Below are 116,685 nucleotides of genomic sequence, written 5' to 3' on the forward strand. Positions count from 1 at the left end.
TCTTCGGCACCCGCGGCACGGGAGGACTGAGAAGGAAGACATTCCTCAGCCCAGACTCCGCCCCCTGCTACGGAGGCTGCGCAACCCGCCCGCGGGCCCCGCCCCAGCCCGGAGGCGCCGCCAGACACGCACGTCCCGCCCCCGGCGGCACAGACCCCGCCCCAGGTCGCGCAGGCCGCTCTTGGGGAACCTGTCCGCTGCCGAGCAGGCCCCACCCCCGGCTCGTAAGTCTCTGCCCCTGCCCCACAGGCCCCGCCCCCGCCTCCGGCAGCGCATGTTCGGCTTCCAGCTCCCAGACGCCGCGGCCGCGGCGCCACCTCCGCAACGGGGCTGTGGTGTCTAACCTGGCCCGCCCAGCCCGTGGGCCATGGAGCGCAGAGGAGAGGACGGTCCCCAGCCGGCGCGCCCCAACCTGCCCCCCGGGTTAGCGCTCGTCCGGGGAAGGGAGCGGTGGAGTCTGGGGGAAGGGAGAAATCCCGCGTCCTGCCTCGCCCCAGGCCTCTCCGTTGGGGGGTAGAAGGGATAGGTTGGGGCGTCCTGGCTCCTGGCCCTCCCTGCACCAGACCCGCTGAGTGACCTTGAGCCGGGGGCTCTCCCTTTCTTTCCTTGCCTCCCCCATCTGCACAATGGGGATTGTGGTAGCGGGAGGGCTCCAAAAGGTCACTGTTTCCTCTCCTTTAGGATGAGATGGTGCTGATGGTACTGCCAGTGTTTGGGGACTTTAAGATGCCATCTCCCTGAACCCTGGCCTGTCTCCCCTGACTCAGTTTCCTCGATAGCCTTGGATCCGGCCTGCCCTCCTCTACTCCCAGCTCTGAGTCCCTGGGTCTTGGCAAGGATCCAGTTCCCACCCTTTGCCCTCCTGAGCCCTGGAGACGGCAGCGCCCGGGCTTCTGAGCAGCGGCGGTGGCAGCATGAAGGCTCCGGTAAGTGGCAGGAGGAGGACAGCTCAGCTGGGATTTGAGGTGCCTTCCAGGACAGCAGCCTCTGTGGCCTCTCCCACCCCTGGACTGAACGGCACTTTTGATTTCACTGCTTCTGAGCAAGGGAGGAGGGCAGATTGGACTCCGTGTGCTGCTCGTATCTGGCAGGCTGTGTGCATCCCACCCACCCCCTTTAAAATGGGGATAATCATACTCACCTCCTGTGAGCATCCTCGGGGTCACCCAGTTGAGGCACCCACTTGGGAGCAGAATATGGGGTGAAAGTTCAGTGATGGCAGCTTTTCATCTCTTCATTCAGGAGACCCCCGTTTGGGGTGGGAGAAAGTCCTGGTGTATGTGGCGTCCACTCTGCTGGCTGAGCCAAGGTCTCTAGGTCTCTTGTGGGCAGGGGACCAGGTGTCAGGCAGGGCCTGAGGCTTTGGGGGCTGCCCTCCTTCCCCACATATCTGGCCACAGAGACGGGGCTTATTTTTAGAAGATGATGTGGCTTATGGGCAGAAAAGGATGGGCTTCTAGCAGGATGTGCCTGTTGAGTGGGGGCTGCTTTCCTACCACTAGTTTTCAAAGAGCACCAGCCAGAGAGTCACAGGTGGTGACCTGGGTGGCCCAGCACATGGTGGCAAACCTAGGGTCCTGACCTCCACCAAGCGGTACCCCCTCGCAGGGTTGGTGGGGAGCGTTTCACTAAGTCTGCCAGCAGGACTAGGCCCAGGCTAGGCCCAGGCCTGGGAGTCAGGGGTGCTTCCTGGTTCAAACGGCCCTTGGCACATGGTTTCTGGAGATGGGAGCCTCTGAGCAGCAGCTTTTCAATTAGTGAAAGTATTTCTTCAGTGCTGCTTTCCTTTCTGGCATCCTCCTTAGTCACCCATAGACCGACCCAGATCATGACCATCAGCCAGGGGAGCAGTTGCTGAGTCACATAGGGTGGGGGGCCCACATCGGGCAGCCTTGGTCCAGGGGCTGAAGGGACTGGTAGCCCTTCTGACATCTCTCCTGTCCTCATGGACAGTACTTGGCAGCATACAGAATAGTTTCACTGCCATCCTCATAATAAGTCTGCAATGTCAGGATTATTGGCCCCCATTTTGTAGAGAAGGAAACAGGCTCAGAGAAGATGAGAGTCTTCCCCAAGGCTGCACAGCACACCCAGGCTTCTGGGTAAGTCCTGTATGGATGGACTTGAACCACATTTGGAAAATGTGGATAACAACAGAGCTTGCCTATTCGCTCAGAGCCTGGCAAGCCAGGATAAGATCTGGTTAACAGAGGTTATAGATTCTTCTGATATTCTAGGAGCTTCTGAGCTGGGTTCTGGACCCATGAGGCTGGGGTGCAGCCCCCTTCAGAGGCTTCTAGGAAAGTCAGAGACACCCCCCATACACACACACACACACACACACACACACACACACACACACACACACACACGATGACGGCTGTCTCCCCGTCAGAGACACCCCCCCCCCACACACACACACACACACACACACACACACACACACGATGACGGCTGTCTCCCCGTCAGAGACACCACACACACACACACACACACACACACACACACACACACACACACACACACACACACACACACACACACACACACACACACACACACACACACACACGATGACGGCTGTCTCCCCCAGGGCCGGCTCCTGCTCATCACCCTGTGCTCCTTGGTCTTCACTGCTGGCTACATCCTGCTGTGCATCTGGGCCTGCCTGCCCCTCTGCCTGGCCACCTGCGTGGACCCCCATCTCCCCACTGGTTCCAGGCCCACCGTGCCGGGACCCCTGCACTTCAACGGATATAGCAGCGTGCCAGATGGGAAGGTGAGTCTACCAGGCCAAGTGTTGGGGGCAGGCCCAGCCAGGCCACCAGAGCACCCCTCCTCCTCCAGTTCTTTTGTGGGGTGGTGACAGCTGGGCTTGAACCAGCAGGGCCTGGACCCTGGGCTTGGCCAGCCACTTCACCTTTCTAGGCCTCAAGTTCTTGTAGGAAATGGTTTTGTGTTTTTCATTGTGTTTTTTTTTTTCGATTTTATTGAGATATATTCACATATCACACAAACCATCCAAAGTATACAATCACAATATCATCACATAATTGTGCATAAATCACCATGATCAATTTTAGAACTTTTTTGTTACTCTGGAACAGAAATGAGAATAAAAAATAAAACCCAAATCTGCCTGTACCCTCATCCCTTCCCCACATTGTTGACCCGTAGTATTGGTGTGGTAAATTTGTTACTGTTGATGAAAGAATATTAAAATATTATGATTAACTACAGTCCATAGTTTGCAATAGCTATTTTTTTTCCCCATATACCCCTCTATTAACTTTTTAAATTTGTAGTAGTTCATGCAAGAACTTGGAAAAGGGTTTTTTTATTCAACAAATATTGCCTGGCTGCTTTCAGCTGGGTGCTGGGGATAAACAGGTGAGTTAGATGGGTTGCTGCCCATCTGGAGCTTCTAGTCCAGTTGGAGAGACAAACATAATCATATCACAATGTGATATATGCTACCTCTTTAAATTTATCCTTCCACACACATAATCCATTTGTTCAACAAGCACGTATTGGACACTGTATGTGTCTGGCCTTTTGCTGACAGCTGCTGGGGATAGCGAAATGACATAGATAAAAGCTCCATTCAGCCCCAGCACTCTCCATCTCATGGGGGAGACAGGGACGCTGGGACCTGGGATGATGGGGTGGCTGTGGCCCCTGCCCCATGGAGCCCACCTCCCCATGCTTGCTCTGCCTGGTGCCATGCAGCACGCTTTCTACCCTTTACCCTTATTTTAGTGGCCCCACATGGTAGGTTTCTTATCTAGCGAGTGGCCTCAAAACCATCCCTTATCAACACATGGTGCAGAAAGTGCCCAGTTCTGAGTTTGACAGCTCTCGGAGTGTGGGCCAGGGGGAAGGGTGCTCAGGGACCCTGGCTTGGAGGAGACATGTTTTGGGTCTTCATCCCACTGAGTCTCAGTTGCTGCCTCTCCTGTAAAGATGATCTTTACAATTCCTATGTCTGTAGTGTTGCTGTGAAGATTCAGCTGGATAATTCATTTTCAGTGTTAGGAACAAGTGCTATATAAATATGGGATGAAGAAATGAAAACACTGGCGGGTGCAAACGCGCCTGCCACACAGGATGGGTCAGATGGGACTGGTGACGGCTGCGCTGGGTGGGCACTGTCCCATCCACCCTAGGGGTGGCCGAGACTGATTTCAGCCTCTTGGAGCCCACAGGAACGTGGGCCCAGGGTGACCTCATCCTGGTTTTTTGGTCAAGAGAAGCCAGAAATCCAGGTTTTGAATGTCAAAACCACCGCTTTTTATAAATTGTCAATTAAGTAAACATTTGAAAGACTCCCTTTGGTGTAAGCAGAAAACCTCCTGTGGGAACCTCCAATCTGACTGTCAGGATAGGCCCAAAGTGAGGGCAGAATGAGGAAGTCTTGCTCTTTATTGCTTAGGCATGGGAAACAGGCTTACAAGTCCTTAAATCAACATTATGGCAGATATAAAATGTCCCTGAGTGGGATGTGGCAGTATGTCTTTTATTGACTGGAGTTAAGGTGTCCACATCCTTTACAGGGGCCTCCTTCAAGCTGTGTTCCTCCAGGAGACTTGGAGCCTAGGGTGGGAGGCAGGTGCTTCTCTGGGGGCCCTGATGCTCACCCTCAGTGAATATTTGCAGGCATGTGGATCAGCTTCTGCCTCTGAGGAGATCATGGTAGGGGTAGGACCCTCAGTATGCCAGAGATCTGTGCTGATCGCTCTCCAGGCATTTTTAAGTGAATCCTCACAACTGGGTCAAGTAGATGCTGTTTTCATTCCCATTTTACAGGTGGGGGAATTGAAGATCAGAGAGGCAAAGTGACTTGCCTAAGGCCACACAGCTAACATGGGGCAGAGCCAACATGGAGCTCAGAACCAGAGGTTCCCAATTTGGTCATGGGCCCTGAACACCCTGCTTTTACTTATAAACTGGGCACAATGTGGCTGGGGCTCAGGCCAGGGAAATGGGGATCTGTGGGTGGTTCCAAAGAGTTGAGGTTCATGTTTACTTAACACTTTTATGACACACAGTCTGTGCTTGGCACTGTTCTCAATGCTTTGCAAATATTTGCTCATATAACCATCATAGGAACCCAATATATGGGAACTGTTAGGGCCTCAGCATCAGCTCCCAAAGACAGCCACCTGGACAAGGGCCACAAACATAGCTAGGGAGGGAGCATAGAGTACTAGATGTAAAATCTTAGCTCTTCCATTTGTATTGGTGTGCCCTGGGAAAGGTCACTCCACCTGCCCAGCTTCAGTTTGTTCATCTACAAAATGGGTTGATAACCGAAATATTTGCTCATATAACCATCATAGGAACCCAATATATGGGAACTGTTAGGGCCTCAGCATCAGCTCCCAAAGACAGCCACCTGGACAAGGGCCACAAACATAGCTAGGGAGGGAGCATTGAGTACTAGATGTAAAATCTTAGCTCTTCCATTTGTATTGGTGTGCCCTGGGAAAGGTCACTCCACCTGCCCAGCTTCAGTTTGTTCATCTACAAAATGGGTTGATAACCGTACCCAGAGCTGTTACAGGGATTTGATGAAATCAATAGGTATTATTGGGTGGCAGAGCAGATAGGCAGAAGCTGTGTGCCCAAGCCTCTCTCTCCCCCCACCTCCCCCTGCAGCCGCTCATCCGTGAACCATGCCGCAGCTGTGCCGTGGTGTCCAGCTCTGGCCAGATGCTGGGCTCGGGCCTGGGCGCGGAGATTGATGATGCCGAGTGCGTGCTGCGCATGAACCAGGCGCCCACGGTGGGCTTTGAAGAGGACGTGGGCCGGCGCAGCACTCTGCGCGTGATCTCACACACGAGTGTGCCGCTGCTGCTACGCAATTACTCACACTATTTCCAGCAGGCCCGGGACACACTCTACCTGGTGTGGGGCCAGGGCAGGCATATGGACCGGGCGCTCGGCGGCCGCACCTACCGCACGCTGCTGCAGCTCACCCAGATGTACCCGGGCCTGCAGGTGTACACCTTCACCGAGCACATGATGGCATACTGCGACCAGGTCTTCCAGGATGAGACGGGCAAGAACCGGTGAGCCTGGTGCCGGGGCCCGGCCTTCTCAAGGAGCAGGAGGGTCTCCTCCGTCAGGCCCTGGGGTGGGGTACAACAGTGATGGAGGCTGATGTAGCCCTGCTCTCTACTAGGTGGCAGGAGGCAGAGGGGGTATCATTCATCGATTTATCACACAGATAAAGAATCCCAGTGGCGGTGCGGGGACATTCGGCCTTACAAGCAATCAGCGGGGCAGCGGTGAGCAGCATGGGGAAATGTCAGGAGCACCTCCCTTGGGAGGGAATGTGTGGAGGTCTGAATTGGCCTCTGAAGTCCCTTCCAGATAAGAAAAATTACCGTGGCAGTGCTCTCAGTCCTCCTCATGCACCAGGCACTGGTTGAAGTGCTCTGCATTTGAGATCTCACTTGGTCCCATGCCCAGAAGAACTCTCACCCATCGCTTCCGCCTGCTCCCAACCCCACACACCTGCTCCTGCCCTGGCCTCCCCAGCTTAGGAAATACAACTGCCGGCCTCCGGTTTTTCAGCCCCCAAACTTGGGCTTTGGCCCTGACTCCCCTCGTTTCATCCCCTGCCACAGACAGTCATCCTGTTGGCTCTTGAATCTCCCCTCCGTGCTCATGGGTGCCACCTGGACCCAGGCTAACATCCTCTCCTGCCCTTGTAGCAGCCCCCTTGCTGGTCTACCTGCCACCTGCATTGCCCTGCAGCCTGAGCTCCTCTGGCCACCCCACTAAATCTGATCCCATAAAGCAGCTGCCCTCAAATGTGCAGCAGCTTCTTCTAATACAGAGTATAAAGTCAAGACTACCCCCTTCCTCCCCTCCCGTGGCATACAAGCCCTGTGATCTAGTTCCTGCCTGCCTCTGTGACCTCATCTCCCCTTATCTAATTATGCTCGAGCCATACTGGGCATCCAGAGTTTCTTTGACAACCACACTTGGTCCCACATGCTAATCCCTTTCCCAGATCTGTCCTTGGCTGGTTCCTTCCTGCTGTTCAGATCTGGATGAAATGTCACCTCCTCAGAGCAGCCCTCCATGACTACCCTGTCTAAAGGAGCTCCTCCCACCCTGACGTTCTGTATCCCATTATTTTGTTACCTTGTCCTCACAGCAGTTGTCACCCCCTGACATTGTCTTGTTTATATATTTGTCTCCCAGCTGCCACCTCCCCTGACAATGAAGCACCAGGTGTGGCAGTTTCAGAGTCTAAGCAGGGCCTGGGTGGTGCTCAGTTTGTTTGAATGAATGAATCACCTCATAAACTGGGACTTATAATTATCCACATTTCATAGATGGGTCGCTGAGGCTCAGAGTATGTAAAGAGCAAACCTGATGTCCCACAGCAGATTTGGGGTTCAAATTGAGGACTGTTTGACTCCAGACACTCTAGCATACCCCCACTTTTAGCCCCTGAGCTCTGCCGCCTCCCGCTGTCATACCAAACCCAAGCCTGGTCCCTTAGTTGAGGAAAGGGGACAGCCAGGGCTCCTACACCCATCGTCTGGGAGGTCTGCTCAAGCCCCACGAGGAGTAGCTTGGCTTAAGCCCTGCCTGGGTGGTGAGGAGCAGATCTGGTTTTGCATCCAGCTCCATCTTTTGCACACCACTGGCCTTGGGCTGGCTCTGATCACCTCACCCCAGTCTCCCCCAGGGCCCTTGGTTGGGAGAGTAAGGAGTTCTGTGCCTTGAGAGAGCCAAGGCTTGGGGAGGGACATGCTAACAGTGCTCCGACACCCCCTTGCAGGAGGCAGTCAGGCTCCTTTCTCAGCACCGGCTGGTTCACCATGATCCTTGCCCTGGAGCTGTGTCAGGAGATCGTGGTCTATGGAATGGTCAGCGACAGCTACTGCAGGTCAGCCCCACCAGACCCTGGGCGGGTAGGTGGGTGGGAGTCCTAGGCTCCCTTGGAGGGGAGGATGGTGAGGACCAGGGACCCCCTGCCCAGGCCTCAAGCCTGAGGGGCTAAGAACTCTGGGGGCATGGGCTATGTGGGCTTCTCAGTGGGTGGCAGAGGCTCTGGGCCAGTGGGAAAGAGCTCAGCCCCTGGAACAGGCTCCGGTACCAGTCCCAAGTTCTGGCTGTGTGGCCTCGGGCCAGTCATGCCACCTTCTCCCCAGAGCCTTGATTTCCTCATCTGTAAAACAGAAAAATTAATAGCACCTTCCTCAGAAGGTTGTTGAAACTTTAGAGACAATAATCCATGGAAGTTGCTTACCCAGTACTGGGAACTGTATATATGTATATAGATCAGCTATATATTACTTCTTATATCTCTATTATATATAAATCATTATTACTCTAATAACCTTATAATATCAACTTCAGAAATGGTTACATTATTATTTTGTAACTTTGTTACATTATTACATGTCAATGTTATTATAACTAACAAGTGCAGAAAAGGTAGTACCTTTTCATCCTCTGTGCTGTTTGGAACTTGTTTGTTGCACACGTGGGCATGACGGCGGAGGGGCCTGTGTACCCTGCCAGGGCCAGACTGCTGACATGAATTGTGCCGGTGGGTAGGTGGGTGTGAAGGCTAGTGGCTCAGTGCCATGGGGAATGAGAATTTCTCTGCAGAGTGCTTTGCAGTCCTCATTTTTTTTTTTGAACCTATCCACTTTCCTGGAAGATGGATAGTACCACTTCCATTTTGCACATGGGCTATTGGGGCTCACCAGGGGTTCATCTCTTGCCCAGTCACTCAGCTTGCTAGAGGCAGAGCTGGGCTTTGAACCCTGGCCTTTTGAATCTATGGGCTACACTCTTCCCTGGCTGCCCTGCTCCTCCCCTATCTCTCTGGGCCTCCCGGGGAGCAGGCACAGGGCTTTGTGGGCCAGGAGGTTCCTGTTGAGGGGTGGTCCGCGGCAGGGTCTGGCGGGAGGCGAGAGGGTTCTGTGCCCCACACCTGCCTCATGCCACCCGTTGCCCACCCTCCAGAGAGCAGAGCCAGCCCTCGGTGCCTTACCACTACTTTGAGAAGGGCCGGTTGGACGAGTGCCAGATGTACCTGGCACATGAGCGGGCGCCCCGCAGTGCCCACCGCTTCATCACCGAGAAGGCCGTCTTCTCCCGCTGGGCCAAGAAGAGGCCCATCGTCTTCGCCCACCCATCCTGGAGGGCCGAGTAGCCCCATCACCTGGCTGTCCAGTCGCCATTCAAGCCGAGGCCACCACACTCCACAAAACACATTTGCTTTATGGATTCTGCCTCCTGCCAGATGCCAGGCGGACAGATGGCCCCTTCCTGCCCTCGCCCAGGGACACTTGGAGCCATCTTGGACCTTAAGACTTGAATGGGAGATGAGGGGGGCCACAGCGACCTTTGCACCCTCCTGCCCATCCCTACTCCCAAGTAATCTGAATCTTCATTTGGGGGTTCATCCCACCTCTGGGCCTGTCATGTGGCCTCCACACCCGGAGCTGATGGCCCCCTGCTCACCAGCATTGACCTTGCACCAGCCCTGGTCTTTCTCTTCTCCACTCACCCACCTTTGGTGCCACACTTCCCGGGCTGATTGTCCTGTTGCCAGTCCCCTGGACAGGGCAGCCAAGAACTTGGGGTTTGCTGGGTAAAGGGGCCTTGGAAATGTGGCTGCCAGGGCCATCTCAGGAGTGTACGGGTAAACTTGTATTTTCCAGATGCCTGTCTCCAGCATGCTCGTGTGTCTGGGGATGCACTCCCTGCCACAGTCCCGTGACCTGTTGATTGGAGGGCAGGCTGAGTCTTGTGGGCTGCTTCCCCAGGCCCACAGCCAGCTGGGCTTTGGAGCATTTGATCCACCTGCATGTTTCTTCTCCCACTGGGGTCACCAGCCCAGCCCCCCTTCCCCCACCAGGTCAAGGAGCCTCCTGGAGGGTCTGGCCCCTTGGCTGTGCCTGGCCCAGGAAACTAACCCCAATTGAGACGTTTCTTTGGGACCCCCACCCTGCCCACCCATGAGAGGAAAGTCTGGTGCCAGGGTGAGGGTGTGGGTAGGGAGGGCTCTGGAGCCAGATCTGGCCTCAACCTGGCTCTCGCTTCCTGCTGTGAGACCCTGGCAGGTCAGTGCTCCACTGTGGGCCTCCATTTCCTCATTGATAAAAGATATAAAGATAGCTCTTACCTCATGGGATTGACAAATTCAGTTGAGGTGCATGTGTAAAGTGCCTGTCCCCAGGGCTTAGGACATCAGCGGCCCATGACAGGTAGGAGCCATCATTTTAAGTGGGTTCCCCGTTCCCCATCAGCCACCTCCCTGATCACAGCTTCTTCCTCAGCCTCCAAAGCCCAGGCTCTGTTGGTCCTGACAGGCTTGGAATGTGACCTCCTCCTAGAAGGCTGCCTCTTTCTCCTCCGTCGCCTGGGAAATGCTGGCTTGGCCCTTGGACCCAGCACACAGGCTCCTCTGTCTTGGCCCTGCCCTGGGGTGGGGTGTTTATTGTTGGACTGGCGCAAATAATATGTCCTTCTGGGGTGGTAATCTAGCCAGAATGATCCAGGCAGTCGCTTTCTCCAGGCAGAGAAAGTGACCTCTGACAGGCCCAGCCACTGGTCTGGGGTCTGCAAAGGGTTCTGCCAACCAGGAAACTGAGGACCCCTCTCGTTTGTCACTACTGATCCTGCGGCTGCTGTCAAGTGAGTGGGGGTGGGTGGGTAGGGGCCTCATCCCTAGCCTGGAAGTGGGGGTCAGCTTGATGGGCCGCCTGTCTTTGGGCCTGTTTCCCTGTCTAAGGCCCCCTTGAGCCTTCAGGCCTGCGGGAGACAGACCCTACTGCCTCCCATCTATGGGGGCCAGTGGCCAGAGGGGAAGCTAGGTGACTCGCACAACCTGGAGGTGTCTTCAGGGGCTTTTCCTTTAGAAGGGGCCCTAGCAAGGCTGGGAGCTGGATATTCACGCTCAAACGTCATTGACCTGGGTGGGGAAAGGGGGACAGATGTCCAGTGTGGTCTCTGATCCCCATCTGGCTGGGCCCAAGGCTGGCTTACAGGTCCTGGATTTTCCCCTGGACCGATCTGACCACTCCAGCTTGTGTCCGTGAAGAAGCAGGTACTTCCTGCTTCAGGATGCACTGCACCTCTGCCAGGGGCATTTGCTTACAGAGCTCCTGCTGGGTGTAGGCCCTCACCTGTCCGCTCTCGCTGGCCTCTCTTCTCCAGAGGTCCCTCCCTCAGGCTACTTCCCTGGGCCTTGGTTTCAGTTCTGTAAATTGGCAGCTGGGACAGCAGGTGAGGTTTCTGAGGGCTTTTTCTGGGACCTCATGGAAATGGAGAATCATAACATCTCAAAGAAGGTTTGCTAGGATCAGAAAGGGTGGTCACAGGCAGGCCCCCACCCCTGGGGTAGGAAGGACTGGAGTAGGGACTCCAGAGTGTGGGTGGGGGGTGGGTGGGGGTGGGGCTGGGGCTGGGGGCGGCTTCTCTGGGGAGGGGTGGGGAGAACTGCAGTGTGGGCATGGGACAACCCTGAAGTGTGCAGTGGCCCAGCTCTCCTAGCCTGGCCTCCGGGTAGAACAGCTCTGTGGTTAATTAGGCAGACAGACCTGGTGGGATCCCAGCTCCCAGAGCCTCAGGTTCTCTGGTAAGTGGGGATAACAGTAATACCCACCTCATAGGTTATTATAAGGGTTCTATGAGGTATGTTTTTGATAAAAGAAAAACTTGTCATGCAATTTAGGATCTCACGGCTTTATTGAGCGATTCCTTAAAAGGTCTGCATCCCATTCAGAAAATAGAAGGGCACTCCGCCGAGGGGGTGGAAAGGGGAAGCTTATATAGAGCCAATATTAAGTTTCCATTTTACATGGGGGGTCTTACACAGTGGGGAGCAGATGTACATTGATTAACATGCTATGCTTGTCCAATCTGATAAGCGGTCTCTCTTAGACCTGAACTGATTTATCAGCAGTTCTGTAGGTTGCTTTCCATTTTCTTGGAAAGCCCCCTGCAGGTCAATTGTTTTTTGTCTTCTAGAAAAGACCCCTTTTCAGAAAGGGGTCCCCTCCCCGCAACACACAATGCAGGTGGCTGTTTTATTTTACTAAACATTTGCAAAGCACTTAGTACAGTTGAGCCAGTGCCCAACCAAAGGGGGCTGCTCTTTTTCTTCTCGTTACGATTACTGAAGTGGTTGTTATTGTTCCTGGGGCCCGGCAAGAGCCGTGGCAGGCCTGAGTTGGGACCAAATTGCAGTCCAGATTTGGTCCAGAAGCTGGGCTAATGCACCTCCTCATTTCTGGAATCCGGGTCCCTCTCCAGGGGCAGGGAGAAGGGCCTGGTACGGGACACTTCCAGCCTGCTCTGGGACCTTGGCCAGGAGCTCCCCTTCTCTGAGCTCCTAGCAGCCAAGCTCAGCAGGCTTCCCACCTGGCTGCCCTGCCCCTGCTCCGGGATTTTCCATCCTGAGGCCAGTAGGGAAGGATCAGAGGGCCCAGGGTGGGAATGGGGCTGAGGTTCAGGAAGTAGAGGGAGGCAGACAAAGGGGAGGGTTGGGCAGGAAGACATATTCACTCTTGGAGCCAGGGATTGCCCTTGTGGAGCCTTCACGGCCAGGAGGCTGGACTCTGCCCCCTGACCCCACCTGACCCCACCCACCCATCGCCTCACTGCCTTTTGTTTTAATTTAAAACGAAGAAGTGTTAACATACCAAATTAGCACAACAACGCAAACAACCTGAAAGTTTATTAAGCCAGAGGTGAAGGCAATGCTCACCCCTCCTGTCCCAACTCTAGTCTCCAGGGAAAACTACTGCCAGTTCCGTGTGGATTCTTCCAGACTTTTGCGTGTGTCTACAAGCATACATGCATAGATAATAGTATTTTAAAAAACGTCAAATACAAAAAGGCATCATGCTATATATGCAGTTCATTTTTTTTAAGCAGTTTTATTTGCATACCTTGCAATCCATCCAACGTGTACAATCAACAGCTCTCAGAAAAATCACAAAGTTCTGCTTTCTGTGGTTCATTTTTTACAAATTAAATTAATAAGCATTTTAATTAAATCAGCATTTTGATTTATTTTAAAATTTATTTAAATAAAAATGTGAATTATTTATTAAATAAAATGTAAATTAAAAGTAAGCTTTTCTTTGGCTTAAACATTTTAGAAAATACAGGTAAGCCAAAAGAAAAAAAGCAGCCCATAATCCCATTATTTCAGATATAACCACTTTCTTTATTCTGATAGGCAAAAATTATCTCCTTATTCTTATTTGGTTATCATTTCTCCTCTTCCTCCCCCTTTTTAAAATACATTTTTATTGTGAAATTTAACATATATATAACTGTGATAATTTTCAAAGTACAAGTAGAGAGCAAATTTCAAAGAATGTTATGGTTACAGTTCTACGGTTTCAGTTCTTTCCTTATTGTGAAATATAAGATACATACAGAAAGGTGGTAACTTTTAAAGTACAATTTTAATGAGTAGCTATAGAGCAAATTTCAAAGAATGTTATAGGTTATGGTTCTACCATTTCAGTTATTTCCTTCTAGCTATTCTAATACCCTAGCATCTAAAATATGTATATATATTTACACAAAGATTAAGTATTTGTAACCCTTTGTTAAATCCTATCTTGTCTGTTGCTACCCCTTCCTCTTGTTTAATCACTTTCTCAATTTTCAGGGCTGTCTAGGCAGTGACCACCCTAACTTGTTCATATTGAATAGGGGTGTCAACATTATGGGGAAGGGGGCTACATCTGGTAGTTGTTCTTAAAGAGGCTGTTGCCTCTGGGTTTTAGGACTTGTCTGGCATAGAAACACTCCGGTGGATTTAAGTTTCTGAGAGGGAAACTGAGTGAGTGAAACTTTTATAGAATCTCAGGTAGGGACCTAGGTATTTCGGGACTACTATTGCTTGGGGCTTGGTGTACTGTGGCCATTTGGGATGTCTAGCTGGAGCTTGCATAATGTAAGAGTAACCTCCAGGATAGCATCTCAACTCAATTTGAAATTTGTTAGCCACTGTAACCTTATTTTGTTACTTTTCTTTTCCCTCTTTTGGTCAAGAAGGTATTTCAATCCCTTGATGCCAGGGTCAGGCTCATTCCTGGGAGTTGTGTCCCACATCGCTAGGGAGATTCGCTCCCCTGGGAGTCATGTCTCACGTTGCAGGGGTGGGGTGGGGTTAATGAATTTATTTGCTGAGTTGGGCTTAGATAGAGAAAGGCCGCATCTAAGCAACAAAAGAACCTCTCCGGAGGTGCCTCTTAGGCATTCCCCTTTCTATTAAATACTGTAAATCACATAAAAGACTGCATGTCTCATGATTTTGAGTTATAAAATGTAATAGTATAATGAAACTCTTGAACTCATGGCCCTTCTTTACCAGATCATCACTAGTAACTTGCACCACCCTCACCCCCAGTGTTTCCATCCTCCTCCTACACCCCTGCCTTCTTCACAGAGATAACTGTGTTTTCAACTTCAACTTTTGCTTTTAACAGTAACAGTTTAGTCACTATGATATCTCCTGTCTGGTTGTGAGCGGAGGGGGGGGCCTTCTCCCCCCAGTATGCATCAACAATAGGTTGTACAGTTATGCCTTCCTGAATTTAGAGTTTTCACTCCTCATGTCTTAAGATTCATACATGTAATGTAATTATAGCTAATTTCTTTGCCCCTGCTGTATGGTATTCCATTGGCTGAATGTGCCGCAATGTAAAAAAAAAAAAAAAAAAGACCCCATCTTCTGTTGATGGATATTTGGACTATTTCCAGTTTTGTATTATTTCAAGCAATGCTGCTTCATTGCTGTGTATATTTGCAAGAGTTTCTCTAGGGTATATATCCAGGAATGGAATGGCTATTTTTACAACTATACAACATTGTTTTCCAAAGTAATTATACAAGATGCAGTTTTTTAATATGTTTTTTTTTTTTTCTTTTCACTTAAATATCTTGGACATCTTTTCCTGTCAGCACATATTGATCTACATGATCTTTTTTTTTTTTTTTTTAATTTATTTTAGTAACATATATACAAATTAAAATTTCCCCTCTTTATCATATTCAGATACATAATTCAGTGGTGTTAATGACAATCATGATGTCATGCTACCATCACCATCATCTGCATGATAATTTTTAATGCAGTTTTATTGTGATATAGTCACACACCATACAGTCCATCCAAAGTATGTAATCAGTGGCTCACAGTATCATCCCATAGTTCTGCACTCATCACCGTGATGAATTTTAGAACATTCTCATTATTCCAGAAAAGGAAATAAAAAGAAAAAAGAAAACCCAAAATATCTCATAGCCCTCAACCACCCCTATTGTTGATCCCTAGATACATGATAATTTTAACAGCTTCCCAGTGCCCCCTCGCCAGGACACGCCTTTGTTTATTTGGCCAGTGCCCTATTAATAATGAATTCACATGAAATGAGGTAAAGAAGACCCGGGTAATGATCAGAAGAAACCTTTGCAATCCTTACAAGAACCCTGGAGGTTGTTCTTCCCGTTTTCCAGAGGCACTGAAAGGGTAAGTAATGTGCCAAGGCCTCCCAGCTAGTAGGTGGCAAGAGCTGGACTTGAGTCAAGCAGGGTGTCCTGAACCACACTCTCAACCCCTGTGCCGCACAGTCTTGGCCTCATTTCTGCAAGAGCGGAGAGTCCAAGGGTGTGGATGATGGACGTGTAAATATCGATACCTATTTCTGGTGGACCCCTGCAGAATTGTACAAGTGACCAGGAGAGCCTGGGTGAAACCCTGAGTGACCGACCGATGGGTGCAGGGTCCTGGGCAGGAAGCTGGAGGCCCTCAGTGGGATAGTCGGGGGAGAGATTCAACCGATTCCAAACGCAACGTGCTCCGGACAGTTTTCCCATCCTGAGGTCGTAGTGACAATTCAGCGAGATCGAACTGGGTCTGACCCACCGAAAGTGCTCCAAAAGGTTGTTGTTATTTTTGTTGTTACTACAGATTGCTCCAGGGGTTACTGATCCACCCGCTCACGCGGCGGGGGGACCCGGGTCTCCCAATCCTCACCTCCTCACCCTCACCCGCCGGTGCCGCCCCCGGGCGGAGCCACCCTCTGCCCCAGGAGGCTCCGCCCCCTCCCTGGCCTGGACCCGAGCGACGAGCGGCGGCGCTAGGACCCGGCGGGCAGGGGCTGCGGCGGGGCCTGGGCGGCCTGCGATGCGCAGACCCCGGCTCTAGGCTCCGGGCGCCATGTGAGGGGGCTCGGGGGCCGCGGGCGCCAAGCGCTCACTGGGGGAGGTGAGCGGCCGCCCCACGGGGGTGGACAACGGGAGAGGGGGCTGTTTTGTGCTCGAGGAGTGGGGGTCCGGAGCCACTGGGGATGAGGATTGATGCGGGGGAGCCCCGGGGACTTCCTAGACCCACTCCCTTTCGGTAACTGCGCCCGGAGATCCCTGTCCTCGCGCCCAGGGGCTGTCGCAGGATTCTCTGACTCCCCTGTCGCTGAGTACCCCGTTAGAGCTCAGGGATACTGCCGCCATCCTGCTTTCCCTTCTCGTCCCAGCTGGGGCTAGGGATCCGGACTCCCCTGGAATGCGGGGAGTTGGGGAGGGGGCCCGTGGGGTGAGTCGCCTCCTGTGGACCCTTGGGCTCGGCGCTTCCCATCATCTCTGAATTCCGAGTCTCCCCTCCCCCTCCCCCTTCTCCGTGGAGCCCTCCTACCCCGCGGCTCGTGGGGGCGTCCCGGCCCTTCAAGAGGGCTCCCCGGGCTGGGAAAGGCAAAGCCCTGACTGAGGGCAGAGTGGCCCCCACCCTCAGCCCCCGGGCTCAGCCTCTTCTGCGTGCCAGCCTTGAGGCTGACAACGGGCTCCTGAGCCCTGTGCCCTGGGTTGCCGCCTCCCAGCCCAAGCAAGGCACTCACAACAGGCCTGCTCCCCTTGCAACTTGCTGAGCACGTACTGGGTGGTCTCTGGCCTGCTCCAGCCCAGGAGACCTGCACGGGAGACTCAGCCCCCAAGCTGGATGGTCTGTGCCTCTCTGGGAGGCCTCACTAGGCACTTGGCCTCTCGGAACCTCAGCCTCCTCACCTGTGAAATGGGGACCAAGAGCCTCCACGTGGAGGCATTGCCACAAGGATTCGGTGAATGTATGGTGCTTAGGCATGGTTCCAACACATGTTCCTGGAGAGTAGAAGGAAGTCACTGGCCTGGAGGACTGGGTGTGTGTGTGTTTTGTTGATAAACTCCTGGAGAGGCTGGCCTTGAACCAGTAACCAACCATAAGACAAATAGCAGCTGGCACTGATGGAGCACTTTCAAGCCCTGTGCTTCCCTTGCCACATCTGCTTGAATCCTTACAAAAACCCGGTGGGTTACCTACTCTTATTCCTATTCCACAGATGAGGAAACTGAGGCTCAGAGAGGTCACATGGCTTGCCCGAGGCCCCCCAGCCAGTAAGTGGTGAAACCGGGATTCGCACTGGCACCTGAGATGATGTACTGACCATGGCCTTCTCAGAGCAGGACTGTGACGGGGCAGACCAGGGGGACAGTGGTCCTGGCTGAGGGCACTGCTCAAGCAAAGGTGGGAAAGTGGGGGGTGGACCTGGGAACTGGAGTGCTTTAGTATTTTTGGAGCATGGGGCAACATCAGGAGAGTATAGAGAGGGGTGGGGGTGGGGGTGCTCAGCTCAGAAAGTCGGCCAGACCGATGAGGTCCTTGAATGCCTGGAGTGTCAGGGCTGATGGGAGTGACCCTGGACACCTGGACTCTGGCTTTTGCCCGACAGGCTGTGAGTCCAGGGACAAGCTGCTCCTTTCTTCGGCTAAGAGAAGATCTTGCTTGGCATTGCCAGGATTTTCAGGATGTCTCTCCTGGAACCTCGCCCTCGCTCGCTGGCTCTGAGGGGGTGGGGTGGCGAATGGGCCTTGAAGAAGTCCCGGCACGGGGAGGGGGCGGGGTTTGGTAGTGGGCGGTGCCAGGACCTAACCAATCAGGAGCGGTTGGGGAGAGTCTCCTGGCTCTTCCTGGTTGCTGTGTAGAAGAAAACGGCACTTAGGTCAGGAGGTGGAGATAGTGGCGGGAGCTGAGTGGTGTTTGCGGGATGGGGCGCAGCTGGGGAAGCTCCCCCTGGATCCCAGTCTTTCCGTCTGCAAACTTTGCCTCCTTTACTGTCCTCTGGCCTTGAATCTCCGAGAGGTAGGTTGGACACAAATATTTATTCCCCTCTTACAGGTGGGGAAACTGAGGTCTGGTCTCATACTGCCGGATGTTGTTTGGGGAGCGAGGAGCAGAGCTGGGCTTGTTGCCTCCCAACCAGGGTCTCTGGGGTCAGCGCAGGAAGGAAGCAACAGTCCCAGACTACATTGTCTGGTGAGGCCTCCCACCCACTCCTCAAGGGTGGGGCTGTGATTACCGACAGTTGACAGATAAGTCGTCTGAGGCACTGGAATCAAGTGACCTGCACGGGCCACCCAGCCAGTCAGAGATGGAGCCGGGTTAGAACTGGGTCTCATATTCCAGTCCATGCCCTTAGCAATGCTCTGCGTGGGACATCTCCGTGTGCGTTGGAAGTGTAATGGAAAATGTGCTGGCCGTGCCCTCAGAGGGCTTTTGGCCAGGAGGGGAGGCAGGGATCCAGATGAGGGCTCTGGGGAAGCTTTATGCCAGCTGGTTCAGGCAATTCCTGGAGGGCTGAGCAGGGAGGAATCTGGGGACCTACAAGACATGCTGCTTTATTCTGAGACCACAGGGACCCATGGCAAAGTTTAGAGCATGGGGTCTAAATGGGGCTCCTGCTGGGTTGGGGGCAGATTACAGCTGCCTGGGAGAGCCTGGGCATGGGAAGCCCTTGTTCATGGAAGAAGGTCAGAGAGAGACGGGGCTCTGCCACCACCTGGCTGTGTGACCTCAGCCAGGTCTCTGCCCTCTCTGGGCCTCATTGTCCCCATCTGCAAAATGGATACAGCCCTGAGGCTTAAAGCTCTGAGTGGATGGGACAGCTGATGGGGATTGGGGGTGGGGGTGGGGGTTGTAGCCTTTGGCCAGCTGAACCCAGGGGAGGACACCTAGGCCATAACCTTTTCTGGTGGCTTGCAGGTGCGAACCCACTCCCCCACCCCCTGGTCTACCTGCGGGACGTTGGCCCCCACCCCTCAGCAGACGCCGGAGAGAGATGAGTAGCAACAAAGTAAGTCTCCCTCCACTTCTCGTCCCCGTCGGAGCCTCTCATTGCCCTCTATGAAATGGCTCTTTGGACCTGCCTTGAACCTAGGCCATAACCAGTCTCCCTTCCCTGTTAAAGAGCAGCAGATACCTGGGAGACCCAGGTGTGAGCCCTGCTTCAGCCATTGATCTGCTGGGTGGCCTTGGGCAAGCTCCTGCCCTCCCTGGGTCCCAGGTCCACCTCTGTCCTCCTAGGCTTGACCAGTCTAGCTGTGGTGGGGGACTGGCAGGGGAGACTTTTCTGAGTCCAATCAGGAGAGAGGAGCCACATAGTAATTTGAACAGGGAAAGCTTAATATAAAGAATTATTAGCTGTGACAGGGGATTGGAGTAATGAGGGTTTGGAACTCTAAAGAATACAGGAATAGCAGAAATAAGGAGCAGCTACCACCCTGGGGCTGAGACAGAACACTGGAGGCAGAGCCCCCTCTGCCCTGTCAGGGCTGATGAAGACCTTGTTGGAGGGGCATGGCTATGACTCACCAAATGGCAGAGAACTTGCTGAGGTGCTGCACTGGTGGAAGTTGTCAGAAATCCACACCCTAGACAGAAGGCTGTTCATGGAGAGGTGTCCCACAGGAGGCAGAACTACCCAAGGGAGGGAAGGCTGCTGGCCTCTGGGTGCTGGAGAAGCTGAGACGGAGGCCCCCAAACTGCCTGCAGGCAGCATGGAGGTGGGGAAAACTGTTGAGCGCTGTTGGCTGCTGCTGGATGCTGTGCCCTGCAGGAGCCTGCCTAGCAAGCCCACCAGAACCAGGAAGCAAAATCCTTTCCTCCTGCAGTCTCTCTCCAGCCTCCTGTACTCACAAAGCTCTTACCAGCTGGGCTCAGATCCACTTTCACAAAGTAGGCAAAATGGATGAAATTGTTGCGGAGAGGCAATATATCGATAACCAGCAGGGGGCTCGGCACAAGGAGCCAGGCCTCCTGGGTGTCGCCTAGCCTCACAGACCCTGGACAGGTAAATCCCAGTGGACCCCTTGGGTACCACCCACTTTCTGGATCCTGCAGCCACATGCTGGTGCACCAACTACCCATACACCCCAATTCCTGATCAGAACACCCCACCAGGGAGTTAGTATTTGAGGGAGACCTGGAGCCTCTTGCTTGGATATCCTTCTTGTCTCTAGGCATCCTCCCAGCTACAGTTGGAGAGATCCTCTGACACCCGTGTCCAGTCCCATCCAGCAAACCCTCCTTGGGAAGCTTCTGTGTGCCAGGCCCCACTCTGGGTGCTGAAATATGAGGACCGAGGCTGACCCCATCCCAGTCCTCAGAGTTCATGATCTAATGAGGTGGGGGTGGCCGTTTGAATGCAGCGTGATCAGTGCTGCAATAGGGAGAGCTCAGGAGGTTGGCAGAGGCCTTCCTGGAGGAGGTAGGCTCTGAACCGGCCTGGGAATGAGGAGTTGGAGTTGGCTAGGCGTGGTGGGCAGCAGGGAGGTGGGGTGCTGAATCTGCCATGTGACTGGGCCCACATTGGCCTCTCCTCTCTCCAGGAGCAGCGGTCGGCAGTGTTCGTGATCCTCTTTGCCCTCATCACCATCCTCATCCTCTACAGCTCCAACAGTGCCAATGAGGTCTTCCATTATGGCTCCCTGCAGGGCCGCATCCACCAGCCCGTCAATCTCAAGAAGTGGAGTATCACTAATGGCTACGTTCCCATTCTCGGCAACAAGGTAGGGCCGACCACTTCTAGGAGCCCCTCTGCAAGCTTCTTGGTGGCTGATTCGCCCCATTGCCCATTATTACTGCTTGTTTCTCTTCCACCTCTGTCTTTGCCATCCCCATCCTTCCCAGAGGAAAGGGAGGACCCTGAGAGTCAGAGGCCCTGGTTTCTGGTCAGTTCTGCCCCTTGCTTGCTGTGTGATCTTGGATAAGTGCTCTTTCCCTCTCTGGGCCCCAATAGGGTCCCACCCCTACCACTAATACCCTGCTGTCTACTGATTCAGATACCTTGGAAAGACATCTCTGATTTTCACTTATCTCTCACTCTGCTGGGGCATCCGCATGAGGTTTGGGGGGCAGGACACTTGGGTACTTGACAACATAAAAACAGTAATTATAATGGCTGCTCTTTCTCAAGTGCCTGCTATGTTATGTCCCAGACACGGTGACCACCAATCCTCAGGCCTGTGAGGTCAGCATTATTATCTCCCTTGAAAAAATGAAGAAACTAAGACCCAAAGAGGTGAAGTCACTGTTCCAAGGCCATACAGCGAGGGAGGGGAGAACCAGGGCTGAACTCACTTTTGATCACCTTAGCCATGCTCTTTCTGGAATGTTCCTTCAAATTCTGGAGACAGACTCTTGCCTTAGTTTTCCCATTGCTTACATGGCATTGCCCCAACCCCTGCTGAATTGCAGCTGCACAGAGCGCCGAAAGTCATTCCCCAGGCTTCTGTTTGTCTTGGGTGGCCATGAAACTCAAGTTTTATTTCTGGGTTCCCCCCCAGAGGGAATAAAAAAAGGAGAGAGTGGAATAGCTGTGTGGTTTGGTTATAGAAGCAGCTTGCAGTTGCTTCCAGCCTGATGGGGGAAGCCAGAAAACTGGAGCTCAAGAAAACTGGAAAATCTGTCAGTCAAGGTCCATGTGCCATGTTGCTGGATCTTGGAGGAAAGGCTCAGGGAAGGCTGCCTGGAGGAAGTGGCTTTTGAGCTGAAACTTGAAGAGTAAAAGGGAATTAATTCCTTGTGCAGAAAATAGGTCTCCAAAGAGCATGTGGTTTCAACCCTTCATGTCACAAATGGGGAAACCAAGGCCCAGAGTGCCTGTCACACCCTTTCCTTCATAATGAGGTGGTATCTTTGTGCAGGTAATGTGGAAATGTGAATTTGGGAGGATGTCCTGTTCAGGAGCTGGGGCTGAAGCTAAAACTAGGGATGTATAGCAATACAGACCTGAGTTCAAATCCTGGCCTGCCCTGCTCTGCTGTATGACCTTGGGGACAGCCTGCATGAATGATTCTCTTCTCCTGCTTGTTAACTCTGCCCCATCCAAGTGACCTTCTTTTGGTTCTCAACATGCCACATTCATTCCCACTTTGGAGCCTTGTACCTCCTGTTCCCCCTGCCCAGAATATTTTTCCCTAGGTAACCCCTTTCCATTCTCGAGGTCTCAGCTCGGAGAGGCTGCCCCGAATGACTGTTCCAAAGTAGCCCCACTCCAGTCCCTCTCAATGTTCTGCCCTATTTTATTTTCTTCTTAGCACATATCACTACCTGGAATTATCCAGCTGTGAGCTTCTTGAGGGCAGGGGCTGGTTCTATCTCATTCATTGCTCTGTTCGCAATCCCTTTCCATTAGCCACCTTGCTATAAATAGGCATTGAATGTTGGATGATGGGCTTCATTTAATTATAAAACGGGCATAGTAATTCCTGCCTTCTGGAGGCTTGGATATTCAGAGCATGGGGCCCGGCATGGACTGGTGGTGATGGTGTTGACTCTCCTTGGCCCCCAGACGCTGCCCTCCCGGTGCCACCAGTGTGTGATTGTCACCAGCTCCAGCCACCTGCTGGGCACCAAGCTGGGCCCCGAGATCGAGCAGGCCGAGTGCACCATCCGTATGAATGACGCACCCACCACCAGCTACTCAGCTGATGTGGGCAACAAGACCACCTTCCGGGTGGTAGCCCACTCCAGTGTGTTCCGTGTGCTGCGGAGGCCCCAGGAGTTCATCAACCGGACCCCTGAAACCGTGTTCATCTTTTGGGGCCCCCCCGAGCAAGATGCAGAAGCCCCAGGGCAGCCTCGTGCGTGTCATCCAGCGGGCAGGCCTGGTATTCCCCAACATGGAGGCCTACGCCGTCTCTCCCACCCGTATGCGCCAATTTGACGACCTCTTCCGGGGTGAGACAGGCAAGGACAGGTATCAGTCTGCCGCCTGCCCCTCGGGCCAGCCCTGTGCTCCCTCTCCGCATGAACCATTCAGAGTCCCTATTGCATCCAGCATGTGCTGCTCTGAGGATGTAGTTGCCCCTTCTTGCCACACTTTCATCAGGTTTCTTAAACAAGTTCTCTTTATTTCCAGTTCTTAGCATGATTCATTTCCAACATGTTATGTGTGGTCTCATCTCCCATGGAGGGCTTCCTCCCAGCATGCTTTGCTTTGAGGGCAAGTTCACCCCATCATGCCCCTGTCCTGATGAGTCTCTACAGGAAAGCATCCTCCCATCAAGTCTTACTCTGAAGGCAAATCTGTATCCAGCATGCCTTTCTCTGACTAGCCTTCTCTGGAGAGCTTTCTGCCCAACATGCTTTGCTCTGAGGGAACGAGGGCTCCCAGCATGCTCTGCTCTAAGGTACAGAGTCACCCTTAGCATCTTTCTAGGAGAACTCCCCATAGTGTGTCTAGAGTCTTGGCTTTCCCAGCATGTCTTGCTTTAAGCACACAGTTGCTCCTGGTATTCTCTATTCTGAGAATATACCATTCCCTGCATGCCCTGCTCTGACTAATCGCCTTAGGAAAGCTCTCCAGCGTTGTACCTTGGTCCAGGCAGCTGCTGTCCAATAGTAAGGTAATGCCAGCCACATATGTAATTTAAAATTTTATAGTAACCACATTAAAAAAGTAAAAAGAAACTGGTGAAATTAATTTTAATATATTTTATTTAACCCAATATGTACAGCATATAGATCCTATACATGTTTTGTTAGATTTATAGCTAAATATTTAATTTTTTGGAGCTATTTTAAATGGCATTTTTAAAAATTTTATTTTGGTTCTCAATTGTTCATTGCTAGTATATAGAGATACGAGTAATTCTTTGGGATTTTCTGTGGAGACAATCATATTATATGCAAATGAGGAAAGTTTTCTTTCTTTCTTTCTTTCTTTTTTTTTTGGTATGCCTTTTACTTCTTTTTCTTGCCTATTGCACTGGGTAGAATTTCCAATACAATGTTGAATGGTGATAGAAGTGGTAAGAGTAGACAAATTTGCCTTGTTCCCAATATTAGGGGGAAAACATTCAGTCTTTCATCATTGGATACGTTTGCTGTGAGTTTTTGTTGTTCTTGTTGTTTATATGTGTATATATATGTATATATATTTTTCAAATTAGAGCAGTTGTGGGTTTACAGGAAAATCATGCAGAAAGTACAGTTACCATATATGCCACTCTCCCCACACAGAGTTTTCTCTATTATTAACCTTTTGCATTAGTGTAACCTTTATTAAAATTGATAAAATAGTATTATTGTAAGATTAATTCTAGTCCATAGTTAACATGAGAGGTCACTCTTGTGTTAGCTGTGGGTTTTTTTTTTTTTAGCTTTCCTTTATCAGGTTGAAGAAATTCCTTTTGCTTCCTGGTTTGCTAAGAGTTTTTATCATGACTGGTTATTGAATTTCATCAAAATGTCTTTTCTGCCTCAATTGATATGATCATGCTAATACTATTAATATGGTGAATTATACTGACTAATTTTGAATATTGCATCAACCTTTTATTGCCAGAATAAACCTCTCTGGGTTGTGATGTATTCGTTTTATATGTTGCTGTATTTGATTTGCTAATATTTTGTTGAGGATTTTTGTATCTCTCTTCATGAGAGATAGTGTTCTGTATTTTTGGGGTACTGTCTTTGGTGTCAGGGTAATGCTGGCCTCAGAAAATGAATTGGGGAATTAAATATTCCCTCTTCTATTTTCTGGAAGAGATTGTGTATAATTGGTGTTATTTCTTCTTTGAATATTTGGTAAGAATTTGCCAGTAAACCATCTGGGCCTGGAGAGCTTTTTTCTCAGAAGGTTTTTGACTATAAATTCAATTTCTTTAATAGTTACAGGAAATTTAGGTTATCTATTTCATCTTGGGTGAGTTTTGATAGTTTGTGTTTTCAACAAATTGGCCCATTTCATCTACGTTGTCAAATTTTTGTATGCAGTTATTTGTGGTATGTTTTTATTGTCCTTTTAATTTCTACAGGATCTATGGTGATAGTCCCTCTTTCATTCCTGATATTGGTAATTTGTATCTTCCCTCTTTGCCAACCTTGAGATAGATTTATCTTTTTTTTTTTTTTTAACTTTTCAAAGAACCACTGTCAACCCCATTGTTCTAGTTTGCTAATGCTGCAGAATGCAAAACACCAGAGATGGATTGGCTTTATAAAAAGGGGGTTTATTTGGTTACACAGTTACAGTCTTAAGGCCATAAAGTGTCCAAGGTAACACATCAGTAATCGGGTACCTTCACTGGAGGATGGCCAATGGCGTCCGGAAAACTTCTGTTAGCTGGGGAGGCACATGGCTGGCATCTGCTCCAAAGTTCTGATTTCAAAATGGCTTTCTCCCAGGAAGTTCCTCTCTAGCAAGCTTGCTCCTCTTCAGAATATCACTCACAGCTGCACTCAGTTCCTTCCCTTTGAGTCAGCTCACTTATATAGCTCCACTGATCAAGGCCCACCCTGAATGGGTGGGGCCACGCCTCCAAGGGAATAGCTCATCAGAGTCATCACCCACAGCTGGGTGGGGCACATTCCAAGCAAATCTAATCAGCACCAAAATGTCTGCCCCACAAGACTACATCAAAGATAATGGCATTTGGGGAACACAATACATTCAAACTGGCACACCCATATAACCAAAATATTTTCAGTTCAACATATAACCAATATCAAAAACTCCCAATGGAAAAAAAATCTATCAATGACATTTTACATTCTTTATTTTGTACTAAGTCTTTGAAGTCTAGTGTGTATTTGAGCCTCGTAGCACATCTCCATCACACATCAAGTGCTCAACAGCCACGTGTGACTAGTGGCTAGTGTAGTAGAGGACAGCACAGCTTGAGGATCTTGGCTCCTTCTTCAGTGCCTTGCTGTGAAGTTGTGGTCACTGCTAGCATGACCGTCTCTGCTTAGACTCCCCGTAGGAGTTTGCACCTAGCATTCCTTGCTTTAAAGACACAGCTGCTTCTAACATGCTCTGTGGCCATAGTCACTCCCAGTCTTCCTTACTGTGATCCATCTCCAGGAGAGGTTATTCCCAGCATGCCCTGTTCTCATTCTTCCCTTAGAGGAACTGTCTCCCACACCCATCATCTCTGTCCATACAAGTCTTCTGCCAGCATGCCCTGCTCCCACAGGAGGGCTGGACTGGGGGTAACTGAAGTGGGGGAGCAGGCCCTGACGGGTGGGTGGAGGAGGAGTTCCGGCACATTCCATGTAGGTAGACCAAATCTCCGTACCCACTCCCCGCCCCTGTCTGCCTGCCTCCTCATCATGACCCTTCTCTGCCTCCAGGGAAAAGTCCCATTCCTGGCTGAGCACAGGCTGGTTTACCATGGTGATTGCAGTGGAGTTGTGTGACCACGTGCACGTCTATGGCATGGTCCCCCCTGACTACTGCAGGTGAGTTCTCCTAGCTTGTGTCTTTCCAGGATGGTGCCCAGCCAATGACTGTGGGATGTTGCTTGGGGCCTGGAAACCTTGGCTGGGGGTGCCTTCAGGCACCTCTGTTTCATGGCATTCAAATTGTCCTCTGCACAGATCTAGGTTCCCTGGAGGTGCCTCAGGGGCCTCACCTCAAACTCAGCCAGAGTTTATTCATCATCATTATCATCTGAAAAGCACACTAGTGACATCTACTCTTTACTGAGTGCTGACCGTGTGCACGCGAGACTACATTTATTATCTCGTTTACTCCTCACAGCAATTCTAAGGGATAGGTACTGTTATTCTCCCATTTCATAGATGAGAAAAGTGGAGGAGGGGGTTTTGTGTCCTAAAGTCCCACAAGCATTAAGGGAGTGGGAGCAGCCTCCAGAGCCCACAGTCCTTACCACTCCCTATACTGCTACCCTCTTGGGGAAAGGAAAAGGTTCCACTGCATTAAAAAAAGAACAATAGTTTGATGGTCACAAACGTTGTCCATCCTACACCCATGTCAGAGATGGAGAAACTGAGGCCCAGGGAGGGGCAGGGACTTCCCCCACTGGTCAAGGGGGAGAAGGCCCATGCCCCGTCCTGGGCAAGGGCCCTGCCAGCGCCCACCCTGCCTTACGGCTCCCATCTGCTCTGCCCCAGCCAGCGGCCCCGCGGGCAGCGCATGCCCTACCACTACTATGAGCCCAAGGGGCCAGACGAGTGTGTCACCTACATCCAGAATGAGCACAGCCGCAAAGGCAACCACCATCGCTTCATCACCGAGAAGAGGGTCTTCTCGTCCTGGGCCCAGCTGTACAGTATCACCTTTTCCCACCCTTCCTGGACCTAGGCCACCCTGCCTGTGGGAACCTCATAGGGGACACAGGAGTGGCTCACAGCCCAGCCGCTCCACCACGGAGCACCCCCTGGCCCATCAAGGCCTGCGGGAGTGTCTCCAGGCCAATCAGGGCCAAAGAGGGCTTGTCCTTCAGCCCACTAGGGCTGGGGCTGTCTCTTGGCTGATCAGGGATTTGGGATTCTATGTGGTTAATCAGGGGTGTCAGTTATTTCTCGACCAGTCAGGGTTTGAGCATAGTCAATCAGGGTATGGGGGTATTTCTGAGTCAATCTGAGGCTAAGGATGTGCCCTTTCCCATGAGGCCTTAGTTCAGAGCCCCAAGGATGGACCTCAAATCATTCCCCACTTGGCTGGGACAATGGGGTCATGTCCTAGGGAGCTGGGGACTTTGTGTGGCTCCCTCATCTCCCAGTGCAGGTGGGAGCTGTCTGGAGGATGGGCCAGAGAATTCGTGGGGTTGTGGAGGTTGTGGGGAGGTCCTGGAGGCAGAGGGCCCAGGTCGGGGTCTTGGCCTGGCTCCAAGTGGCCTTGGGCAAATCCCTCCCCCTCTCTGGACACCCTTCTGCCCATGTCTGGTTCTGATGTGGAGTCTGAGACCTCCCTACCTCTCACCTGCCAGCCTTGGGTCTGTCCTCCCTAAGACTAGGCCCTCAGCCACTGTCCCTGCCAGGGGGACTCATGTCCCTAAGGGTCTGCAGTTCCCTTCCCCACCTTGTGCTGGAACACTTTAGGGTATTTTTGCGCAAACTCCCCCAGGGTTTGGGGGACTCTGACAGGAATATGACAAACAAACCTTAAGCTATTTTCTTAGTTCCTTGGCCCAGCTGCCATTAGTTTGGCTCTTAAAAGGCCAGGCCTTCTTTTCTACCATCCAGCAGTGAGGCTCTCCCACTTGTTGGGAGAAAGCAGGGGTGGAGGGTGTGGTGGGGATCCCAGCCAAACTGAATTTCATACAGAGCCCTTTGTCTGGAGCCACTAGGGGCTCCAAGGGTCTCCCCCCCCAGCTGGGTCTCAGATGGCTATAGAGGGCCAGAAACCCTGTCACCTGGTTTTCGTCCCCTGGCTCTAGATAGGCACTTGATTGCTGGGCCTCAGTGGGGTGAGTTTGCTCTCTGCTTCTCCAGAATCTGGAAGGGAAGATGTGGAGGGCTTCCTGGAGGAGGCCATGGAATGGGAAGGCTTAGGCAGAAGTGAAGGCCAGCAGCGAGCCATTGCACATTGGGGTGGGGGGCGGCGACTGCCCCAGACTGGGTTTTGTAATGATATGTACAGGAATAAATGCACCTAAGCTCTGGCTTGGTTTCTTGTGTCTCCCGGTCAAGCTCACCTGTCTCTGGCCCAGCACTGTGGGCTTCCTGGTGACAGTGCCTGAGAAGTGGGACTTTCGGCTTTTTCAGCCAGCCAGTGTGTCCACACATTTTGTAGCTATGGGGCCAGGTCCCAGGGTATGGAGTACAGTGTGGGGACTTCTGGAGCCAAGCCCACCTGGCTTCTCTCGTCCCCACTTCTTCCTGCGCAATCACTTCACCTGGGGACTTCTGGAGCCAAGCCCACCTGGCTTCTCTCGTCCCCACTTCTTCCTGCGCAATCACTTCACCTGTCACAGCCTCGGTTCCCTCAGTGGACATCACAAGGAGCTCTAGGAGGGGAGACACCCCATAACGGAACTGTCCATCCAGCAGGTCCCTGCCCATAGCAGAAAGGGCTATGAGGACAGAAAACAGGATGCTGCCAGAAGGACTTGTGAGGAGGTGAAGTGATTCCTGAGACCTGAAAGATAAGAAAGAGTCATGTAGAAATCTGGGGGAAGAGCTTCCTGGCAGGGGATGTGGGGACAGGGCTGGGGGTGGGGGGTGGTGTGTGTGTGTGTGTGTGTGTGTGAAATCCTACAGCTGGAGAGCAGCTGGGGAGGAGCAGGAGGCCGTGGGAATGAGCGTGGGGGAGGGTGGGAGAGCCCGGAATGCAGAGGGCCTGGGGGTGCCAGGCCCAGCAGGAGGGAGCAGTGGGGGCGGTGAGCGGGTGGAAGGAGGTTCAGGCTGCCAGAACTCTGCCTTTGCTGCTGCCAGCGCCCGCCCCCGCCCCCACCCCCCACAAAAACTCTTGTTTACTCCAGGTTGGCAGGAGGAAGGGGGGTCATGACCCCAGGAGATTACAACCTGTTTAGGCAGATAAGATGCCCTTGGGAGTGGAGACCTAACAAAGGGCCCTGTGTGCGACGACAAGGGCAGATGGCTGTGCTAGGATCTCCCAGGCGCTGCTGGGGAGGGGGAAAGGGCAGCTGCTGGGGAGGGGGAAAGGGCACGGGCTGGGGGGATGGCGGGCCAGCGGAGCTGGGAGGGGACAGTTCACACATACATGTAATTGTCGTTAGATGCCACTGATGAGGGAATGTCAGGGGGAGGGGTGGAAGAACAAAATCTTGGTGGTGGGAGTGCCACCTTGCCCCCCCCCCACCAAGCCAGTGAGACCAGCAGAAAGGAGCAGTGGGAGATGAGACTACTTGGGTACAGATGGCAAAAAGCCTGAGGGTGGAGCCTGCATCTTTCTAGCTCAAAGAAGACACAGGAGGCAGCAGCAGGAAGGGCAGGAAGCTGGGAGGTTGCCTGGCTCAGGGCCCAGGGGTGGACCAAACAGTAATGGTGGGAGGTGGGCGGGCATACTGGAGGGACAGGACTGCTTGCAAAATCATTACATGGGAGCCTAAAGCACCAGTGGGTATGGTATGGAAATATGGCCTTCGTCCAACCCCATGCAAAGGCTTCTGGGAATTTGGGTCCAGGCAGGGGTTTCTGAGTAGTGTCATTTCTCCCTGAATGCCTTGGCTCTCCTGCCTGCCCACTGGTGGGCATGAGGGGAGGTAGACAGGAGAGTGTCAGAGGGGTCAGTTGCTACAGGAAGACAATGGGGAACTTTAGTTTAATATTGGAAAGTGGGACTTTGGTGGAGGATCCTGAGGGCAGGAGGCCTAGGTCCTGGTCCCCATCCCCTCAAACTTTCACCTCCTCAGATGGGACCCAGCAGAGACTGGTCTGCTCATTGCCAAAGCCACCCCCCTGAAGCCCACTCCAACATGTCCCTCCTTGCTCTGAAACCTTCACTGGCTCCCCACTGTGGCCAGGGACAAACCCACCTCCTCAGATGGCAGAGGCCCTCTGAGGCCACATGATCCCTCCCCTCTGTGACAAGGGTCTCTACCCTCCACTCCTCCTCACGGGTCTGGGACAGGGACCGTCTCCCCCGGTGCCTGCCCTCAGCTGCACACCCAACATCTGCTTCCCGAAGCGTCCACTCCAGTGAGGGCCTGCTCCAGGTTTCCCCATCCAGCTGCTTCCTGCGGATGCTCAGCCCTTCCGCCTCCCTGGGGCAGACCTCCGTCCACCTCCATCCGCCTGGCCCAGCCTTGGGACCCCGAGGACAAGCCATGAACCTCAGAGTGCGGCAGCCCTGGAGCAACCCAGAAAACAAGTCTCGGAATTCTTTCTTTAACCAAAATATTTTTTAATGTAAAAAAATTACTTTCATTTTTATGTTTAAGGTTTTTTTTAAAAGATCTATGTTATAAAATAAACCATTCAAACTAAGATAGATAGAGAGGCCATCACCCAGTTTTATTTCCACTAACAATCTAGGGTATATATCTTCCAGATTTTTCCTTCATATAATTTCCTCTCTCCTTCCCTCTCACCCTCCTTGCCTTCTTCCTTCCTTCTTATTTTCCTCCCTCCCTCCCTTTCTTTTTTTCTTTCTTTAGATTAGAGCTGAGAAAAAAGTCCTGAAACTTTAATATCCTGTCATTGCTGGAAAATCTATAGGCCCCATGCAAATGAAATAATTAGAATTAAGGTACTTAAAATTGTTTTATATACACAGCCATAGATATTTGTATTCAAAAGAAATATAGAAAAGCATGAGAAAGCCTGTAAGAAGTAAAAGTCCCACCACCACATGCAGGGGGTGATTTCTATCTCCCTTATTTTCAGTTCTGCTTCATTTCATAGACCGTTAAGATGCCTTGATTGTAAGGCAACTTGATTTCAGAGATGTTAAAATGCAAAAAAAAAAAAAAAAGTGCATCTTGGAATAGGTTTCTCAGACACACACACACACACACACACACACACCCTTGCATATTTAGAATTACTTTCACACAGGTGGGATCAGACGAGAGCAGTAGGTCAATTTGCCCATTCCTTGTCACTGAGTCCTCTTGTCCCACTGGCCACGCATACCTCCAACTTCCTTTCTCAAGCCAAAGGCAGAGCCGCTCCCCCACGTGTTTCCCTGAAACGGATTCCTAAAAGTAGAATTGTGGGGTTGCAGGGCACATTAAAAATTTTAATTTACATCATCAATTGGCCTTACCTAAAGATTGTGCCAGTGCACACACACTCCTTGGCAGCTTTTGACAAAACCTTTCAAACCAACAACTTCGAATACAGAACCTCTGATCCACCACACTATGCCCCCTGCCCCAAAGACTGGGCAACTAAGGTCCCAAGAAGTAAGGCTCTTGTCTGACCTCCCAGGTGGCAGAGCTGGGACTAGACCCGGGCCTCCAGGTGTCCTGGCTGCTGTTGTTGCTATGACACAGCCCTTCTAAGGCAGTTTCACTCTCCAGATGGTCTCACTCTGCTGCTCAAACATCATGCATCACTCCCTATTGCCTACGAGACAAACTCCAAATCCAACCCACTCAGCCATTTGGGGCTGCTAGTAAGTGATGTGGTCAAGGGCGTGGGCACTGGCATTGGATGGTCCTGAGCTCTTATTCCTGCCCTGCTATGTTTATTGAGCACCTACTACTATGTGCCAGTCCCCATGCAAGATGCTGATAAAATTGATGATGGTGTACACATCAGTTTCTACCTGGGAACTTCACTTTCCTTCACTGTGAAATCCTTAGTCACAGGAGGAAAGTTCAGAGATGTAAAGTAGCTTGCCTGAGGTCTCCATGCAAAATGCTAGATAAACATTGGTGATAGAAGAACAGGATTTTCTTCCTGGGAGCCTCAGGCAACCTCTTTTATGTCTCTGGACCTCACTTTCCTCCTCTGTGTTGAAGGATTAACAGACATAGAGGGAATCCAGTGTTCCACCCAGTTCATGGCACACAGGGAGTGCTCAATTAGTGGGAGCTATTCTTTTTATCAGGATGAGTCAATCCTGATGGTCAATCCCCATCTCCCACCCACTGTGTTCTGAACGTCCCCCATCCTAGCACTCACCTCAATGGTAGCTGCCCAGCAGAGAGGAGCCCCATGGGCACAGGGCTGGTTTTCTATGCTTCGGATTCTCAGCACCAAGACATGGGCACACATGTGGTGTTTGGGGTCCTGGGAAGTTTCAGCCCCAGAAGAGCTCACGGGGTCCCTCCCAAGAGGGGAGGGGATGTCCCAGGCGGGTCTCGGCTCAGGGGTCTCTGGGAAGAACCTGAGGAAGGGCTGGCAAAACCCCCAGAGTCTATACCTCGGTCCCCCTCCCTCCCTGCCTCGCCTCTTTCTGACACCAACTCGCTATGGAATCCTGTACAAAAGGCCTCTCCTCTCAGGGCCTCAGCTTCCCCAGGATTGAACCTGTCCTCCTGGAGTGAGGTGAGCATCAGCGGAAGTAAGAGAGGGATGGAAAACCCTGAGCAATCTCTCAATGAAGTGCACGTGCGCAGGCCTGCGGGTGCACGGTGGGGGTGTCAGCCTTGCTCCGGCCTCCCTTCAGGGCTCCGCACGGGTCCGGCCCCCTCCCTTCCCGGTCTGCTCTCGCTCCCACCCTTCCTGCCATCGCGGAGCGCTGGCTCCCGGCATGCCGCGCGCTGACAGCCTTATAAATAGCCGCCTTTGCTGGCGGCGGGCGGCGGACGGGCTGTGCACACGCTGGCCCCTGGCGCTCCCCGCGCCCCTTCCCCAGGTCTGTGCGCGCCGTGTGTATGTCTGTGTGTAGGTGCGTGGGCGCCCGTGGGGGAGAGGGGGAGGCACACCTGTGGAGACGAGGTGGGTGGGGCGTGTTTGTGCGTGTCAGGGTATCCTTGGGTTTGTGTGTGTGTCTGTTTGTATCCATAGTTGTGATCTGTGTGTATTTGCATAACTATTTCCACAGGTTCTGGGTATTTGTTCTGGGATGTGTGTGTGTGTGTGTGTGTGTGTGTGTGTGTGTTGCAGCTCCTCCCAGCCTCTTAGATAGTCACCCCTTTGTCCCCACCAGCACTCCTGGGGCTCCAGGTCCCTGCCCTTGGCACATCCCTGCTGGGGCCCAGGAAGGGGGTACTGTGGCCTGGCTCCCTGCCCCAAAGGACCTGGGCAGTGGCAGCCTGTGTACCTGGAGGGGCTGCCCTGTCATTTGGCTTTGCGTACTAGGGGGACAGGAAGCCCCCTGGCTGTTTGACCCCCTGCCCCAGCCTCCTGGAAGGGCAGGGGCTCTGTAGGAGCCCCGGGGCCAGCACATGGGCCCTTCCTGTAGCACTGCTCAGCTACCCACCCTGGATTCTCCAGTGGTAGCAGGAAAGGAGCTGGCGTGCAGGCCCAGAGAGGGGTTGCCAGTTGCCCAAGGTCGCACAGCTGCGTGATGGGGTTGGGGTTTAAACACAACTCTGTCACCAACCACTGGGCAGGCTGGCCCTGGGACAGGAGCTGGGAGACCGGGGCCTTGCCCTGCCCTTGCTTTGTGACTGGGGTTAAGTCACTGTCCACCCTGGGCTGCAGCTTCCCAGGCCCCCAGCAGACCTCTGGTCATACTAGGAGTTGCTGGGCCCTGACCTCTCTGGGCCTTATAAGGCCTGGGTGCTGAGCCTGTAACCCAACCCCTTCTTGGCCCCCTAGACTCTGTGAGGCCTCCTCATGACCCAAGTAATTTTGGACCAAGGAAGTGGTAGGTGCCAGGAGACCGGAGGGGCTTAGGTTACTGGAAGGGGGGGGGGGTGGGGTCTAGGCCACTCCTTGGGGTGCCAGTGCAGGTCGTCCCTGGCCCAGGGGCCCTCCTCCTCCCCTGGCCAGCTGCAGAGGGGTGCTTGGTGACTCCTCCCCTTCTTAAGCACACTCTGCAGGAAAGGAGGCAATCCTTCACGCCCCACAAGCAGTGGGCACTGTCAGCAAGGCTGCTGAAGGTCCTCCCAGGTGCCAGACCCCGGAGCACCTCCTGAAGTGGGTGACAACTGAGCGAGTTGGGCAAAGGCATGGGAAGGGAGTTCCAGGCAGGTCAAGGGGTGCTTGATCACGAGGGCCCTGGCAGTTTTGTTGGGTGGCCCAGGCTTTATCCTGAGAGCCAGGGGGGCACACGTGGGTGGGCTCTAAGGAGGCGAGGGATGTATGATGCATGTCAGAGAACTCCTACAGGGTGCCCCATAGGGTCTGGAGGCAGGGTGGCTCCTGCCCCCTGGCTCCTTCTTAGAACAAGGAAGTGACAGTGAGGAGGGAAATAGACAGATGCAAGCAATGTTTAGGAGGCAGGAGAGTCTCTGGACTAGGGGGTGTGGGGCGGACATGGGGTATGAGAGAAGAGTGTTCATACTGACTTGGGGTCTCTGGCTCTGGAACTGGGGATGTGGGAGGGGCTGTTCAGAGTCAGAGGGGTCTGTGTGGCCTCTGGGGGCCTGTTTGGGGCCGTGGACTTATGGGGCTGGGGAGAGAGCCCTGGGCTGGCTGGGCAGGGAAGGGGGGGTCCTTGGAGTCTGAAGCCAAGAGTGAGAGGCCTGCGTTGGGGGTCCAGGCAGGAGGATGCTGGCCAAGGGTCAAGGGTCAAGGCAAGAGGAACCCTGGTGGTTGCTGGTGCCCTTGGGGAGGGCAGGAGGGTACAATTCTGAAGAGATTATGGGAAGGGGAGGCTGAGGGAGGTCCCTCCAAGAGGATGTGGAAGCACAGGGTGGAATCGAAGGAGTGATTTGTGTGCATTTACAGGCTGAGGGGAAGGGGGTGGCCGTGGAGCCGGGTTCTCAGGGCAGGAGGGTGGGGTGAAGGGACAGAGGTCAAGGGGTAGGGGGAGTCGGGAGATCCTGGGGGCCAACTCACTTTGAAAACTATACAGTTCTGTGTCCACACAAGAGGCTCCACAGGTTCCTCCTTGTCCAAACCCCCTTCCGGAGGAGGATGCCGAGGCCGGGAGGGACGGAGTGAGGTGGCACAGCCTCGCGCACCGGCTGGCGTCCCGCCTCCTGGCCCTGGGGAGAGTTGTCAAGGTTTCCAGGCAGACTCTGGGCCCACACCCTGTTTTCTGGGCTTTGCAAGGGGAGCAGCTCAGCAGTTACTGTTGTCGCTGTTCAAGCCCCTCAGTGCTGCCCCGGCAACGGGAACAGAGGTGGGTGGGGGGGGTCCTCGCTGCCCCCTGCGACAGGTGAGGAACCAGAGGCACAGAGAGGAAAGGTTACTCTCCCAAGGTCACCTGTCTTCCTGGGCCCTCCCAGGCCCCCAGAGACCTCCCTCTCCCCCTGGAGCCGATGGTGGGGCCTGGCACCCACCCTGCCACTTTGGGTATTTCACCAGGCTGGACACAGGGGTGTGGTGGGGAGCGGATTCCCCCTCACCCACCCTGCCTGCGCCCTTGTCTTGCAGAGTGCTGACTCGGCTCCCAGGACCTCAGCACAATGGAAGGTAGGCAGCCTCTTCTTTCCTGTGTGCTCTGTGGGCCTCAGTGTGCCCATCTGTAAAGGGGGCACACTCTCAGGGACACCTTCTGGGAGGAGTTGGAGGAGGCTCTGGGGCTGCCTCCAGCATCCTCTTCAGGCCTCTCACAGCAAGCGCCTGCTCCAAGAATAATTTCAGAAGCGATGAGGCCTCCCTGAGCCTCCTGAGGGCCCCATGGCTCACCTCCCATGTTGGTATTTATAGAGCTGAGAGTCCTTGCCTCTTTCCAGGGAGGGTGAGAGCTGGGGAGGGATGGCCTGCCCTGTGGGGAGACCCCAGGTGTACAAAAAGAGGAGCCTAATGAGGACTAGCAAGTTTCTGCCCCTCTCCGGGACTCAGTTTCCCCACTGTCCAGTGAGAGTGGACCTCGAGGATATCTTGGGCCTCCTGGCTGCTATGGGCTGGGATCGGGAGGGAGATGTGGGGTGGGCAGAGAGCCTGGGCTGGGCCTGCCCTGGCTGCTGGCAGCACCACCCGCCCCAGCCCTGGCGTCATGCCTCAGCCTGGGTGGCTCTTAAAGGAGCTCAGTGGGCCTGGCTGCTGCTGCCTGGAGCCGGCCTTCACCCTTTCAGCCCCAGGGCTTGGATACCAACCACCACTGGGGTGCTGGCCTCCCCCGACGCCCAGGGTCTTTGTTCTAACAGCTCCTCATGAGCTCTCCTCATGGCTGGAGGGCCCCTGGGAGCTGCCAAGCTTACCCCGTCACTGGGGCAGGGGCAGAGAACCAGAGAGGGAACTTCTTTCCTAAGTCACACAGCAAGGTGGGATATAGCCAGCTTCTACTTCCCAGGGCTTCAAAATACATGGATAGAAAGCCCGGGAAGAGGGGCCGGGGTTCCATTTCTGGTTCTGCCACCCCCTTTAGCAGGTCCCTGCCCTCTAAGCCTCAGTTTCCCTCTGTTAAGTGGGGCAAAGGTCTGGTGAGTCCTAAGGGCTGGCGAGGCAGAGGTTGGAAAATAAGCTTGCCTTCCTCTCTGGGCAAGGGTTCCACATCCCTCCTCCCCGGCAACCGTCTCCCCAGCAACATATGTTGTGGTTGCCAACCCCACATTAGTGCTGCCCCTGGAAGGCAGGCAATGGGCAGGGCCTGGGCTGGGGAGGGGAAGGGCTGGGGACACAGCAGAACGGGACCATGGGGGTCTGCTGCTCGACAAGGGACCCCCGCTCTGAGGAAGACTCCAAGGCTAGAGGTGACCCTGCCCCTGAAGTCCAGCCGCCCACAGGGGGAGGCCACGAGGGTTGGCATTCGGGCCCCTCGGGTTCAGCCCCATTGCCTGCACGGCGAGTCCACGCCCTCCGGCCTTTGCCTGTGCCAGTTCCTCTGCTGGGAACGCCCTCTCCTCCCTGACCTCTCCCAGTCTCTGAGCTTTCCCCGCCCCATTGCTGCTCACTCTGGGCTGTAATTTGCCCACTTTCCGACAGTATCCTGAGCTGTGTCTGTCCCTGGTTCCTGGGCCCGGCACAGGGCCTGGTACTCAGAAGTGCCTCTGGCTGTTTGTTGAGAGAATGACTGAGCTGTGCTCCCCTTTTCTGTCCCACAGAGAAGCTGAAGAATACCAAGATCATCTTTGTGGTGGGTGAGTGGAAGGCAGGTGGGCTGCAGCCGGGCCGGGTGGCAGCAGGGCCCGGTGCTGGTGGAGATGCCGCACCGCAGGCTCTGCCCCTCCCTGGCTGGGCGACCGGGCAGACCTGCAGCTCCTGGGCGCTGGGTCTCAGCACTGAGTGAGGGGATGCTTGCAGGTGGGCCTGGCTCGGGGAAGGGCACCCAGTGCGAGAAGATTGTCCAGAAGTACGGCTACACCCACCTCTCCACGGGGGACCTCCTGAGGGCCGAGGTCAGCTCAGGCTCAGCCAGGGGCAAGATGCTGTCGGAAATCATGGAGAAGGGGCAGCTCGTGCCGCTGGTGAGTGGATTCCAGTGGGGTACGGAATAGGGGGGAAGGTGGCCCTGAGTGGCCACAGGCACCGAAGCCCAGGATGCACGGACAAGGCTGACCAGGACCCTCCCTGGCTCTGAAGCCTCTTGTGGCTCCCCCTTCTTCTTGGCGGGAAGATCCTTCTGGAAGTGCCCAGAACCCTGTGGACCCTGCGCTGCCTGCTCTCCCCTTGCTCTCCACCCCCAGCTATCCCAGTCTCTCTGTCTCTGAAACTCACTTCTTTCCTCAGCTTTCAGACCTCTCTGACACCCAGATCTGGACCAAGATACTCAGGGCTCAGGACAGGGCCTGGCTGGGAGGAGGGGCTTATTAAATGTTGAATGAACAAATGAATGAATGGATCAGTCAATCACTCAGCCGAGGTCTTCATGGTTCAAGGAAGACTTCCTGGAGAGGGCGGCTTGTGTGGGACACTGGTGTTAGGGGGAGAGGGCGTGCCGGTGGTGGGACTGGCAGATGGGTGGGGAATAGAAACTCAGGGCCCTTCTTTTTCTGCACCTACAGGAGACAGTGTTGGACATGCTCCGAGATGCCATGGTGGCCAAAGTAAAAACTTCCAAAGGCTTCCTGATCGATGGTTACCCACGGGAGGTGAAGCAGGGAGAGGAGTTTGAGCAAAGGGTAAGGCAAAAACCTGAGTGGGTCAGCCTTCAGGGAGCTGTGAGGTAGGGCAGCCAGACAGAGGCTGCCGTGGTGCCCAGACGACAGACTTCTGGGAGAGCTGAGCAGGGAGAGAAAGTTTTGATTCCAGACTGTTGGGGAGGGGTTGACCTGAGTAGGAGAGGAAATCAGAGAAGACTTTTTGGAAGAGGAAGCAGAGAAGAAGGGGAAGCAACCGACTGGGGAATTCACAGATCTGGGCTCAGGTTCCTGCTCAACTGCTTGAGATCTTGGGCCAGTCATTCTGCCTCTCTGAGCCTTGGTTTCCCCTTCTGTAAAATGGGGAGAGACAGGTCACAGCTGCCTTGAGGGGTAGGTGTGGGGTTTAGAGAGAATACATTCTTCAAGAGGGGCTTGAAAACTTTTTGTTGCTATAATGCTTATTTTTTTGTATGTGCTTGCAAATTAAATTCTTGCAAAACTGTGAGAAAAAAAAAGTGGGACTTGGCACCCTGAAAACACAGTCAGGGGGTGAGAGACAGCATGGACAGGACTGGAAGGGTAAGGCCAGTGTATATAAGACAGAATGTGTGGGGCGGAGTGATATGGGAGAGGGAGGTTCAGGGCTGGCTGGAAGCCTCGACTGCTGGGGAGTGGAGTCTAGTCTCCTTCCAGGGACCTTGGGGAGTCTGGCTGGAGAGAGCGGGTCTTGAGGATGATGGTGCTGATCTTCCCAGAATCGGTGCCCACCAGGAAAATCTTCCACAGAAGGGACCTCTCGCCCAGGCACACACATGTACACAAGCATGTGTACACATACACATGGGCACCCTCACCAGGCACATACAGTGCCCACGCACCCAGGCATACATGCGCACAGATGTACATCCAGTGCTCACAGCGTGTGCATGCATAGAACACATGCTCACATGTGTACCCAGGTGTAGACACATGCACACACGCTTATGCACACACACACATACCTCTGGTGGCACAAGGCTGTATAGGGGAGAGAGGTAGGGCTGCAAATACCTAAGAGGGGGAGGTCAACAAGATTTGTGAAGGACTCGGGAGGGCTTCCCAGCAGAGGGCCCCTGCCAGGCCTTGCAGAGAGGACCGGGCATCTCAGTGGGCTGGGCTCTCCTGACCCTGCACCATCCCCACTCCTCATCTCATGAGGCTGGGCTGACTCTGGGCTTCCATGGCTTTGAGCCTCATTCCAGGGCAGGAGACATGTTTTCATGGCTGCATGACCTCAAGTAAGCATCTACCCTGCTCTGGACCTCAGTTTCTCTATCTGGACTCCCTTCAGAGGAGGCCATGGTCCTGGGGAACATCCTGTCCTGGCCCACAGGCACCAGCTGTGTGATGCCACCTCTGAGCTTCAGGGCCTGAGTCTAGAAAGGCCCCATCTCTCCCGGGGCTCTTGTGGGCACTCCTGAGGGCTGTGGACTCGGCCCAGGACACACACACACATGCACATGCACGCACACGCACACGCATACACACACCCCTGTCTGCCGCAGCCTCCCGGTGTTCAGGCAGCTGTTCTTCTCGGCTCTGGACAGCAGGGGGCGCCGGGGCCTCTGTGACGGAGGGAGGGCTGCCGGGAGGCTGTGGTTCGCTCGCCCTGGCTGAAGGGCCCAGCGCCAGCTCCCCGGACTTGAGGCCCACTGTTCTGACTGGGAAGCCAAGGCCCCGCAGCCAGAAGCTCAGCCTGGGACTTCCATCCAAGAGGCTCAGCTAGACCTCAGAGTACCCACCTCTGCCGGGGCTTGTCATATAAAGAGCCTGCTGTGAACAGGCCCTGGAGACCCAGATGAATCAGGGACTGTGACTATGTCATGGGGGGCAGCAACTGGTGGAGGCACGGAGGCAGGTGGCCTGGGGGCTGGGGTCCCACTGTTGAGTTGAGGCCCAGCATTGGCACACACCAGCATCAGAGAGGCTGTCTGGGGTCGGGTGACATCTTTCACCAGGGTTGGCAGCAACTGCCCTCCCCAAGGGGCAATTCTTGACACTTTTTACAACCAAGGAATCCGAGACCCAGTGAGGACAAATGACTTGCCCAAGGTCACACAGCTGGCACGTGGCAGAGGCGAGCCTGGAAGGAGTCCAGATCAGTCTGACGCCGAAGGCCTGGTTTGTACTCGCCAGGCCTTGCTGAAAAGTCAGAGGCTCTCAGGGTCTGACTGAGACTGATGGGGAGGGGTGGGAGAACTTGAAGGCAGTGTGAATGTCCTTCCCCCAATCCCGGGGCTGCAGTAGCCATGGCCTCCAACAGCTGCCCCTCCCCTCGCTCAAGCAGGGTGTGCCTGGCCCGGTGTGCCAGCCTGGGGAGCCGTCGGTGACTGGGAGGCCAGGCCCTGCTCTCAGGCACTGGGGTCAGGCAGAGGAAAGGGACTACCCCTCTCACTCCAGTGTGGAGGCAAGGCTGGGCAGGGGACCCTATGGAGGGCCACTGGCAGCTACAGTGAGGAAGGCAGGGGCTGTAGGGCCTTTATTTCTCCTAGCCTTTCTGAGTCTTCCCTGCAGTTGACATGCTTATTCCAGTGACAGTGGTGTTGCTCAGAGGCCCTCAGACCTTAGCAGCCCCTCACCCCTTCACTCATCCCTCATGCCCTTGTCTGTCTCCGGCACCCTGGAGTACAAGATCATGCCCTGCCCTCAGGGGCTCACAGCCTCGCTGGGGAGAGGGGTAGTAAATACATAACGAGAGGCCTTCATGCAGCATACTGGAGGGTGAAATAAAAGGGGGTGGAAGAGCATATCACAGGGGGTCTGGGGAGAGAGTTATGGGGTGGGAAGACTCTCTTGAAGAAGTGACATTTTAACGGAAATCTGCAGAAGGGTGGTTGATTCTGAGGCCAAGGTGGGTTAGGATTGGTTTTGAGGGAAAGGGCTTCTGGCACAGGGAACAGCGCACACGAAGTCTTGGCGTGGGAAGGAGGTTGATGAGAGCCTAGAACAGAGAAGTTCAGAGTGTCTGAAGCAAGGAGACTAAAAGAGCAGACGGCCTGGGGTCCAGCCACTCAGGCCCTCATAAGCCAGGTCAGGAATTTGGACTTTCTCTTGGAGGCACTGGGGAGCCATGGAAGAAGTTTGAGCAGGGGAGTGGCAGGGCAGATTGGTTTTAGGCTGCCTTGGAGAAGGGTTTGAAGGTCTGAATGGGCCTCAGAGGTGGGAAGATGGGGAGGAGATGGCACCAGAGAGCAGGAAGGGGGCCCCTGTGACGTGGTGCCCTGCCCACAGATTGCAAAGCCCACGCTGCTGCTGTATGTAGACGCAGGAGCTGATACCATGACCCAGAGGCTCCTCAAGCGTGGGGAGACCAGTGGACGTGTGGATGACAATGAAGAGACCATCAAGAAGCGACTGGAAACATACTACAAGGCCACAGAACCTGTCATCGCCTTCTATGAGAAACGTGGCATCGTGCGCAAGGTGCGCCCACCCCCAGGCTCGGGGGAGCCCCAGGAAACCAGGGTTCTTGCCTGGCTCGGCCTCGGCTTGCTGTGTGACTTTGGGCCAGCCACCCTCTCTGGGCCTCGGTTTTCCCCACCAACTCAGTAGAGGGGCTGCCGTCCACTCTGGCTGGGCTTGGGGAGCTGGGCCTGACCGCAGCTGGGGAGGTCAATCTGTCCCTCCTGCTGCCTCGGCAGGGCCCACCCAGCCTCCATGGGCCCACAGGAAGCTCTCCCAGGCGTCCTGCCCCTCACAGCCGTCTCCCCCACAGGTCAATGCTGAAGGCTCTGTGGAGGATATCTTCTCCCAGGTCTGCACCCACCTGGATGCCCTGAAGTAGCTTCGCCTGGAGCCCCTTCCCCAGGCCAGAGCCCCGCCCCCAGCCCGGTTCTGACTCCAGGCGGTCCTGGCCCAGGCCCAGAGCCTCCACCCTACCCGGCCAGAGCACAGACAGAGGAAGCTACTTTATCCTGTTTTCATGGACAGCGGAGCACTAAAGGAATTTCCAAGGACATTTGGTTTTACTCCTTTTTCTTTGCTTCCAATTGGAGTTGACACATTTGGTTCCTTGGCCCCAGCCTTGCGCCCCCAGCACCTCACCCTCCGTTCCTCTGAGGGCCCCTCCTGTGGCTCTGGTGGGAGACCCAGGGCCCTTCCTTGAACAGGCCGTGCCAGGCCTGGGGAGCCGGCAGTGGCCCAGAGGCAGGGCCGGGCGAGCTCGGGGCCCCAGCCTGGTCCCTCTGCGTTCCTGTGGCGTGACCTTGGGCCGGCACCCTTATCACTCTGGGTGTTTTCTCATCCTTTATTCCTGAGCCCTTAATCTGTGCCTAACCCCTGCAGGGTCCTGGTTGTAGAGGGCAGCGAGGTCGAACGGGCCCTCCTCCCTGCCCCACTGGGGCTTCCTAGGTGGTGGGGGTGACATGCGCCAGATAGCTGAGAGGGCCAGGAATCTCCCTCCAGTTCCCCTGGGTGCAAGAAGTGCTGAGGGTCTGGAGAGGGCGTCAGGATTGAGTGGGGGGTGAGGTCAGGGGTGGCCTCCTGCAGACCTCCGGCTGGTGGCCCTGGCCAGGTCCCTGTGCGCCCTCTCTGAGCCCATTTCCCAGTCTACCAGAGGGGCTCAGTGATCCTGCCTGCCTGCCCCTCGGGGTTAGGATGAGAACCCTCTGAGTGCGGGGTGTAGTTTGTCAGGGATCATACCCTGGGGGACCTGGAGACTAGAGCAGCTCTCCCAAAGGACCTGAGATGTTTGGGGATGGGGAGGCCCAGGCACCCCTGGGGAGAACAATGCTAACTTCGCTATTCTCTTTCACTCTTTGACCTCATCAGAGAGAAGGGTTCAGTGTGGTGCCTGTGAGACCCCAATGCCTCCCCAGCCCTGCCAGCCTCCTTTAAAAGCCCAGAGAGAAGGCCCAGTCTCTCCGCCCCCGGGCCACACCCTGACCGGAATGAAATCTCACTATTTGGGGTGGATTGTGCTAATTTTATGTCCCCCTCTATTTTTGACAGGTGGAACTGTTTTTCTCTTTGCATTAGTGGTTTAAAGTTTCCTTAAAGTAAATTTGAGTTATGAAAGGTGAGTCTCTTGGAAGAAGAACATGAAGTAAACCACAGTACAAGGGAGACAGAAGAAGACAGGCTTGGGGGTTGGAGAGTGGCCACAGCTGGGTCCCGCTCCACCTGAACGACTGAGTTCTTGTCCCAGTGGGCTGTGGGGTGCAGGTTGTCCCCACTGCCAGCTCTGCAGCTGGGCTCTCTGTTCCTCCATCAGCCAGGGATGTGGGGGAAGCAGCAAGCTCAGGGGTCCCAACTCGCTGTGTGACCTCAGTTAAGCTGCCTGTCTCCTCGGGGTCTTGATGATGCATCTGTCATAATGACCTAAAACACACACACACGTGCACACACACATACATTCCCTCACACTCTCTCTCTCACACACATTCACATTCTATGTCATGTGATCTGACAGTCAGCATGAGAATGAGTGAGAAAACACACCAAATATTATAAAGAGCAGGGGAACGCCACCTGGCAAAATGATTAATATTATCTTTATTTTTATTATAACTTTATTAAATCAGGCATGTCCCAGTTTATGAAAACCTAAGCTGACCCAAACTATTCACCAGTCACTTAACTTATTCCTTAAAAAATACTTTTTGAGATATACACATGTATCTTCTTTGCTGGAAACTTGAAAAACATAAATAATTTAAAAGCTCCAGTAAACTCTTTCCTATCCTTGCCACCATAACCCTTTCTATGAGAATTTTCTTCATGCAAACATTTCCTGAGCACCCACTGTGTGCTGGGCCCATGTTGGTGGTCCTTGGGCCACTATGATGTGGCTCCCAGCCCGAGAGGCAGGGTCCCATGCCCGCAAACTTCCATCAGGGCTACTCAACCGAGACCAGGTCTGGGCAGCTCAGTGCTCACTGCCCCGAGGGGCCCTGGCAGGTAGGAGGTGCCCTGAGCTGGTGCTCTGCAGCGGGGCCTGGAAGGTAACTAGGAGCTCGCTACATGGGAGGGCGGAGGGAACAGCCAGACGGAGCCGCAGAGGTGGAGAGAGCCTGTTTGGTATGGGGAGGACTGAGCCCCTCAAAGGGGCCGAAAAGCAGGCTGGGGGGGCTGCAGTAGCAAGAGCCAAGCCTGGCAGGCGGTAGGGCCAGATGCCCTGGGCCTGGAATGCTGCCCAAGTACCCGGCCTTTCTCCTGAGGACAATGGGAGACTCAGAAAGAGTTTTGCTTTTGTTTTTAATGAAAATTTTCAAACTGAAAACTGGAGAGAAGAGTATATTGAATAACCCTCTATCTATCAACATGTAGCAGTTAACAATTTTCAGTTTTCCATACTTCATTGTTTTGTTTTGTTTTTTGCCAAAGTATGTGTATATTACGGAAATGAAGACATCTCATCCCTAAATACTTTGGCAGGACTCTCTAAGAAATAAGGACATTTTCCTATATAAGCGCAACTCAGGGGTTCAATGACAGCCAACAAAATGAACACCTAATACCGCAATAACTAAAACTCAGAACATATGCACATTTTCCCAATTGTCCTCAAAGTGTGCCTTACGGCTGCAATCCAGAACCACACCCTACATTTGGATGGGCTGTCAAATCTCTTTTAATCTAGAACAGCCCCTTTCCACCACCTTTTTTTGACATTGGTCTGTGAAGGGACAGGTGTCCTCCAGGAAATTCCTCCTTCCGGATTGGTTCGTTCCTTCCTCGTGGTGTCGTTTAACTTGCTCCTCCATCCCTGAATCTCTTGTGAGCTGGAAATTACTTGTAAAGGCGTCATCGATTCAAGTTAAGCATTTGGAGCAAGAATGCCTAATAGGTGATGGTCACGAGGGGTTTCAAAACCTGGTGAAACGGTCAGGGGTCAGATCTGCAGTGCTTCCTGCTTTAACGTGTGCCCGGATCTCTTGGAAGTCTCGTTAAAAAGCAGATTCCGCTGCAGCAGGCCTGGGTCAGGCGGCGATGCCCGGGCTGCAGGTCCACGGCCCATGTTCCCGGCAGCTTCGAGAGAATGGCCCAGAGGCTGCTGGACAGCGGGAGTCCGGAGGGGGAGGAGGAGACTCGACGGAAGGGTGTGGGGGCAGCGAGGGTCAGCTTTGGCTCATCCCCCTCTGGAGGGCGGGGAGGTGGGCGGGGCGCGGCGTTTGGCATCTGAGAAGGGCGATCCTGCCACACCCTCCTTGTCTCCTAGGGATCTGGGCAGCCACTTCTTTCGAGGTGCTGGGGTTTTCTAACCACCTGCGGGATTAGCGCCTCTATAACTTCAGGGCCTCGGAGGGGGAGAGCTCCTGGGCAGCCCCACTGGGGCAGTGGCCTCAGATGCTCCCCTCCGGCCTGTGCCCCAATGTCTTGGCCTGGGCTGCCCTGAGGGCCGGGCCCGAGGCACTGAAGTGGGAGAGGAAGGAAGCGAGGTGCAGAGGAGGCCAAGGCTGTCGCCTCCCAGCCGCGAGAGGGGCTGTAAGTAAACAGGAAGGCCTGGCAGCTCTGTAATGGGGGGGCTTTGGAGCGGTGGGGGGCCAGGATCCCTACTGGACATGCGCAGCCTGAGAGCACAGGGCTCCCTCACTGGGAAGCGGGCCCAGAGAGGTTGTGTGGCTTGCCCCAGGTCACACAGTCAGACAAGGACCAGAGTTAGACCCTTATTTGCCTCCCTGGTTCTGTCCCTTCCTGAGTTCCTGATACAGGGTCCCCAGCCCGTATTGCCCACCATGGCTCATGGGGGGCTAGATGAGTTCCTCCCTGTCTTGAGCCTCAGTTTCCCCTTCTATGAACTCAAAATCCTTACACCTCAGAGGATCTTCATGTGTTCAGACCTTGGGGAGCAGGTTTCATCAGGAAAGCCAACAGTGCCCGGGATTTGGGGGCAGCCAGGGACCAGGGCCCTTTCCTCTGGAGAAGAGGGGAGACTTGGAGAGACCCTGCTCCTCCAGACCGGAGTACAGCCCAGCAGGACCACTGACCCCCGTGACTACCTGGTGCCCTTGCAGGATCATTCCTCCTCCTTAGAGACCCGGGCCCTGGGCTCCAAATGCCCCTGACACCCATACTCTGGGGACTCAGAATCATAAACTAGGGAACCCCAAGTTGTGTAGCCCGGTGGTCGAGCCCATTAATTTGTTCCACAGCATTTATTGAATGTCTACCATAGAACAGACACTTTTCCAAACAATGGGGATTCAGTAATGAACAAAGCAAGGTCCTTGCCCTCAAGGAGCTTCTGTTCCTAGACAAAATAAATAGAGAATATATAGTGTGTCAGATGCATGCCCTGAGGACAGACTGCTGCTGGTGGTGGGAGAGGATTGTTTTAAATGTGATGGTCGAGAAAGCCTCCTTAGTCCAGAGGATGAGCAACTGGCCCTATGGCTGCCTAGGGGCACAGCGTTTCAAGAAGAGGGAATAGCAAGTGCCAGGGTCCTGAGGTAGGCATGTGTTTGGCACATTCAAGGAACAGCAGAGAGGCCAACATGGCTAAGGTGGAGTGAGCAAGGGTGAGAATAGCAGAAGGGGAGGTTGGAGAGGAGTGTGAGGAGCCTTGTCTGTCATTTGAGGGACTTTGGCTTTGACTCTGGGTGAGATGGTTGCCAGTGGAGGACAGTGAGCTACGGAGGGATGGAACTTGACGTAGCTCTATCAGGCTCCCTTTGCAGTGTGGAGGGTGGGTGGGAGGCAAGGGGAGAAGCCAGGAGAGACCAGTGGGGACGTGACTGTGATATTCCAGAGAAAAGATGCTGGTTTGAACCCGGGGGGCTGCTGCGGGGTGGTGAGCAGTGGCCAGATTCCACACACACTGGGAATTTGAAGAAGCAGCTAAGATTTGTCAGTGGGTTGGAAGAGGGGTGTGAGAGAAAGAGTCAGGGTCAACCCCAAGTCAACCTCAAGTGTTGACCAACAGAAGGAGGGAGCTACCACAGGCTGAGATGGAGGGACAGTTTGCAGGGGAAACTGCAAGGGCGGTTCATGGGGAAAGAATGGAGTCCAGTTTTGGACGTGTGAAGTTTGAGGTGACTGTTAGACATCCAGGAGTCCGAAGCCCGGGGGAGAGTTCTGGCTGGAAATATAAATGTGGGAGTTGTCAGTATCTAGATGGTATTTAAAGTTTTTGGATAAGGACACCTAGAACAGCACTTAAACTGTCATGCACACAAATCACTTGGAGATCATGACGAAATGTGAATTCTGATTCAGCAGGCCTGGGCTAGGGCCTGGGAATCTGCATTTCTAATGAGCTCCTGGAGATGCTTAGGCCACCTTTTGAGTAGCAAGTACCTAGGGCCAAGACCCATGAGTGGGTAATGAAATCAATAGAGCAGCTTGTGATCGGTGTCTCAAAGCATTTGGGACAGGACAGATGTTACTGGAGCACCACTGCACGTTGTAAGGGGCATCTATAGTGCCACGAAACGTGCCTTGCCCTTATTTGAGCCTGAGTCCAAGTGTTTGTGCCGGGGCTCGGCACCGTGATTACCCAGGACTGAGAAGACCTGACTGGGGTTGAGGGTAAACAGAGAAGGGAAGCGGCCCAAGGACCTGGCCTGGGGGCTGAGAGGAATCTGCTGAGGAGACAGGTAAGGGGGGACCAGGGAGGTGGGAGGAAAGCCAGGATGGGGCCTTCTGGAAGCCAAGAGAGGAAAGCTAGGCCCAGATCTGAATGCCCCTCTCTCTCCCCAGCCCCAGGGACTCGCACTCCTCAGCCTCAGTTTCTCTGTTGTGAAATGGGAACATGACAGTCTCCACTTGTGATGGTGGCTGTGAGGTGACACAGGACAGGGCAAGCACGTGGGGAGCAGAGCAGTTCCAGTTTTTGCCTGAGCCCTTCCAATTCCTCCAGGCCAGCAGGCTGCCCTCCCACTGTGCCGATGAAGAACCTTAGGCCCAGAAAGCGGAAAATCTTTCCCGAGGCCGCCGGGCCAGTGCAGGGCAGAGCCTGGTGCTCTGACTCCCAGCCCAAGACCCTCCCTTCCCTCTGCACTCACGTCTCCCTTGCTGTGTGGGTCTGGGCCTGTTGTCTTCAGTGGCCCCTGGCCTCGGGCGGTGCTGGAGACAGACAGCCGCCTGGAGGCTCCCTGGGGGCCGCCTGAAATTCCTCCGGTGGCCAGCAGCCAGGGTAGACGTGCTCCTTCCCTTCCTGCAGCCCCAGCCTCCCCGGCCAGCCAGGAGGAAGGAGCAGGGCTGTGCATCTGCCCACTGTGGAGTGGAGATGCCGGGGTCTGGCCCTCGGCCACGTGTCTCTTTGGCGTGTGGACAGGCAGCACCTGAAAACATCTGCATGAGAGTCCCATCAGGAAACAGATGGCCTGCTCCAACGGGATAATCCGAGGAACGTTTAATAAAGGGTCTGTTTACACAGGTGTGGGCAGGGGGCAGGGAAACCACAAGGGACTTTACAGAACCCAAGGCTAGCAGCAGGGACCATGACCACCTTGGCCTGATGGGGCAAGGAGAGGAGCCTTTTCCAGAGACAGAGAGGGCTGTGTGGGGAGGGCCCCCAGCAGGCTGAGACCCCAAAGACAGCCTCTTCTAGGGGCCCAGAGCAAGTCCTCCTCTCCATGCAGCAGTGTCCCTGTGCCTTCACGACCTGCACTCTTGCCTTACCTTCCAGGCTGCTTCATGCTTTCAATAACTGTATCTCAAGGACTGAAAGGTTCCAGGCTCTGGCCTGGGGACACGTGGTGCAGAGGACAGAAAAGTCTTGTGGGTCAAAATCTAACACTTCTGTGCCACAAAGGACTATATCATGAAACTAAAATGACAACCTACACAATGGGAGAAAACATTTGGAAACTACATTTCTGATAAAGGTTTATTATGCAGAAGATATAAAGAAATCCTTCCGCTTCACAACAAAAAAAGACAAACAACCCAATTTAAAAATGGGCAAAAGCCCTTGAGGAGCCTGTGGAGAGTGCAGGGGTATTCGCCTAACCCACCTCCATGGTTGCTAACATGACCACAGACATAGGGGACTGGTGGTTTGATGGGTTGAGCCCTCTACCATAAATTTTACCCTTGGGAAGATGGTTGCTGCAAAGGAGAGGCTAGGCCTCCCTATATTTGTGCCTAAGAGTCTCCTCCTGAATGCCTCTTTGTTGCTCAGATGTGGCCCTCTCTCTCTAGCTAAGCCAACTTGAAAGGTGAAATCACTGCCCTCCCCCCTACGTGGGATCAGACACCCAGGGGAGTGAATCTCCCTGGCAACGTAGAATATGACTCCTGGGGAGGAATGTAGACCCGGCATCGTGGGACGGAGAACATCTTCTTGACCAAAAGGGGGATGTGAAAGGAAATGAAATAAGCTTCAGTGGCAGAGAGATTCCAAAACGAGCCGAGAGGTCACTCTGGAGGGCACTCTTACGCACACTTTAGACAACCCTTTTTAGGTTCCAAAGAATTGGGGTAGCTGGTGGTGGATACCTGAAACTATCAAACTACAACCCAGAACCCATGAATCTCAAAGACAGTTGTATAAAAATGTAGCTTATGAGGGGTGACAATGGGATTGGGAAAGCCATAAGGACCACACTCCACTTTGTCTAGTTTATGGATGGATGAGTAGAAAAATAGGGGAAGGAAACAAACAGACAAAGGTACCCAGTGTTCTTTTTTACTTCAATTGCTCTTTTTCACTCTAATTATTATTCTTGTTATTTTTGTGTGTGTGCTAATGAAGGTGTCAGGGATTGATTTAGGTGATGAATGTACAACTATGTAATGGTACTGTAAACAATCGAAAGTACGATTTGTTTTGTATGACTGCGTGGTATGTGAATATATCTCAATAAAATGATGATTAAAAAAAAAAACAAAAACAAAAACAAAAAATGGGCAAAAGACTTGAATAGACATCTCTCCAAAGAAGATATACAAATGGCCAAAAAGCATATGAAAAGATGTTCAATGTCATCAGCCATCAGGGAAATGAAAATTAAAACCACAATGAGGAACCATTTCTCACCCACTAGAATCACTACTATTGAAAGAACAAAAAATTACAAGTGTTGGGGAGGATGTGGAGAAACAGGAGCACAGTATTCACTGCTGGTGGGAATGTAAAATGGTGCAGCTGCTGTGGAAGGCAGTTTGGTGATTCCTCAGAAAGTTAAGTATAGAATTACCAGATGACCTGGCAATCCCACTTCTAGGTATATATTCAAAAGAACTGAAAGCAGGGACTCAATCTGATATTTGCACACCAATATTCATAGCAGCATTATTCACAATTGGCAAAAGATGGAAGCAAACCAAGTGTCCATCTACCAATGAATGGATAAACAAAATGTGGGATATGTGTACAAGGGAATATAACTCAGCCATAAAAAGGAATGAAGTCCTGATGCATGCGACAACATGGATGAACTTCGAGGACATCATGATGAGTGAAATAAGCCAGACACAAAAGGACAAATATTGAAGGATCTCACTGATATGGAATAATTAGAATTAAGCAAACTCACAGAGTCAGAATCTAGAATACAGGTCACCAGGGGACAGGGTGGGGATAGGGAACAGGTAGTTAGGCTTAAAAGGAACAGTTTCAGTGTGTTTTGGTAGTGGATGGTGGTGATGGTAGCACAACATTGTGAATGTAATTAACAGCACTGAAATAGATATCTGAATGTAGTTAAAAGGGAGAAATGTTCAGTTGTATATATGGTGATAGAATAAAAAATTTTTAAAAAATCCATGGAACTGCATGATTGTTCTATAAACCCACAACTTCTCTAATAAAAAAAAGAAAAATGTCTTGTGGGGCTTCTAGCCAAGTGGAGACACATGGAGCACAACTGCACATCACCGGAGAGTGATGTGGAAGCAGAGGGCGCAGTGGGTGCTGTGAGGCGATCCCCACACACACTCCCCACCCTGTCCTGGGGTCCCCGTCTTGCCTTCCTCCATGATGTCTCGGGACTCAGGGCTCCCGATCCTCTCTTGGTTGCCTGTAGGGTTTTTCTCTCTCTAGTTTTCTACAAGTTTTTCCTTGTATTCCCCTGGAGTGTCTCCTGCTTTCTGGAGAGCCCAGTGGGTCTTGTTTATTACATGGGTGGGCTGGATTGCTCAACATGGTAGGGGGGAGTGGGAGGGAGAGAGATTTTGGAAGCGCCTCCTATGGTGTCCCTGTCACCACCCCCGGGTGCCCCCAATGCCCCACCCTGTGACATCCATAGTCCTGGGGACATCAGTACTCCCACTCAAAGTTCAACTCAGGTGGTGGAGTCAGCGAAGGAGCCGAGCTTGGAGCCCGGCGGCCCTGGAGTCACCACCTTCCAGCTGGGTATCACAGGGAAGTCACTTAAACCTCAGGGAGCCTGGAGTTCCTCCTCGGTAAAATGGGGATGTACTGGCACTAATCTCCCAGGGTGGCTGTGAGGATGCAGAGCTGATAAGGTGACTGCCTAGGGCGCGGAAGGAGTGTACAGCCTTTGGGTGCTGGATTAACTGTCCCTGGGGCACAGATGCTGGCCTGGAGCCTGGAGGAGCCCCACAGCCACCCGCCTCCCCACTGAAGCCACCCTTGGCCTCACGGTGCCCACCTCCCCATCTCCACAGCTGCAAGAAAAGACAAGAGGAGCAACGATTCTGGGGGTGGCCCCCTCTGCCCCATCACAGGCTTCCTGGCCTGCTTGACTCTGTGCCCACGCCTGGTGGCAGGAACTGGCCAGGCAGCCGCAGGGTTGAGCCAGGCGACCCTTCCCCCAGTCCCCACCCAAGGAGCCCCACCCGCCTTCCCGCTCTTATATCAGCTCCTGCAGAGACAAACACTCGGCTTGCTCTGGTCACTGTACCAGGCCAATGAGAGCTGGGAGGCATCCAGGGGCGAGGTCTCTGATCCTGGGCCAACACCTCCCTCCAGGGGCACCCAGGACCCCAGCTTTCTCTGGGTCACCATTTCCCCAATTGTGATCCAGGACAGGTATAGGAAGAATGGCTCCATCTCCCCTCTGGGTACTGCCAGCACATGCCAATATTTTTCTCAAAGTCCAGCTCTGCCAGCTTCCTCCTTCTCCAGAAACTTCCATGACACCCCATGGCCTTTAGGATAAGTTCCTGGCATTCAAGACCCTCCCAGAGCAGGGCTGGATCTGCCTCTCCAGGCTTACTGCCTCCCACCCCCATCCCCATGGTGGTCCAACCACATCCCGCCTTTGCCCAGGCTGATCCCACTGCCCAGCACAGCCTCCTCCTCTCTCTTCTACTCGTCCAGTCTTTCAAAAGCCAGGTCAAACAGCCACCTTCTCCAGGGAGCTCAGGCTCCCTCCTCTGAGCCCCCCGGGGCCTGACTGTCAGTGCTACCTGTGACTGGCATCACATTGGACACATAGTAGGTGCTTACTGTTCGCAGAATGAGCACGCCACCCCACCCCCAGCCCCAGCCCTAGACCAGTTCCAGGCTGTTCTCCCAAGTTCCGGGATCATCTCCCAGGGGAGCTTCCTGTGTGTGGGGCCCAGGGCTCCACGCTGTGTTGCCTCAACCTTGGAAATCTCACTACAGCCTTCCTGGAGAGGCAAGCACTGTTGTGCCCCCACTTTATAAACAGGGTGACAGAGATTTAGGTGACTTGCCCGAAGATACAGCTTAGAGCAAGCAGAGCAAGGTTTTGGACCCAGAGCCATCAGAATTCAGAAATGCTTGACCCTAGGGCCATCAGAACTCAGAAATGCCATTAAAGTTCTGTCCCCCCTTTGTGTGGGGCTGTCCTTTGTCCCTAGATTTTCTACCCATGGAGGGGATAGACACAAAGTGTGTGGCCCTGGGCAAATCTCCTGCCCTCTCCGGGCCCAGAGACCCCAGATCCAGATGCCTTGGTGTGCCAACTTGGGAGTGTTCCTTCCTCATTCTGGCCTCAGTTTCCCTGCCTGCAAAGCACGGGAACAGCAGCCCAGTGCCGTGGTTCCCTCAGCCAGCTTTGGAGCCCGAGGAGCGCAAGTTTGAATCCCAACCCCATCATCTTCCTGGGCAATAATCGCATGTCATCAGGCCTCTGTTTCCTCATCTGCAAAATGGGAATATCGAGTCTCTGGGCCTGTGCATCCCGCATGAAGCATCTCCACCAGGGCTACCGGGAAGGGCCCCTTGGCGGGCTGTTACGGTGATTATTTTCATCTGGGCCCAGGGAGCTGCCAGATGTACCCCAACTAGCCAGCCCTGGAGAGGGTGGGGAGACAAGCCCGAGCCTGGGCCCTCCCACCCCCGCTGACCCCCCCACCCAGGCCCCCCACCCAGCGACAAAGCCCGTGGCACTTCCTCTAACCGTCTGGCAGGCGGCCTAGCCCAGCCCCTTCTCTAAGGAAGCGCATTTCCTGCCTCCCCAGGCCAGCCTGGATGAGCCGGGAGCTCCCCGCTGCCGACAGTCAGAACTCAGGCTCCGTCCGTGTCCACGGGACTGCCGCTGTCCCTGCTGACCTAGGAGCCCAGCGCCCCTTCCCTGCCCACCCCTCGGCCAGCTCTGGACCCCCGGCCCGGCCCTGCACCCCGCTGCCCACTTCTCCTGACCCCTCGGCCGTCCCTGCAGAAGGCTGGAGCAGGGACGCCGTCGCTCCGGCCGCCTGCTCCCCTTGGGTCCCCGCGTGAGCCCACGCCGGCCCCCGTGCCCACCCGCAGCCCTGCCCCTGGACACCGGATAAGGCCCAGCGCACAGACCCCCGAGTGGACAGCATGGACCGCGACGCCCGAACCCTGGTCGTGGCCCTACTGCTGGCCATCTGCAGCCTCAATCCCACAAGTAGGTGTCCGGGGACCTGGGGTGGGGAGACCGAGGCCCAGAGAGGGCCAATGCCTGGGAGATGTTGAACCTGGGCCCCAAGTGCCCTGACCTCAAGCCTGGGGGAGCCGGTCTGATGTATCTCCTGGGGGAAAGTGGGGGCTCTGGACATGCAGAGGGGGAGGCCGTAGGGCAACCCATCATCCTGGGTTGCTTGGTTCAGGGGACACAGGGCTATCAGGGCTAAAAAGTCTTAGGCAAACCAGTACAAGCTGGTCATCTTAATCCCGGCCTGCTGGCCTCTGCCCTCTTCCCTCCCAACAATATCCAGTTTCTCCCCAGGAAGCCCAGGTCCTTGGCCTGGCGTCCCCACCACCCAGCTGCACGGCCCTGGGGGTTGAGTTTCCCACCTGAGGAGCATGTAGGAAGGTGCTCTGTGCGTGGGTGGCCCTGGGCCTTTGTGTTCGGAGCGTGGGCTCTGGGGTCAGACTGGGGTTCAAATCTCCACTTCCTTCCATACCCTGTGTGATCTGGAGCGGCTGCCTTCACGTCTCTGAGCCCCAGTTTCCCCATCCTCAAAGTGGAGATGGTGATAGAACTTTCCTCAGGGTTTGTGGAAGGGGATTTAACCGGGGAAGGCAAGGTAAGGCCTGCAGAGTGCCCAGAGCAGCCCTCAGGCCCGCTGCTAGTTTCTGTATCGTCGTTCTATTGTTGAACAGCTCTCAGAACCCGTGGAACAGGCCTGCAAAGCCCTCCTGCATCCCTGCCCCTTCTCTTCTGGTTAGGGGACCTGTGGAGGCTCCTAAGGCTGGGGGCTTTTCCAGGGGTCCCGGCCTCTGCACGTTTCTGAAACTGACCGGGGGTGGCCCTGAGGAACGGGGGACGCCAGCCCCCATCTCACCTGCCATCCTCTGCTGTGTCCTGCCCCTCATCCACCTCGAGTCGCGGGACAGGACAGCCCTGTGGTCACCCCTTTAGGATCTGGAGGAGGAAGATGGGGAGCAGGAAGGCATGAGTGGGGGGCGGGAGAGGGGAGGCAAGGACGGGAGCAGCAGCAGCTGTGGCCACCCCCTCCCCATATCACCCCACCCTACCCCACAGCATTTAAAATTTCCCAACCCTGGGTCTCTCAAACTCTTACCACTGCCCCATGATAGTTGGGAAACTGGGTCTTAGGGACGTAAGTGACAGCAGGGATTAGATCCCAGGCCCCTGGTTCCCCAGAACATCTGCTTCTCACCACATGTGATATGGCAACCCCTCTCGATATGGCTCACAGTTATCCTGCAAGACGGCCGCCATCACCACCCCCATTTTACAGGAAAGGAAACAGAGGCTTGGACCCACGTAAGTTCATGGAGCCTGGGCAGACCCCTACCTGGGCTCGGAGGCACCTCAAGGCCCACCCTGCCTTTCTTTCCCCATCCTCTCATCCATTTCTAGCTGCTATAACACCCTCTTCCATTGCTCATTAGAGAAAGACCCAAGTAGATGTTTCAGGTCTGGTTTTATAGGATCAAGGTAGAGGTGTGCTGGTGCATAATTAACAGCTGGTGCCCAGGGGAGCTGAGAGAGGAGAGTGGGGACCTGATGTGTAGTGTCTGTCAATTTCCATGGTGTAAATACTCCCACATGGCTGATTTCAAGTCACCAACTCACTAAACCCAGAGTCAGGGAGAGGCACACTGCAGCACCGCATCACGCGGTATTTCCACTACACTGATGCAATAGATGGAGACAACCTCGAGAGCTGAAATCATAGTAAAGTGGAGTAAATTATTTAGGAGGTGATGTTTTGATTTTTATGAACTTTGTGTTTAATATAATTCATATTAAGTTTATATAATTTATTTTGAAATACTGGCTGTGTCTAACAACTGGTTTGCAAAATGCCTGAAAAATTTTCAACCCACTCTTATGAGCAGGTATCAGCTGTTCCAGACATACCTGGAACATAAAGGGCATCATGCACCATCCAGCCTGGCTCATTTACAGCCTAGGAAACCGAGGCCCACGCAGGGCAGATGAGCACCCAAGTCAGGGTACAGAGCCAGGATCCTCACTGGCCAGAACCCATCTCCTTCCACTCGGGGTGGGGGTGGTCCGGGGACCCAGGTATCCTCGTTCATGCTCACAGGGGTGAAAACAGGTCCAAAAATGGGTCCAGATTTCTGGGAGACCAACTCAGCAGCATCTCTCAAAACTATAACTGTGCATAACTCCTAGCCCCAGCAACTCATCCTCCAGGAGTCAGCCCTATGGACATATTTGCCCAACCTTCTAAAGACATGTGATCCATAGGTACCTGAAACAAAAGCCGAAGTTTAGGAAACCACCTAAATGTCCATCGGCAGGGGACCTGTTAAATAAATTATTACACAGTGGCATGCTAAGTAGCAGTCATCAAGGAAAGCGACAGGTCTCTGTTTATACTGCTGTGGACAGATGTCTGGAACACACTGTTGGGTTCCAAAACAAGGATTCCATTTCTATAATCATAAATTAGTAATAATGTACAATATACTTAGAGAAAACTCTAGAAGGCTGTGTACCCAACATCCCTCTTCTCCAGTATAGGGTTATCTCTGTCGGGCCTCCACTAGGACACATTTTTATGTTATGTTAGAATTTTTAAGAGCAAGCATAGAGTTTTTTTTTTTTTAAGCAATTTAACCACATAGTTTTCTCAGCGTACCCCCTCAAAGAAAGTAGATAAAAGGGGAAAATAGTATCTCCCCAATCCTTTTTTAATACAGACACTGTTAGCATATTGGTGGATTGCCTTCTAGATTTTTGTCTAGCTTTTCCAGGTAATTTAAATCCAGATGGATAAACATTTGGGTGTCTCACATAACCCTTCTCTTGTCCCAGAAGTTTTCATATTGCTGGGTGGACTCCATAATCATCCCATTGTGGTTCTGGAATATTCTCTCCCTCAAATGCTCCCTTGTTTCTTTAATGAAGCCCTTATTGTTGAATATTTAGTTTGTTTCCCCTTGTGTGCTGGTTATAAATACCACCCCAATGCATGTTTTTGGTACATGTACTTCTTTCCTATATTTTGTATTATTTTCTTTGGATAGAGTCCCAGAAGAGGGGGTGCTGGGGCTTGGGGTCCATGTTAGGTGGCTGGGATTGAAGAGTGGTTCCTGTGCGTTGGTGATCGTTTGCTAGAGGATGGGGCAGGCTTGGTGTGTCCATCACTCCATGGAGAGGGGGACAAGTGATAGAGAACAGAGACTAGATAGAGCCACACCTAGAGGCTGCATTTGGGGACAGCTGCCCACATGCTAGGAGGAAAATGAGGTTGGAGAAGGAGCTGGGTGACCCAGGAGAGGTTCCCTGGGGACCTGGGGGACAGCGGGGGCCTGGCTTGAAAAGCTTCTCCCTCACCTCAGCCAGGCAGATGGTGACACTGAGGCCCAGAGGGAGAGAGACTTGCTCAAGGTTGTGGGTGGGTCAGCGCTGGGCCTCTGAGGACAGGCCTGGTTCAGGTACTCAAGGGCCTGAGGAGGGATCTGGGATGTTAAAGGGGATCCCTCTCCTGTGTCCTCAGTGCGTCAGGCACTGTGCTGGCTCTTCGCCTTTATGCCCAGTTTATGGATGAGGAAATCGAGGCTTGGGACAAGTGGCAGGTTCAGATTCGAACCCAGTCCCAGCTTCTTTTCATTTCTTTAAGCTGGGTCCCGGAACTTTGGCAGCCTGGGCTCCAGAGACTTGGAGAGCTGGTTGCCTTGGCTCTGAGCCCTCTACTCTGCTCCAGCCCAGGCTTTGGGGTTCAGCCCCAGAGGCTGAAGAGGAACCTTATCCAGAGGCTGAGCTGGCTTCCACACCTGTGTGTAGCAGAGGGTGGGGGTGTAGAAACCAACATAACAGCTGCATATATTTAGCGCTTACTGTGTGCCGGACACTGCTCTTGGCAGGTTGTGTGTACTATCAGATTGAATCCTCACCAAAGCCCTGTGGGGTAGGACATTTCTGTTACCCCCATTTTACAGATGGAGACTGGGGCCCAGTGTGGAGGAATCTGCCTGAGTAGCACATCCCAGAAGTGAGCAGCTGGGACTCAAGCCCTGGACCCACCACTGCACTGTACGGCCGCAGGGGGGTGACAGGGCTCTCCCCGTGACCCCATCTTCTCATCCCAGGAAGTTGGCCCCTTCTCCTGCCCCTAGAGTGACCCTCCCACCTAGAGCCCGACTCATGAGACCCCGCCCCCACCCTCAGTCTCCCCATCAATGCCTTGCCCCCTCCTCCTGCTTCCACCCCCCGGCAGAACCTCAGGACTTCAGACACCCAGAGGAGCTTGGAGCATCTCCTGTCCATCTCCTCCGGCCACCCCAGTACCCACGGGGAAACTGAGGCCCAGAATGGTGGTGTGATTTGACACGGGTCACCTGGCAAGTTAGAACCAGGCCTGACAAGCCAATTCCACAAATGTCTCTCGTGTCTGTTCTGTGCCCTGGGCTGGGCTCTGGGGACTCAGAATAATCTGGACTTTCCCTGTCGTGGAAAAGCTCCCTGTCTGCTGGGGGAGGCAGACACCCAGACAAATAGAAACAACACACTTGGGCAAGTGTGGTTCTAGAAAGACATCCAGGCACCAATGTCCCTGAGAGGGGAGAGATTGGTTCTGGTGGAAGGATTTCTAGAACAGGGTTTTGAAGGATGAATAGAGGTTGGCCAAGTGGTCACATGAAGGAAGACCATTGCTCTGGGAAAGGGAATGGCAGTGGTAGGGAGCAAGGTATGTATTTGGGGGGAGGTACCCAGCATTTCCCATTGACTGGGCATAATCATGACAACAGATGCCAGTTCCTGAGCAATCCCCATGGGTCAGGAGCTGGTTTACCACTGTGCATGTGTTATCCTGCTGATATTCTCACTAAGTCGATGAGGAAGGTATCATGGTTATCATCACCCCCATTTTGCTGTTAATAACATTGAGGCACATAATGGAAGGTGGGGGTACTGATGGCAAAATCAGGGTCTGAATTTTTGGCATCTGTCAGGCCCCCAAGCCTGCACTTTTTAACTCCACGCTAGGTTGCAGTGTGTGGACTTGGCTGTGTGGTCACTGGGGAGCCATGGGAGAAGCTGGAGTAGAGGAGTGCTGAGGTTTCTCTGGTGGCCAGGTCTTGGGGGGAGAGCTTGCCCTGAAAGGTGGAAGATCTGTGAGGCTGTACCTGGATCCTGAAAGGAGCAAAGCATGACTGGAGGGTTGAGAAGGAGGGGGCAGCCTTTTCAGCAGAAAAGACCCCTGCCAGAAAGCATCTGGCCTGGTATTATGAAAGAATAATCACAGATGCTGTGTACGAAGCCCTGAACACACTTACCTCCTCAGACTGGCACACAGTCTGTGAAGTGGGTTCTGGGTTCTGGAGCTGGAGCATCTGGGTTCAAATTCAGGCCCCGTCTGTTAGCAGCTGGGTAACCTCGGGCAAATTATTTAACCTGCCTGATCCTTGATCCTTGTGTGTAAAACGGGTATAACAATAGTATCCACCTCTTGGGCTGTTCTGAAGAGCGTGTGAGTAACTCATGTAAAGCTTTGACACGGTTCCTGGCTCCCAGTAAGTGTGATGGAAGCTTTTGCTGTAGTTATTGCTGTTTTGCAAATGGGGAAACTGAGGCATGGAAAGGTTGGGCTACTGCCCAAAGTGACCAGCTCTGAAGAGGAAGAGCTGGGATTTGACTCAGGTCATCTGGTTCCAGGTGCTTCTCCTGACCACTGCCCTCTGTGGCCTCCCAAGTGCTGGGGTGGTCATTCGGAAAGCCCCGGAGGTGGCTGTGTGCTCCGTGAGGGCCCATGGGTGGGAAGGAGAGGGAAGGGGCCAGCTGTGGGGAGGTGGCTCCAGGGTCTCTCACCCAGGCCCTGGACACCCAGGCCCCCAGCGGCGCCTCCCCTGACCTGGGTCCTGGGAGGTCTCCGTGTCTCCCTTGGTGCCAGGGGATTGTTTTCTGCTCTGTCTGGGCCCGCCTCCGGCTCCGGGAGACAGGCCCGGGCGTCACACTCCCTCCTGTCTCCCCATTCTCGTCTGCGGGGTGGGGGCAGCCAGGATTCGAAAAGGCCCCAAAATAAATGGACCTCTTATCTGATCTCCCAGCCTGGCCCGTTATCTGATCCTTACATAATGGCCAGGCCTGTGGCCTCTCCTGCTGACGCTGACAGCATGGAGGAGGTGGCCCCAGGCGGCCCCGGCGATCCGGAGGAACTGGGGTTCCTGGAAGTCTGGGGAGGGGGGCAGGGAAAGTTCGAAGGGAAGGAGGGAGACGCTGTGCTAATGTGCAGGCCAGTCCCTGGGTCATGTGGGGAGAGGTGGGTCTGAGGCCCGGCCTGGTCAGCCTTCCACTGTGTGACTTGGCCCACACCCCCTCTCCGGGCCTCAGTCTCCCCACCTGTGGCAGAGGGTTTCGACTAGTTAATAGCCAAGGAGGCTGTGTTCACTGATATGGAAAAGGAGAGGGTGGAGAGCCCCGAGCCGGTTGGTAGGCTAGAAGAGGTGACAGTGTAGGACACAGTGCCAGCCCTTGAGAATTAGCTGGCCTGGACCCATACCTCCCTCGCCAAGGTCCCTCACCTCGGCCTGAGAGCTGGAAGCTTCCCCGTCCCGCCACATGCATTGCCCCACCCCTCAGACAGTCAGGTCCACAATGACAGAAGTCAGAAAAAGAATAAGAAAAACTGCTACATGCCCAACGACCTCTGAGGTGGGTTCTATTCTTATTGTCATTTTACAGATGAGGAAACTGAGGCCCAAAGAGGTGAGATCATACACCAAAGTCACAAAGCTAGCACGGGTTGGGCCCGAGATTCAAACTGACGCCTGCCTGGTTCTAGGGACCTTGCTTCTTCACCACCAGGCCAGATTGCCTGGGTGCTCTGGCGTCCCTGGCACTTTCAGTACAGGGTCAGGGCAGGAGCTCATAAGCCCTGAGCTCTCATGGTGGCCAAATATCCTTGTTCTGATCTTCTCCTTCCCAAAGCGGAGCTGGGGGCTGGGGTTGCCATGGCGCCATCTTACAACCTTCCCTGTTCTCTGGGGGCCCTGAACCCAACAAGGCTGTGGAAAGACGGTGAAGGGGCCCGAGTTAGGCAAAAGAAAACCTGGGGTTCGGAAGAAACCTCCCTACCCCCCTCCTCCGAGCTGGCGTCAGCTGGACGTGCGGCCAGTCCCTCCGCGCCAATCTTTGATCTCCAAGAAAACAGGAAGTGAGCGCGACAAGATGGAGACACAAACTTCCAAACAGTCTCCCCTTCTCTCCTCCTTCCCTCCTCCGGAGCCCCCCCTTTCCCCAGCACATTCCTTGGGACGAGGTGTAGGGGCCTCATTTCCTCTTCCTTCTCTGCCGGGTCAGGGTGAAATTCCATTCCCTTCCCTCAGGATTTGGGTATCCGGGCCGCCCCGTGGTAGGCTCTGCGGCCTCCTCCAGCATCTTCCCTCCTAACCTGGGCCGCCCTTTTGACTCACTCTGTCCCTGGGGCCAGGAAACGCTCAACCCTCTTCGGACTAGAGGCCATTCTTCCCGGTCTCCTATAGGCATAAGACGGGAAGCTTTGTTTCCCGACCTCCGCTCCCACCTTCTGAGGCGGGAACTGGGCTTTAAGGCTTGAGTTCACGTGTGAGCTGTGCCACATAGTTAGGGTTGCCAGATTAACAGATAAAAATGCAGGACATCCAGTTAAATTTGAATTTCAGGAAAATTTAACGGATATCTGTTTTAGTAGAAGTAAGTCCCATGCAATATGTGGACATGTGTATGCTATATATACATGTATATATCCATTGTTGATCTGAAATTCAAATTTAACTGGGCGTCCTGGTTTTTATCTGGTAACCCTACACATAGTAGCAGTGTGCCCCTGGGCAACAGACTTTCCTCTCTACACCTCAGTTTCTTCATCTGTGGAGTGGACATACTGATACACACCTTCTAGGGCAGCCTTGAAGGCATCATAAAGCTTCAACCTATACCCTGAACCCAGGAGGGCACTGCTTTTTTCTTACCTAGCCCTCTTGCCAACAGGTCTTGCAGAAACAGTACATTGTGACCTATTGCCTGTGGACCCCGAGCAGAGCGAGGTGACATATACTACGAGCCAGGTCTCCCAGGGCTGTGTGGCCCAGGTGCTCAGCACAGCTCTCGAAGTCCATGTCCTCTTTCTGGAGTTCTCACAGGTGAGTGCCCCTGGGCAGGGTTGGGAGTGGGCTCAGAGGAAGACCCAAGGCTGAAGGAGTGAGGAGAGCAGAGGGCTGAGTCCTCAGCAGGGCTCCTGCCAAGAAGGTGGCATGGACATCTCCTAAGGCCCACAGGGAGTGGCATTTGTGAGGTCAGAGCGGTCTTCAAGGTGCCGCCACAAGACCCCACTGGGAAGAGCTAGATTTGTCTGTCGACCGAGTGGAGGGGGTGGCAGAGCGTGCCAGGGGAGCTGTTGCTCATGCACCTCCAATGACGGGGAGCTCACTGCTTCTCAGAGGACACCGTTCCAGAACAGGCCAGTCTGACACTGGGAAAATGCTTCCCTCCATTGAGCCCGAATCTTCCTTCTTGAACATCTGTGACCTTGTAAGGCAGCCCTTCAGAGATCCGAGGAGAGTGGTGACAGCCTCAGAGATTATTCTCCCCCAGGAGAACCCTCTCAAGGTCCACCATTCACCAAAGTCCCTCTTAATAAACACTACATTTACTGAGTGTTTGCTATGTGCCAGGTACTGTGCTAGGCCTCCTACGGGCTGGGAATTGGGTTAAGTGTCTTTCGTATATTGAGACTCCCAAGGGCCCATCCACAGGGTCTGATATTATCCCCACTTTTCAGAGGAGGAAACTGAGTCTGGCCTAGAAAGGTAAAGTAACATGCCCAAGGCCAGAATTCACACCAGGTCCTCGGGGACTCTGGAGCCAGGCTGTCACCAGGCTCCCCAGTGGCTCTCCAGGATCAGGCGGGATCTGGCCCACCCAGGCTGCAGACCACCGTTGTCTGATGTGCCTTCAGTCCCGATAGCGAGCGTTAGTGGAGTTGGCTCAGGGTAATCTTGTGGTCAATGTACCCCCAAACTGTTAATATGCACTGTGTTTGTGCAATGATAAGGAGGTGCCCAGACTGCCAGTATCGGGTCCTTGCCCCCCACCGCCCTGCCTGTCATGAGGACTGTGGGCCTTGAGAATCCCCAAACCACAGAGAATGCCAAACACGTTATGTGGGTTTCACAGGCATTGTAAGTTTTCTCAAATTTGTTAATAATTTGAGAAATAAGATTTTTTTCCGTAAGTTCATTCTGTTCATTCTGATGTTCAGGTCCCCACACCCCCTCTGGGTGACTGGGGACCCCTCACCCTAATCACTCAACAGAGAAAGGCCTGGTCTCTGCCTGGTGGGCACAGATCCAGGGGGCACACAGTGGGATGGTCAGGATCCAGGAGACTGGTGCATTCTGGGGGAGCACAGGATTAGGCAGGGCTCCTTAGAGGAAGGATAGGCAGGAGCTCCCCACGTGAAGGAGGTGGTGGGGGAGAGCAGAGGCTAGAGCGTTTGTAGAGGCAGAGGGAGCAGACACGACCGGGGACAGCAGGCAGTTCACGGTGGCAGGAGCTTATAGTTCACAATGGGGTAGGAATGGAAAAATGGGAATAGGTTCCACATTAAGGAGTTTGGTCTTTAGCCAATGGGCAATGGACAGTCATTGAAGGGTTTTTAAGAAGGGGTAGGCTGGGGTGCCACATCTCTGACATTACGTACTCTAAGTATCCCAGTGCACATGACGACAGCACGTCCCCATCACCTTTCTGCCTCAGTCCACACTGCATCCAACTTTTAATTCAAGGAGCTAGGCTTCAAGCTCCAGGGCTGTCAGGATGTTCCTCTGAGGAGGTTGAGGATGGAGTTGGGATTCAGGAAACCAGGGCCCAGTCCTGGATCTGATGCTGGTCGGCACCCAGCACAGCGCCTGGCGTGCAGAGGTGCACCTCCTCCCCTCTCTCTAATAGACAGAGTACCAGAATCCAGCCCAGGACCCAGCAGATACTAAATAAATGTGTTCAATCTATGAATGTATGAATGAATGAAAGAATGAATGCACTGCTCTGTGACCTTGACACAGAGGTTATGAACACAGGCTCTGGAGCCTGACGGCCCTCAATTTGAGTCTGGGGTCCACCATGACTGGCTGCCTTACCTTGGGCAGTCCCCTCTGAGCCTTCATTATACCTGGGGAGAATGGAGTCAATACCAGGACCTACAGCACAGGGTGGCTGTGAGAATCCAGTGACAGTCCAGAGAGATGGCTCACTATGTGGTGGCCGTGGCGGTGGTTGTCACTCTTGCTTCCAGACTCCACGTCTCACTTGTAAATACCCTCATTTTGCCAGGTATGAAACAGTTTAAAGAGCATCTCCCTATCAGTCGACTAATTTGATCCTCAGAGATACTCACTACACAGTAGATGAGGCCGGGATCATGAATCCACCTTCCGAGGGGGCATGTTGGCCCAGAGTGGGGTGCAGGCCCCCCATGAATGGCTGGGCGAGATGGAGCTAGGTCACTGTAATAGATAGAGTACCAGAATCCAGCCCAGGACCCAGCAGATACTAAATAAATGTGTTCAATCTGTGAATGTATGAATGAGCCCAGGATCCTGCCCCACGGGCCTGTTCTGACCACGGAGGAGCCCCCGGTTTCCCTGGGAGGCACCTTAGATACTCACCCAGGCAGCCCCCACTTACAGGACAGTGGGGTGGTGGCTATGGGCATTGGCAGCCCAAAGAGGGATGGGATCAGCCACAGGGGAGGGTGGGCAGGGGTCTGTGGGCCCATGGAGGATGAACACTGAACAGGGAAGGAAGTGGACTAGGGGCAAAGGCTCCCAGGATCCAGCCAGACAAAGAGGGAGTAAAGGCATTCCAGGAGAGGGCACTGCACAAGCAAAGGCCTGGAGGCACGAAACGTGGGCTGGCAGCGGTGGTGGCGGGGGAGGAGGGTGGCTGTCTCAGCTCCCAGCCCAATTCCTCCCGACCTGTGGCCGCCTTCTACAAACTCTGGCAGCGGAGAACCGGCTTTCCCATCCTTCCCTGCGTGACCTCAGGAGCCTCAGATTTCCTGTGGGTGTGTGGCAGATGAGCTGTGGCCGCCAAGAACCTTGGGCAAGAGAGGTTCAGCGTGTGTGTTGGGGGAGGTTTGCAGACAGATGACGGGACCGCCAGGCAGGGGCTCTATCTCTCCGGGTCTCCAAAGGGCAGGCTGGAGCCTGGATTCCAGGAGGGGACCCGGGGTCACATCCTGACCTGCGGAGACAGGAAACTGCTGGTGTCTCAGCAATTCCCGTCAGTCTGCCTGCTCTGATCTTCCGTCCTCCCAGCAGACCCCTGGGTGGCTGGGCCAGGGCAGCGCTGGAGTAACCGCTGATTCACCCCACGTCTGGGGAAACTCAGGAGAGCCCAAGAATGCCCCCACCAACCCCGTGCAGACAGAACCCTCCAGGCCCTAGCACTGACTCACTCCTGACCAGAAAGGGCAGGCAAGGCTGCTCAGGCAGAGAGAACCAGAAGGCGCCCCAGGCTTCCCCTGACCATCCTGGGGGGCTGCCAGAGGAAATGGAAGGCCGTGTAGCCCCCCAATCCCCTTCCCTGGGCCCCATATTCAGTGGGCCCTTTCCTGCCTTCTTCCAACTGCCTCTCTCCCCCCAGGGTGGGAATCTGGGGCACCAAGGGTATGTGCCCACATGGAGCCTGCACCCATCCTCTTCTAGACATGCTGTGAGTACCCAGGACCCCAGAATTCCTTGCCCAAATGGCACTGAGCCTCCTCCCTGGGCTGCATGGGGTGCTTCCCATTTCCAGCCTCTGGAAAGGGACTGCACAGCTGGTGTGAGCATCCTTTGCCCTGAAGGGCAGTCAAAGTGGCTATTTGTGGGGCCAGATATGGCAACGCTTGGGCATATAGGTTCAGTTGCCCACTTGTGTGTGCATGAGGGCCCTTGCAGTGTGGTCAGAATCAGGGTACAAGAGAAGGGGGCAGGCGGGGGGCCAGGGGCTGCTATTTATAGTCTTGCTCCAGGCATTGCAAATATTAGGCCTGGGAAGGGGCATGGATTGGGGTCAGACAGGTTGGGCAGGGATTGCATCTGTCTCAGTCTTTGCAGAATCCTCAGTGCCCCAACTCAGGGTTGGCTGGGAATAAATATTTGCTGGCTGGCTAGAAAGGATGAATGGATAACGGAAGGAAGGTAGATGGGAGGAAGGAGGAAATGTACACACATATAAACACTTGCTGATTAGCTACCCCCAAAGGATTTGGGGTGTTGCTTTACTAATCATCTCTGGTTGCTTGGGGGTTTAGTCTTACTCTCTGCCAAGCTGCTGGAGGACAGCCGTGCCTTCCCTTATTCCCCTCCAGGGGCCCGGAAGCCCCAGGCTGGGCCCAGCGCCGCCCTCTCTGAGATGGGCAAGTGAGCTGGGGAGGTGAGTTGGGCATGGGCCGACCACCAGAGGGGCTGTAGGGACCACAGGCCCTCAGCTGGTGGAAGCAGTACGTCTCTCCTGGGGGTTCTTGAAGTACACCCTGTTGTCACCAGGCAGGAGAGCAAGACTCCCAGGTGCCAAACACTGGGACTCCCAGGTAGCAGGCTGGAATCCAGGGGCCGCATAATTCTAGAACATCACTGAGCCTGACTCCTCCCTGCACAGACAGGGAGACTGAGGCCCAGAGAGGGTGTGCCACAGTGAGGGGTGGCCGAGATAGGTCCTCGTTAAAATCCACACTAACTGCCGCCCAACTGGGTGAGTGGGCAAGGAGGAGATAATGAAAACCAAGCTACTACCACGCATTTGGTGGGCACTGGCCAGCCCACTTTGCAGGCAGATTCTCATCGAATCCTCTCAATTCTATGAGGCGGGAGTGTTGTTCTGCCCATTCTGCAGATCAGGAAAGCAAGGCCCAGAGACGGGACATGACTGCCCAGGGTCACAGGACTACTGGCTGAGCCCAGACTTGAATTCAGGTCAGCCTGGCTTTGACCCCCTTCTCCTGCCATCCTGCCTGTCTGCACCATCCACGTCTGCTGGGGTGGACCGAGGGATGGCTGGCTCCCATTTGGCCGGCTCCAGTCTGGTCCTGGGAGGGTGGGGGCTGCAGGCAGCCCTGAGGCTCCGCTCCTAGAAGAATTGCTGGAAGCGACTTTCTATAAGTGGCTACTAGGACTCAGGGCCTCCTCACCGAAATCCCCCTTCCCGCCACCGAGCGCTAGACCAACAATGGTATCTGTGGAACACTGGCACAAAAATAGAAACACTGTTGCCCGCCCACCCGCCCAGGGAGGGGGCCGGGGCAGGCCAGGCTGGCCTGGCAGGGGGCAAGGGGCTGGCTGGCGTGCCCGCTGCTGCCAGGCTCCCAGAATTCCCAGAATCCCATTCAGAAGGCTGAGAGTTTGGGACCGGGTTGGGAGAGGGGTGGGGGACAAGGCAAGCCGCTTTGCCTTTGGGCCCCCAGCCTGGCAGGAAGAGGGGAGTAAGTTTGCATGTGAGCGATCATGCCGGTGAGTCAGGGCCAGGGGGATGGAAATGTTTGCTGTGGAAACCCTGTCTGTGTTTTTCTGGTAACCGGCCGGCCTTCGGCTAGGCCCTGGAGCCCAGAGAGCCCAGAGAGCCCAGCTTTCCATCCGCTCTGAGTTCCCAAGCTGCTCACTTGCTATATGATGCTGGCTGGTTTCTGGTCCACTTTGGGTCTCAGCAGCCCCCACTCCAACTCTACAGGGAGAGAGTTGGTGACAATGGGATGGTACGTTTATAAGCTCTGGGAGAAGAGCTGAGGATCATGACAAACGTCCTGAAGTTCTAGCCTCCTAATCCCACCCCCGACCACCCCCATCATGACCTAGCCATGACCTCTGCTTGCTCTCCCCACCTTTTTTTTTTTTTAATAGACTTTAATTTTTAGGAGAGTTTTAGCTTTTTAGAACGATTGTGCAGAAAGCACAGAGAGTTCCCATATACCTCTTCTCCACCTCTCTACCCTCCTACTCCCCCACCCCACAGTTTCCCCTACTTGAACAACTTGCAGTAGTGTGGCTTAGTTGTTACCATAGGTAGAACCAATATTGATATACTATTTTATTAACTAAAGTCCACCATTTACAGCAAGGTTCACTTTTGTGTTGTACAATTTTATGGATTACGACAAATGCATAATGTCATTTATCCACTATTACAGTGTCGTACAGAATAGTTTCGCTACCCTAAAAATGCCCTGGGCTCCACCTATTCATCCCTCCTTCCCTCCCCCTGAAGCCCTGAACTTTTTATTTACCCTCTAGTTTTGCCTTTCCCTGAAGGTCTTATAGTTGGAATCACCATGTATAGCCTTTTCAGACTGGCTTCTTTCGCTTAGCAATATACATTTTAGGTTCCTCCATGTCTTTTCGTGGCTTAGCTCATTTCCCTTTAATACTGGATATATCACGTATGGATATATCATGGTTTGTTTATCCATTCAGCTATTGAAGAGCATCTCTGTTGTTTTCTCTCTTTGGCAACTATGAATAAAGCTGCCATAAACATTCACAGGTTTTTGTGTAGACGTACACTTTCAACTCATTTGGGTAAATACCAGGGAGTGCAATCGCTGGATTGTGTGGTAAGCCCATGCTTCACTTTCTAAATCAATTGCCTTCCAAAGTGCTGTACCATTTTTCATTCCCACCAGCAATGAACGAGAGTTCCTGTGGCTCCACATTGTCGCCAGCTTTTGGTTTTGTCAGTGTTTTGGATTTTAGTTGTTCTAATAGGGGTGCAGTGGTGTCTTGTCTTATGCTCCCCCTTTTTAACTTTCCGTGCCAGAGCCCTCCCTGGCACTGGTTACAGATCTTGTCCTACCCCCATCTCATAGATGGGGAAACTGAGGTGCCAAGAGTGGACCCATCGCAGGACGTTTTCGTCCCGCCTCAGGGCCTGCACTCGGCTGCATTCTCTGGCTCCTGCAGTGATCTCGGTCTATGGGTCTCCACAGACGGACTGGAGTCAGATCTGCTCGGTCACTGCAGCCTGAGGCAACTCCTGGCGGCCGTCTACCAGCCAGGGGTCCTGTCTATTTGCTGTGCATGGACCTCGCAGTCCACCCTTCCGGGCAGGGCCAAATAGACTGGGCTCAACGTCAAGGAACCGTGGGGTCAGACCTGGGTCTGGGCGAGAGGCGAGGCTGAGAGAGGACATGGTCGAGGTGAGCTGCCCAGAGGCCCAGGGCCTGGGGGGCATTTGTGCACTGGGGTCCTGACTTCGCCCTTCACCAACAGTTCCTTGGCAGGACCCCTCCCTGAGCCTCCATTTCTGCATCTGTAAAATTGGAGAGTACCTGCCCCTGCTTCAGGGAGATAAAAGTGCCCAGCACTGGACCATGCTGAACCAGATTAGGTCAGACCATGTGAAATTACTGATATTCTTAACAGCTTTATTTTCTTAACAGCTTTATTGAGATAAAATTCACCCATTTAAAGTGTACAGTTGAGTGTTTTTTCATATATACACAGAGTTGCGCAACCATATTCGACTGTTTTTTTTGAGTTACGAAAACAGCACTTTCATATGATTCAAGCTAATAGCACCCACGCAATCAGGGTAAGGAGCCTGGGGCAGGCTGTTCTCCAAGATCCCGGCAGATTGGCTGTGCCTGGGCCTTTCCAGACACCACGAGTTGGACCTCACTTTGCTTCAGTTAATCCCTGGTATTGATCATGATCCTGGAACAAACGTCAGTTCTGATATTTAGATCTTTATTTCATATTTTACAAAATGCCAGTCCTAAATCCAAGATATACTTTTTAAAGTGTTTAGAGTGCATAATTTTAAAAATGGGTGAAACAAGGTATTTTGAAAACAGACAGTTTCAAATATATTAAAAACATTAACCAAAAATGTGAACTTCTACAAACATAAATTTTAAACATATCTTATCATTCTAACATAAATTAGCATAAAAATAAAAAGAATTATTTTAATATAGCCAACCTCAATAGTTTCCTAAAATGAAAAAAAAAAACCCAATTATTTGTGAAACATTGAAAATAAATTAATATTATTATATTATTTGCTCTTTTTTTGTCTTTGAAGAGCAAACTTAAAAACAAAGAGTGATAGTGGTGTCATTACTGAGTAACGGAAATATTTCTGGGCAGATTTTTCCAGGGGCTGGAATGCTCTCTCTGGCTGTGACATCAGTTGGGGAAATGGCTAGGAGATGATTAGAAGCTAAATCAAAAAATTTCCACTAGTGTCCTCATCTTTAAATATCTCTCTCCTTTTTGAGATATTGGGGGTGGGGGTGGGGGTGGACAACTTTTTGTTTCTTTGTAAGGACTGAAAGCTTTTTTGCTTGAGAGTTTGTGTTCCAGTAAAGCATTACCCATCGTCTCTTTCCTCTCGAGTTTGTTCCTGGGGGGTTCTGAGACAGTCCCTGATTCTGGCTTCCTTTCTGCGCTCACCTGTTCACCCTCTACGGGTTTACAACGTGAGCAGAGCAGGGGCCTTTTTTTTTTTTTTTTTCCTTTTCAATAGAACTTCACCCTGTTGATGGTTATGTTCTTTTTCTTTTGGGGAATAAAGAGGTATAGAAAATGGAGCAGGGCCATCCATATAGTGATGAGAAAGAGGGGACTGTCTGGGTTCAAATCCTAGCTCCACACTTACTTGCTGTGTGATCTGTGCCTCGGTTTCCTCATCTGTGAGAATGATACTAGCACCTACTCATAGGGCTGGTGTGAGGATTCAATGAGTTAATGTGTAAAGCACTTAGAACAGTGCCTGGCACACAGTAAGGCCTCTATGAGTGTTATGTACCGTCGTCAAAATCGTTATCATCTGTAGCAGGAAAACTTTCTAAACACCATTTTTAATGCAGTGGGAACAACCCAGGACTTAAAGGATTAGAACTTCAGATTCTTAGAGAACATCAAAATATTAGTGTGATGCCAACAAAAACAAGGGCTTTTAGTACTTTTAGATAGTAAGGCAATCAGGAATACTAAAAACAGAGAGTGAGTGGTGAATGCCTCATCTAGCTGGAAGGAGAGTCATCCAGGGGTGGCCCGAGAGGGTGTGAGGAGTGACGATGCTGACAGAGACAGAGGAAAGGCCCAGGACACTCTCTAAGTCACACAGGGGCTTGCAGGCCCCGAACCGAGCTGCCATACGGTAGAAATAATAACCCTCGATTGACCATTGGATGATGTTCAGGCTCATCTCGTTTTTCCATCTCTTGAGATTGCCAAGACAAGCCTCACTCATTCATTCTGTGAACACTGCCTGAGTCCCTCCTGAAGGCCAGGCACTGTGCTGGGCACTGAGACAAGCCAGGCAGGGAGAGGGTCCTGTGGGCTGGAGTGGACGCCAACGGTGAAGGAGTTCACAGCCAACCCGGCCAGCACCGCCTGGGTGAGTCTGACCAGCCCGTGTGTGCGTCTCTCCCTTGCTCCCACCCAGGAGTTGTCAGAGGTGGAGGTGACTCTCCAGGCACCTGAACAAGCTGGCATCCAGCCCCGAGAGGTGCTCCTGGTCCTCAGCCCAAACAAGACCATCTTCCTGCAACTGAAGGCCCCGGGGATCCCCCTCTACCTGGTCTATGTGAGTGTATCACCCCTAACCCCAGGCCAAGCCACTGACCCCAAGAGGCTGCTCCTGTCCACCTCTGTGGGCCAGAATCTCCCACCTCAGTGTTCCTGCTTCTCCTTGTCATTCTGACATTATTCACCAGGCAGGGCCTGGTCAGAGAGAACCCAGAGGGCAGCAGGCCTGGGTAAAGAGTCCCTGTGCCACCCTGGCCAACTCCCATCCTTGCTCGTAGCCTCAGTTTGCCAATGTATCCAGGGGTAGACTTGGGCACAATGACATTCCAGAAAATAATCTTGTCACTGTCTTGGAAAAAATTGCAAGATATATATTTGAAAATATTTAAGTACAGAGTGAAAGGGCCAGGAGGAAACCTAACAGCATGTTAACTGTGGTTATGGCTAGGAATTGGGTTTAAGAGAGATTTTTATTTTGTTATTTACACTTTGCCAAATTTGTAAGACTTACTCTGACAAACAAGGCCTACGTTGGAGAAAAAATATTTTAAAAACAAAAACACAAGTTTAAAAAGTGCTAGACATCTATCAGAGAGGGAAGGTCAGCGGGCTTGGACTGGCAGCAGAGGGCTCAGGGCTGACGGGGCTGGGAGGACTGTCAGCTCTGCCTCCTCGACACGGAAGTCCCTGGGAAGGTACTCTCCTGGGTCCCGCTGATGGGTCCCCAGATGTGAGCAGCTGTTGTTTACAGACAGAGAACAGAGGGTGAGAGGGGAGAGAGCCAGAGCCCGGGTGGGGTGGGGTGGGGGAAGCAAAGACACAAGGCAGAGAGAGACACAAAAATAAGATGGAAAGTGAAAGAGGGAGAGCAGGAAGGAGAGACAAACAGACACACAGAGGCAGCTCAGAGACCTAAAGAGACAGAGGAGAGGGGGAGATGAGGTGGGGACACCCTGGCAGACCCCAGGCCAAGGCCTGGCAGGGAGACAGAGACAAACGGGGAAGGGCTGACAAATCCAGACTGACAGCCGAGACAGACTGATGGACATGGCTAAGTCAGTGGGGAGCTGGCCAACTTCAGTCAAGAGGACCAAGGACTGGGCTGAACTGACCCCTCATGGCCCATCCCTTGGGGCCCAGTGGCCCCTCTTCCCCTTGGACCCATCCCACCTTCCCTCCTCCCCTGCCTGGGCCCTGGGCCGGCGGTGGGGATCTGAGCCCAGCAGGGCCCTGGATGACGCAGGGAACTTGAGACGTGCCCGCCAGGCCGGAAGGCCACACAGCCGCCTTGGCCACACCTTCCTCCCCAAAGCTAAGAATACCCGGGAGGTGGTAGCAGCACTATAGCCTCGGCCATGCAGCTTCCTGAGCCGGGCCTCACAGAGTCCCCACCTGCACTGGAGGTGGGCCTGGGCCGTCTGCAGCCACTAGCCAGGCCCAGGGCAAGGGTGCCACGGCCAGGCCCTTGCTCTGTGCCAGGCCCTGCACCAGGTGATTGACAAATGCTGTTATTTCCCCATTTACAGCCAATGACCCTAAGGCTGAGAAGGGTAAAGGGTCTCACTCAGGGACCCCTCCTGCCCCTGCAGACCCCAGCTCTAAACTACTGCTCCAGCCCTTCCCACCACGGGGGGCTGGCTTCCTCACTCAAGATGGTCATCACTTTGTTCCCTGTTAAACTCCTGCAGAGAAGGTGGGGTGTTCCTTTCTAGGGAGACCATTACATGGTACCTTGCCCACAACTGAGGTCAGACAGTTCTCCTTAGTATCTAGCCTGAAGCCCTTATGCTGCAGCTGCTTTAACTCAATGCCCCTGGTTTTGGAGACAGAATACAATGGAACCCAGTTCTGAGTGTGAGGCCCCAGTAACTTCCTTTAAATTCTTTAGCTTCTTCTGAGCATCTCCTCCAGGCAGTCTTCCCTGTTTCCTTTCCCCAGCCCACCGGGGTCTCTCTTGACACAGGAGCAGTAGGGTTGGTGAGATACTGGAGCCTCCCAGAATCCCCATCCCTGTCCATCTAGAGAGATTTGTCTTGCTCCCTTGTTTCTTACTCAATATTATTCTCTATTTTCTATTGTTCCAAATTAATTGATGCATGTTTACATTCTGGGTAGTAAGATCCCCCAGGCAAGGACCATCCCTGTCGGTCTTTCATTCATATATTCATTCATTCATTCATTCATTCATTCATCCATCCATCTCTTTTTTTCTTCCCTTCCTCCCTCCCTCCCTTCCCATGTGCAGGAAGCACCCACCATGTAAGACATCAGGGTGAAGCTGACATGTCAGGATCCCCAGTGCTGAGCCCAAATACTCCTCAGCACCTACCATGCATCAAGCACTGTGCAGACATGGCCAAGGCAGATGGTGCCCCTTACAGACCCTCAGAGTGTAATGCGAAACAGACATTAGCCACATGATGTCATTAAATTCGGGTTGAATGGGTACAGCTGTGGAGGGGTGGGTGGGTGATGCTTGGATGGTAGATGAATATGGATTTTGCGTTCATTCAACCACTCAGGAAGGTGTGGGAAGGAGACAGGACATCTCTGGCTCAGAGGGAACGAGCTGGGGGACTCTGGGCTGACTGCAGGTCCACCAGCCTTATCCCCTCTCTCATCCACCCGGACTATCTCCCCAAATCACCTCCTCACCTCCCATGAGGGTCAGAAAGGACCCAGGCCTGGGAACAGCAACCTGAGCCTTCATATGTCTCCCCAGAACCCCAACCTGGTCTTCTTCCAAGAGTCCGCAGAAGTCAACGTCACACATCTGCCACCCTTCATGCTCGAGACTCAGGTGCTTGAATGGGCAGCTAAACACGGTCCGATTGCCTCTTCTGCCAAGCTGAACAATCCCCACAGAATCCTCCTCCGTCTGGGCCAAGGTCAGCTTCCCCGGCAGCTCCCCTGGGCTCAGGACTCAGCTGTGGAGGAATCCCAGCTGCTGTGGTCCACTCCTCAGATGTGGACACAGAGGCTTCAAGAGGGGGTATGATTGGGCCCCAGGTCCCACAGCAAGTCAGGGCTCTATTGGGTCAGTAATTATTTCTTCACCAAATATTAGATTGAACCATGTGAAACTGCTGCTTTTTGCCAGTTTTTTAAAATACACGAACAGCACTTTCATGTTATTTATTGTGCACCTACTGGGCTAAGCACTTGGGGACCCTGGGGATGGATCCAGGCCCTGCACTTCTGGAGGTGACACAGTGTGGAGATGATAAAAAACATGTACACAGATAAATAAATTCTATAATTCAGACCATGGTAAATGCTACAGGAAAAATTAAAATGGGGCAATGTGCCGGTTGCTGCAGCTCTAACATGTGCTATCCCTTATATTAACCCTGTGTTGGCAGATGAAGAAACAGAGGCCCAAGGACTTGCCCAGGATCACTCAGCAGGTAAGTGGTGGAGGGAAGATTTGAATCCAGGTCCTCCCTGCTGATGCCGCATACAATACCCGCCCCCCCTTCGTTGCAGCTCCATCCTGCTCCACCCCACCCTACCACCTTTAGCCGTGGGTGACGGTGGGGCTCTGTGTTAGGCGCCAGATCGCTCGGGGAGGCGTCTGAAGTGGCGCTTGTCTCCGCAGCCCGGAGCCCACCGTTCATCTGCCTGCCCGAAGCTCACGTGGACATGGGCCGCAGGCTCGAATGGCAGCCACGCGACCCGGTCTCGGTCAAGGGTTGCCGCTTCGAGGGCGTGACCGGCCACAAGGAAGCGCACATCCTGAGAGTCCTGCCGGGTTCCACGACCCGGTAAGGGCGCCCCGCCCGCCGACGCCAGGCCGTGCCCCCACCGGCCGGACCCCACCGGCCCCTGGCCCGCCCGAGCCCCCAGTCAGACCCGGCCTCTGTCAGATCCCGCTCAGTATTAAGCCCCGCCCCGCCCAAGCCTCAGCCCCGCCCCGGTCCTGCCTCCGCAGCGGCCCCAGCCCCCACCCTGTCCCCGAGCCCCGCAGACCCGCCCCAGCCCAGCGCGACGCGTCCGCCGCCGGTCCTCTCCCGGGAGGCCCCGCCCCACCCGCATGCCCCCGGCGTGACGCGGCCGCCTGTCTGCTCGCAGGCCCCGGACGGTGACTGTGAAGGTGGAGCTGAGCTGCGGAGGGGCAGACCCCGACGCCGTCCTCATCCTGCAGGGCCCTCCCCACGTGTCCTGGATCATCGACGCCAACCACAATATACAGATCTGGGTGAGTCTTGTTTTTTTATTATTATTTTTTGGTTAGAGAAGTTGTGGGTTTACAGAACACATATTCCTAAAATACAGGGTTCCCTTATACCGCCCTATTATTAACACCTTGCCTTAGTGTGGTGCATTTGTTACAACTGATGAAAGCACGTTTTTATAATCTTACTATTGACTTTAGTCCCTGGTTTAACTTAAGGTTCTCTGTGTTGTGCGGTTCCATGGATTTTGTTTTTTCAATTTTTATTCTAGTAACATATATACAATCTAAAATTTCCCCCTTTTAACCACATTCAAATATATAAATCAGCACTGCTAATTAAGTTCACAATACTATGCTACCATCTGGGTGAGTCTTGCTCTACCCAGTGCAGGCCCTGCCAAAGCTCCTCGAGGAGAAAACCCAGTCCCTTCCTGCAGCCTCAAGGCCCTGCCTGTGGGCCCATCATGTCCCATCCTTGCAGCAGTACCCCAGCCCAGAGCCTTTACACGTGATGACCCTCAACCCCCAATGCTCTTCTCCTGTCCACCCCCTAGTCTTCATTCAGACCTTTGCATATAGGTCACCTCCTCCAGGAAGTCTTCCCAGATCCCCAAGGAGGTCCCTAACTGAGCCCACAGGGTCAGGGAAGGTTACCAGAAGAAAGGAATCCCCAGAGTGAGTTGAAGGATAAACAGGAGCTGGTAGATGAGGACATGGGTGCCCTCAGGCAGAGGAAACAGCAGAGGAGTAAAGGTGAGAGCAGGACTGAGCCCTGACATGACCCCAGCTGGTCTGCAAGTGCCCCTGGCCAGGCCGTGCCCCACCCCCGGCCCCTTGACTATAATCATGACTCCCTGCTCTGCCTCTCTCCTGGCCATTAGAGCACTGGTGAATACTCCTTCAAGATCTTTCCTGAGAAGAACATCCGTGGCTTCGTGCTCCCAGATACACCCCAAGGCCTGCTGGGGGAGGCCCGGAGGCTCAATGCCAGCATTGTAGCATCCTTTGTGGAGCTCCCTCTGGCCAATGTCGTCTCACTGCGGGCCCGCAGCTGCGGTGAGCACCCAGCCTCCCCTTCTCTTGCACTCCTTTCCCTGGCCCTTCCCTTGGATCAGTTGCTGTGTCTTCGGTGAAGCACTACCACACCTCTGCGTGACCGTGGGCAAGTCCCATCAGCCTCTCTGAGCCTCATTTTCCTCATCTGCAAAATGGGGACAATGGGAATAGCTACCTGTCAAAGAGCTTAGTGCCCAGTCAGTGGTCAGTGATGTCTTCCCGGCCTGTCTCTGCTTGCCCACAGGTGGTAGGCCGCAGACCTCACCTGCACCAGTCCCGACCACCTCTCCCAAGGACTACTGCAGCCCCACGATGCTCATGTCTATGATCCAGCCCATATGCACCGGTGATGTCATGACTGTGATAATCAAGAAAAATATCGTCACGGTAAGGGAACCCCCGCCCCAGCCTGATATTGGCAGCTGGTTCCTCCATTAGCCCAGGAAACTTGGGGTCCTAGCCCAGGTGCAGGGGTAGGTGACATCCTCTTACAGGCCTCGGTTTTCCCAGTTGTAAAATGGAGTTGATAATGGTTCCTACCATGTGGCATGAGCTTGTCTGACACGCAGAACACTTGGCACAGTCAAGTGTGGGGCCCGGTAAGTGATTGGGAAATAATTCCAATACTAAATAGTTATTATTAGTAATCCTAAATGCAGGCTGAGCTGGGAAGGCTTTTAACAGAATATCTACACAATATGATCTTTGCCCGATTGAAGTGTTTATTATTAAAAAAATAGCATATGCTTTTAAAAAATGTGTAAAAATTAGAAAAGGAAAAAATCATAATCTCCCAACTCAAAGACAATGCCTACCAATTTTTTTGGTGTGTTTCCTTCTAGAATGTCTTCTCGGTGGATTTCTTAAATGCGTGTAATCATAGCGGATGTACTTGTTTGTGTCCTGCTAAATTCAATTAATGTATTTTTAGAACTTTGCCATATGTACTTAATTCCATGTTTAATAAACCTGTACTAGTCCATCATATTGACACGCCATAATTAACTCCTCGCTTGTTACATATCTAGGTTGTTTCCAATTTTGTCATATTATAAATAATGCACAAAATGTCATTGTGCATGAAACTTTTCTTTATTTAGGATTATTTTCTTAGGATAGATTTCCACATCGGTGGGAACTGCTGCATCAAAATGAGTGAACATTCTGGAGGTTTTGATACACATTGCCAACCTCCTTTCCAAAAGATGATTCGAATTTTCATTGCCGATCTATGAGAACAACTGCTTCTCTCCCTCCAGATGATTTAAAAAAAAAACAAAAACCTTCGTCGATGTGGGAAATGAAGAGTGGTGTTTCATCCCTGTTTTAATTTATACTTCTCTGATGAGCAGTGAGTGCGGGCATGGCTCCTTGCGACTAATCACCACCTAAGCCTCTTTCCCACTGGGGCTTGGTATTTTTCTTGATGATTTTTAAAAGCTTTTTACATAAAAAAAATTTGCCCCCCCCGTTGTCCATCATTCTTATTAGAATCATTTCCCCCAGTGTATTATGGTTCTTTACATTTTGATCACAGTGATTTTTTTTCCTTTTTTAAAATATAATCTTATTGACACACCATATAACCCCTCCAATGTATACAATCAGTGGTTCACAGTATCATCACCATGATCATTTTTAGAACATTTGCATTACTTCAGAAAAAGAAATAAAAAGAAAAAAGAAAACCCAAAACATCCCATACCCCTTACCCCATCCCCTTATTGACCACTAATAGTGCACTCTACCCAATTTTAAGGGTAGGTTAACTAACACAGGGCAGTACTGTAAGAGATGGATATAGATCAGTGGATCGGAACAAAACATCCAGAAGTAGATCCATACAAACATGGGAAACTGACTTTTTTTTTCCTTTTGCTATGTAGTTACACAATCATTATTGAAGATCAGGGCTACTGGATTACAGTTTTGATCACAGTGATTTTTAACTTTTGGGATGTTTTATAATGTTAGGCCATCCTAACTGCCAGTCTTTCTCTTTGTGATTTCTTCTGGCCTTTCCGAGGTAGGAAATCTCTCTCCCAAAACTTGGATAGATCATCCATGTTCTCTCAGGGATTTAAAAGGTAACATTTAAACACACACACACGTACATACACAGAAACACTCAACTCTCTGGTTAAGTCCATGTAGAAGTCTTTGGGACCTGGGGGAGGTAGGGGTAGGCACCCCCTGTCTGCTGCCCGGCCCCGCCTCCTCGTCTGCGAGCTGTGGCTGACAAAGCATTTGAAGTTGGAAGTTCTGTTAGGCAAATTGACCAGACAGTCCTTGGAGTGTTCAGAGGTAGGCAGGAGAGAAAAATGACACCTTGGCAAGTTAGGGAAAATGGAACCTTCTTACATTGCTGGTGGGAGTTGAGGTCCAGATAAAGCCCATTGGAAGGCAAAATTGACAATAGTTCTTATAATTTACCATTAAGATTTACCTTGTAAATTTTGCCCTGTGACCCCAAAATTTCGCTGTCTTAGAGAAACTCTCGCCTGTTGCAAAAGGATGGTCTCTGGCATATCATTTGTAGGAGGGGACAATTGGAAACCTCAGTGTCCATCTGTAGAGGCCCAGATGAATGTTATAATTCATCAATCTTTGAAATACTATGCTACAGTTTAAAAGAACGTAGTGTACAACTGTATGATGATACTGTGAAAATTGATTGTACACCTTGGATGACTGTATGGTATGTGAATATATCTCAATAAAATTGCATAAAAAATGAAGAAGAGCTTAAGACATTCTCAGATAAACACAAGCTGAGAGAGTTCACTACCACTAGACTGGTCCTACAAGCAATGCTCAAGGCAGTTCTTCAGACTGAAAGAAGACACTAGACAGTGGTTCTAAGTGGCATAAATAAAGACCTGTGGTAAAGGTAAAAAAAAGTAAAAATAAAGAATGTACTGGATCTATAAATATAGACACAGAAAGATGTATATGTTTTATTGTTGGGTGAGAAAACTAAGCTGCAGAGTGAAGGATAATACGACGGCATTTGTTAAAAATACAGCAGAATACAAGCACATTTTCTCTTAAGAACATACATCTGTATAGAAGAAAACAGAAAATAGCCTGAACAAGTTCTCCGCAAACATGGAGCACGCCGACTTCTCAGTGACTCATGAAATGTGGTCAGGGTGCAGAGTCTGAATTCCAGACACGTTTCACTGGGTACTTCACCCAGAGTCATTTTTATCTGGGGGCCTGTCGCCTGCCAACGTGGCCCCAGGCAGCTGGGGAGTAGTAGCAGTCAGGGGCAGCCTCCTGGAGGAATGGACAGGAGTCACGTGGACTCAAGTGTGATCTCCAGCATCCCACTCAAACTAAAATGCTGAGATCCTTTGATGCTAAGAATGTGACTGAGAAATTCTGAGGTTTGAAGGGAGTTGGCAAACTATGGTCCACCACCTGTTTTTGTAAATAAAGTTTTATTGGCACAGCCACACCCCTTTGCTTATATATTATCTATGGCTGCATTCATGCTATAATGGCAGAGTTGAGGAGTTACAACAGGGACCAACCCCATAGTCCACAAAGCCTAAAATATTTAATATCCTGCCCTTTATTGGAAAACTTTTTGCTGACCCCGGCTCTGAGTCTGTGGTTCTGAAACTGGAGTATTTTGGTGGGGTCTGCATGGCCCTGGGACTGTGATAATTATATGTGGAACTTGAATGAATGTTTTTAATTTTAAGACTTACGTATTTATATATATAAGATAAAAATAATAAGTAGCAAATCAAACTCATAATGTCACTAATATTATTGCTTAGGACAGGGCTAAGTAAAAATGTTAAGTTCAAGGAAAGTATTAAGTCCGAAATGGTGTAGGATGATGATATTTAACAAAAATGGAGAAGGAGCAGAGGAATGGCTGAGATTTGAGACCCGTGGGTTATGGTTCGGTCCTTGGTCCTGGGGTGGGATGGACAGGCCCCAGGGAGCCTGGTTCCTCCTGACGTTGCCATCCCCTCCCCTGGGCACAGGCTCTGCATTGCACCCTCACAGCACTGACCTTCCGGGACCCCAGTTGCCAGGCTGAGGACAGCAATGACCAGTTTGTTCTGCGCAGCAACTCCTCCAATTGTGGCATGAAGGTGACAGAAAATGTGATAAGCAACGAGGTAAGAGTTGGGATGGGGGAGGTATCAAGGTCAGCGTAGTTGGTACCCTCTCCAGGTGATCTTGCTGGCTGAGGAATGTTTGGGAGAGCAGGGTGTGGCGCTCTGTAGGAACAAAAGACAAGCTCAGCCACTGGATGGCTCAGTATCTCCATCCATAAAATGGGTGTGTTGGGTGGGATATCCCTTGCGGTCCCTGCAAGCTCTCACCATTTCCTTGGCTCTTTTCCCACAGGTGGTCATCAACTTCCTGTCAAGCACATCACCAGAGCGGGTGAGATGGGACAGGTCCCCATGCTAACCCATCTGATCCAGGCTGCTGGCTGGGGCTGGAATCCCTTCCTGGCCTGGGAGGCAGCAGTCATCAGGAAAGTCAGGCCCTGATCCTGGCAAGCCATGTGTCTTCCATGTGCCTCGGTCTCCCCTTCTGTACAGTGGGAGCAGTGCTGTTTAGGGTTACGTTCTCAGCCTCCAAGTCAGAGGGTTCTAGCACACACTGGCTTTGTGGCCTTGGGCATAGCGCTTAAGCTTTCTGAGCCCAAATGTCATTGTCTGTAATCAGTGGCATAAGAAAGGACCTGTCTCTATGGGGACCCTTATGAGCAGTCCCTGAGGTGGTGCATGGAAAGCATTTCACACAGGCCTGGCAGAGAATGAATCCTTAATATTGGTATTAAAATTAAAAAAAAAAAAAAAATAGGTGAGGATGAGGATCAGGCAACTCTTCTAGACCTTGCCTCCTGCCTCCCACCCCTGCCCCACGCCTTCCTGGCTGGGCACCTCCCAGACTGACCAAGTTCCCTTCCTGTTCCCTGACAGAAACAAGTGTACTGCATCATCATGGAAAGCCTCTCCTTCCACCTGGGTGTCTACCTCAGCTCTCACTTCCTCCAGGCCACCAACACCATTGAGCTGGAGAAGCAGGGCTTCGTGCAGGTACTGGGCTCGCCCCATCACCACTTCAGGCCAACTGATTCCTGGCATTTCCTGTGTGCCTTTATTTCCACTGTCAGTACAGAGGAGATGAGGAAGTAACTTCCCAGAGGAAGGAGGGAGCCAGCGTGGGCACATGGGGAGGGGAGAGATAAAAAGGCAGAGCTCATGGGCACTGATAGGAATGTCACCTTCTCTTTCTTATTTGCTCCAGGCAGGCCCGTGCCATTTCCTTCTACCAGTAGGGCTGAGGCAGGAACTTTTCATGCTTGCTTAGTGGAGAGGAGGGTTAAGAGTAACCGACTGTGCCTTGTTCCCCTTTACCCACTCATGCAGGTGAGCATGTCCCCATCAATCCCTGAAATCATGTTCCAGCTAGAGAGCTGCCACCTGGATTTAGGGTCTGAGACAGACATCGTGGAACTCATCCAGGGCCAGAAAGCCAAGGGCAGCTGTGTGACCTTGCTGTCCCCGAGTTCTGGTGGTGACCTGCGCTTCAGTTTCCTTCTCCATGGCTACATGGTGTCCACACCCACAGCTGGCACCCTCAGCTGCACCGTAGCCCTGTATTCCAGGACCTTGCCTGTGGTGAGTGGGGCCTGGGCCAAGCCTAGCTTCAAGGGTGGCTTCTAGGTCTGGGATTTCCAGGCAGAGATATGGCAGTGCAGGAGGATGTGGGATCATCTCGAGAGGGGCAGAGTCACAGTCAGGTGTGTGGCTTCTGGCCGCCAGGGTACTTTTTCTGCCACCCTATAGCTTTCTGATGGGAGGACTCCATCTTGGGCATTGGTAAGATACACAGCTGCAACTATCCAACAATCCATCTATCCTTACAGTCATTTGTCTTTCCATCCATCCACTCCCCTACTGTTATCCATCTATCCATCCATCCATCCATCCATCTACCCACATCCCTTCCAGTCATTCATCCATGTTCCAGCCATTCATCTTCAATCTTTCCACCATCCCACAGTCATCCAGTCACCCACCCATCCTCTTACCATCCATTTCAGTCATCCATCCACGATCTTTTGACCATCCCAGTCATCTACCTATCATTTTCCCACCATCCTATCCAATCATCCATCCATCAGTTGATAATTCCACCATTCCATTCAGTCATTCATCCATCCACCTAGGAATCCATCTACCCCTACCTCCATCCATATAGTACAATCACCCATATAATCTCAATAGCAGGAGATCTTGGGGAAGAGGGATAAGACCACAAAATTCTGATTTTCTTCATTTACTGGCCACAACACTTCAACTGTTCAGTGTATCTCCAGTCTTAGCCCTGGATACACACACATGGTCACCCCCAGGCTTTTGCACACAGAGAGGTCTTCAGGATTAAAATCCTCTCTGGAAGCTAGAGAAGGCTTTGGGGCCATTCCTGAGTGGGCTTCTCCCGCCAACCAGTGAGCCTGGGACTCTGGGCTGACCTGGCTCGTCGTTCCAAGGCACTCACAAGGGTAACTGAGGCAGGGCGCCCACAGTACTCACGGGAGTTGGGGACCTCCCGGGAACTCACAGAAAACAGTAGCAGCCCAAAGGTTGCCAACCTGACACCCCTCCCACAGCACAGATCTCCCAGGATTTGCCCAAAGGCTCCTAGCTAGAAAATGGTGGCGAAGGGATTCAAACCCAAGGCTTCAAAGAGGACCATGACAAGCTAAGGTCCCAGAACCAGTGGAGCTGCAACATGCCTCCCAAAGGCTATGCCACTTACCACTCTTTTCCTCCTCCAGAAAACAGACAGGACCGTCTCCATGCACCTGAACATCGTCAGCCCTGACCTCTCCGGTGAGTGCCCTCTGGGTCGCTCCTGGCTTCCGATGGCTGAGACTAGAGTAGGGCACTGTGGACTGTCCACAGGGATAGGATCTAGGCACATAGCCAGGAGGACCTCAGAAAGAGCAGCCTTGGGAGGAGGGGTGAGAATGGCTTCCCAGGGCCCCAGCAGCCTAAATTAGGATCCACAGCTGCAGTTTCCAGGTGGAGACTCTTTGCTCATGACCACCTTCTGGGGACTGGATTCCAGACCTCTGGCCCACTGCCCAGTGCTCTTCTTGATCCCCATAGCTGACCTTGCTGGGGGGGAAAGGACCTCCTGGAATCAGGTCTCCTGGATGGGACAGCAGGCTCTTTGGGGGTGGTGCTGGCCTTGTCTTCCTTAAGGAGTGGTGCTCAGGATCAAGGCACCTCTTCTTCCCCAGCATGGAGGGGAAGATACCCCTTCATCCCTGTACCCTCCAACGAATTTGTTCAACTCCACCTGGGCCCAGACCCCCATCAGGCAGGAAGTCACTGACAGTGGGACAGAGGTGGGGGGGTGCCTGCCTCTTTGCCACCCATCCAGGCCAGGATGGAGCTCCTAACCCCAGGCCAGGACTCTGAGCAGGGCTCCTATCTCCATTGCATAGCTGGGAACTTGGAGGCTCAGGGTGAGGCTGCCTGGCCCATAGTCATACAGGAGTCAGGAGTGTGGGAGGAATGAGGCTTAGAACGACTAAGAGTGGAACTGAAGAGCCTTGGAGGTGCTCTGGCCCGTCCCTGAGGTATAAGGCTCAAGGACTGACCTACAGCCACATAGCAGGGCAGGATAGTCTCTGGACTCCCAGGCCCCACTCACTCTGCTCACATTATACCATCCATCCTCCCTAAAAAAAAGCTGCTCCATCAGGCTGGGGAGGCAGAAGTAGGGTCCAAAAGACCTAGCGTGGCCCTCTGGGTGGACACTCATAGCAACCACACTTTAGTATTGGGCATGGGTGTAATGAGCCCATTTGCTACATGAGGCGACTGAGGTTCAGAGAAGTCAGGGTTAGTGACTGAGCTGGGACTGGCACCAAAGTGTCTCCTCCTGACCAGCACACAGCGTAGGGGGCCAGGGCTGGGTGCAGGGAGGAGGTGGCAGTGCTGACCGCAGCTGGCCCACCCTTGTTTGCAAAGGCAAAGTCCTCATCCTGCCCGCTGTGCTGGGCATTACCTTCGGCGCCTTCATCATCGGGGCCCTGCTCACCGCCACGCTCTGGTACATCTATTCCCACACACGTGAGTATCCCAGGCTCCCATGGTGCATGTGGTGCGTGCTCAGGGCCCCTCTGCCCTGGGCGAACCCAGTGAAACCTCTGGGGGAGGGGGGAGCCCTGGCCGGGGCCCTGACATCCGCCCCTACCCCCCGACCCCAGGTCCCCCCAGCAAGCAGGAGCCCGTGGTGGCGGTGGCTGCCCCGGCCTCCTCAGAGAGCAGTAGCACCAACCACAGCATCGGGAGCACCCAGAGCACCCCCTGCTCCACCAGCAGCATGGCGTAGCGCACGGCCCGGATCCCTGGGGGCCACCCAGCCAGCCCTCGCCCAGCGGGAGACACTGAGCCACCACCAGCTGGGAACCACTGGCCACAGACTCGTCCCTGGATCCCAACCCCTCCACTCCACCAGGATGGACTGTGCCATCTGCACCTGCCCCTCCTGCCTCCCTCTCAGAGGGCCTGCTGCCAGCGGGGACACCAGCTTGGAACACCTTGGGGTCCCCCCACTGCACACCACAGCACCTTCAAACCCAGTGGGTCTGGGGCACGGCTGCCCAGGACCACAGAGAGAGAGACCACTGCTCTATATGTCCACATTGTTGTAGGACCCCAAGTCCCTGTCTTTTTAACCTGGATCCAGCCCTCACTGTACAGGCTAGGTGGGATGTGAGACTTCAAACCAGAAAGCCCAGCCCCCAATGGCACTTCCTCCACGGGAATGGAAGAGGGTCCAACCTAGAACCACCTGGATCTGCTCCCAGCGGCCTCCACATCTGGACTGGCACAGCTTTGGCAGGGAAAGCAGAAGCCTAGGGGTGCCCAGCCCGGGAGCTCAAAAGATGGTAGTAGGAGAGGCAAGGCCAGCTCCTCCTGCAACTGCCACACAGAGAACCCCTTCCAGCCCAGATGGGGGGTGGCCTGGCCACCTGCCCTAGGCCCACCCCTGTATACTCACCACCAATAAATCAGTCATGAATACCAGCACTGTGCTGGGAGAAGGGTGGTGGCATCTGAAGTAGGGGGGTAGGTGTGAAGTTCCAGGAAGTCAGGGGCACAGAACGGGGCTGCCTTGTCCTCAACACCCACAGTGCCGGCCTGGCGGTAGGAATATCACCCTAGATCCAAATAGTAGCAGGAAGCCAGGCCATGGCAGGTTTAAACTAAACCCAGACCACCTCTGCCATTTACCACCTCTGGGACCGGCCTCCAAGAAACCAAACATCAGGAGCTCTTATCCACATTCTGGCTCTGGGATTCTGAACACAGGCTCTCGACAGCTCTGGGTTCAAATTCTAGACCTGTCACTTATTGGCCATGGGCAGGTCTCTCATTGTAAAACAGGAATGATAATTCCTTGCTCACAAGGTCTTTGCAACAAGATCCACAAAGCAGTGCCTGGTCTGTTAAGAGGTATTCAGCTGATGTTTGTGCAGTCTTCTCACAGACAGGCCAAATGAGACTGAGAGAGAGAGAGAGGGACTTGTCCTAGGCCACACGGCCTGGGCTCCTACACTATCCGGTTCTGGTACCAGCTGCAGTTCCCATCTCCTTTTTGCCTGCTAAGGGAGCAAGTCAAGAAACTTAGTCAAAAGTTCCTCCATTTGTTTTTAAAAAAATAATGCTTTAATTTACTCTAGCCAGCCTCTATCCCCAGGGTGCCCAGACAGGAGCCCTCTGTTTTCCCAGAAGGCACTGAGAGGAGGAAATCTACCACTCAGCACCCGGCAGGACCCTGGCCTGTCAGCTCACGCAAAAGGCTGGGCCTGAGCCAGGAGGGAGTCAGGGTGGGAGGGGAGAACTGCTGGGCCTCCAGGCATACCCCAACAGTGGGAGAGCTGGGAAGTCCCCCGACTGTCTCAGCAGGGGAAGGGGGACATTGGAGACAGAGGTCAAGGCACAGAGGGGTGCACCGAGGCCAAGGGCACCTCAGGCTTAGAGACAGAGGGACACCCCCTCCCAGCCTTCCACTCCCAACCCATTTTACTGCCCAGCACCCAGGTCCATGGGCCAATCTAGACGGCATCAGGAAAGCAGACATCAAAAGGCACCTGGTGTAGGAGTTCATGGAGCCAATGCAGGGCAGGTGTAGGGAGGCCCCACCGTCAACCCCGCCACCACGGCTACTGGCACAGGGAGGGCTCCAGCAGCCTCAAGACACCACCCACCAGATGCAGGCTACCAGTGACCAGCACGTGGACAGCAGCAGCCTCTCGGAGGGCACTGGCCCCGCTGCTGGCCACAGGGTGGGCAAAGAAGTCCTCTGGGGGACTGGGGGGCTGAAAGACAGGGTCCCGGCCTTGGGTGATCCACTGCAAGGCATGGGAGATGCAGCTGAAGACAAGGGAGCTGGCGCTGTGAGTGTGGGGTGGGTGGGGCTCAGGACCATCAGGCTCCAGGCTGGGGGGCCCCCAGAGGGCGGGGCAGGCCTGCTCCTCAGTCAGGTGGCTCCAGTGCTGCTGGTGTGTGAGACAGCGGAGCAGCACTTGGTCCAGCGTCACCGTGAAGTTCTGTTGGTCTGCAGGGCACGGAAGTAAATACATCAGCATGGGGGTGAAAGTGGGGGACAGGGACAGGAAACAGGGGCAGGTGCATTGGCAGCACCTGCTCCATTGCCAGGCCCTTTACATGCATCACCTCAACACACACACACACACACACAGACACACACACACACACAGACACACACACACACACACACACACATACCAGTCCTCATGGTGGAAACTGAGGCTCAGAAAGGTTCAGTGTTTGCCCCGAGTCCCAGAGCTGGTGAAGAGGCAGAGCCAGGCAGTTTATCTTCAAAGCTGGGGTTTTTGCCCACTGAGCACCACTTCTCTACCATGGCCTCATTACTTTCATCTGTAAAGTGGACAGCCAGCTGGGGTCCATCCCAGCTAAGCATAAGTATCTCCAGGGAAGTTGATTAAAAATGCAGATTCCTGGACTCTCCCCAGAACATCTAATGTGGGGCCTGGGGATCTGTGTTTTTTTATAACGTTAGTTCAAACTTTTTTGGTCATGACCCACAGAAAAAAAACGATTTTACATCACAACCCAGTACTCGCATATGGATATATAGGCCTAGAACAAAGTCTTCATGAAATAGTATTACCCTTCATGAAATACACACTGATATTTTCTAGTCTTATTTTATTTCATTTTTAAAATAATGCTGGTTGAGAACCACTAAATCAAGAACCATTAGTTTTAACCTGCATTTTGAAAAATGTTTTCTCTCCATCATAGTTTAGTTTTGCAGCTACAAGGTACAAAATGCAAAATGTACCAGAGTATGTATACAACAGTAATAGAAAATCTACCCCTGACCCCATCTAGCAGACCTCCAGTTCCCCTCTCAGAAGCCCTCACTGTCACCAACAGAGCAGTCCACCTCAGTGCCCTCACCCCTGCCCTCGCCCAGGGACCATGCCTGTCACTCTCACCTGCATTGCCCATGGATGACACCTCTGTCAGGTTGGGGCAGAAGACAGCATAGTCAAACTGGCAGGGCTAGAAGGCCAAGGGGTTAGACTTGGTAAAGAGCCCTGAGAGGTTACTGCCCACCCTAACCACCACTCAGTCCCCATCAGCTCACATATGTGCCATCTCTGGAGATGTCTCCCAGCCCCGAGCCATGCCTGAACTGAAGTGATGCACAAACCCAGCCACAGCACTTCCATTCCTCAGTGGCCCTTCCATCTGCCTCCACATACCCTGCCTGGCCATGTACAGATGGGGGAACTGAGGCCTGGGTTGGAGGAGTGGGGGTAGGGCACTTGCTTTAGATCACCCAGCAATAGTGAGGAGGCCTCAAATCCAGGCCGGGGAAAAGGTTTCATCTGCACTGACAGGAGACGTTCTAGATTAGAACAGCCTCAGCTTCCCCATCTGTGAAAGGGGAGTGATGGACCAGATGACCCCTAGGAACTACTTCAGCCCTGATGGCCTAGGGATGCCTCAGTTTCCCCAAGCAAGAAAGGACCTTTGCATGTTTTATAGCCCTCTGACGACTGAGACCACACTTGAGAAACAGGTACCCTTAGCAATCCTGAATTAAGGAGAAGCAAACTGAGGCTCAGGGAGAGGACAGCTCTGCCCAGGGTCATATGCTGGCAGTTAAAGGGGCAAGACAAGCTGAGTCCAGAGCCTGTACCTTTACCACTCCCTGGTACTCCCTTTAACCTGGGCTTGAGTCTGACCACGGAGAATTAGGGTAATGGCCTACAACTAGACTTGCCCGTGAGCCCGGTGCTTCTACATTCAGTCCTCAATGCAGTGGGGGTTGAGACGGTGGGAGAAACCGAGGCTAAGGGATGTAGGCACTCACCGGGGGTCACACAGCTAGAGCACCAGAGCCTGCCGCCCACCCCTCAGTTGTCCCCTCACCTGCAAGAGCTTCAGCAAGGCCTCCGGGTCCCGGTCCCCAGTGGCGTTAAAGAGCAGGACACGCATCTCCCGTCCGCTGCAGGTGGAGCAGGAAGGGGACATGGTCAGAGAGCGGCACCTCCAGCCCCTGAACCCCGCCCCCCCGCCCCTTCCCCCAGAACCGCCCCCCACCGGCCCCGCCCCGACGCCCCCCACCGCGCGCCCGGCCCCGCCCCGCCCCTGCCCGGCGCTCACTGGCTGGGTCTCTCGCGGCCCCTCAGCGCCTGGCGGAACCAGCGCACGCAGGCCTGCACGCTGCTGGCCGTGTGCGCCCCGTCCAGGTACCAGGTGAGAGGCCCGTGACGCAGCACCTGAGTCCGGCCCAGCCACTCGGTGTCCCGAAGCCCTGGGGGGGGGGGGGGAAGCAAGGCAGCCCTTCAGATGCCGCGGCGAGGAAGCCTTCCGAGGGCCTCTCTCGCACCCGCGTCCCCAACTGGCACACATCAAGGGAGCGCGCGCTTCCTGCCCGCAGCACTCTGGCTTCTGAGAGCTCTGAGGACCTGGTAATAGCAAGATCCTCCTACTGGGCGGCAGATGGCGTGTTCAGCTCTTCAGCTGCCTGATCTGTTGGAATCTTCCAGGCAACTCTGAGAGGGAGGGGCTGTCATGTATTATTCCCATTTCATGGCCGGAAGGCCTTTAGCTCAGAGAGCTGAGAGATGATCTGAGATCTGCTTGGCCCCAGGACCTTCTAATAACCCATGACACAGGGCCTGGCACACAGTAGGCATACTGGAAACCATCCACTGAAGGTATTTAACAGTCACGAGTGCCTATTATATACTGAAAGCTTTAGGAGAAGCAATAAGCAGATGACAATGCCACCCTCTTCGATGATGATGATGATGATGATGTTGATAAAAGCAGCTACCACTGGCCAAACACTATCCTGTATCTGCCAGCCTCTGGGCTCAAGCTCCTCAGCAGTGTCACCTCACCACAACCCTTGCAATCATTATCCCATTTGGCAGATGAGAAAACTGAGGTTCAGAGAGAATTCATGAACTCAGGGTCACGGAGACTTCCTGACTTCAGAGCCCTTTCTCTTAGACATCAGCTTAGATTGTCCCCACTTCTCAAACAGGAAACCAAAAGAAACATGTGAAGGGGCACAAAAATGCCTGGTGTTCCTGGTTGGGCAGGAGAGGCCCAACTCACCCTGCCGCATGTGGGATGTGGGCTGGAACACGGGTGCCTGGGGCAGCTGCCACAGGAGGTTCGGCCTGGAAGCCTTCAGCTCTCCGAGGCCTGTGGGGACGGGGGAGGGAAGGAGGAGGGTTGTTTGAGATTGGGTGTGCTCCAGCTTCCTGAGGCAGACGTCACATGCCCCTGCCTGCTGCCCACTCACGTGCCACTTACCCTGGTAGTCCTGATGCTGCAGCCAGCAGCGGGCCAGCTGTAAGGCCAAGGCCGCATTGGACCGTTGGTGCTCTCCCGCCAGGCCCAGGGTCAGTGGCGGCCCCTCTTCCTCCAGGGCTTCCAGTGGTGGGCACAGGTAAAGAGGACACTGCAGAGGGGATGGGCAGCAGCTGGTCAGGGGAGCTGCCACTGCCACCTTGGCCTCCTCCCAGATCTGTGTGTAGCCCTACCCACCAACCAGTACCCACCAAGCTCCACTGCCAGAAACGAGAAGCGTTCCAACTGGACAAGCAGCTGGCCCAGCTCCCTCACCACACGGATGAGTAAACTGAAGCCAGAGAGCATAAAGTGCCTCCTCAGTCAGGGTACCCCATTAAGTCGGACTCACTGAGACTTGCTGAGCACGGTCCCTCAACACTGCCAGGGGGCCTTCAGGCTGGAGCACGGTAAAGGCAGGGACGCCGTGCTGCGGGGAGCCAGGGAGAGTGAGATGGGGATGGCCCAGGGTCTGCCACCCTCCCAACTCTGGCCCCCACATCCTTGGGTCTGGACTGCCCACTAGCTGTCCCCCACATGGGTTACCCCTGATCCCTCATGTTTGGGGGCTCTGCTTGCTCCAGTCACACAGTGGAGCCAGGACAAGAAACCAGACCCAACTGATGCCCAGGGCCTCGCCCTGAGAAATGGCCCTACCCCAGGCATGCTTCCCTGAGCTTTCAGGGCCTGGGACAGGCCTTCCACATACCTCCCCTCCCCTCAACCTGCCCGTCACCTTAAAGATACCCCCTTTCTGCCATGCAATCTTCTCCATTGTGTCCCCCAGAAGGCTGGTGTGGTCAATGCCAAGAGAGGTGACTCCACACACCACAGGCTTCCTGTGGAAGACAAGAGGGCCGTGATGCCCCCACCCTGAGCCGCCAGGGAGCAGGTGAGACCTGGGCTTCTGGTCTCCGCCCCTCATGCCAAACAGCTGCCCTCACCTGATGATGTTGGTGCAGTCGTAAGCCCCGCCGATGCCCACTTCCACCACCGCCAGGTCCACCTGCAGAGGCCAGAGAGCATGGCAGGGGGCACAGAGGTCCCTGGATGCCACATGGGAGCAGGGAGCTGCCCCGCCTGCCGAGATCCCCTTCCCCAAGGCCTCAGACACAGGGTGCTGGGGAGCGGGCACCCACCTTCTCCTGGAGGAAGACATGGAAGGCCATGAGCGTGAGGAAGCGGAAGTAGGGGGGCATGGAGACACAGCTGCCGTCCTGTGGCACAGGAACACGTCAGGGCCCCGGAGCCCCTGCAGCCCCTGCTCAGGGGAGGTAAGGTCCTGGGAGGTGCAGGGCCCTCTGGGTCTATCCACCCACTCCAGGGCTCTCTACCCCACCCAGCTACCAGCCCTCCTGCATGGGGCACCTTGGTCTCCTCCAGGCGGTGGTAGAGGCACCAGAAGTGCTTGGTGAAGAGCTCGGGGCTGATGGGCTGCCCATTGATGCGGATCCGCTCGCGCACCTGCACCAGGTGGGGAGAACTGCCGGGAGGTCAGGGGTCATCAGGACTCCCTTCCAACCCCCACCCTCACAGGCCTTCCTCCATCCTGCAGTCAGACTTGTCTTTTGGTGACATCTGACCATGTCACTCCTGTGTTGAAAATCCTTCTGTGGTTCCCCACTGTCGAGAGCCCCATGGCCTCCAGGCCCCACTGGGGCTGATGCTACTGGCCTCTGTGCCTCAACTCTTTGGGCCCCTCAGCTAGCTCCGTGTACCCCCACCCCTCTGGACTATTTTTAGTTCCTCCAGCCCCCCCCCCAACCCTCCCCACCAAGCCTGTGCACCTGCCTTCCTCCTTTTCTTCACCTGCCTCACTCCTGCTCACTCACTCCACAGGCCTCAGCTAAGGTGGCCCTTCCTCCAGAAAGCTTCCGGGGACCCCTCAGGCTGGTCAGGCAGGTTCTCTGGGCTCCAACACCCACCCACACCCCCACACCCCACCCCCGTGGCTTTCCCATCACACACTGACAATCGCTGTTAAATCTGCCCCCATAATGGCTGTCTTTCAGCCCTCCAAGTTGGGCCGTGTCTGCCTTGTTCAAGCTGCAACCTTAGGCCAGCCTGCCAGGCCATGTGGGCCCAAGGCAAAGGTAAGGGTTTTCACCCAGAAAGTTATTTTAGAAGAGAAACTGTTGACTTATATCTGAATCCTCACAGACCTTTCGTATTATAGGTCCCTGTCTCTGTTTATTTTGAACAAAGAACTGTTTGGGGAAAACTAGTTGGCCTGAAATGACCTCAGTCAGCTAATTTCATATGCATACTGAGGTCCCCCAAAGGAACTGATAAAATAAAAGGAGGCAAACTCTTAAGTGCCCCAACCCCAAGGAACACATCGTGACAGCGACTGGCCTAGGAGAGGCACGGGTGACGCAGGGAGCATGGGCCCATGTTCAACCTGTGAACCCTCCGTCTGGCTGCCTGAGCTGCCACCAAAAGAAGGTGTTGCCTCAAGGGGCTGCAGCTGAGGCTGGCAGAGCAGAAGGCTTCTGCTACTCACCTCTGGGACCTCTGCCACAGACGCCTTATGCTATCCTTACTGTTAAAGCCCCTACAAGCCAGGTTTTCTGCTCCTTACTGCAAAGACATCCTAACTGATAAACATTAATTTCTATGTGATTTTAAAAATGTATATGGAATTCAAGTTAATAAAAAGACATCTGACTTATTCCAGCTGTGTATTTTCGTTATATATCCAAGTTTCCACCCCCTTCCCCAATTTTTTCTCGTTATCAAAAGTAAGGACTACTACATACTTGGACCAATATGGTAAGGGCAGACTGAATAAACAATCAGCAGAGACATACACAGCCAAGCTCCTGGGGGTGTCTGGCCCTGAGGTGCTGGAAGATTCCACAGCCCTCTGGAGGGCTAGGAATTGCTACATCCCTCCACACCTCAATACCTAAAGAATCCTGTCTTCAAGCCATAGCTTCGGAGGATCCGTTCAGTGAAGGCACACGTGGAGCCCTAAAATAAGAAAAGGTATTACCTGGGAAGACCCTACCCACCACCCTACTAAGTGGATACTTTACCCCTGGGTCCTGGCCCTCACCTTTCCCTTGGTCCCTGTGACATGGATGATGTTCAGCCGGTCTAAGTCCTCCACCTGGGACAGACAGACAAAGGTCTGTCCCTTGGCTGAAGTGAGCCAAGGGATTGACAGAAGGGGGCGGGGGGGTGTCCACAGGTCCCGCTTATGCCAGCCCTACTTACCTGCAGCCCGCTCCGCTCCAGGTATAGCACCATGGCTTCCAGCTGTGCCTGGGGGTCACCCCGCTGATGTTTCACCTGCTCCAGGTAGCCGGCATTGGTTTGCAAGGTGTTCAGCGTGCGCACGGCATCCTGGCAACCACAGTCCCCAGGTAGCACGTTAATGCTAGGGGCAGAGGCACCCAGAACACAGTGGCCAGGCCAGCCCTGTTACCCCAGCAGAGAAGTTAGGCAACAGAAAAAAAAGTGGCATCTTTCCAGTTCTGGCAGAAACGGGAGCCTGGGGCAGCTCAGCCCCACCCAGGGAGTGCCACGAAGAACAAGTGGCATAACTGACTAATGGGGTAGCCTTGCTTCCTGTTCAGGCTTCCCAGCTTCCACCCCCCGGGCCCTTTCCCCTCATCCCCTCCAATGGGGTCCACCACTGGGGTGGGGGCCAGAACCGCAGAAGGCTGGGGTCTTAAGAGTTCTGGAATTCCTGGAGGTGACCACACCCAGTCCTGAGGACCGTGAGAACCTGACCCAGAGAAGCGCTGCCTGAAGCAACCAGATGGGGAAGAGACCCAGAGAGAAAAGGGGTATGTCCGAGGCCACCCAGCCAGGAAGACAGGCAGGTACAAATCTCAGTAGGTACGAGCACCCAGTAGCACTCGGGTGGGGCTGAGGGTGCTGTTTATTTCTCCTCATTTCTCAGGCTCTGGTTCAAGCTACTTGCCCCGGACCCAGTACCCTACAAAAACTGTTTTCCTGATTCTTGGGCACTCACTGCCCAACTCCTGCTTTCCCACAATTCCAGGCCCTTGGATCCCCAATGCTCTGAATCCTGGAGAGTCACTCCCGGATCCTTCAAGCCTGAACTCCGCCCCCCACCCCCATCTCCGCCCCAGGGTTCAGACTCTGGGGTCACCGGAACTCCAGCACTCCAGCGAGCCCCTAGACCACCTGATCATCAGCTCACCAGCTAGGAATTCCCAGAACCGGCGGCTGGGCCCAACTTCCTGGTTCCCCTGTCCAAACCCTGACTCCGGTATGCCCTCGCCCCGCACCCCCAGCCCCCAGTCCCCAGCCCCAGGCTACCGGTCCACTATCAGGGCGCAGCAGGCGGGGCTGGGATGCTGGGTGGCTCAGGCTTGGCTCACGTGTCGCACAACAGCCCGCCGGATACCTGATATTCCATGCCGGGCTCCTGCGTGGCCGGCCGCACGCTCAGTCCCCGCTGCGCCCCGACCCCGGTTGCCCGGTGTGCAGAAACCGCCGCCAGGAGCCGAGCCGCGTGCACTTGGCACACTGCCCGAGCCATAGCCCCGGCGTAGGCCGCCGCGCGCAAGGCCGGGGCTGGGGGCGCCGCGCTTGGCTCCGCCCGCCGCAGTCCGGACTTGCCTCCGCCTCCACCAATCAGCATTGCCCAGGTGCCGTCTCGCCCCAGTAAGAATCCAGCGCCTTCCGCACGCCGCCATCCTTTTGAGGGGCAGGCCTCAGGGCGAGTGGCGGGACTGCGTCCATGCTTATGAGGGGCACGCTCCCAAGAGTAACTTCTCGGTTAGTGGGGCTCGCAGCTCCATTCGTCACCCGTCCACCTCCCCCAAAACAGCCTGTTCCAGTCGGCAGCCCCCCAGCCTCTGCTCCGGGCCGGAACCATGTTGACAGTGCTGGCGGACACCTTGGAGATCATCGACTTCCGGCTCCCAGGAGATGACGCCGCTCAACACCGAGCCCGCAGGCAGCGGGGTTCGACCTCCTTCCTCATGAATCTGACAACCCGATTGCGGGGAGATAGACTCCAAACCAAGCACCTATACTACTGGGGCCCTTAATCTGGGAAGGCTTCCTGGAGGAAGTGACATTCCTGTGTAGGTCTGCAGAACGGGGAGAGTTAGCGAGATGGCGAGGTGAGAGAAGAGGTTTCCAGGCAAAGGGAGGGAACCGGGTGTGCAAAGCAAGAGATCAAAGAGGGAACCAGGCTGCTCCAGAGGCCCGATCCAGCTAAACCCTGTAGCCTCATAAGGAATTTGGATTAAATTTGGCAGACAATAAAATGGTTTTAAGGAGGGATAGTGTGCTCAGATTTGGGCTTTGGTATATCCCTCTGTGTGGAGAATGGATCCAGAGGTGCCATCTGGGAGTGGGGCAATAATCTGCCCAGTGGGTAAAGGGTGTGGGTCTGGAGTTTTCAGAACTTTTCCCCATCTATTACCTTCTTGGACCTGACTGCTACTCCAAACAGTGTGGTGATTCCCTTTTTATAGATGAAGAAACGGGCCCAGAAAGGCGTGGGGAGACTGCAACTAGACCCCCAGGCAAGGTCCCACAAAAAAAGACAATCCTTCAAAAGAGTTATGGGATTTCAGTATGTCACTACTTCTTTCCTTCAGACACTGGGAATAAATATTTATCAGAAATTGTTTGATTTTGAAATAAGCAAGTGACACGTTGGGAAGATCCCTTCGTTGGCTGGACTTCTGCTTCTCACATCACTACTGGGGACACACCCACCCCGGCCCATACAGCCCACCAGGGAGATGCAGCTGGTCCTTCCTCTTTTGGTTTCCTTTTTTTGAAATTTTCTCTATACATATACATGTATATAATTTAATAAATGCATAAAAGTGATCATAAAGAAGCTTTAAATGTTTTTCTTGTACTTACTCTCCCCCACCCCTATCACCTGCCGTGGTACCCTTTGACAGCCAATTATGTATCCTATATTTTCCTATGTTCATGAAATCATAGACACACCTAGATGTCTACAAGGCCTTGTCAATGTAGATGACAATATTTCCTTCATCTTAACTTTCTCACTCAACAGAAACTGTATAGGGATCCTTCCAAGACATTTACTTAGCAAACACTTAAGCACTTCTGGGCCAGACTCTGTTCTAAACACTTTATACATAGTACATTATTGCATCCTCCCAACAACCCTATGAAGCAGGTACTAGTATTATCATCTTCCTCATTTCATGGATGAGGCAACTGAGGCACAAAGGAGTGAAGACACTTGCCCAAGTCAACAAAATCAGGATTTGAACACAGGCAGTCTGGCCTCTGAGCCCTTAGTTCCTAGCCTCTGTGCCTGCCTCCCCAGACACGCTTATTCAGTGTCCTCGGGCTGCTGCACACCCTTCCAGGGAGTGGCGGTCCACAATGTATTCCACACTCCCCTGCTGAGAGGCATTCAGTCTGCCTTCAGTGTTTTCCCCAGAAGTCACGCCTCTGTGCTTTTATTTCTGTGGGTTAAGTGGGTCGCCTGGAGTGGGAGGGCTGTATCTCACAGGTGTTCCATTCCTTCCCCCGACACCGACACCGTAACCTTTACATCCTACCCACTTTGTGCGAGGAGTGCACCCCTTTCCCAGTATGTCCTCCAAGCTACTGGCTGTTCAGTGCCATCTCACGGTTGCTGAGCATTTCCTGACCGCAATGCACGTGAGCAACTTGCCACATGCTTATTTCAGTGAACTGCCTCACTCATCCTTGGCCCATTTTTCCAATGTTTCTTCATCCCTTCTTGCCAGTTACAAAAGTGTTTTGTGTATCATAGTTACTTTGCCTCGATTCTGTCCTCGGTATAACAAGTATTTTTTCTAGATCTACTATTGGTGGCCTCAGCTGATTCATCTGTAAGAGGGACAATTGGAGCTCAAGGCCATGCCTCTAAGAATTAGATCCCAGGGAGAGAGTCCCTCCTTGGGTGTAAAGTGGAAAACCCCATTCACATCTGTCCCTGAATCTTAACTGATTTCCCTGAGCAAGGAGTCCTTGTAATTTCTTCCTTCTGACTTCAGGGGTGGATTTACAGTCCTAACAAACTGGTTTGTTGAGCTGGAGCCCTCAGCTCCAGCTTGGAAACAGAGATAGATTTATAGACATTGGAGAACAAGGTACACAGAAAATCCCAGGAATCCTACCCAATCATAGTGGGTAGGAAATGTAGAAGTGGTGGCTGAGGCCTTGGCAGAGTGGCTGGGGCCTTGGGCAGGTCACATGTCCCGAGCCTCCATTTCCCCACCTGCTTGCCGAAAAAAGGGTTAAACACCATGGTCTCCAAAGACAATTTTCATAGTCAGTGACCCTGGAAAGTTTGTCTTCTTGTGTTCTCTGGGGAGAGGAAGGGAGGGCTAGAATAGATTCCCCTTTTTTCCTTATTAGAACTTTTTATTACTTTTTATTTTGTTTTTTAATTCTGATAATTCTCAGACAGATATTACATCATATCATTCAAATATTTAAAGGTACAAAAAGGTGTATGGTGAAAAGTCTCCCTCCCACCCCAGTTCTCAGCACCCTAATTCCTCTCCCCCAATGAAATCAGTGTTATCGGTTTCTTAGGATTTTTCCAGAGTTATTTTATGCGTTCATGAACAAATACAAATATATAATTATTTCCCTGTTCTAATCACAAATAGCAGACTAGACACAATAACAACTCTGTGTGGTGTTTTCTGCATAACTTTATACCCTAGAGCTCATTCCGGACTGTTTCAGTACGTAGGAACCACCCTATTGACAAATTGTTTTTACAAAGTTGCGTCATACTCCACAGCATGGAAATACCATTATGAATTTGACCAGTCAGTCTTCTACTGATGAATATTTAAGTTGTTTCCAGAATTTTGCATTACAAGCAATGCTTCAGTGGGTAACATTTTACCCTTGTTATTTCTTCCCTATGGGGTGGATCTGATGGATAAATTCCAAGAAGTGGAATGAAAAGAAGTGAGTCAAAGGTGATTTCTATTGAAAATTTTCATATACATTGCCACATTGTCCTCCAAAGGGTCAGTACCAATTCCAACCCCCAGCAGTGTACAAGCCAGCCTGTTTCCTCTCATCTTCCTCCCTGATAAAAACACAGTCCTATATAGTCAGGCCCACCTGATCCCGCATCAAACAGAGAAACAAGTTCCTTTGCTTTGGTGAGAAGGTGAGTTTATTGAAGATGCATCAACAAGGAACTGGAGAAAAGAAAAATCTTTCCACAACCAGTTTTAAGTGAGAAAGGTGACTTTAGTTTTATAGTCCAAATAGACAAAGGAATGGCAAAGGTCCAGAAGAAAGCAGAAAAAAAAAAAAAAAAAACTATGTAAAAGTCACAGGATTTATTAAAATGGAGTAATGGTCACCTGCCTCATTTTGTTTGGTCATCATGGACTGTGATCCTGTAACCCCTTCTCTCTTTGTTGACCATTCAGGCCTTTGATCTTGTCCTTCCAAGGGAGGATGGTACTGATATGGCCCATAGGGGTTTCCCCTGCGTTGGGTGGTATCCTTATTCCCTACAAGCAGAGCTGGGAAAAGATCTCATTAATGTAACCAGGAACAGAGTGTAAGCTTTCCAGATTAGGTAACAGCACACCAGGCTAGTAAGGGCTTTCAGGTTTAAAGTGAATCAAAGCTGCATGAGTGATTTGATTTTAATAAGCATCTCTAACTACCAAAGATGATACTCAGCATTTTCCAGCTAAAGGACCATATTGAGCATTTTCCCAGCTATTCAGCTATCACTGACTGCCTTAGTTTCCTAGGGGTGGCATAGCAAAGCACCACGAACCTGGTGGCTTAAAACAACAGAAATGTATTGTCCCGCAGTTCTGGAGACCATAAGTTTGAGTCAAGGTATCAGCTGGCAACCCCTGACATTCCTTGGCTTGTGACATGACTCGATCTCGGCTTGCGTCACATGGCTGTTTTCCTTCTCTCTCTCCTACTACCTGCGTCCAAAATTTTCTCTCCTTTTAAGGACACCAGTCAGATTGGATTAGGGCCCACCCCTAATCCAGTTTGGCGTCATGCTAACCACTAGCATCTTCAAAGATCCTATTTCCGAATCAGATCACATTCACAAGACTGGAGTCACAAGACTGGACTCGAACATATATGTTTGGGTTGCAATTCAGTCTATAACACCAACACAGACTGTTCTCAAACTTTGATCCTTGCCAATCTGATGGGTGGAAAAACAGATTTTCAGGGTAGTTATAATTTACATTTATTTTATTGTGAGGGTAGCTGAGCACTCTCTTACATTTAAAAGCCATTTGCGTTTCCTTTACCGGTAGGGCACATCCTCTGTATCACTACTTTTTATTTGAAGAGCCACAGATGTTCGTAGAAGAAAATAGAGAAAAGTGTAAAGAAGAAAATCAAAGGCACCTTCGTTGCACCACCTGGAGAGAACCACTGTTGGCCTCCTGGTGCCCCAGTGAAAACATTCTTGCTATTGTTTCAGAAAGAACAATAGAAACAAAGCCAAAGAGAAAAGAAAAGAAAAAGGATGGTAAAAACCCCAGGGTGGGGTACCCAGGTGGATGAGTGAGGAGGCACTAGGAGGCAGAAAGTAGCACAGGGATTCTGCTTTAACCTCCCCATTCCCAGAGGAAAACGATATCGTCCATCCATCCTTCCATCCATCTATCCATCCATTCGGTGAGAAATTACCTACATGCCAGACCCTTGGCTAAGTGCCAGGAACACTGTGGGAAAGAGATGATGAGCTCTTGCCCATGGAATTTCCAGGCCCACGGGTGAGAGGGCAGTTAAAGAGGAGCTCACAAAGGAATCTCAGTATTTGTAAACCCCGGACAGAGCCACCCTTACTGCTGTGGAGGCAGGAGGCGAGGCCCAGAGAAAGACAGAAATAGCCTGGGGTCACACAGCGAGTCTGCAGAGGCACAATGCTTGGCCCCAGGGGATGCTTTCTAAACTCAGATCTTCCCAAGTTGCTGCTCCTTTCCTGCCCTTACCCCCAGCCCCCGTCATGCCCTCAGGATTGGTAAAGCCCACAAGCCCATCATGGCTGGCCCTGCCCACCCCTCACTTCACTCACTATCGCAGGGCTTGGTCCCTGCCAGCCGGCGAGGACTTCAAGGCCTTGGCCTCTCACACCTCCAAATTTTTGCTCACATTTGCTTCTGCCTGAAACACCCTTCCCATGTGCTTTTCTTCTTCGTTTTTTTGTGTGGGTTATTTTTAGCTAACAGTTATCAAGCACTTACACCTGTGCTTGGCATGTACAATCCCTTTTTATTCTTACAAGAGTCGTGTGAATTGGAGATTATCCCCAATTTACAGGTGGAGAAATAGAGGCTCAGAGAGGCTAAGCAACTCACCCAGGGCAACACAGCTGGTATGATGGGGCAGAGCCAAGATTCAAATCCAGCTTGGCTGACTCCAAAGCTTGCTGTTACTCACCCTTTAACACCACCTGTCTGGTCACCCCGACTCAGCCTGCTGTGTGACCCCAGGCAAATCACTTCCCCTCTCTGACCCTCTGCCTCCTTCTTGGTAGGGCAAGAGTTGAAATGAGCTTGATCCTTTTGGGATTATCTAGGAGTTTCTTGATGAGAACAGGAATCTCCAGAGACTCCCACACCTCAGAAAGCCTGGAGTGGGGGGTCCAGCTGACCCCTCCCTACCCCCAGAATCTTGTGGAGACTGGGGGAGGTTTAAGCTTTAAACTCAGTGACAGGTTAGTGCAGAAGCCTAGTGTTTAGCATGGGGTGCATTTCTGATGGCCTCTCCTAATCCTCACCAGGACTCTGCCAAGGAAGGTGTTAATGGATTTAGTTTCCTGGGAGGGCAATTGGATCTTAAATCAGCCTCCCTTTGACTCTGTAATTACTCTTCTACTCATTACCCTGAGGAAACAATGGGTTCTGCCTCAGATACCTGTGTGCTGTGTTTATTGCCCTCCATCTCCCGTGGTGGCGGTGGCGGGTGAAGCTCTCCTTCCTGAAACCCTTTCTTCTCTGTGCTTTGTGAGGGACACCTCATGCTCCAGGTTCTCCTCCTTCCTTGCCAGGTGGGTCTGCTCCCCACTGAGCCAGAGTCTCTCCAAGGTGGCTTCCTGCGTGCCAGGGTTCTGTGATATCTGCCCACCAAGTATCCATCTTCAGGCTAGCCCTCTTTGCTGAGCTACAGCCATGAGCATCCAATGACCTGACATTTCCCTGGGATGGCCACAGGTATCATAAACTGCTTGCATCTACAAGAGGTGTTCTCATGAGTCTCTCACTCCAAAATCTGCTCCTTCCCAGGCCTTCCCACCATCCTTCCATCTGCTCAAATCCAAAAGCTAGGCCTTATCCTCGATTCCCTTCTCCCTCACACCCAAACTCCATGTGACTACAAGGCCCGTACACTCTACCCCACAGCCTTCCCAGAATCTACTCCCTTTTCTCCTTCCTCTTCCGTGGCCACCGCTTGGTCTGGGCCACCACTGTTGGTCCACCCTGCAGTGTCCTTGCTGCTCCTCCCCTTGACCATGATGACCATTCTCCACCATTTTAAAGCAAATCAGGTCTTGTCTCTCTTCTGCTTAAAATGCTCCAGTGGACCCTGTGCCAGTTTGCATGTATTGTGTCCCCTAAAATGCCACATTCTTTGATGCAATCTTGTGGGGGTAGACATATTAGTGTTGATTAGGTTAGAATTCTTTGATTGAGTGTTTCCATGGTGATGTAACTCAAGCAACTGCGAGTGAAAAGTTTGATTGGATAATTTCCATGGAGATATGGACCCTGCCCATTCAGGATGGCTCTTAATTAAATCACTGGAGTCCTATATAAGAAGCTCAGACAGAAGGAGGTAGCTGCTGCAGCCTAGAGAGGAACGTCCTGGGAGAAAGCCATTTTGAAACCAGAACTCCGAAGCAGACACTAGCCACGTGCCTTCCCAGCTAACAGAGGTTTTCCGGACACCATCAGCTATCCCCTGGTTGAAGGTACCTGACTGTTGATGCCTTACTTTGTGGAGAATTTATGGCCTTAAGACTGTAACTGTGTAACCAAATAAACACCTTTATAAAAGCCAATCCATTTCTGGTATTTTGCATAATGGCAGCATTAGCAAACTGGAACAACCCCCATTGCACTTAGGATGAAATTCATACTCTTAACCAGATGGACCTGCTGGCCTTCTGGCTGATCCTCAGACACACCAGGCTCATTCATGCCCACCTTGGCTAAAGTCCACATTGAAGGAGCTCTTGGTTTGCTCCAGAAGCATCACATGCACAACAGCCCTAGGGGTGCTGTGATGATCCTCACTACACATATGGAGAAACTGAGGCACAGAGTGGTTACACAGCCAACCCAAGGCCACCGAGGGTGGATCGTGACAGAGCCTAGGGCTTTGCACTGGCTGTTCCCTCTGCATGGAACACTCTTCCATCAAAGCTCACATGACCAGCTCCTGGTCACATTCTTGCTGCATTCTTTTCACCCAGACACCTTCTCATACCTTTTGAATTTTGAACCATGTGATTGCATTAGCATTTCAAAATAAATACTTTTTTTTAAAAAGAGTGATATGAATCATGTTATAAAAAGACTTTGTTAAAGCAACAAATCCATTGATAAGACAGTACGGACAGTGTAATCCCATTTTTGTTTAAGTAATTATAATTCAGAAAACAGCCTGGAAGTTATTCCCTAAATGGTAACTCTGATCAGCACTGGGTAGTGAGACCAGAAGTGCACTTTACCTTCCTTTTGCTTATTAGTATTTTACATTTTTTTTCTCCTGTGAACATGCATAATTGGGGAAAAAAAATTAACCAATTCCTATCACACTGGAGGTTTGTCACCTCAGAGCCCTTTTTGACCAACACTCCTGTTCAGCAGTTGGGGACGCTGAGACCCAGCAAGAAGTCAGCGGGGCCACAACTGACCTGGAAGTGAGCCTGGCCCCCCAGGCTCTTGGTGTTCCTGGGGTCCCCACTCGAGGCAAGAGGGGCCCTTGGAGGGCGTCGGGCCTGTGGCGAGGGGTCTCGGGGTGGGCCAGGCCACTGGAAACCTCTTGTGAGTCGTGCCTCCTCCTGAGGGGCCTGAATGCTCTCTGGGCTGGCTGAGGCCTTCCCTGCTCAAACCTGAGTGCAGCTGTCTTAGAGGTCACCGAACCTCCTCAGTGCCAGGTGCTGTAGTGAGCCCTGGGAAGGAGGAGCCCACATTTTATAGTGAGGTCACCAGCCAGCAGGTGGCAGAGCAAGGACTCAAACCCAGCTCCCTTTGATTTCATGTGTGTGTGTGACAGAGACAAGAAAGTGACGATAGCAATGTTGGTAGAATTTTGCTGAAGACATTGCAAGCCCACTCTGATCAAGCTTGGGAACCCTGGCTAATGTTTTCCATTTGAAACATGGGTTTTCTTAAATAATAGTTAACATGAGTTCTTGTTAGATGTCAGCACAGTGCCTAAAGCTTTGCTTTTTTCATCTTCCCAGCTGCCCTGCTCTGACCCCCATTTGTCAGGGGGAGCCTCAGAGGCAGGGACTGGGCTCCAACTCAGGTCTGTCTGTCGTTGGGGTACCCTGTACTGGGTGAGGATGAGGGGTGCTGGGTCTGTGCTCTGTGCAGTCTGTACCCCTTTGTTTCAGGTCATTTACAGGAATCTGTAACACCAGGCCTGGGGCCACAGACTCTGCCCACAGGCCCCTGCTGGACCCTGCCCCTACCGGCCTGTGCCCTGTGCAGTGACTGAGGTCACCTGGTCCAGGAGCTCTGGCGTGAGCCAGCTCTTACTTAACAGAGAGTCCGGGCTGCCAGGCAGGAGCCCTGTGAAATGCCAACACCCCTCAGGCCTTGGTGGGGGAGCAGAGCCTGGCTTTGAAACTGACCCACCATGTGACCCTGGGCAAATGTCTGGGGTCCTGGTCTCTAAAGAGAGGGACCCTAGATGACTTGGAAGAAGCCTCACTGCTCCCAGACCCTGGCAATGTGGGCCTGCCCTTCCTCTGCTTCAGGGCAGAAGCTTGTGCCCATCTGGAGGGTTTGGGGGGATGGGGCAGGGGGAGGCACGGCCGAGCCTGGGGGGAGCTGTAGCCCTGGAGTTCGTGGCCAGGGCTTCAGAGTGCAATCCTGGGAGGAAGGGACGCTCTGTCTCCTCATCCCTGTTCTACAGAGGCAAAAACAACTGAGTCCCAGTGAGGCTAAGCGGCTGTCTACTATCAGGATGTCAGGATGTAAACCCAGGTGGCCTCTCTTGGTGGCCCTGCAGTGCAGCCCGGGGTCGGAGCTCCAGGGTCTGGCTCTGCAGCTTCCTAGCTGGCCAGTTCAGACCCCTCTCCTCACCTCGCTGGGCCCCATTTCCTCATCATTAAAATGGGGGTGTCATTTATCCCCACTCAGAGGGCTGTGGTGAGGCTGGGTGAGAGAAAGAGCCTCATAAGTGAGCTTAGTTCAGGAAATCCCAAAAGGTCCAATTCCTTACCCCTAATCAACCTCAGCTTCCTGATCTGTAAAATGCAGGTAACAGTGGTCCTTGCCACTGGGGCCTGGGGCCCAGAAGGTAGTAGGCACCCCATCAATGCGACCATTATTGATATTATTTTAAATGGGGCTAACAACCCCTCCTCATGGAGGAGCCCTGAGAGTTAAATTAAATGAAATTTGCCTCTGCACGTCCCACACTTGCTATTGAGATTCAAGATGCACCTCAAGAGACACCTCCTCAAGAGTTTCCCCGAACCACGGTGGGGTGGGAGCTTCTGGGGTGGGGCTGTGAGGCCAGCGGAATCCCCTTAAGCCACCCCAAGCCTCATGGATGACAAAGCATTTTCCTCGGGGCTAAAGGTGCGGGGTTATCATTGCGGGTGCCCTTCGGATCTCCCAGGGGTTGTTTCGATGCATAAAAGAGGAAAGGAACAGGAGGCGTAGAGGGCACCTGCTGAAGGTCACTCATTCTCCTACCTGGAAGGTGGCAGATTTAGCCCAGGGAGGCTGCCCGGGTGGGCCCTGCTGCTCCGTGGTTGCTCCCCACTGAAACTTCTCAGCCACTGGCCAGGTGGTGGTCAAGGTCTTGACACTTTTCATCCCACAGCGTCCTGCTCCCCTCCTGGGTGGGACTTGTTGTCTCACAGGTGCGGGCACCTCTAGTGAGCCAGCTCTGCCCAGGCTTTGTTCAGCTGGCACTGCAGGCAGAGGATAGGCCAGGGGGCAGGGCGGGGTCGGGGAGGGGGTTCCCAGGGGTAGATGTTCTGGCCTCCCTGGTCTGCAGAGAGGAAGGTCTTACCTGATAGGTTCTTACACTCATCCTGGGATGTGTCCAGGATCTTTTTTGACCTCCCTGGCAGGTTTCGGGAGGGCAGGACTGGTCATAATCTCTCCAAGTTAAATAACAACGGAGCAGAGGTTAGAGGTGGGCAGGCAGGCCAGGGGTGCGGGGTGGAGAAGGGGAAGGTATTTGGAAGACTTCCAGACCTTGGAGCTAGGCTTTCTGCTGAGATGGGGCTGGCTTTATCGGGCCTCTCTTCCAGCCTCCTTATCACAGCCCACTTTCCCTTAGTCTTCCAGTTAGGTATCTTGCCTTGCCAGAGCCCCCTGCCCCCAGGGGGTTGGGGGTGTGGAGCAGAACACATGGGACACCCTTGACCTAAGTAGTCAGAGCCCACTGGGGGAGAGCCCTCATTTCACCAAACTGTCCAGACAAAAAGCAGCCAGGGTACAGCACCCAGTCACCAGCCTCCGTGGCAACATTGAGACGGACATCCAAACCGGGTGGTAAAGGCCTTTCCTGCTTCAACAGTTATCTTTGATCATTCGTCCATTTATTCGTTAGCTGACTCACTCACTCAATGGCATTTTGAGAGTCTTTCATGTGGGACATGATAAAAGCCCAAACAAGACCCTGCCTCCAGGAGCTTTCGTTCCAGGCCACATACTTCCCTTCACAGATGAGGGTGATGCCCACATCAGACCAGGGTTTGAGGCTTAAGAGGGACAAAAATCCATCCACGCCTGCCCTCTAGTCCCGCATTCCTCCCTGGTGTAGACTTTGGGAGGATGGGTGTGTGTCTGTGTGTGCACGTGCACGTGTGTGAGCTCAGAGCCAGCATGCATGTTTGTGAGCTCAGAGCCAGAAGCTCCAGGACTGAGAGCCTGCTTTGGTTGTTTTAAAATATTGTTTAGTTGCATGAGGAAAAATATTAAGGAAATATGAGAAAATACAGAGAAGCATAAAAGACATAACCATGGGTGATATCTTAGTGTGATTCTTTCAGTATTTCTTACAAAAATGATCTGAACAGTATATACTTTGTAACCCACTCTTTCCACCCATTGTATCAAAATGTCTGTCCAGTGCACATTTCTACATCCTTTTTCACAGCCGCTTACCATGTCACTGCAGGGCCAAGCTCTATCCAACCAACAGCATCAGCGTCACCTGTCGGCTTGTTAGAAGTGCCCCACCTGGACCTGGTGAGCCACAGGTTCATATGTGCATTAAAGCAAAGGAAGTGTTGCTCTGACTTATTTAAGCTGATGGAGGTTTATGCTTTACACAGGGTCGCCCTGAACATCTGTGGCTGTACCTGGGCGAGATAGCAGAGAAGATCAGGGCCTGCCATGAGAGGTCACAGCCCCAGTGTGGTCACTGTACATCGACCGGCCAGCTGGCCTTGGGCACCCATTTCCTCTTCTGTATAATGGGTAGTAATCAATGTGCTCCCTCTCTTGGTCATTGCAAGGATGTCGTATCTTTTGTCTTAGAAAATAAAAGGTTAGTTTGACCCCCACATTCTCCTTTACAACGAAATTGCCTCTACTTCTTGTCTTCAGTCCTTTCTTCCCATTGTTTCTCTCTCTCAATAGTTGTATTGAGATCAAATTCACACCATAAAATTCACCCAGTTAAAATATACAATTCAATGGTTTTTAATATACTCAGAATTGTGCAGCTGTCACCACAATCTAATTTCAGAACATTTTCATTCCCCACAAAAGAAACCCCATTACCCATTGGCCATTGCTCCCCATTCTCTCACATGCTTATAGCCCAAAGCAAACACACTGCTTTTTTTGTTTTTTGTTTTTGTTTTTACAGCTGCATAAAGGTATTTAATTGTATGTATGCATTAACCATCAGAAGAAGGGGTGGAACTAATTCTTTCCTTTAATAAAAATATTGTTTGTAAATGCCTCATTTAAAGAAGTGGGTAGGGGAAATGTTTAGAATAAAGTCCAAGTAATAAAATTTATTCAATTCCTTGGGAAAGTTAAAAAGCCAACGCAACAGTGTTCCATTCAGGTAAAAAATATTATTCAAAAGCAATTCAAATACCAAAACAAGGGTTTCAAGTAGAATATTTTCTTAACATGGTAGTTGTCTTTGTAACATGTGCACACACCCTTGCACACGCAATGATCTGGTTGGGGAAAAAAGCCTAACTTTCCATTCTCTCTTGATCCTCCTACCACTGTCTGTAACCCCCACCCCTCCACCCAAATGGCTCTAGTCAGGTCTCCAGTGTCCTCAACAGGGCTAAAGCCAAGGTAAAATTAGTCTCTTTTGGACCCATAAGCAGCACTCCATCACTCCTTCTTTGCCAGTTTGGTTGTATTATGTCCCCACAAAAGCCATGTTCTTTAATGCAATCTTGTGGGGGCAGACATGGTAGTGTTGATTAGGTTGAAATCTTTTGAGTGTGGGTGAAATATTTGATTAAATTATTTCCATGGAGGTATGGACCCCACCCATTTAGGGTGGGTCTTGATTTAATCACTGGAGTCCCATAAAAGAGCTCACAAACAGAGGGAGCTCAGAGCAGCTAGAGGGACATTTTGGAGAGAAGCTAAGAGCTGACACTGATGCTGACACTTGGGGATGCTTGGAGACATCTAGAGATGCTAGCCTAGAGTTTGCTCCAGTGAAGATAATAGAGGACCCTGATGCTTAGATGCACAGAAGTTGAAGAAGTTAAGAGAGACACAGAAACATTCTGGAGAAAGCCATTTAGAAATGCAACATGGGAGCAAAGGAACAGCAGACGCCAGCCACGTGACTTCCCAGATGACAGAGGTGTTCCAGACGCCATTGGCCATTCTTCAGTAAAGGTATCTTCTTGTTGATGCCTTAGTTTGGACGCTTTTATGGCCTTAGGACTGTAAATTTGTAACCAAATAAACCCCCTTTATAAAAGCCAATCCATTTCTGGTATTTTGCATAACAGCAGTGTGCTGGTTTGGATGCATTATGTCCCCCCAAACGCCATTATCTTTGATGCAGCCTTGTGTGGGCAGGAAACATATTGGTGTTGATTGGGTTGGAGACTTTTGATTGGATGTTTCCATGGAGAAGTGATCACTCAACTGCAGGAGAGCGCTTTCATTGGATAATTTCCATGGAGGTGTGGCCTCACCCCTTCAGCATGGGCCTTGATTGGTTTACTGGAGCACTATATAAGCTTAGACAGAAGGAGCGAGCTTGCTACAGCCAAGAGGGACACTTTGAAGAATGCTCAGGAGCTGAGAGAAGACCTGCAGCTTACAGAGACATTTTGGAGATGGCCTTTGAAAGCAGAATTTTGCTCTGGAGTTGCTAAGAGAGGACAAATGCCCCAAGAGCAACTAAGAGTGACATTTTTGAGTAGCTGAAGCCTAGAGAGGAACGTCCTGGGAGAAAGCCATTTTGAAAACCAGAACTCCGGAGCAGACGCAAGCCATGTGCCTTCCAGCTAAACAGAGGTTTTCCGGACGCCATTGGCCCCTCCAGTGAAGGTACTCGATTGTTGATGACTTACCTTGGACACTTTATGGCCTTAAGACTGTAACTGTGTAACCAAATAAACCCCCTTTATAAAAGCCGATCCATTTCTGGTGTTTTGTGAAAAGGCAGCGTTAGCAAACCAAACACCCTCCTCCCACAAATGTTCTGTACCCCTTGCTTCTAGAACTTTTGCTTCTAGAACACTCTTCTGGTCTCTTCTTTACTTCATCTGTTACCCTCAATTCCTTGATGATGTCTAAACACTGGAGTGCCCAGGGGGCCTCTGTTTTCACCCTCTTTCTAATGTAATCTCATCCTGCCTTAGAGCTTTAAAAACCACCATGCTGGCAACTCCCAAAGGTTTCTCTACGGCCAGACTTCGAGCCTTGAGTTAGACTCCAGTATACACCCACCAACTCAACCTGGGCGTCCATCTGGAACTTAGCATGTCAAACATATCACCAGCCTGATGTTACTGCAGCCTTTTCTGTCCCTGTCAATGACAGCCCCACCCTTCCTCCAGCCCAAACCTGGGACTCAATTCTTTCATTCACACCTCACTTCCATTCCGAAAGCAAACCCTGTCAGCTTGACCCTCACAATAGACCCATAAATCCAACCACTCCTTACCACCTTCATCACAAACTTGGTCCAAGCTACCATCATCTCACACCGGGATTATTCCCACAGCCCTAAACTAGTCTCCCTGCTTTCAGTTTTGCCTCTTTAGACTTCCTCAACATAGAGCCACTGTGATCTTTTCAAACATCAGACCATGTCCCTTCTCTGCACAAACCTGACCGAAGGGCCTTGACACCCATCCCCACTCCCCACCCCCACACAGCTCTCACTTTTCTGGGATTTCTGCTCCCACATCATCCTGACTCTCCCATTCCTTTTTCCTCTTGTTCTTTGTTTTAAATAGAACATACCTCAGCAAACTGATTTGAAGCTACTAGAAAGTGAGTTCCATAGGGGTGAGGGTGGGCCACTGAATAGATCTGGCTCTTGAAACACATCCAATAAACATCTGTTGAATGAATGAAGCTATCAAAGTTGTAGAGAGGATTCAATGAGATAAAAGACTTATACAATTACTTATAAGATTACTTTTGAGTGGAATTTCTGGGTCAAGGAATAGGAATCTTTTAGAGAAACTTCAGAAAAAAATATATTTTTAACCATTAAGCTAGCCCTGTGAGTTTTTCCGCATTAGGTATTCATTCAAAACCTGCCAACTCAACAGGAATTAGGACTTCACTATTGTTTTAATTTGGATTTCTTTGATTATTAGTCAACAACTTTTTATTACTTTCACTGGGTTTTTTTGAGGTCATGATCGGGGCCAATTTCTACAAGTTTAGGTGTTGCTAACCTTCCTTCCAGGCCCTCCTTCAAGATGCCCCCTCCTGTGACAGAGGGTGGAGACCTTCACCTCAAACATGCCTGTCCCCAACTTCAGGCTCATGGGAAAGGTACTGACCAGAACATCTGCTCCTCAAAGGGTCCCAGCTCTGAACCTTCATCATCACACCTTCACGCTGTCGTCTTTCCTACTGCCTGCCTACCACCAGATCTGAGCTACTGCCACCTCCCCAAATCCCTCTAGATTCTTGAATTCTTCCAGTCGCTTCTTCTCACCTCCCCCCAAACCCCTTAGATCCTTCAACTCCTCCAGCTGGTTCCTCTCTTGCCTCCCCCAAACCCCTTTGCCATCCAGCAGCCTGAGGGACCTTTAAAAGTTACAGATCTAATGGCTGTCATTGCTGATTACAACCCTTCTTAGTCTCCTAGGGCTCGAGTTAAGTTCAAACACGTACATGTCTGTCAGCCACAGGAGACTGTACCCACCAGAACACGTCACAGATCCTCTGCCACTCTTTCCTCATCGGTCTTACTCCCCTCTGGGACTCAACGAAGAGGGGCATGGAGGCATCATGGTACCTACCCTTTGGGAGCACAGTGGAAGTGTTCTAGAAGGTATTCAAAAGGAAAGAAAACACCAAAGTCCATGTTATGTATAGGAATATGAACTGGGATGAAGAAAAGAATCACGACTTCCCGTGACTTGACAAATCCCAACTGTCAGGCCCAACCTGTTAGCCGCAGGATAAGAGCCTGGGGTCTGAATGCAGAGCACAGAGCACACAGCCACTTACTGGAAAAAAAAAAAGTCAGCTTTTAATTGTAACTGACCAAACCGCATCCAGGTGTATCTCCAAACAAGTGAACAAAAGAAATAAGATAAAATTTTTCTATTGAAGAAACCAAGAGTTTTTGTCAGTCCCAATGCTTCTAAGGATTAGGCCAAGAGCAGCCCATTCCTGAGGCTAGCTGTGTCCCTCACACACATTTCTCATCCCAAGAGGAGGATCAGGGAACGGGTGAAGGACCTGTCCCCAACTCCCATCATGCTGGGAACTCTCTAAAAGTTACTGGTGGGGCAGCCTCTCCTCCCACCCCTATTCCTGTCCTAAAGGAAATGAAGACCCTCTGGCACCATCCACAAGATCAGGGAATCTGCCCCAGTGCCTTCCTGGGCTTTCAGCCAATGCTTCACTCCAGTCCTTGGCTGGTTGTTCCTAGTGCCCAGGATGGGAATTAAATAGGCATCCTGGGCAATTAAATAATAAAATATGCACTAGAGAAAAAAACTCAAATGTCCCGTAATCTCCATAACGCAAGTCACATAGCAGAAAAAAAAAAAAATCAAACAATGGCGTTAATGAAAGCAATGGCAGCTGGCCCTCAGAAGACACGCTCGAACTCCGTCTGGTTGGTAGTGGCAGGATTGCGGCTCTGGTTGGTGGACTGCTGCGTGATCTGGCTACCCTTCCGGCGAGGCGGAGCCAGGTACTCAAACATGGACGTCAGGTGGGTGGAGAGCATGCCCTTGAGGTCTGAGGGCATGGGGTCACACCAGAAGAAGTCATGGTTGAGGGCATCATCGCTGTCGATGCGCTGTGCGGGATCCAGCACCAGCAACTTGTCGATGAGATCCAGCGCGTAGGGGTCCCGCACATAGGCCTTCAGCCTGTCCTTCACCTTCCGCTTCTGACCCTTGGGCAGGTCCAGCTTTTCAAACAGCTCATACTTGTCTACGTTTGGCCACACCTGAAGGGGTGGGGGTGGGGTGACAAGAAAGAATGGAGTTAGTTCAGGGTGTGTGACTTGTCTGTTGGGTCATTTATTCAGATAATTCTGAAGTACCTAAAGGGACTAAAACAACTTCTCAAGATGCTCCCCAGACTACCCTTGGAGTGAAAACGTGATCCCTCCAACATTAAAAGCAGCCAGTGGCTACCGTGAATTTAGCACACATCAAGCGCCAAACCCTTTAAACAAATCACCTTGAATATGTGTGTCAACCCTGATGCAGGTATGACTTCTGCTCCACAGAAGAGAAAATCAACTCTGAGAAGACTGGTCCAAATGAATTACCCAAAGCCACAGAACTAAGACTTGAATACAGGCTATGTGACTCTAAAGAGCAGGCCCTTTCCTTGCTGGCCAACTCTCCTGGGAGGCACTTTCTGCTCTTCCATTCCCCACTCCTCCCCTGCCAGGGAGACTTCTAGGTCTCCACATCCTGTGGGGACCAGGGGCCTGGGCAACTTGCACACACACCTCAGGGGTGATGGAGCCACAGAGCTGGCTGATGAGGGCGAGCTGGTGCTGCTCCGTGTTGCCCTGCATGATAGGGCTGCGGGTCCACATCTCTGCCATGATGCACCCAGCACCCCACAGGTCAATGGGGGGGCCATAGTCCCGCTCCCCTGGGAAGAAGAGCGCACCAGGAGGGCCCCTTGAGCCCGAGAGCCTCCTGAGACACAATGCCCTGGGGCCAATGGCTCAGGAAGCCCTGGCAGTGTGGAGCTGGGGCCAGGTAGGAACCCAGCCCCTGCCCCCTCTGCCCACTTAGGGGTTCTCACCAAGCAACAGCTCTGGGGGCCGGTACCAGAGCGTTACCACACGGTTGGTGTAACGGTTGGGCTGGCTGTTCTTGGCCAGACTGAAGGCCCGAGCCAGCCCAAAGTCCGCCAGCTTCAGGACCCCATCACGGGTGATGAGCACGTTAGCTGCCTTCATGTCCCTGTGTAGGATCTGTGGGAAGAGCAGAAGTGAGGGCTCAGCCAGGTTCCTTGGAGTCCTCTGGCCACACTCATCCAGCAGTGGGAGCAAAGGCCAGCCCAAGTCCGTCTCTCCTCCCCACTCTGTGCCCACCTTGTTCCTGTGGATGTAGTAGAGACCATTGAGTAGCATCTGCATGACTTTCTTGATCTCAGACAGCGTGAACTTGACTAAGACGTTACTCAACAGCCCAGCAAGGTCATGCTCACAGAAGTCAAACACCAGGTATATACTGCCTTTGCAGCGGTTATAGGGGGAAGCTGAGGCAGCAAGAATGAAGGGGGTGGGGGGACAAGGAGAAGAAAGAATAAAAAACCCCATATTCAACCCCGTTTCCCACAACCAGCTCCTACCCCCTCCAACTATGGACCACCCATGCCCTCAAGCATCCGTTTGCTTGTTCCTTCACTATTTTCTGAGTGCCTCCTCTGGGCTGGGCGCAGTGGCAGGCCCTGGGGAAGCACCAGCTACAATGAAAGAGGACCAGAGAAAGCAGTCATCACTAGAATGTCTGGGTTAAGAAGAGGCCATTTAGTGTGTCCAGTTCCAACTTTGCAAACAAAACTTTATGCTATAAGCCTCATTTCTGCCATCTGAAAATGGGAACAAGATACAAACAACTTACCTTTGGTTCGACAGATCTCAATCAAGTTGACTACATTCTCATGTTTTAGAAGCTGGAGGATCTTGATTTCCCTTAAAGCTGTGATGGGAAACTGGGTGGGGAGAAGGACAGTAGGGGGTCAAAAGTGAGTGAGGGGGCTATAGACAAAGGAATTGACCCTAAAGTCTGTTCTAAGGAACACAGATTGGGAAACAAAACAGATATTTAACACACTTCACCATTAGTCACTAAATGCTCCTTAATTTCCTTTTGCCTTCCAAGTTCAGTTCTATGCTTGTGTTTAACTTACAGCATGGTAAGAAAAGCAAAAAAAATAACTTTTTAAAAATTCCATTGCTAAGAAATGAATCTTAAGGGAACTAGACTAGAGCTGAGAGAGAGTGGTATAGGGATTACTCCTCTTCAATACATTCTCTTGAGTAGAATTCATCTTTTTAAACCCACGTGGATGTGTTTTTTTTATATTAACCAAAATCATACACTAAAGAGAAAGGTGTTACAGGCTCCCCTTCCTTGCCCCAACCGTATTTAAGAATAAACGTCAAATACTTCAGAACATTTGAATTAAAACATTTAGTTTCAAGGCCAAATTCTCTGGAACGTGGCATTTCCCAATTTACTACATATAAACTGAATTTCAACATGAGACTCCTGCCTGCCCATCCAAACTGTACTCACCCCCTCCTTCTCGTTCTCCATCAGCACCTTCTTCAGAGCCACCTTCTTGCCGGTCTTGCGATGCTTGGCCTTAAACACTTCTCTGCAGGCCGAAAGGGGGACCCAAGTGGGCTCACCAGGCCGCTTCCGCAAGGCAAGCCCCTCCCCCACTAGAGGAAGGCGGGGGCAGGAAAAGCGGTAACCCCGGGCAGGGCCGAGAACACAGGGCACTTGGCCACCCCACTACCCAGTATCTAAGGTCCTTCTCCGAGCTTTTCTGCTTCCTTCCCTCAGCCCCTCCTCCTCAATCAGGCGTCTCTGGAAGAAATCCTGCTTCCCTCAGAGGTTCCTTTCTGCAACCCCTCCCCGTCCCCCACTAGGGGCCTCAGGCTCCTCCCCGCCAGCAGGCTCCGCCAGGTCCGGGCGGGATGCGGTACGGCCTTGGGAGACCAGGGGACAAGAGCGGAACTCGGCGGCTTCCCAACCACGTCGGGCTCGACCCCGGCCCCCGACGTCGGACCTCAAGGGTGTAGGCCTACAGCCCCCGGCCCTTCGGGGCTCAGTCTTACCCAAAGGTGCCTTGACCGATCTTGGCAAGCTTCTCATATTTGGACACCTCATCGCAAAAGGGGCACTCCACAGAGTCGTAGTGCTTTGCCATGGCCACCTCCAGGGCACCGCCGCCGCCTCCAGTAGCCGCCGCCACTCCCGCCCCAGGTCCAGCTGCCGCGCTCCAGGCCCCTCCGCGGCCGCGCCACTTCCGCCTCCACGGCCACTTCCGGCCTCGCGGCGCCGACCCCGCCTCTTCCGCCCGCCGCCCGCCGCCAGGCCCCCTGGGACTTGTAGTTCCCGGGAGACCAGGGGGAGCTGGAGCTGCAGCGGCGCCGCCGCCGCCGCCGCCACTGCCCCCGCCGCCGCCACTACTGCCGGCAGCAGCTGCGATCGGGGGCGCGGGGAGCCGAGGCGCCGAGGCTGGGGCTCGGGGCGGTGCGTCCCGCTGCATCAGCTCGGGCCGCCGCTGCTGCCGAAGCTGCTGCCTCTCTGGCGCCCGATCCGGGGCCAGCCGCAATGCCCTGCTCCTCCTCCTCCGCCGGCGCCGCCTCCGCCGGGCTGCGCGGGGCGGCGGGCGGGGGAGTGGCCCCCGAGCCGCGGCCTGGGGACTCCCTGGCCGGGCCCGGGCCCAGGGCGGCCAGGCGAGGGGGAGAGACGGGAAGAGCCGACGAGGAGGCGGCCCGAGAGCCCGGGAAGGGGCGCGTTATAAAGGGGGAGGTGCCCGGGCCTCGCCCTCCCCTCCCCCTCTTCCCGCCCCCTCCCTCCTCCCTCCCACCTTCCGCGGCCGCACCTGCCGCTGCCGCCGCGGTCGCCGCCCGCTGTCCGCCGGCCGCCCTCGGCGCGTCACCGCCCGCTGCCCCGCCCCCGTTTTCAGAGGTGGGGCCCTGCGCCCTACACCTGGCTGTGGAACGCCTGCCGCATGCCTCAGTTTACCCCCTGCCCCCTGCCAGCTGCCTTGGGGAGCCCCTTCCTCCACAACTCCTAGTACCCCCCTAGAGGCGAAGGCGGGAGGCGCCAAGGGAGCGGCCTCCGGCCCTGTGAGGAAAGAACAGCCCAC

The 116,685-nt window shown here is 52.8% G+C and overlaps 6 protein-coding genes across 17 annotated transcripts; 4 read left to right on the plus strand and 2 right to left on the minus strand.

Moving 5' to 3' along the window:
- Window positions 1–276: 276 nt before the first annotated feature.
- ST6GALNAC4 (ST6 N-acetylgalactosaminide alpha-2,6-sialyltransferase 4) lies at window positions 277–10,154 on the plus strand. Of its 3 annotated transcripts, none has more exons than XM_037796972.1 (6): window positions 277–423; window positions 768–926; window positions 2,594–2,779; window positions 5,659–6,071; window positions 7,802–7,909; window positions 8,998–10,154. In XM_037796972.1, exons 2-6 carry the CDS (start codon window positions 915–917, stop codon window positions 9,185–9,187), a joined length of 909 nt encoding a protein of 302 aa, XP_037652900.1. In that variant the 5' UTR covers window positions 277–423; window positions 768–914; the 3' UTR covers window positions 9,188–10,154. The 3 variants fall into 3 exon arrangements, with proteins under 3 accessions (XP_037652900.1, XP_037652901.1, XP_037652903.1); XM_037796973.1 differs by having other exon boundaries at window positions 281–423; window positions 682–926; XM_037796975.1 differs by having other exon boundaries at window positions 285–423; window positions 780–926.
- A 5,985-nt stretch (window positions 10,155–16,139) lies between these two features.
- Window positions 16,140–27,560, plus strand: ST6GALNAC6 (ST6 N-acetylgalactosaminide alpha-2,6-sialyltransferase 6). Its single transcript, XM_037796971.1, is given in 9 exon segments — window positions 16,140–16,270; window positions 17,370–17,554; window positions 18,206–18,343; window positions 19,070–19,160; window positions 20,695–20,874; window positions 22,659–22,913; window positions 22,915–23,066; window positions 26,447–26,554; window positions 27,230–27,560. Coding segments are annotated over 7 exon segments (1,080 nt in total). The 5' UTR covers window positions 16,140–16,270; window positions 17,370–17,554; window positions 18,206–18,239; the 3' UTR covers window positions 27,420–27,560.
- Window positions 27,561–33,245: 5,685 nt separating this feature from the next.
- On the plus strand, window positions 33,246–42,550 carry AK1 (adenylate kinase 1). Of its 4 annotated transcripts, none has more exons than XM_037796978.1 (7): window positions 33,246–33,329; window positions 35,963–36,001; window positions 37,576–37,611; window positions 37,775–37,938; window positions 38,476–38,592; window positions 41,824–42,015; window positions 42,308–42,550. In XM_037796978.1, the coding sequence occupies exons 2-7, from the start codon at window positions 35,995–35,997 to the stop codon at window positions 42,374–42,376; spliced, it is 585 nt and encodes a 194-aa protein (XP_037652906.1). In that variant the 5' UTR covers window positions 33,246–33,329; window positions 35,963–35,994; the 3' UTR covers window positions 42,377–42,550. The 4 variants fall into 4 exon arrangements, with proteins under 4 accessions (XP_037652906.1, XP_037652905.1, XP_037652907.1 ...); XM_037796977.1 differs by lacking the exon at window positions 33,246–33,329 and adding an exon at window positions 33,334–33,362 and having other exon boundaries at window positions 37,576–37,607; XM_037796979.1 differs by lacking the exon at window positions 33,246–33,329 and adding an exon at window positions 33,344–33,362.
- Window positions 42,551–53,886: 11,336 nt separating this feature from the next.
- On the plus strand, window positions 53,887–86,128 carry ENG (endoglin). Its single transcript, XM_037796857.1, has 16 exons — window positions 53,887–54,281; window positions 62,289–62,440; window positions 71,724–71,864; window positions 74,529–74,694; window positions 75,169–75,213; window positions 75,405–75,570; window positions 75,878–76,004; window positions 76,865–77,039; window positions 77,284–77,426; window positions 81,041–81,178; window positions 81,411–81,449; window positions 81,995–82,111; window positions 82,445–82,696; window positions 83,860–83,914; window positions 85,064–85,165; window positions 85,303–86,128. The coding sequence occupies exons 1-16, from the start codon at window positions 54,215–54,217 to the stop codon at window positions 85,425–85,427; spliced, it is 2,010 nt and encodes a 669-aa protein (XP_037652785.1). The 5' UTR covers window positions 53,887–54,214; the 3' UTR covers window positions 85,428–86,128.
- A 616-nt stretch (window positions 86,129–86,744) lies between these two features.
- FPGS (folylpolyglutamate synthase) lies at window positions 86,745–106,059 on the minus strand. 7 transcript variants are annotated; one of them, XM_037796865.1, is made up of 15 exons: window positions 95,346–95,541; window positions 94,184–94,312; window positions 94,023–94,076; window positions 93,873–93,937; window positions 92,333–92,428; window positions 92,104–92,109; window positions 91,909–91,970; window positions 91,712–91,803; window positions 91,317–91,394; window positions 90,929–91,076; window positions 90,728–90,817; window positions 89,765–89,915; window positions 89,531–89,606; window positions 88,588–88,654; window positions 86,745–87,659 (listed from the first exon to the last, which is right to left on the minus strand). In XM_037796865.1, the coding sequence occupies exons 1-15, from the start codon at window positions 95,478–95,480 to the stop codon at window positions 87,265–87,267; spliced, it is 1,644 nt and encodes a 547-aa protein (XP_037652793.1). In that variant the 5' UTR covers window positions 95,481–95,541; the 3' UTR covers window positions 86,745–87,264. The 7 variants fall into 7 exon arrangements, with proteins under 7 accessions (XP_037652793.1, XP_037652790.1, XP_037652791.1 ...); XM_037796862.1 differs by having other exon boundaries at window positions 92,104–92,181; XM_037796863.1 differs by having other exon boundaries at window positions 91,701–91,803; window positions 92,333–92,447; window positions 95,346–95,539.
- Window positions 106,060–111,818: 5,759 nt separating this feature from the next.
- CDK9 (cyclin dependent kinase 9) lies at window positions 111,819–116,361 on the minus strand. Its single transcript, XM_037797239.1, has 7 exons — window positions 115,646–116,361; window positions 115,098–115,179; window positions 114,420–114,510; window positions 113,888–114,054; window positions 113,596–113,767; window positions 113,291–113,439; window positions 111,819–112,777 (listed from the first exon to the last, which is right to left on the minus strand). The coding sequence occupies exons 1-7, from the start codon at window positions 116,077–116,079 to the stop codon at window positions 112,412–112,414; spliced, it is 1,461 nt and encodes a 486-aa protein (XP_037653167.1). The 5' UTR covers window positions 116,080–116,361; the 3' UTR covers window positions 111,819–112,411.
- Between the last annotated feature and the right edge of the window lie 324 nt (window positions 116,362–116,685).

The sequence above is a fragment of the Choloepus didactylus genome, chromosome 10, assembly GCF_015220235.1.
Source record: "Choloepus didactylus isolate mChoDid1 chromosome 10, mChoDid1.pri, whole genome shotgun sequence".
NCBI classification, from domain to species: domain Eukaryota; kingdom Metazoa; phylum Chordata; class Mammalia; order Pilosa; family Megalonychidae; genus Choloepus; species Choloepus didactylus.

What these genes read in the sequence shown, in the direction of transcription:
- ST6GALNAC4 (XM_037796972.1), top strand. An exon ending in GATGAGACGGGCAAGAACCG is followed by an intron (nt 6,072 to 7,801) that starts GTGAGCCTGGTG and finishes ACCCCCTTGCAG; the next exon opens with GAGGCAGTCAGGCTCCTTTC. An exon ending in GTCAGCGACAGCTACTGCAG is followed by an intron (nt 7,910 to 8,997) that starts GTCAGCCCCACC and finishes CCCACCCTCCAG; the next exon opens with AGAGCAGAGCCAGCCCTCGG.
- CDK9 (XM_037797239.1), bottom strand. Translation starts at nt 116,079, where the DNA reads ATGCAGCGGGACGCACCGCCCCGAGCCCCAGCCTCGGCGCCTCGGCTC. An exon ending in ATCGGTCAAGGCACCTTTGG is followed by an intron (nt 115,180 to 115,645) that starts GTAAGACTGAGC and finishes TTCGGCCTGCAG; the next exon opens with AGAAGTGTTTAAGGCCAAGC. An exon ending in GTGGCTCCATCACCCCTGAG is followed by an intron (nt 112,778 to 113,290) that starts GTGTGTGTGCAA and finishes CCACCCCTTCAG; the next exon opens with GTGTGGCCAAACGTAGACAA.
- AK1 (XM_037796976.1), top strand. Translation starts at nt 37,167, where the DNA reads ATGGGGGTCTGCTGCTCGACAAGGGACCCCCGCTCTGAGGAAGACTCC. An exon ending in GGAAGACTCCAAGGCTAGAG is followed by an intron (nt 37,225 to 37,575) that starts GTGACCCTGCCC and finishes TCTGTCCCACAG; the next exon opens with AGAAGCTGAAGAATACCAAG. An exon ending in AGGGGCAGCTCGTGCCGCTG is followed by an intron (nt 37,939 to 38,475) that starts GTGAGTGGATTC and finishes CTGCACCTACAG; the next exon opens with GAGACAGTGTTGGACATGCT.
- FPGS (XM_037796858.1), bottom strand. Translation starts at nt 95,480, where the DNA reads ATGGCTCGGGCAGTGTGCCAAGTGCACGCGGCTCGGCTCCTGGCGGCG. An exon ending in TTGAAGACAGGATTCTTTAG is followed by an intron (nt 92,429 to 93,872) that starts GTATTGAGGTGT and finishes CACCTGGTGCAG; the next exon opens with GTGCGCGAGCGGATCCGCAT. An exon ending in GTCATCCATGGGCAATGCAG is followed by an intron (nt 87,660 to 88,587) that starts GTGAGAGTGACA and finishes CGTGCCCTGCAG; the next exon opens with ACCAACAGAACTTCACGGTG.
- ENG (XM_037796857.1), top strand. Translation starts at nt 54,215, where the DNA reads ATGGACCGCGACGCCCGAACCCTGGTCGTGGCCCTACTGCTGGCCATC. An exon ending in CTGCCGGGTTCCACGACCCG is followed by an intron (nt 75,571 to 75,877) that starts GTAAGGGCGCCC and finishes GTCTGCTCGCAG; the next exon opens with GCCCCGGACGGTGACTGTGA. An exon ending in CGTCAGCCCTGACCTCTCCG is followed by an intron (nt 83,915 to 85,063) that starts GTGAGTGCCCTC and finishes TTGTTTGCAAAG; the next exon opens with GCAAAGTCCTCATCCTGCCC.